At 36.0% G+C, this 144,179-nt stretch overlaps 5 protein-coding genes and 1 non-coding gene across 9 annotated transcripts; all 6 read left to right on the top strand.

The window, feature by feature from the left end:
* Positions 1-45,765: 45,765 nt before the first annotated feature.
* LOC107625198 (ATP binding microtubule motor family protein) lies at positions 45,766-52,761 on the top strand. 2 transcript variants are annotated; one of them, XR_015905246.1, is made up of 25 exons: positions 45,778-46,014; positions 46,138-46,339; positions 46,732-46,861; positions 46,980-47,135; positions 47,248-47,585; positions 47,666-47,804; positions 48,363-48,460; positions 48,554-48,710; positions 48,809-48,878; positions 48,958-49,034; positions 49,260-49,313; positions 49,391-49,471; positions 49,564-49,675; positions 49,759-49,845; positions 50,021-50,196; positions 50,292-50,453; positions 50,725-50,832; positions 50,928-51,086; positions 51,178-51,261; positions 51,377-51,582; positions 51,664-51,765; positions 51,865-51,974; positions 52,081-52,232; positions 52,379-52,646; positions 52,694-52,761. XR_015905246.1 is itself a non-coding variant. In XM_016327776.3 (24 exons), exons 2-24 carry the CDS (start codon positions 46,149-46,151, stop codon positions 52,559-52,561), a joined length of 3,132 nt encoding a protein of 1,043 aa, XP_016183262.1. In that variant the 5' UTR covers positions 45,766-46,014; positions 46,138-46,148; the 3' UTR covers positions 52,562-52,761. The 2 variants fall into 2 exon arrangements, 1 of the variants encoding a protein (XP_016183262.1); XM_016327776.3 differs by having other exon boundaries at positions 45,766-46,014; positions 52,379-52,761.
* A 4,490-nt stretch (positions 52,762-57,251) lies between these two features.
* On the top strand, positions 57,252-57,939 carry LOC107625200 (zinc finger protein ZAT11). The gene has a single exon (XM_016327778.3). It carries the CDS (start codon positions 57,312-57,314, stop codon positions 57,822-57,824), a length of 513 nt encoding a protein of 170 aa, XP_016183264.1. The 5' UTR covers positions 57,252-57,311; the 3' UTR covers positions 57,825-57,939.
* A 12,687-nt stretch (positions 57,940-70,626) lies between these two features.
* LOC148573488 (uncharacterized) lies at positions 70,627-71,316 on the top strand. Its single transcript, XM_088505790.1, has one exon. The coding sequence runs from the start codon at positions 70,627-70,629 to the stop codon at positions 71,314-71,316; it is 690 nt and encodes a 229-aa protein (XP_088361916.1).
* A 13,087-nt stretch (positions 71,317-84,403) lies between these two features.
* Positions 84,404-84,511, top strand: LOC148573487 (small nucleolar RNA R71). Its single transcript, XR_015906806.1, has one exon. It is a non-coding gene; the product is annotated as a small nucleolar RNA R71 (small nucleolar RNA).
* An 11,330-nt stretch (positions 84,512-95,841) lies between these two features.
* Positions 95,842-96,581, top strand: LOC107627118 (zinc finger protein ZAT11). The gene has a single exon (XM_088505163.1). The coding sequence runs from the start codon at positions 95,994-95,996 to the stop codon at positions 96,579-96,581; it is 588 nt and encodes a 195-aa protein (XP_088361289.1). The 5' UTR covers positions 95,842-95,993.
* Positions 96,582-132,454: 35,873 nt separating this feature from the next.
* On the top strand, positions 132,455-137,421 carry LOC107625197 (RAN GTPase-activating protein 1). 3 transcript variants are annotated; one of them, XM_088505420.1, is made up of 3 exons: positions 132,455-132,570; positions 133,480-133,893; positions 135,564-137,421. In XM_088505420.1, the coding sequence occupies exon 3, from the start codon at positions 135,574-135,576 to the stop codon at positions 137,173-137,175; it is 1,602 nt and encodes a 533-aa protein (XP_088361546.1). In that variant the 5' UTR covers positions 132,455-132,570; positions 133,480-133,893; positions 135,564-135,573; the 3' UTR covers positions 137,176-137,421. The 3 variants fall into 3 exon arrangements, with proteins under 3 accessions (XP_088361546.1, XP_016183258.1, XP_020971388.1); XM_016327772.3 differs by having other exon boundaries at positions 133,480-133,900; XM_021115729.2 differs by having other exon boundaries at positions 132,459-132,570; positions 133,501-133,900.
* The last annotated feature ends 6,758 nt before the right edge of the window (positions 137,422-144,179 follow it).

Below are 144,179 nucleotides of genomic sequence, written 5' to 3'. Positions count from 1 at the left end.
AGTTGTCCAAACTCGAACAATCCCCGGCAACGGCGCTAAAAACTTGGTGGCACGAATTCCCACACTTCGTACAACTGAACCAGCAAGTGCACTGGATCGTCCAAGAAATACCTGAGCGAGTCAAGATCGATCCCACGAGGATTGTGGTTTGAAGCAAGTTATGGTTATCTTGTAGATCTTAGTCAGGTGAATAGGAGAAGTAGGTATTTTGTTTAATGCATAAAAGAAAATAAAGAGAACTTAACTAGGTTGATATGTTTGCAATGATAAGAAGATGGTTAAGGCTTGGAGATGCTTTGTCCTTCTGGATTAACTCTGGTCTTACTATCTTCTTCAACTGTGATGACTTCTTCTATGGCAGGCTGTATGTGATCAACGCCGGTTGACAGGTCGTCAATACTCCTCCAGATCTGAACCCCAGGGTTAGTGTGGATCCATTCTGATTGAGGGTGAAGCTCCTGCAGTCCATTCTCCTTAATGATCCTACTCAAAACGCGACAGACAAGGTTGAATCTTCCGGATCAGAGAATGCTGCGCCTTTGGATTCTAGCCTCTACCACAGAGACTCTAATCTCCCCATACCTCGGCTAAACTGATGTCTCGAGAAGTCCCCAATGAAGTCATGGATTAGCCGTCTAAGAGATGTATAATCAAGCTAGTGGTTCAATGCTTTCCAGTTACGTAGTCACACGAACCCAAGAAGAACACGGGTGGTTTTCAGGCATGCGGTCTTGAAATGAAGAATGAAGATACATCTTAGAATAGAGAATCAATCACGGATTGAAGAGAAACAGTAATACTTTTATTAATCCATAAAACTCAGCAGGGCTCCTCTCCTCAACCTAGGAGGTTTAAAAACTCATACTGATAGAAAATAAAATCTTAAACATGTAAAGTGTCAAAAGGTCAAAAGGTCCTGAACAAGGGTCATCCTTGTTCTATATATACTAATCTACTGACTAAGGATTATATAAAAAGGATAAAATAGTCTTTTAGTGTTAAAATCCACTTTCGGAGCCCACTTGGTGAGTGTTTGGGCTGAGATTGATTGAGATCCACATGCTAGGGGACCTCTAGGGCGTTGAACGCTCCCTAGGGGGTCCTTTATGGGTGTTTGGACGCTGGTCTCCTCCTTGTGGGCGCTGGACGCCAGAATAGGGCAGGAGGCTGGCGTTGGACGTCAGTTTTGAGCCTTCAATTCAAAAGCAAAGTATAAACTATTATATATTTCTGGAAAGCTCTGGAAGTTAGATTTTCATAGCCGTTAAGAACGCTCCATTTGGATTTTTGTAGCTCCAGAAATGCTCTTTTGAGTGCAAGGAGGTCAGATCCAAACAGCATCTGCAGTACTTTCTCTGCCTCTGAATTAGACTTTTGTTCCAGCTCCTCAATTTCAGCCAGAAAATACCTAAAGTTGCATAAAAACACACAAACTCAAAGTACAATCCAAAAATGTGAATTTTGCACTAAAACCTATGAAAACTTAATAAAACTTAAATAAAACATACTAAAAAATATATGAAAATGATGCCAAAAAGCGTATAAATATCCGCTCATCAGTGCGGCAGCCGTCCAATTCTGTGATGGTCTGAAACAAAATCAAATCTAAACAAGCCATTTTTTGGATGTCCCAATTATAATGTAAGTTAAACATATGTGAATTTTGTTTGTTTGTTCTTGTCTGCTTCATTTCATCTTTGGTTGGTTAATTTCAGACAAGAGGAAAGACTTTGTGTGGTATGTTTGTTTGGACTGATATTAGACAAGATGAAGGTGCTGATAGCAGATTCTGACAGAGTTAATGGTTAAATGAAGATGAACCTAGCATGAAGGGTTGGGAGTTTGAAAGTTGATGTAAGGAGTCAAAAATTCATGATCCATTTATTGCTGGTAGCTGTGTTCATGATGGTGGTGTTTTTGTTATTGATTTGTTAAAGATTTTGAAGTAAAAGTGATGGAGAGATTCATGTATAATATAATGTAATAAAAAGTGTATTGTATGATGAATATTTGAATTGAATGAATAGTTTAATTTGTGCAATTTCTGTGACTCACACATGATTTAACAAAATTGCAAAAAAGATACATAAACTAACAAAGCTAACTTATATTTCAATAGGATTATATAAAGCAACTTAAATCACCAATCCTGACTTATATTAAAGTAATTATTATAGTTGAACAAAAGAGATGCAAAAACAAACATCATGAGTATTAGCATCGAAAGATCTAGTGTGATAACAAAACAATCATATCTTAAGAGGGGCTGATATAAGTAGTCATTGTCTAAATTGTCTAAATTTTAACAAAATATCAAAGGTCTAGTGCCACATACTAATGTTCATAACTTTCCTAAATACATTTAATTAATTTTTTCAAATTTTCTTTTTTGGTGCCTTGAAACCGGGAGTAGGCACGAACTTCATGATACTTGCCATTCTTGATGTTGTTCCTGAGCTAGCACCCTGCAACGGATTGACTGTGGCAGAACTTGCCGGTGGAGAACTTCTTCTTCTTGTCGACAACTTTGCAGGCGTTATATTTCCAGCAACTTATATGATGTAAAAATATTCAGGTTTCGAAGTCAGCTTACAGAAATAGGTTATGATATAATAATGTCATTTATATCTTTACCTGCTGAGAGTCCTCTTGTTCAAAATAGATGGGTTGAAACAACTAAATTTCTATTGGTTGGACATCACTGGCTGCTTCAGCAATAGGTGTTGCATCAGTAGGTGGCATATTTCCTTCTTCAGCTTCTTGGTTGGTTCCATCAGAGGCAGCAGCACATGTTTGATCGACTAGTGGATCACTTCCCCCTTCGTTCTTTGTGTTTTTTTTTCAGCAGCCTCAGCCGCAGCAACAACAGTAGCTGCAGCAACTGCATCAACCAATTTCTTCTTTTTGCACCCCTTCTTGGTGTGACCTTTATCACCAAAGTAACTACAAGTAAATTTTTCAAGCTGTCTTTTCAAATGAGTGTTATCGTTTCCCTTAGTGTCAAGTCTCGATCTCTTTCCGCTTCCATATTTTTCATCAGAGTCCATTCTTCTTTTCATCTTCAATTTTTCTGGTGGCCTCTTAACCTTTGGTGCAAGTGGCTTATTGAACTCTGAAACCTCCCACAAAGGTTGTCCAGGTATTGGATTTATGTGGTGGTTATATGTTGCCTTGTATGATTCTATGGTCACCAATGAATGACAAAAATCTTCTGGTGACATGTTCACCCTAAACAAGGCAAACACATGCATGTACACAGGGAATTCCTACAACAATCTAGCAAATATGAAAATATTGAGATAATAATACTAAAAGAAAAAGTAGTCCAAACACTATAAATATTAAAACAAAGCACCCCCAATAACCCAACCAAACGTATAAGCAATCAAAGAAACCTTAGAAAAAATAGTAGCAAGAAAGCATAAAGGTTCTCCATCCACAAGAACACCATCACTATAGAGCACAATCATACATGCATTTCAAAAATAAATTAAAAAAATTAAAACCACTAAACTCTAGCATTAACGATTACCTTGGCTAAGAATGAGAGGAAAACAATCTCCTTCCTTTGAAACACTCTGATTTCCACTCTAACCTAGCCGTGCGTTAGTTCAACCTGGGTGATGAATGATTTCAAAAACCCTTCACTGGCACCATTGATTAGAGATAAAGAAGAATGATGGAGGTAGAGAAGATGATGAATATTTTATATTGGGTCAAAACCGTTTCTTTTCCCTTCATATGCAAAGCGACGATGTTTTTTACTTCTTTGGGAGCCAAAGGGTAAACGACGCCATTTATTCATCGTCCAGCGTGGCAGGAAGGGTGCCATCTCAACACTTTGTTTACGTAGTCACCACCGGAAATAGTCGAGGGACCACGTTGGTGTCCGTATCTAAATCTGGAGGACCAGTATAGGTAATTTTGAATTTCGGAGACCAAAATAGATAATTGCGTGAATCTCAAGGACCAAAATGAGAATTTAGTCAGTAAATTAATGTTTATACATCTTATTACATATTTCATTTTTGGTAAAGATAAGATTGTTATAAACGTATCCCATCCCTACTATAAACGAGATATGTAAGAAATTATTGGCAGTGTTTTTAGTTTACAAAAAAGATAAGATAGTGCGATCCTTTTGAATATATCTCGTCTATCACAGGGACGAGATACGTTCATAACAATCTTAACCTTACTAAGGACGAGATATATGTTTAGAGCAGTCATTATATATGCATACATAATACACGAAGCTCATGTCCATATTGATAATGATGTTTACTAACCTTGTGATCTTAAACGGATTCTCTTCTTTCTTCTTTCTTAATGAATCTTGAGATCTTGGGCGTGAAGAATTCTTAAGAGCTAAGGCTCAGATGATATTATGAGATCCTTATTTTCTTAGCCTTTGATTGATCCTTGAATCTTTTAGTTTCTTCTTTTCAACCGAGAGAGATTATTTAAGTTGTCAACTCTTAGCACTTCGTCTCAAGGCAACTCATGATAATAGGCTTTCGATCGATAATTCCAGGCCAATTGGCCCAAGTTACCGGGTGATAAAGCACATCTTGGATCTAATTACCCAAGTCTCTCCTTGACACGGTTGCGCCACAATCATGTAGCTAAAGATTTGATCCCAGACATCGATGCCCAGAGCCTCTTTGGATTTCTAAATATTTTGTCTCAAGGCGGCTTTTGATTGTGGGTTTTTGATCGATAATCCTAAACCAGTTGGTCCAGGTTACCGAGTGACGAAGCACTCCTCTGATCTAATCACCGAAGCCTTTTCTTGGACAATAAACATGACATGCACATAACCGGGCTCTAACCATTGTTGCTCAGAGCTTTGTAACATTGAATTTCTTTTGATATTTTCATTTTTCATTCTTTTCTTATTGTTTCTTGTCTTTCTTTCCCTTTTTCACATTAATCCAAGGATCTTCAGTTTGTTTAAGGATCTCATAATATTTCTCTAAACCTCTATTCATAAAGGATCATTCTTCCCTTTCATTCAAGACCGTCAACATGTTACCACATTCCATGGAATGTGATCACCGGTTTATGCACCATCACTTTATATAACCGAACTTTATTTAATAGATTCAACTTTTTTCCACCAAAACACTTCCTTTCTATGTGAATAGAAGGCTTAGAGGATAAGCGTAGTGTTAAGCATGGGTAGTGAAATAAAACAAGGAAACAGACACCATGCAAAGAAAGGAAAAAAAAATGAAAGAGAACTTAAAGAATGAAAGAATTACTAACCACCATACACGATTGTTACTAGATTCATTCTTTGTTCTTTGTTGGCCTCTTCATCCTCATTCTTGGTCTAAGTTGCAACACCAAACTTAGAGTGTGGCTATATACAGATTGGTGAACACCAAACTTAGGGTTTGATCATATGATAAAGTAGCGAAGAGTGTGGAAGAACATAGAATGCTAAGTATAAGTTATGTTACGTGATGCATACATGAGGTTTTTTTATATAAAAATAAAATTTAGCTTAAACGAAAGATGATGTAGAGAATAAACATGAATGATGAACTGAATATACATGCAGGGGGAGAAAAAGAAAATAGTGATGGTAGTGAAATTTTTGAAAACTAGTTTTAAATATTAAAATTGATAAAGAAAAACTATGAGCAGAAAGCAAAAATCAACTAAGATCTAATTTATTTATTAAAATATTTTTTTCTCTTTTTCCAATTAATTAAAAGAAAGGACCTTAATGGAGAAGGAAAGAAAAATGATACTAACCGACTAGGTTGTCTACCAACAAATGCTCTTTTAATGTCACTAGCCTGACTCATACCGCTTTCTAGGAGAGCAGATATATTAATTTTTGTTGACTTTCTTCTTCTCCAAGATAGTGACTTTTGTTTGTTGACTATAAGATCATTTTTTCAGTGAATTCTTTTATTGACTGCACCTCTTCTAGTTTTTCTTCTTTTTCAAAATTTGGGTGTTGTATAGAGTTATTGATTACCTTGCATTCCTCCATAAAGTTATATATGGTATCATTTGAGGAGGGATTTGCTTGTCTCTTTGCTAATTGCTTAGTAATTTATCCTACTTGCACCTCTATATTTTTTATGGATGCTTCTTGAATTTTGAAGTTTGTTGTTGTTTCTTACATGATGTAACACCCTAACCATCAAAATGTCACATTTTTGGCTGCGCCACTCTGATCGCTTGGGTATTACGATGAATTTTAAAATATTTAGTACTAAAATATGAGCCTGTTTGAAACTTAAACTGAATTTTTCAAAACATATATCTATACTTAAAATACAAATTACAAAACTTACAAAGAATACACATATATATACATATTATAAATTTACCAGCATTACATAATCAAATTCCTATCCCTCTGATAAAAACTTGTACAGATAAAGGCGAGAAAAAAAGTAACTAATACGACATAAAACATCGTTTGAATAGAAAAGAAATAAAATAGGCTCTTCCGAACTTCGTCGTCCATAACCTGAAAAGAAAAGACCTGTAGGGGAGTGAGAACATCGTCCTCGCTGGTTCTCACTATAGGGTTACAGAATTTGCTATAATAAGATATGTAAAATAAAACTATTTTTTAAGTACAGTAATCATTGCTCGTCTTATGTGCCTTTTCAAAAGCCAAATGTTCACATTCAAAAATCTAAAAGTCCTTTTTTAAAGAGAACTTGGTTAATTCCTTAAAATTCAAAACCCTTTTTCCTTTCTTGTAAAAACTTAAAAGTTTTCCTAAACAGTATGAATGACCAACCTGTTCCACACATAGATTCATTAAGTCTATGCTGAACCAGTTTGATTTTTCATACAAAACTAGACCTAAAAAAAAAACCAATCATGGCCTCAGGCCCATCCAAAATCAAACATGGCCTCAGGCCCAAACAACTCAATCAACATCCAATCCACCATAATCCAACCAATTTCAGTCACAAACACAAGTAAGGAGGTTCAAACACAATCAAAGCAGTTACATCAAGTATAGCAATTAACAGTTAAACATAATTATTCACATAAGCAAACCACATATACAATAGGCACACCCAATCAATGTCACATAGATGCAAATGATGCATGCCTGTCCTACTGGCCATGAGCTCACGCGTCGGTTATGTTGTCAAACCTGACTCGGATAAGCAGGATTAGACCACCATCTTTATCCATAGGTTCCATAAACAAGCGGAATTAAACCACCATCCTTGCCCAGAACATGCAAGCAGGATTAAACCACCGTCCTTGCCTCCACAGTAAGCGGGATTAAACCACCATCTTTACTAGGCACACAAAACAATATGCAAGCGGGATCACACCACCGTCCTTGCTAAACAATTCATCAATACGTGAGTGGGATAAAACCACCGTCCTCACTGCAGGCGAGATAAAACCACCATCCCTGTATAACAGTTTACGCACTGAGCAAGCGGGACTATACCACCATCCTTGCCAGGCCAGAAACCCTCATCATATTCTCAGTAATATCCACAATCAATCAGGTTTAAAATCTTATTTCAAAAAAAATCATTCTTGACCCATTTACTTTCAATAACAAACATTCAAGGACCATTTTTCCTCAATTTAATTTCCTTTCAAAACAGAGCCACTTTGCACAATATCTATCCAAAACTCCCAAACGACTTCAAAACCAAGCCAAATTTAAATTCTCTTCTAAAAACTCAAGATCATTCGTTCTAAATCAGAATTTGGTCATAAAATTCCTCAACAGAGTCTCAAGACTTTTGGAGAGATTCACCTAACTCATTTTCTTAAATTCATTGAAAACCTCTAAAACCTTAGCTTTTTTATTTGAATAAAGAAAAGAGAATTTAAACCAAAACCAAGTCAAGTATCCAAATATTCCGAACCAATTTCAAAACCAACTTACTTAAACCAAAACCAAATTATTTAAACCGAAAACCAATTTCAATTTCATTCTTAAAGCTGTAGCGTTTCCAAAGGCTCGGAATTGTTTTAGTTTTGCTAAATCAAAATTTCAAAGAACACTTCAAACTTTTCTTAAAAAGTCGTAAAGTGAAATTAGTCAATCGAAATTCAAGTTTCTTTTAAATCCACTAAAACTTCTCCAAGTCTGCTTAAATAAATCACATTCAAAACACAATAATTTTCTTAATAAAATAAGTTCAAGCATAATTCATTTATCAATAATTTAATTCAAAGCATCATTCATTATTTTTAAAATAACGTTTTAAACAAAGTCTCGAATTTTATAAAAATTTCGACAGCACCTCCCAAAAACTTAGACTTTGCCACCCTTTTTGGGTTCCAACCAAACCAATCCTCAACTTTTTCCAACGAATTTAAGACCAAATCAGTTTCCAATAAAACAGAACTCTGACTTTCAAATATTAAAATCATTTCAAATCAAACCAATTGAAAATCTCCAATTTAACAAAATTAGACAATATTTTAATCAAACAGACAACCATATTCATCCAAGACAAATCAGACAATTCATAAGACTTACATAATCACCAGAAATACATTTTTCACATCATATCAATTTATAACAATTCTAATTTAAAATAAATTAGTTTCTAAAAAAAGCCCCTACCTCGATAAGTCAAAACCATAACCCAAACGCCTCACAGAAATACTTTCCTCTTGACCCGAATCGACGACAACCAAAACCTCAGCTCCGCTTGCTTTCTCAACTGCAGAAACAGCCTCAAACGCCACATGCAAACTCGGATTCTAATTCCTAAAACCATTAACATTGCAAATACTTTAATAAACGTAATAGAACACTAACGCGGGGTCTTTGAAACAAAAATACTTATTGTAATGATAAAACGAAGTAGCGGCGGTCTCTGAACCAGTTTGGCGGCAGCCCCGGCAGCCACCTCAAGCGGCAGCGGCGACTGGACTCCGGCGACGACAACTAAAACTATGATTGTAACGCTTCTGAAAACTCAAAAGAAATGAAACCCAATACTTAAAACCTTACCGGCAGTGCTTTTCTGGCGACGGCAGCGGGTCTCGGGTGGCAGCTGTGTTCATTGGCGGCAGAGGCACGGTAGTGGCTGAGCACGGGTCTTCCCTCTCTCTCCTCTGCTCCCGAGCTCTCTCTTTCTCTCTGGCTCCGCCATAAGTGACGGTGACTGACTCCACAACGAGGACGACGATGGCACGGGTACAGCAGCGGCGGCGACGGACTTCACGGCAAGGGCGACCGCGGCAACACGATCCACTCGAAGACGACAACGGACGCGAGGTAGCTTCGTGATGACGACTGCACGATGGTGACGGTGGAAACAGCGCGATGGTGGCGGCGACAGGATCGAACATGGCCCGGTGCTCCCTTCCTCTCTCTCGGATCCCCCTCTCCTTCCTCTCCTTTCCTTCTTTCTTTCCTTCTGTTCTTTCTTTCTTTCTTCAGAACCGTGTGTGTGTGTTGGTGAGGGTGACTGTGGGTGAGAGAGATGAGTGTAGTGTTAGGATTTAGGGTGGTGTGGGTTAGTTTAGGTATTTTTATTAAAGATAGGGTTAGTAGTGTAATTTCATAAAATAATTAAAAAGATAAAATAATAATTAAAAATTAAATTAAATATAAAATTTTCATCTTTAAAATACCTTTTAATTACAATTTGTAAATTATTTTCATTCAAATGCTAATTTAATAAAAATTAAAGATAAGTAAATTAATTCTCTTTTATTTATAAAATAAGGTTAAAAATATAGATATTAAATTAAGACATATAAAAATATTTATTATTATTATTATTATTATTATTATTATTATTATTATTATTATTATAAGAATTACTCGGCTCATTTTTTTCATATTGGAGTAATGAATGTGTTGTGTTGAGTTATGTTACTATGATGGTGCTTAACATCAATGTGGGGCAGAATTTTCTGACATGCTAAGCTCACAAAACGAACCATGTGAATTGCATGAGAAGGAAAATAATAGGGACAAATCGGATGGTCCGATTTGCATAGAGGAAAATTCGAATTTTGGATGTAACAAATCGGACCGTTCGTTTTGTTTTTTTTTTTCAATGCGGACCGTCCGATTTGTAATGGAGATTTCGGACCGTCCAATTTGTCCTTACCTGATCCCACACCGTTGTAAAGCTCACATGCTCTCCATATACAGGTCCTATCCCAATCCCTTTTCCATAATAAAAATAAAAAGCGGAATTACTCTACTTGTATACAAAAATCTCTAAAAATATAATCTTAATTAAATATAATAGATTATAAATAATTTATCAATAATTTTTCAAAATCTAAAGTTTTACGCATAAAATCTTGGATTTGTTGAATAACACAACTTTGCCTGCCTTTTTCTAATTCATCACTGTGAGGAAATTTTCTTTGTCTTTTTGCTAATTGCTTGGCAATTTGCTCTAATTGAATCCCTATACTCTTGATGGATACGCCTTGATTTTGCAAGTTTTCCTTGGTCTTTTTCATGAAGTCTTGAGTTTGTTAAACAAAATCTTGAGTGGATTGAGACAAACTTTCTATGGCAAGCTCAAAAAAAGTTTGTGATTGTATTAACTCCCCTTACTGTTGGTAGTAGAAATTGGAACACCCTTAGCCATGGCCAAACTAATCATCATCATGATAATTTTTCTGTCTGAGGGGATAGGAATTACTCCCCTACCTTAAGGAATAATCCATGTGTGCTCCTCTATAAAAATCATAGTCAGGGATTTGTGAGGTATGCAATTGTTCTACTTGTGTTGTGAGTAAAGAAACTTGTTGAAGCATGTGCTTGTTGAGTATAAAAATTGTGTTCATGGGATCTATTATTTTCTTATACACAAATACCAAACTTGATTAAAATCACTTTAAGGAAAAAAGAAAACAAAGAAGAGAGAAAAAAGAAAAATAGAGAAGAAGAAAAAAAATTTTCAACGAGAAAAAAGATACTAATAAAAAAATAAAATAAAAATAAAATAGAGGATCTAATTTAGTAATTCAACCCAATATATGATGTCAATCTTAATTAATCTCCGATAATGACTCCAAAAATTTAATGAGCGAAAAGTGAAGTTCACGGATACCGGCAAATGGCCGGATCATTCAAGTAATACCAAGGTGAGTGGGTATCGTTCCCACGAGGATTAAAGGGTTGAGCGTGTAAATATCAAATTAAATTACTAATTAGATCAATAGAAGCTGGATTGAGGAATGCTGAAAAGCCCTAAAATGCTTGAATGTTGGAGTCTTGAAGGTTGAATGCTTCAGAGACAGTAATTGTTGAACTGAGAGGAATCAATGGTAGTGAATGTCTAGAATTTCGGAGATGTTGATGCTCTCAGGAGAATCAAACTTTGTTAACCTAATTCTAAAGCTTGGAAATCTCTATCATGACGAATCTAAAGTAACCATTTTCTAATGTCTCGTCTCCTTGGTTTCTCTTTAATTAACCAACCGCCAATGTCTTGGCCAATTGATTAATAAAAAAAAGTTAAGTTAAAAAATCCAATTCAGTTCCTCAATGAAAAAACACAATTTTCAATAATTGTCCTAATCTGAATAATATGTCACGTATTTAAAATTAGGGTAATAAAAAATCATGTATTGTCACACACTTAGAAAATCATTATATCTAGTTGATTTAAAAAGTCACGTGAAAGAGTTTTCAAGCATGATTTAAAAATCAGTTATGTCGAATCAGTAAACAAATTCAAGACAGAATTAATACACCTGTCAATACTACTAATCCTTTAGTGATGAAGAACGAAATACTCAATCATAAATAGATTAATGCAAAGCTTTAAAACAAAAAAAAACTTAGATTAACAAACTATTGAAACATAAACAGAGCTTTTAACCCTTTGACAAGATGATTAGTGACTCATGAAAAAATTGAAAAACAAAAGAAAAAAAAGAAGAGGAGGGTGTAGAATTGGATCTGAAGACCCCCTCCCCACGGCCTACCTCCTCTCTATGAACAACTTCAATTATTTAAATACTAGTATTTTCTATAGTTCAAATTCAAAACTAAATCTTATCTTAATCAAAATAATTAAGATAGCTCATAATTCAAATAATAGAATCAAAATAGAATTAAATTGAATTCAAATATAATCAAAATAGAATCTTTTATAATCTTCTAACAGAAATTTAATCTTCAAGGTTGGACTTTGGAGGGATCATAATGGGTATTGCACGTAAACTGATTGGTGTTGCACTGGGGCTTTGTGTTTCGGGCTTGGCGTGGCACGCTCATTAGTGGCGTGGCACGCCCTCACTGGCAAGCCTGGGGTGTGGCATGCCCTCTCCTAGGTGTGTAACGCCTTAGTTTTGGTTGCCCCCAGGTTTGGTTTTTCTTCAAGCATGGCACGCCCTCCTAGGCACATTGCACGTTGGGCCTTCTTCATTACTGGATGTGCCAAACCTTGGTTTCACGTTACACACCTTAGCTTGGCTTATTCATAGGGCGTGTCACGCCCTTGCCTAGCGTGGCAGGCTCCCTTCCTTGCGGTGAACTCGTGCGTATGCACAAGACATGCATACGCACAACAAGACAATTTTGGAACTTGTGCGTACGCATAAAGCATGCGTATACACAACATTCTATTTTTTTGAGAAACTCTGTTGTATTATTCTTTGATCATTCTGTTTTTGTTATTTGATTTTCATCTTTTTAAATCCTATATTTTCTTTAAAATACTTTGAAAATGTTTAATAAAAACTGACATTTGAAATTAATGAAATTAAGAGAAGATTATTCATTTAAACCTATGAAAATAAGAGAAAAACATAAGAAAAATATAATAAAACTAGTAAAGATGCGGACGCATCAGTATTTTGTGCATCCACTTTTGAGTGGACCCTTTTTCATCAACAACATTTTCTTATTCTTTGATCTTCCTTTTCTATCTTTTGGTCTTGCTCAAAGGCTCTTTTTTCCCTTCACATCGCACTTTCTCACATTTCTCATCTTCACTTGTATTGTCTTTACTTTTCTAGAATAGGTTGAGTTAACGTTTTTCCGAATAACTTTTTCAAAACTCGGTGGAAATAAAAGATTCAAGATGGATACGTTTTTTATGTCATCATGAACCTCCTTGCTATTAATTTTATCATTCACTACAGTTTCCTTAATTGGGTCATATTGGAAATCAATTGAGTTTCTTCAGTGACTTCTTCTATATTTCTATCATCTTGGAAACACTTTGTTGAGTTTAAATCTTTCACATAATTTGAGTTTCCATACGGTGTATGTCTTAAGAATTAAATTACAAATTTTATCATGTACTTTCACATCACAATATACTACCAACTGATCTTCATATAATGCTCCCACCTTATAGGAAAATTCTTTCTCCAAACCTTACACTTAATCTTTATCTCATCTATTGCCTGCTTTCCTTTCTTTATATTTATTCTCATAGATAAAGATTCCTCCTCGTAGATAGGGAGGATTTTTCTTAAATAAATTAATAAAAATTATTATTTCCTAAAACAAAACAAAGAGGATTTATATAGGAATATCCTTTTTTTGGTCGTTTGTAGCAGTGGGCCTAAGTGACCGGCGAATTAGTTTTTTTAAGCAGTTCGAACAAGGCAGAGGCGAATTGGCTTCTTCTGATGCATTTTGCCCACCTTAGAAGCGATTTGGCAAAAGCACCATTCTATCCTATAAATTTCAGTACGTGAAAGGTAGTAGTCACGCTAAAAATTACATTCATTTCTACTCTATTCATCTCTTTACTTCTTATTCATATATTTTTAAAGCATCTAAAATATTGTTGTTATCGATTTATTATGACGGAAAAATAATATTTGACCAAAATAGATCTATTGTATTTAGATATGCTCAACTGATTTTTGTATATATTACTAAATCTTTACATAGCGTGTAATTAGTTGTTTTATTATTTTATGTTTCATAGATGACATTTTTTATTATTATATTATGTTATTATTTTATTACAAAAGGTATTGCTTCTTTTATCACTTTTTGTTTGGTATAGGTGCCGAGCGATTACGTGATGCGTATGACCACTAATCACGAGTTAACACAATTATTTTTCAACAGTCCATGTATTGTAGTTATTTATTTTTCTAGTAAAGTTATGTGAAGGGAATGTTTTGGATATTGGTGATGACACCTAATTAAGTAGGACTGTATTTGACATAAACATCCTATCTGAGGATAGCATTGAGAGGTAAAATCTTGAGGATTTGAATGCATATTTGTAACAACTGAACTTGAACTGGTGTTCGAATTGGTCAGACTATTGATTTATCGGTTTATTGATTCAACTGATAAATTATTAGTTGAATCGATAGAATCAGTCCTACGTAAATAAAAAATATAAAATAGTTAAAAGTCTAAAATTAAAATTTAAAATAGATATTTTTACTAATATTTTAAAAACAATCAAATTTTAATAAATTGTAATCAATAAGTTATAATTCAGTTATCATTAAATAAATATATAAAATTATATTTCTAATAATAAAATTTTTAATTTTATTTTCATACTAAAATAACTATTTTTTATTTCAATAACTAACTAATTAGTTTATATTTATCATATTATTTTTATTGAAAAATAATATATTATAATTAATAAAAATATTTGATATTTTATTTATATATGTTTAATAATATTTATATTAATAATTATGAATAATAAAAAATATAATTAAGTTAAATATATATGAGTATAAAATTATAAGAATATTAACAAAATTATTATATATTTTTACTATATAATTGATAATTAGCATATAAAGTAATAAACAATAACATAGATTAATAGCAAGGAGAGCATGCAATAATAAGAAGGATTTAACTTTAAGCCACATTTTCTACAATTTTAAAATTTTCTCTAAAGTGATTTAATTGGACCGATTTTCTATTAATTTTTACCGATTCTCACTAGTTCTAAACAGTTCTTATCGATTCTCATCCTTAAACGATGATATCACTAGTTAGAACATATTGGTTGAAGATCCGGTTCACCAATTTTTCAATCGAACTAGTCGATCTAGTCCGATTCTTACAACATTTCTATCACATTAACCATGTATTTGATGCATTTTAGGTTTTAGGAACATTAGTAGTCTAAAACATTGGGCAAATGTATTTCAGGTTCTTACAACATCCCTATCAGCCTACTACACTACTTGGGTTTGTATCATCTCTCATTTATCTTCTATCTAATTGAAATTCACATCTAGTTTCTTTTAGTTATTTATCATTGCTTTTAATTTCTTATTACTTTAAGATAGTTAATTGTTTCTAACCCCCACCCCAAGTTCTCATAGGGTCATAGCCAAACACACCATATTTATCCGTAGAAGACGACTTAAGATTATACTCATGATTATATTTTAATATATAACATCTTTATAATTAAATTTGATTGGATTGGAATTCAGTTTGGAACCTACCTACAATGAACAAGCTTTCAATTCTAAAATTTTTTTCCAAATCGGTTTTAGCCCCGTCAAGTCTCTTAGTAAAAAATACACACTTTTGGTAGGGTTTAGAAAGCGTATAGGATCGATCTTGGCATTTACAATAGAGATCGATCCTCTATACACAAAATTTGAATTTTGGCTTGAATTTGCATAATAAATCAATTCTACAAATTAATATAGGAATCGATCCTATGCTTCAAAAATCAACAAAATCCAATTTTTCAATTTTGATGGCTTGGATTTGACATGATTGAATCCTATCAAGCATATTCTTCGAAAAACACGTTCTAAATGTTAAAAAACATCACAAAAGTATTTTTGTCAAATAAGTTTGAAATATATGAATTTTGAAATATATTCAGCTTGGTTAAAAACTGATAGTATTCAGTGGCTAAGAGAATGGGGGTTGAATCTTATTCCCTCTTTGCTGAGTATTAATTGCTGCTTTTTTAAAGAAATTTTAGGAGATATTTCTACTTTTGTCTCATAATAAGTCAAGAGACATTTTCTTTTTGTCTCGTAACCGGTTAGGAGATATTTTTCATTTTTGTCTCCTTCGCAACAGAAACAGAATAGGAGTAGAAGAGAAAGAGAGAATCACACCCAGAAGTATTTTGGTTTAGCTGCTAAGTGCAATTTAGCCTACATTCAGTCTCCATCACAACTGTGACGGAATTTCACTATAATCATCAGATTACATACACCAATTCTTCCCTAGGAACTACCCATTCCTATCTGAGACAAATCCAGATTCTATCCCCAAATCTGAACTTGACTTGGATACCTACCAAGTTTTCAACCGCAAAGTGCTAACCCAACTTGCAAGGGAATCCCCACAGGATCATGAAACACAACATACAGATGTACAAAGGAACTCTTAGACATCTATGGCTTTTTCTTTAATTTTGCTCTCTCTGCCTTTTTCCTCTCACTGACTTTTTCTTACAAACCTCACTCTGTGTGCCATTTACCATGAGACTCAGACAGACAAAACTAAAGAAAAGAAAACAAAATGAAATCCATTGAAGGAGAAGAACTCTGTTATCTTAGGGTAGCTATGAGAACTTTGTGCTTTCTCTCTTTTCTTCAACCATTGACTGTTCACCCTTATTATAGAAGCGGGAGCTTCCAAGATTGAAACCGGTTCAACCAAGCCACCAATATCTTCTCCAACACATAGCCGGTTCGGACAGAGAGAGGAAAGAGGAAAAATCGAAAGTAAATCAACATGCATGTACCTCTCTCTCATCCCTTCTCATCAAGCTTCATCAATCTGAGCCTTTTATCTTGACTTTGGTCTCAAGAATGAATTCTGACCCTTGATGAATCTCTGACCCTTGACAGCTCCTTCCTTTCCATATTTGCTTCTTCCTCCACGTAGCTCCAGTAGTTATCTTCTGTCTTGGATGAACAAAAATAAAAACGAACTTTACCACTAAGATCTTCTTTTCTGACCGAGGTCGATTGCTTCTATTCTTGGTATGAAGATCTTGAAGCTTCTTCATGAAATCTTGCCTTCAATGGCAAAGATCTTAGCCACACCATGCTTCGGATCTTCTTTGTTCAGATACCACCATCATCCTAGCCTTTTTCTTCTTCATAGCTTCATTGTATCTCTGATAGCTTGTATCTTCTTCTTTCCTGTTGACATGACCGAAAGACAAGAGAGAAAAGAGAGAAGAAAGAAAAAAATTTTCGACGGAAGCAATGAATGAAATTAAAATAAATTAATTCCAACTTCCATTCCACTATGCATAAAGTAACGTGTGGAGCATTTAATGCAATTAAATCAATTATTTGAATTTTCTCTTTTAGTTACCAATGCATGAGTTTAATTTAATTAAAATTTAAATTTCATATCCCATGGAAGTAGATAACCAAATGGTGCATCAACAAATTGAATCCCTTTGTTTTATCATCACCGTATGGCTTTCCTGGGTCACTTTCTTCATCATTTTGATTTATTAAAATGGGCTTGAGGTTTGGGCTTTTCTCCAATTCAAGCCTCAGCAACTTGAATTATTCAATTTGGCACAAAGCAAAATAATTCATATATCAATTTGGACTCATGTGACTCTGGTCTAATAATCAAAATCTGCACACTAAACAAAATTCATTAACCAAACAATTGGAAGTAAAAATTACATTAACAATTTTTCTAATTAATATTTTTAATAATGTTTTATCATCACACTAATTTCAAGTTTTCTAAACTCATCAATCTCCCTCTTGATGACAAACATTATTAAAAATGAATTGAAAAGGATTAGGATTAGAAAACTCCCCTTGATGATTTGACCAAATCCTCCCCTTTTCAATTGATCAAATTGCTCCCCCTTAATATGTGTATTTATCCAATGAAAGCAATACCTGTAAACATGCTTAAATAGTTCCAAAAATATTTTATATATTCAAAGCATGGAACCTAAAGAAACCGAGCCATAAAGAGGCTTGTACTTGAGCAAATTCTTTTATCCATAAAACTCAAGTTCTGTACATCTATTAACATGCTGCTCATAAAAAAATTGCACTTGCAAAATATGAAACAGAGCAGGACAGAGTACACTCAGAGTACATATCAAGCAATGATCAAGACTTAAGCTCAAAGTAACATATTCAAAACATCAAAAAAATTCCTGGCAAAAAATCAACAAATCATGACAAGTAATAAATCACAGTGTTCATCCATTAAAACAGAGCATAAAAAAATGGCATGAAACAATAATCAAAAAGTGCTCTAAAACAGAGCAAGAATTGGTAGTCCCAATTCTATTTTCAATTCAGCTCTTTTTAATTTTTCTTTCCCTTTTGTCATCAAGGAGAGAACCTGCAAAATAGATAAAACAGCAATGCCATGCAAAATATTGATATTAAAACACCAACAGAGTATTAAAGTTATGGAGTACATTCATCCCAACATAAAATAGTTCAAGTGAAACTAAATCCAAAAAAGGTATCAAAAGAGAAATTGTTCATGAACATAAGCAGCAGTGAGCAAATCATTAGGCATCAGAAAGATTGATGTCAGAATCAAGATGATCGTCTTCTCCCTCAGAATGAGCCATGTCCTTCTCCAAGCTCTTAATCAGCAGATTTACCCTTTCATGGCATTTGGTCCAGGCCTTTTCATTTTCATAGGTTTGCTTGCGAGCTTCTTTGTATGACCTGACCATCATACTAGACATGTTGGAGAACTCATTCAGAACATCCTTGATAGTTTCAGAAATTCGAGCAGATTCAGAAGGAAGACTTTCACTTTCACTATCAGAAAACATTGATGCCATTAAACTCTTGCCCTTTTTACCTTTAACAAAATCAGGAACCCCTCCTCCTTTAATTGTGGAAACCCTATTCTCAACAGGCTCATTGCTCAAATTCACATTAAAGTACTCAAAGATGCTTGGTAGAAACATTCCATATGGCAGATTTGCTTTCTTGTAGCTGCGGACACAGTCCCACATATGTCTCACCATAAGATATGCAAATGAAATGGATGCAGAATTGAGAATAGCAAAAACTACAAGAGTGTCACAAATTGTAACCCTTTGATAAGAGCCGCTTTGAGGCATCAAAACATTATTAATAATACGGTGAAGCAAGGCTCTCACAGGGCCAAGGGCTTTATGCGTGAGATTAGTGCCTTCAAGTGCAGAAAAATTTTTGCAAACATGAGTAAGAGCCATTTGGAGGGAAATCCTAACCTGGTTGTCCTATTTACCTGACATGTAAGCCCTGGCTCCTTCGTCTTGGTACCCCAAAGCAGCGCTTACAGTGTCACGATTCAAAGTGAGGTGAACCTTTTTAACATATGAGTGTAAAGCACCATCATGAAACATCATGTTAGCATAAAATTCTTGAACCAAGCTCAGATAAACTGGTTTTCAAATTTTGAAAAGTGGAGCCCATTTAAGATCATAAAAAATGCAGTAAAGTCAATTCCTTTTTCACAAATATTTTCCAGATTTACCACATAAGAAGTACAAAGGTGACGATTCACTAAAACTTGAGAGTGAAATTCAAATGCAGCACAAGATATGAAATGGGCAGGATCATAGTGGGAGTGGCTTTTACCATATTTATTTTTGAAATCCAAAGAGTCCAAGTTTGAGGGTTCTCTGGTGTCATGAAGGATTGGCCTTTTTAAACGTTGAGATCGACCAAAGGGATGAGGAGTGGAACACCGTGGTGGAGACGGTTGTGGAGATGGAAGTGGTGATTCTTCTTCCTCTTCAGGGACTTGATTCTTTCCCTTAGTGTTCCTCTTAGATGAAGCAGCTTCTTGCCTTGATGTCGCCCCTGCATGGGTTCCTTTACGTGCCATGGAATCTGTTGAGTGAGAAGAGAGTGAAGGTGATGAGTGAGAGTGAATGTGAATGTGTGTGTGTGATGGAGGATCCTTGGAAGATGGAGGATTTTTTATAATGGAAGTTCGGCTACTTTTACGAGTGGCTAGCTTCTTTCTCATGATGAAGGAAGTAAAGAGGAGAGGGAGAAGTTCAAGAGAGGCCAAAGAGAATGGAAGGTGGAAGGAGGTTAGACCACAATAAATGCTTAGTGGAGAGAATCTCATTTAAAGCCCCAACAATTAATGAAAAACAATTTTAATAAGAAAAATTAAAAATCAAACAAGTAACTGAAAAGTCTTTTCCTTGAAACGTGGGAGAGAATAAGGGAAAAAGATTTGATTTGACATGAACTCCTCTTTTTGAAGATATGATGTGAAAAGGAATAAATTTAAAAATTATTTTATTAAAAGCATGATGCAAAAAAATTAATTAATGAGCTAGTATCATGGAATGGGCATCAAAGGAGGTTCATTGGGCTTGAGTCCAAGGTACCAAAGTTCAGTTTCCCCCTATTTAATGGCTCGTTCATCATGTGCTCAGATTTGTCTCCCTACTGCCTACGATACAAAAACAAACAGAGGCATAAAAATTATATTTTTTCAACAAAATTCAAATCCATCATTACCAAAGTGTTTCTCAATGAGCAGAATCTATCTTCACATAGTGGTTTAGTGAAGATGTCAGCAAGTTGCTCTTTAGATTTTACAAATTGGATATCAATAGTACCCTTTTGCACATGTTCCCTAATAAAGTGATATCGAACCTCAATGTGCTTGGTTCTAGAGTGCAGTACAGGATTTTTTGAAATATTTATTGCACTCATGTTATCACAAAACAGAGGTACACTATTGATTTTCAATTTGTAATCTTCCAATTGAGTTTTTAACCAAATTAATTGAGAGCAACATGCAGCGGCTGATATATATTCAGCTTCAGCCGTGGACAGAGCAACCGTGGCTTGCTTCTTACTTGACCACATGTTCAGTGAGCTTCCAAGAAAGCAACACATTCCGGAAGTACTTCTTCTATCCACTTGGTCTCCCGCATAATCTGCATCACAAAACCTCACTACACAGAATTCATTAGATTTAAGATAACACAAGCCATAATCACATGTGCCTTTAATGTATCTAATGATTCTCTTAACGGCCGAAAGATAAAATTCTTTTGGGTGAGATTGAAACCTTGAGCACACACCCACACTTTGAACTATATTCGGCCTAGAGGATGTAAGGTACATGAGTGATCCTATCATTCCTCTATACTTTGTTTCCTCTACATCTTTTCCATTTTCATTCTTGTCAAGTTTAGTGTTTGGATGCATAGGAGTTCCCATTGGTTTAAAATTTTCAAGGCCAAATTTCTTGATTAACTCTTTGGCATATTTACCTTGGTGAATAAAAATACCACTAGGAGTTTGTTTAATTTGAAGACCAAGAAAGAAGGTTAATTCACCCATTAAACTCATTTCAAACTCACTAGTCATAAGTTTTCCAAACTCATCACACAAGGCTTCATTGGCCGAACCAAACACAACGTCATCCACATAAACTTGAACAAGCAAGATATCATCATTAGACTCTTTTATAAACAAAGTAGTATCGGTGGTTCCCCTTTGAAATTTATTTTCCAACAAGAAGGCACTAAGCCTTTCATACCAAGCTCTTGGAGCTTGCCTAAGGCCATAAAGAGCCTTTGAGAGTTTAAAAACATGATTTGGAAATTCTTTGCTTTCAAAATCGGGGGGTTGAGGCATAAATACTTTCCTATCTATAAAACCATTAAAAAAAGTATATTTGACATCTATTTGAAACATTTTAAAGCCCTTGTGGGCAGCATAGGAAAGAAGTAACCTAATTGCTTCTATTCTTGCTATCGGAGCAAATGACTCATCAAAATCAATACCTTCTTCTTGATCATAACCTTGGGCCACTAATCTAGCCTTGTTACGAACAACACTACCATCCTCACCCAATTTATTTTTGAAAATCTATTTTGTACTGGTTACCTTTTTACCATTTAGATTTGGTACAAGAGTCCAAACCTCATTCTTTTCAAATTGTGCTAACTCTTCTTTCATGGCTTTGACCCATGAGGGGTCTTCAAGAGCTTGCTTTATATTGAGAAGTTCCAATTGGGACAAGAAGGCAACATTGCTTGGTTCCATTTGCTTCTTGCTTGTGGATCTAGTGGTTATGCCTTGAGAAGGATCACCAATGATGAATTCATGAGGGTAACCCTTCAAAAACTTCCATTCTCGTGGCCTTTAAGGAACGTTTCTGCCTTGATGAGTTTCAGTAGACTGCTCAGTTCTGGATTCTCTGGCTTGTTCAGGAGACGAAACAGAAATGTCTCCTTCATTCTGACGAGACATTTCTGGACAGACAGGTTTAGTAGCTGGGACAGACTTGGGATTCTCTTGACTGGTGACGAATGGATTTTTGACGGTTTAGAATTCACAAATGAATTCTCGTTGTAAAGTATAGCTTCTAAACCAACAATAATCCTTTCATACAAAAGATTGTTTGTCATAAGTAACAAACCCCTAAAATTAATAACCGAAGTATTCAAACCTCGGGTCGTCCTCCCTAGGAATTGTAATGAAGTGTCTTGTTATCGGTTGTGAGTTATATTTGGGGTTTTTAGGATTTTTAGACAAGAATTATAAATGGCAAGAAAAGTAAACTAACAACTATAAAAGGCTCTTGGTAAGGTATGAGAACTAGAAGTCCTATCCTAGTTATCCTTCTCAATTGTGATGAGAATTGTTCATTGCTACCACTTAGTTAACCCTTACTAAATAAAGGAAAGTCAAGTGGATGAATTGACTTGAGCCACAAGTTCTAGCCAACTCCCAAGGAAAGACTAGCTTTAGTTCACTCCAAACCAATTAGCAATCTCTCCAATTATCAATCAACAAAGGAATTAGATAACTCAAGTGTCACTAATTACTCTACCTAGGCCAAGAGGAACAAAATCTACACTAAAACTAAAAGAGACATTTCAACAAACACATAAAGTGCAATAGAAGTAAACATTATTAATTGCAAGAATTAAAGGAATCTACAACTACAAAGGCAAGAGATCAACAATAGAGAAGCAAAGAAGAACAATTATTATGAATTACCTCTTATTGAATTGGAAGAATGTAGAAGGAACAATACTAGATCTACAACAAAATATAGGAACAACATAAAGGAAATTATAACAAAAGAATAGAAGAAGATGAATGTAGCAACAAAGAATTGAGAAGATAGAAGTAGAAGAAAGCATGAATTAAAATCTAGATCTAAGATTATTGCACTAAACCTAATCCTAATTCTAGAGAGAAGTGAGAGCTTCTCTCTCTAGAAACTAACTCTAAACTAATCCTAATGAGTGTGTATGATTGGATTCCCAAAAGTGATGCCTTCTCCTTAATCCTTCATCCTTTTATTCCTTTCCCTTAGCAATTTGGCGCCAAAAATGGGTTCAGAAACCCTCTCAAATCGCTAGGCATGTGTTGCATTAGTGAGGTCATGTGCCCTCATCGACGCGTGCGCGCACGGTACGCGTGCGCGTCCCTGGCTAATTCTGCGATGTGCGCGCGAGCGCCTTGTGTGCGTGCGCGTGCATGGCTGACTTTGCTTCTTTGACTTTTTATGCTTCTCTCCACTTGTATGCTTCCTTCCTTGCTTCCTTTGATCCATGCCTAGCCTACTTCAATCCTGGAATTACTAGCAAACACATCAAGGTATCTGATAAATAGGAAATCAAAGAAGAACTAGAATTCATCAAAAGAAGGTTAAAAAGCATGTTTTTACACTTAAGCACAAATACGGGAGAGATAACAAAATCATGCTAATTCCTAGGCTAAATGTGACAAAAGGTTATCAAAATACTCTAAATTCAATGCAAAACAAACCGTCAAATTGGGGTTTGTCAACCTCCCCACACTTAAACCTTAGCATGTCCTCATGCTAAATTAAGAAGGAACTAAGGGTTATGACATTTATTGAATGCAACTAAACTATATGAGTCCTATCTAAATGCAATTATCTAAAGCAATTGGAAATGCTTAGTTCAAACAAATCAATTCCCAAGAGAGCATGTGTAAGCACAAGAGCTAGGCAATAAGGACTAAGTCCAAACCACAATTGTATTGAATTGTCAAAAAGAGTTCAAACTTGCAAGAATATAGATAATATGGGTGAACACATGTGATTGAACTTTTGAACCCTCACCGGATGTGTATCCGCTCTATTCACTCAAGTGTTTAAGGGTTAATTCACTCAATTCTCTTCTAATCATGTTTTCCAAAATTTGATTTTCTTCTAACAATAAACACTTATTCAATGCATGCATACATTCATCATGAGGTCTTTCATTTAGGTTGTAATGAGGTTAGGGTCAAGGTAGGATCATTTATGGTCAAGTGGACTAGGATTTGAATCTTTGATTAGCATAGACTTTCCCACCTAACCTATTTAATGACCTATACAAATGCAAGCTATTCTAACTACCCATTCTTCACTTTTTCTTACATACTCATGCATTCTTATTTGATTCATAATACTTATGCATTGATCTTATTGAGCTTCGCTTTGGGGCATTTTGTCCCCTTATTATTATTTTTCTTCTTTTTTTTTCTTTCTTTTTCTATTTTTTTTTCTTTTCTTTTTCCATATTGTTTTTCTTTTTCTTTTATTCTTTTGTTTTTCTCATTGTTTTTCTTTCTATATACAAGAGCATCAATGCATAAGGTTTTACATTTGATCAATACATGAGTATGTACCCAATTCCCAATATTTTTAATAGCAATACAAAATACACCCTTTTATTCACCCAATGTCCCAAGGTTCCCACACTTGAATGATACTCACACACACTAGCCTAAGCTAATCAAAGATCCAAATTAAAGGACAATTATTGTTTTTCGCTTTAAGGCTTGTAATGTGCTAAAATAAGAATAAGTGGGTTAAGCGTAGGCTCAAAGTTGGCTAACAATGGGAGATAAAAGGTAAGGCCATTTGGGTAAGTGAGCTAATGAAATGATGGCCTCAATCATATAAATGCATGAATACACAAAATAATGGACATAAAGAGTCAAACAAATCAAAGATTACAATCATAGAAAGAGAATCATGCACACAAGAAGGAAAAATAAGTGGTTATAAGATGTAACCACGCTATTAGGCTCAAGTCTCACAAGCTTGTGTTCTTAGCTCAAAACATGATCCATAATATATATAATTCAAGCAAGTTCTATGAAAAGTTTTCACTCAAATCAATTGAGGTGCCCTATAGATAGAAATCCTTGAAAAATTTCATTATTTTGACTAAGCTTATTGTGTATACATATGCAAAAATAAGAAAATGAAAGTAAAAAAAAATCCTAAAAACCTAAAATGAAATGCAAAAGTGTTGGGATTAGAAATTTGTCACCCAAAATCGCCGATCGGTTGGACGACCTCCCCACACTTAAAAGTTTGCACCGTCCTCGGTGCACTCAAAGATGAGCAAGGGGGTACGGCGAGTCTCTGGATTGCTGCGTGGTCTTAGTCTTGCTTCCATGTTTGCTTGTGGTGCATTTATCATGAAAAACAAAAATACAACACCATAAGATGAGAAGATATAAAAGCAAGGAAGCATACATTGTTGGAATGAGGTAAATCACTAGAATTGAGTGAGTGAATTAGTGTGACATTAAGAAATATTAGGTGTGTGAATTCTAAATTGCGCGGTTTAGAACACACATTAGTATAAAGAGCGATGTCACAAAAGAAGCATGCACGTCACTTATCCTAGTGTGCTTGAGATGCTTTAAGTAAGCTTGTAAGGTAAGGTAAGACAAGCATGAGAGGAGCATGAAAGCATTCAAGTCAAACATATGGATGGATATAATCATGAAATACAATGCATTAAGGTAAATGCACAACATCATCCATCAAGAGGTTGCCTGATCGAGGAAAAAGATTCAAATCACATGATGGCTAGCTACAACATGCAATTCAAAAGAGTCATAAGCTCAAAGGCAATTCTTATCACTTGGTATTCTTAAAAGGGTAAGCATGAAGAACTCAAAACCAAGTAGCAAAATATAACCTCAATCATAGAATCCAACAAAGATTATCTAAAAACATTCCTGCTAAAATAGCATTTAGGCAATAAGGGCAGCAACGTATAATAAACAAAGTCAATAATCCAACACGTATAATGAAAAGAGAGAAAATAAAATGAAAGCTAAACTAAAACTAACTAATTAACTAACCAACTAACTAATTAACTAACTAAAATAAATGGTTATCCATGGTGTTTGGAAGTGTTGGATGAGGGGTAGGAGAAGGGAAGAAGAAAGGAGAAGGAAAGAATTGGAAAGAGGAGAAGAAAAGAAAAGTGGATGGGAGAAAGAAATCCGCGCATACGCACGCATGGCGCGCGCGCGTCGTTGGCTTATTTCGAGAGTGGCGCGTACGCGTCATGTGCGCGTGTGCGCAAGTGGGGTTTGTGCCAGAGGCACAACGTTGGCGCGGCGCAGGCACAACTCTCTGGAAAATGTATGGAGGTTGGAACTTCTCAATCCGCGCGTATGCACGCATGGCGCGCGCGCGTGGATGGTTGAAAATGCTGGAAGTGCGCGTACGCGTCATGTACGCGTACGCGTGGATGGTGCTCTGTTTTTCAAAAAAAAATTTTCTATGTTTTTGCACCAATCGAAGCACTCCAAACCTCCAAACAGCTACCAAAACACCATAAAACCTTATTTAACATACTTAAACTACCAAACATACTCAACTAACTAAACAAAACATGAAATTAAACTAATTCTACCAATATATACAAAAGAGAAAATGAAAGGATTTTACCATGGTGGGTTGTCTCCCACCTAGCACTTTTGTTTATTGTCCTTAAGTTGGACTTATGGGGAGCTCCTCATCAAGGTGGCTTGTGCTTGTATTCATCTTGGAACTCCCACCAATGCTTGGTTCTCCATTGTGCCCCAAGATTCTTCATGGATTGAGCCAAGTCTTGATGGAGTTCTTCACAAGCTTGGGGCTCCCAAAGTTGATCCTCTTCTTGTAATCCGGGATCCCACACTTTGTTTTCATACCCGTCTTGAGGTTGATCATCATTATTAGTCCAACCAGGTGGTGAGTAAGGTGAATTCTCTATATAGTGGCCAACAATTCTCCTAGACCCATCTATTTGAGCACTACTCCAACCTTTATATCTCATATTTGATGCATCAACCATAATGAGCCTTGATTTGCAACGCCAACCACGAAACATCTTTCGCTTACGCTTCATCCCACAAAGGATCCTAAGTTGACCATCCGTTTCAAGCAAGCCATACTCAAGTGGGACAATAAAGCTAATAGAAATGAATTTTACCCACTCAAGTGAAGGAGTAGATGGCCACCTAGGCAAAGATGCTTCCAAAGATCTTGACAAAGCATAACCAACCCCCGTTCTTCTATTTCTAGGGACTTCCACCTCTTCACAAGATTTCTCTAATTCAATCCTTTGTTCATTAATAATCAAACTATCTAAGCCTTTTCCCTTAGTCAAACTATAATTGGGAGGGTGAAAGGAGTTTACCTCCACAACCTTTTCAAATGCACCGGGAGAAGGTTCTTCAAGTTCAAAGGATTCTCCACTACTAGGACTTGATGCTTGCTCTTTATTGCCATGGGAACTTAGTCCTTGCTCTATCCCATCCAAGTCTTTATATGGAATATACCTTGGAAGGTGTGCACTTTCCTCCCTAGCATCAATTTCAATTATCTTGGAGGGGTTTTCTTCAACGCTATGTTCCCATGGAGGCTCCGTATCCCCTAAGTCTTCTACCACTTCTTCCTTGTCTTCAACAATTAAAGCTTCCTCCAATTGTTCTAATACAAAGCAACTTCCTTCATTTCCCACCGGAGTTTCCAATCTCTCCTTCATGCTATGTCCTTCATTCGATTCTCCACATGTAGCCATGGGAGTTCCTTGAGTGTTCAAGCATTGGGAGGCTAATTGATTTGTTACCGCATCCAAGGTGGCCATGATATTTTGCACATCCATTTTCATCTCTTCTTGCCCTTGAACAAGAACACCAAGGGTTTCATCCATTAGAGATTGGGGTGGGTGGAAGGGTTCATTAAATTGGGGGGAGGGTTCATAGTAGGAAGGTGGTTCTTCTTGGTAGAGTTGTGGTGGTTCTATGTTTTCCACTCTTTCCACTTGTTGCACAACACACTCCATGGTTGCTTGAAATTGATCCAATGCTTCCTTGAGACGATCCCTTGACTCTTGTTCCTCTTGGATAATATGATTAGGATCATGTGGCTCTTGGATCAATGGATATGAGTATTCTTCCATGGAAGGTTGTGGTGGAAAGTAGTATTCATCTTGTGGTTGAAAGTTTTCATATATTGGAGGTGGTTCATCTTGGTAATAATGTGGAGGAGGTGGCTCTTGAAAATATTGATGTTGGAATGGTGGTGGCTCTATATGTGGTTCATATTGCTCATATGGTTGTTGGTAGGATGGATATGGATTAGGGTCATATGAAGGTGTTTGTTGAAAATAGGCTTGTGAGTGTGGTTGAGGGTCATGTTGAGGATATGACTCATAGGCATATGGTGGTGGTTCTTAAAAATCACAAGGAGGTTCACCATAGCCATTTGATTGATATGCATCAAAGAATGGCTCTTCCTCATAGTGCATTGATGGGGGTTGTTGCCATGAGGATTGATCGTAAGCATATGGCTCCTCCCACATTTGATTGTCCCATCCTTGATACACATCTCCATTATAGTCCTCATCACCTACAACATGTTGATAACCAAACTCATAGCCAAGGTGAGAATTCATGATAGCAAGAGGAGAATGAAAACAAAATCAAATAAGAAGCAAGAAAATTAAATCCTAAAACTAGTAAGAGTTAACAAAAGCAAACATATTCACACTATTCACATATATACAATAACCAATAACATAACACCATTGCATTTCCCCGGCAACGGCGCCATTTTGACGAATGGATTTTTGACGGTTTAGAATTCACAAATGAATTCTCGTTGTAAAGTATAGCTTCTAAACCAACAATAATCCTTTCATACAAAAGATTGTTTGTCATAAGTAACAAACCCCTAAAATTAATAACCGAAGTATTCAAACCTCGGGTCGTCCTCCCTAGGAATTGTAATGAAGTGTCTTGTTATCGGTTGTGAGTTATATTTGGGGTTTTTAGGATTTTTAGACAAGAATTATAAATGGCAAGAAAAGTAAACTAACAACTATAAAAGGCTCTTGGTAAGGTATGAGAACTAGAAGTCCTATCCTAGTTATCCTTCTCAATTGTAATGAGAATTGTTCATTGCTACCACTTAGTTAACCCTTACTAAATAAAGGAAAGTCAAGTGGATGAATTGACTTGAGCCACAAGTTCTAGCCAACTCCCAAGGAAAGACTAGCTTTAGTTCACTCCAAACCAATTAGCAATCTCTCCAATTATCAATCAACAAAGGAATTAGATAACTCAAGTGTCACTAATTACTCTACCTAGGCCAAGAGGAACAAAATCTAAAAACTAAAAGAGACATTTCAACAAACACATAAAGTGCAATAGAAGTAAACATTATTAATTGCAAGAATTAAAGGAATCTACAACTACAAAGGCAAGAGATCAACAATAGAGAAGCAAAGAAGAACAATTATTATGAATTACCTCTTATTGAATTGGAAGAATGTAGAAGGAACAATACTAGATCTACAACAAAATATAGGAACAACATAAAGAAAATTATAACAAAAGAATAGAAGAAGATGAATGTAGCAACAAAGAATTGAGAAGATAGAAGTAGAAGAAAGCATGAATTAAAATCTAGATCTAAGATTATTGCACTAAACCTAATCCTAATTCTAGAGAGAAGTGAGAGCTTCTCTCTCTAGAAACTAACTCTAAACTAATCCTAATGAGTGTGTATGATTGGATTCCCAAAAGTGATGCCTTCCCCTTAATCCTTCATCCTTTTATTCCTTTCCCTTAGCAATTTGGCGCCAAAAATGGGTTCAGAAAACCTCTCAAATCGCCAGGCACGTGTTGCATTAGTGAGGTCATGTGCCCTCATCGACGCGTGCGCGCACGGTACGCGTGCGCGTCCCTGGCTAATTCTGCGATGTGCGCGCGAGCGCCTTGTGCGCGTGCGCGTGCATGGCTGACTTTGCTTCTTTGACTTTTTATGCTTCTCTCCACTTGTATGCTTCCTTCCTTGCTTCCTTTGATCCATGCCTAGCCTACTTCAATCCTGGAATTACTAGCAAACACATCAAGGCATCTTATGGAATCAAAGAAGAACTAGAATTCATCAAAATAAGGCTTAAAAAGCATGTTTTTACACTTAAGCACAAATACGGGAGAGATAACAAAATCATGCTAATTCCTAGGCTAAATGTGACAAAAGGTTATCAAAATACTCTAAATTCAATGCAAAACAAACCGTCAAATTGGGGTTTGTCAACCGGCTTCTTGGTTCACATCAGTTTCACAACCTGCATCATCTTCTAACACAGCACTAGAAATAGAGTTCGAATCATAAAAAGACACATGTATGGATTTCTCTATTGTTCTATGTTCCTTGAAGTAAATCCTAAATGCTTTGCTAGTGGTGGAGTATCCAACAAACATTCCTTCATAGGATTTTGGATCAAATTTTCCAAGATTTTCTTTATTGTTAAGTATAAAACATTTGCATCCAAAAATGTGAAAATACTTAAGATTAGGTGGGATTCCTTTCCAAAGCTCATATGGAGTTTTCGTTAAACCTTTTCTAATGATGGTTCTATTAAGAATATAACAAGCTGTGTTTACAGCTTCAGCCCACAAAAATTTTGGTACATCAATTTCACAAAAGCATTGCCCTAGTCATTTCTTGAAGGCTTCTATTCCTTCTTTCAACTATCCCATTTTGTTGAGGAGTTCTAGGACATGAAAAGTTATGTGCAATACCAAAATCATCACAAAATTTTTCAAAATCTTGATTTTCAAACTCCTTTCCATGATCACTTCTCAAGTGAGCAATTTTCAAACCTTTTTCATTTTGAATCTTTTTACAAAGAGTGGAAAAAGCATGAAATGCATCATTCTTGTGAGCTAAGAAAAGAACCCAACCGAATCTAGAGTAATCATCCACCACCACCAAACCATAGTGTTTACCACCCAAACTTTGAGTTCTAGTTGGACCAAAAAGATCAATATGCAATATTTCTAATGGCCTCTTAGTGGAAATTCCATCTTTTGGTTTAAAAGAAGATTTTACTTGTTTGCCTAGTTAACAAGCATCACAAGTAATATCTTTATCAAATTTAATATTAGGAATTCCTCTAACCAAGTTTTTCTTAACAAGTTTAGAAATTTGGTACATGCTTGAATGACCCAATTTCTTATGCCAAAGCCATTTTTCAGATTCAAGAGAAGTAAAACATGTTACTTTTTTATCTTTTAAATCCTCTAGAGTTAATCCATACACATTGTTATATCTTTTTGCTTCAAACAAAATTTCACCGGATTTTTTACAAATAACCAAGCTGTCCAATTTTCTAAAAATAACCTCATAACCAAGATCACACAATTGGCTAATGCTTAGTAGATTGTGCTTTAATCCATCAACAAGCAAGACATCATTAATGAAATAAGAGAAACTCTTATCCACTTTACCTATGGCCACTATTTTTCCTTTTCCATTGTCACCAAAAGTAACAAAGCCTCCATCATACTCATCAAGCTTGATGAAGAATGTTGCCTTTCCGGTCATATGTCTAGAGCATCCACTATCCATATACCACATGTTGTCCTTTCTCTTGGATGCTAGGTAAACCTACAAAACAAGCTTAAGTGGCCTTAGGTATCCAAATCCTTTTAGATCCTTTGATGTCAAACCATCTTCTTTGTCCCAAGCCATTATAATCACAAACAATTTTGTAAACCTTATCTCCAATCATCTTTTCACTTATAAAGCACTGAATAGGAAAATAACCATTCCAATTGCATAATCTACAAAATTTTTGAGTTGCTTTTTTTCTAAATCTTATTGGGTTTTAAAATCTTATGTCATCCGAAGAGGATGCCATGTTGGTAAAAGAAGGTTTTCCAATGAACTTTTCAGATTTGTGAAAACCCAAACCAACTTTATCATAAAGAGGTTTTTGACTTACCAAGAGTTGATTTAAATTTTCAGAACTTTAAGCAAAGTTGGCTAAGTCCTCTTTAAGTCTTTTTATCTCTTTATGCAGCCACTCATTTTTCTCAAAATAATTTAGATTTGCAGTCATAGAATGATGATATTCACAGCTCTTAAGTTCAGCTTTTAACCGCTAGTTTTCTTTAACAAGATCAACAGCAGTTTCAACTTCCCTTAATTTATCTTTAAGAAAACCATTTTTAGCTTTTAGTATTTCCATTTGAGACTCAAGATCTTGGTTTTCATTTAGGAAACATTTAATCTTTTCAAAAAGATGATCAATCATAAGATGAAGGTCTTCAATGGAAGGATCAAGAAATACTACCTGCTCTACGTGATCAACCATGAGACAGGTTTGGGACTTGGTTTCAAATTATTCATCTTCATCAGAGTCATTTTCCAAGTCTTTCTAAGATGCCATGAGACCTTTCTTCTTTCCTTTTTTCGACTTGTCTTCCTTCTTCAGTTTTGGACAATCAGACTTGAAGTGTCCAGCTTCTTTACAGTTGTAACAGATTACTTTGCTGAGATCCCTCTTTAGCTTCCTTGAGCTGCCTCCTTTGTTTCGTTCCTTCAACTTCACCATTTTCCTGAATTTCTTAGCAAACAAAACAAAATCATTTTCAGATGAGTTATCACTGGATTCATCATCCAGAGGTTCAATAACAGATTTGAGAGTAATTCCTTTCTTTTTTGTATCTTTTTTAAATATCTATTTTCAAAGATAAGTAAATTTCCTTTCAAATTATCACAGGTCATAGTATCAATGTTACTACTCTCAGCTATTACTATTGCTTTAGTTTTTCACTCTTTTATGAGACATCTCAAAATTCTGCTCACAAGCACAGATTCGGAATATGTGATCCCCATAGCATCTAAGCTAGTGACGATACGTTGAATCTTTCAAACAATTTATCTATCGTCTCTCCTTCCTTCATTGAGAACATTTCATATTCTCTATTCAGCATGTCTATTTTGGACCTCTTGGCTTAAGTTGTGCCTTCATGAGTGATTTGAAGTTTGTCCCAGATTTCTTTTGCTGTTGTACATCTTGATACCCGTCGGTATTACTCGAAGCTGACCGCACAGTTGAACAAGTTGACTGCCTTGGCGTTGAGCTCTACTTTCTTTCTGTTTTCCTCATTCCAATCGGCTTCGCCTTTGAGAGTAACTGATGGGTGGAAAAATGCCGGTTAAGAATTTCTAATAAAAACAGCGTTATCAGTAGAGTCTTAACCGACGAAATTTTCACTATCAATTTAATTTGTGTCACATTAAAATTAAATAACTGGGAGTAGAATTTTCAGGTCCTTTCCCAAAGGGTTGACACAAGGTGCAATTTATTGGTCGGGAATTTTCTGAGTAATTTTTGAAGTGGAGAACGGAAAAATAAATAGCGAGAAATTAAAGCAGCAAATAATAGCAAGAGATGTTATGTATTTGAATTAAGAAATCTTGGTTAGGAGAGATAATTGGAATTTCTATCCTTATTGTCTTTCCCCAAGTGCAATAGTAAAGGTTTATTGCTTCCACTCAATTATCCTTTTCTAGTTACAAAGGAAGGTCAAGTGGGTAGCACTAACTCTGATTCACAAGTCCTAGTCACTTCCTAGGGAAGGACTAGAGTCAGTGAAAATTGAGTTAGCAAGCAATTTTCAATTACCTATTACACTTGAGTATTACAACTCAAGGGTTTCCAATTAATCAACTCCTAAGCCAATTTGGGAGCTCTACTCCATTAACATGAATGCCATTTTCACAGACATGTAAAAGAAATAGATAGGAGACATGGTAATTAAAATAAATTATTAAAATCAAATTTGGCACTGATAATTAATTAAACGAAATTAAACAAGTAATAGAATTAAATATAAAAATAATTCATTGCATTAATAGAGTTCAAAAATAATAATATCCAAATATGAACACAGGGCAACTAAATAGAAAAGAGTAATTAAGTTATTAGAAAGGAAAACTATAAAGATGACGACTTCAATCGAAGGTAGTAGCAGCTCTCTCAATATCCAATCCAAGCAAAAAGCTAAGAAATCAAAGAACCCTAGAGTGAAGTAGTGTTTTCTCTCTCTAGAATTCCCAAAAACTAAAACTAAACTAAAGTGAAAGTAAAAGTGAAGTGTCTGTTGAGTCTCTGCTACACCCCTGCCTCTAGTCTGCATTTTTGGGCTTAAAATAGGGTCCAAATCAGCCCAGAAATCGCCCCCAGCGAGTTCTGATATGTGCAGCACGTGACATTCTGTCACGCGTACGCGTCGCTGTGAAATGCGCCAATTCGCGCGCACGCGTTAGCCATGCGTGCGCGTCGCTCCTCGCTTGTAATCTCTTTAGTTTCTTGTGTTCCTTCCACTTTGACATGCCTCCTCTTCATCCTTTAAGCCATTCATGCCCTGTAAACCTGAAAACACATCACGGCATCAAATGGTAATAAAGGAGAATTAAAAATTAACAATTTTAAAGGCTTAGGAAGCAAGTTTTCAATCATGAAACAAAATTAGGAAGGATTTGTAAAATCATGCAGTTTATATGAATAAGTGTGCGAACAATTGATAAAATCCACTCAATTTAGCACAAGATAAACTATAAAATAGTGGTTTATCAGTAACCACACCATCAGCCCCTGTAGTGGTTGGAAATTGTGGACCTTCCAGGATTATCTTCCAAAGTCTGTAATCTACTGATTGAACAAATATCTTCATTCTTTCTTTCCAGTAACTGTAGTTCTTTCCATTGAAGAATGGAGGTCTGTTGCTTGACTGCCCTTCTGTCAGAGTATAGGCAACCAAATTTGAGCCACTGTTAGCCGCCATCAGGATCTTTTCTCCAAGATGCAAAGCTTGATCTCTTTGAGACCAAGCTCTGATACCAATTGATGGTAATCAGTGGCTAAGAGAAAGGGGGGGTTGAATCTTAGCCCCTCTTTGCTGAGTATTAATTGCTGCTTTTTCAAAGATTTCTGCTTTTGTCTCATAACAAGTCAAGAGACATTTTCTTTTTGTCTCGTAACCGGTTAGGAGATATTTTTCATTTTTGTCTCCTTCGCAATAGAAACAGAATAGGAGTAGAAGAGAAAGAGAGAATCACACCCAGAAGTATCCTGGTTTAGCTGCTAAGTGCAATGCAGCCTACATCCAGTTTCCATCACAACTGTGACAGAATTTCACTATAATCATCAAATTACATACACCAATTCTTCCTTAGGAACTACCCATTCTTATCTGGGACAAATCCAGATTCTATCCCCAAATCTGAACTTGACTTGGACACCTACCAAGCTTTCAACCGCAATGTGCTAACCCAACTTGCAAGGGAATCCCCACAGGATCATGAAACACAACATATAGATGTACAAAGGAACTCTTAGACATCTATGGCTTTTTCTTTAATTTTACTCTCTCTGGCTTTTTCCTCTTACTAGCTTTTTCTTACAAACCTCACTCTGTTTGCCTTTTACCATGAGACTCAGACAGACAAAACTAAAGAAAAGAAAACAAAATAAAACCCATTGAAGGAGAAGAACTTTGTTAGCTTAGGGTAGCTATGAGAACTCTGTGCTTTCTCTCCTTTCTTCAACCCTTGGCCGTTCACCCTTATTATAGAAGGGGAAGCTTCCAAGGTTGAAACTGGTTCAACCAAGCCACCAACATCTTCTCTAACACATAGACGGTTCGGACAAAAAGAGGAGAGAAGAAAAACCGAAAGCAAATCAACATGCATGTACCTCTCTCTCATCCTTTCTCATCAAGCTTCATCAATCTAAGCCTTTCATCTTGACTTTGGCCCCAAGAATGAATTCTGACCTTTGATGAATCTCTGACCCTTGACAACTCCTTCCTTTCCATATTTGCTTCTTCCTCTACATAGTTCCAGTAGCTACCTTCTGTTTTAGATGAATAAAAATGGAAACGAGCTTTACCACTGAGATCTTCTTCTCTGACCGAGGCCGATTGCTTCTATTCTTGGTATGAAGATCTTGAAGCTTCTTCCTAAAATCTTGCCTTCAATGGCAAAGATCTTAGCCATACCATGCTTCGGATCTTCTTTGTTCAGATACCACCATCATCCTAGCCTTTTTCTTCTTCATAGCTTCACTGTATCTCCGATAGCTTGTATCTTCTTCTTTCCTGTTAACATGACCGAAAGACAAGAGATAAGAGAGAGAAGAAAGAAAGAAACTTTCGAAGAAAGCAATGAATGAAATTAAAACAAATTAATTCCCACTTCCATTCCCCTAAACATAAAGTAACGTGTGAAGCATTTAATGCAATTAAATCAATTTGAATTTTCTCTTTCAGTTACCAATGTATGAGTTTAATTTAATTAAAATTTGAATTTCACATCCTATGAAAGTAGGTAACCGAATGATGCATCAACAAATTGAACTCCTTTGTTTTATCATCACCGTATGGCTTTCTTGGACCACTTTCTTCATCATTTTGATTTATTAAAATGGGCTTGAGATTTGGACTTTTTTCGCAACTTGAATGATTCAATTTGGCACAAAGCAAAATAATTCATATATCAATTTGAACTCATGTGACTTTGGTCCAATAATCAAAATCTGCACATTAAACAAATTCATTAACCAAATAATTAAAAAATAAAAATTAAATTAACAATTTTTTAATTAATATTTTTAATGATATTTTATCATCACAATAATTTTAAATTTTTTAAACTCATCAAAAACATTTTTAACTGAAGGGATAAAATTGTCTTTTATCCTCGACAATATTCTAAAGTCCTACGACTAATTGTCTTTTCTTCATTGCATTCTAGTTTTCTTAATGAGTATATGCCATAAATATGTAATGCAATTTCACACTTTAAAAGTTACTTTCCGTTTGGCGTTGATTTGATATTCCCATAAACTACTACGTCATCAATACTTGATTTTTGTTGTTGTCACTCATCAGACATATTGTTATACATAAACTATATAATGCATTATGATTGTCATAAATATCATTGTTACACGCAAATGATTATCGATCATAAAAATAATAAAATTGTGAAAGAATAGGAAAATAAAAGAATTTGTGAAAGAAAAAGATGAAGAAATTTTATTGATTGTTGATTGATTGAATTGTAAACTATGAAGGTAAAACTAAGTATATATAGAGTATTGGTTTATGAAAGATAAAAGTAGATAAAGATAAGATAGAGATAAAGATAAAGATAAGATAGAGATAAAGATAAAGATAACTATAAGATAAGATAAAGACTAAATTATAATTTAATTTGTGTATTCTGTTGGGCAGAATTTGTGGACCGTGAGACGTCTTTATTGTTGTCATGGGCTAAGGTGGAAGAGTGGTTTAATACACCCCCGCAAGCTGGAGGATGAAAGATGTCAAGAACACTAAGCTTATTCAGATTAAGATGGAAGGGTTGAGGAGACAAAGGCTTGGTGAAGATGTCAGCTAGTTGTCCAGAGGAGGAAATTGGGAGAAGTTTCATCACTCCAGCTTGAGCTTTTTGTCGAACCAAGTGACAATCAACCTCTAAATGTTTGGTCCGTTCATGAAAAACCGGGTTAGCAGCAATATGAAGAGCACTCTGATTATCACAATATAAAACTGGTGGGCGGATAGGAGAGATGCGTAAAAATTGTAACACATTTAGTATCCATTGAAGTTCACAAGTTGTGTTGGCAAGTGCACGATATTCTGCTTCCGTGAATGAGCGGGCAACGGTGGTTTGTTTCTTGGTCTTCCAAGAGATTAAAGAACTGCCTAAGAAGAAACAATAACCTGTTAAAGATCGCCGAGTGTCAGGACATCCGTCCCAATCAGAGTCACTGAAGCCGAGAAGCTGAATTTCTGATTCCCTTGGAAAGAAAAGTCCTTTGCCGGGACTAGTTTTCAGATATCGTAACACATGCTTGGCAGCTTAAAGATGAGATTCAGTAGGAGATTCCATGAATTGACTTAATTGTTGAGTGGCATACATGATGTTCGGTCGAGTAGTGGTGAGATAGATAAGACGGCCAACCAAACGACGATATACAAAAGGGTCGGATAGCAGGGGACTTTTGTCTTGATATAGTCTTGTGGTACTATCCATTGGAACAGAGGCAGGTTTAGCACCTAATAAACCAGAATCTTCCAAAAGATCAAGACAATATTTTCTCTGAGATAAGCAAATTTCCTTCTCTGATTGAGCAACCTCAATACCCAAAAAATATTTTAATGGGCCCAAGTCTTTAATTCGGAAGTGTTGGTGCAAAATAGACTTAATGGCAGCAAGTTCAGAAATGGAATTACCAGTGAGAACAATGTCGTCAACATAGACTAAAAGGATAGAAATTTGATCACCAATGAATTTGACAAATAAACTATAATCAGATGAGGTCTGCTGATATCCATGAGATAGCAAAAGATGAGAAAGTTTGTCATACCACATACGACTAGATTGTCGTAAACCATACAGTGACTTTAGTAGCTTACAGCATTGATTCGGTTGAGGAGATATAAATCCAGGTGGCAGAGTCATATAAACATCCTCAGAAAGATCCCCATGTAAGAAAGCATTATTGACATCCAACTGATGTATAGGCCAATGCTTCATAGAGGCCAATGCCAAAACTAATCTGATGGTGGCAGGCTTGACAACAGGGGAGAAAGTTTCCAAGAAATCAACACCTTCAGTTTGAGTGAACCCTTTAGCCACAAGGCGTGCTTTATATCGATCAACTGAACCATCAGGCTTGCGTTTGATGCGATAGACCCATTTACAGCCAACCGGCTTAACCCCTGCAGGGCAATCAACAAGACGCCAAGATTTGTTCAGCTCAAGAACATCCAACTCATCTTTCATAGCACTACGCCAATTAGAGTGTTGATTGGCGTCCTTAAAAGACTTTGGCTCAACATCAGAATGTAGAGATAAAAGAAACTTTTTATGTGAAGATGAAAGAGAAGAAAAAGACATGACTGAAGATAAAGGATACTTGCACTTTGAGGGAGATTGATTTGTAGAGATGAGAGAGGAGTTACACAAGTAATCAGAGAGATATGCTGGAGGTCGGTGAGGCCGGTCGGAATGACGAGGATGGGGTTGCTCAGGTGGTGAAGAAGGTGACGGGGGATGAGAAGGTGATGGTGGACTGGTGTCTAGTGTTGAAAGTGATTCGGTGGTCATGGGTTCAACTTGGTTAGGAAATGATAGTGAGGAAGAAGGAGAGTTTGTTGGAGAAAATAAAGAACTAGGTGGAGTTGGGTCAATGGGTATAGGTGAGGGTTCAACTGGAAGACTAACTGAATCTTGTTTTTGAGAAGGTGTGTTTGGCAATGTTGGGTTGAGTGTCTGAAATTGGACATTTTTTGTGACTAAGGGCAAGATCATTTCATAAAAAATTACGTTTCTAGAAATCTCAATTCTTTTATCTTCTAAATCATAAACAATATACCCTTTAAAACCAGGTTGAAAGCCAATAAATATAGCCTTTTTGGCTCTTGGATCAAATTTTGATCTGTTTGTCATTTGGGTAGAAACAAAACATAAGCATCCAAAAACTTTAAGGTCATGATAATTTGGTGGATGATTGAATAAAATCTCAAATGGTGTTTTAAAATTAATTGCGGATGATGGAACTCTATTAAGTAAATAAACAGCATGTCTAACAGCATAAGACCAAAAAGATGATGGTAAATTAGATTGAAACATAAGAGCACGAGCTATATTCAAAATATGTTGATGCTTGCGTTCTACCCTTCCATTTTGTTGAGGAGTTTCAACACAACTACGTTGATGAATAATGCCCTTTGAAGCATAAAATTCAGGTAAAATAAATTCTGGTCCATTATCGGAACGAATAGTTTTGACTTTGGAGTTGAATTGTGTTTCAATTAAAGTAATAAAATTTTTTATTTGATTTTGCACTTCTCCTTTTGATTTTAATAAAGTAACCCATGTAAAGCGGCTAAAATCATCAACAATAGTAAAAAAATATTTATGATTATGAATAGAATTTTGTCGAAACGGACCCCAAATATCAAAGTGTAATAAATCAAAACTTGCATTGGCTTTGTTAAAACTTTGAGAAAATGAAAGTTTCTTTTGTTTAGAAAGATGACAAATGTCACAAGCCTCGTCATGATGCATAGAGATAAAAGGAAATTGTTTATGTAAATGATTAAGTCTTTGCCCAGAAAGGTGTCCTAAACGAAAATGCCATATATTGGAAGGTGTAATGGGTGGAGATTGGATGAAATTTATGGAGTGTGTAGTGGATGAATTTTTACCGAAATTGGGTTCAAAGACATATAATCCCTCTCTCATTCTGGCCAAATTAATCGTCCCCAAATTGTTGCTCTGTAGAGTGCAAGAAGAAGATGAAAAAGTGAGTTTACATATGAGTGCTGAAGTAATTTTTGAAATAGAGATAATATTAAAGTTGAAGTGAGGTAAATAAAGAACATCATGAAGAACCAAAGATGGTGAAAATTGAACGATGCCTTTATAAGAAACAGTAGTTCGAGAACCATTTGGTAAATGAACAATAATAGGAGAAATTTGTGTGTAAGAAATAAACCAAGACAAATTTGATGCAATATGATCTGTGACACCAGAATCAATGATCCAAGTATTCAAGAATGAATCTCGATTTGAAGAATTGTTAACAGTAGAAAAGGTATTGAAAGAACAAAGATAATGAGTAGCTGGACTTGGCAAAAGCTCAAGTTGGTTTGAAGGACGAGCTTCTTCATTGAAAGGAAGTGCCATGAAAGAAAAGTGTTGGGCTGACGAAAGGTCGAAAAGAGGTTCCGGATGAAGTTGATGGTGTGCCCTTTCTCCTTGATTCATGGATGTCAGCAGAGCTCAAGAGGAGCTCTGATACCATAATAAAATTGTGAAAGAATAGGAAAATAAAAGAATTTGTGAAAGAAAAAGATGAAGAAATTTTATTGATTGTTGATTGATTGAATTGTAAACTATGAAGGTAAAACTAAGTATATATAGAGTATTGGTCTATGAAAGATAAAAGTAGATAAAGATAAGATAGAGATAAAGATAAAGATAAGATAGAGATAAAGATAAAGATAACTATAAGATAAGATAAAGACTAAATTATAATTTAATTTGTGTATTCTGTTGGACTGAATTTGTGGGCCGTGAGACGTCTTTATTGTTGTCATGGGTTAAGGTGGAAGAGTGGTTTAATAAAAAAGATGTTTGTCATTCGTAACCAACTAACCATATGTAGGCTGCGTTTCTGGTGGCCACGGTAATCGTGGCTAGCGGTGATTATAAGTTGAGTGTTCAATAAGATGTAGAAATATGGTTTGGTAGTTAGTTTCTTAAAGACATATTTAGCAAATTAAGTACGGATAATTTTGCATCTTTTACTGTGGGGTAGGATTGCTTTTTTTATCACACATATCAGTGACTCAGTATCTCTTTTTTCTGTCCCTTTTTTTGATGCCATACAACGAGCTCATCCATTTCCTACCCCTCATACACGGAGTCGAGTTCCACTCATTCGTCCAATTGCCTAAAAAATCAAAGTCTCCTTTCAGATCGGTTTCCATTTACAAAACAAATTCCTAATCTTTGTAAATCGAGAGTCCAACATATTACTAATTTCATGATTGGCTTCTTACAGAAATTGAAACCGTTCATGTGGAAAGTGAAGATCATCTACCTTGACAAAACCAGCTCCTACTGTTGCCAGAAGGTCCTCCCTTCGTCACAGCCAAAAAATTTCGATCGGAACAAGCCAATCGCCTACGCCGGAACCTTACGTTTTCTTCCATGGAAGTCAGCGTTCAGGGCTCTCTCTGCTACTTAAGTTTCATTCATGATATTTCTGATTTTGATTTTCTTTAAAGTTTACTTCTTTCATCAATTTATTTACCAAACTTACGTCGCATTAGTTATCGAAATAGATAATTATAAATGTATTTTGTTTACAGCGTAAACGAGATATGTGTATTTATAAATATAAAAATATAATTTTTAAAATTAATAAAAAATATTAGTAATTTAAATTAGACCAAATTTTTTAAAAATGAAATGTTTTAAATAATATAAAAAATAAACAATTTTAAATAATAAAAAAGATGGACGGTTTCAAAATAATAGGGGAGATAGACAGTTTTAACTCACTGATTAATGGACGACTGAGGCATCACGTGAATTAAAATTGTTCATTTAAAATCAGCACATTATTTTCTTAGTTTAACTAATATATTTAAATTAGTATTCAAAAAGAATAAAAAACAATAATTAAAAGAGAAAATTCCATTCCCCTCCCTTAAGAGATGCTAAAATGATACTTTCCTCCTTTCTATTTATAAAATGTACATTCACATCACTTGTAACTTTTAAAAAACCTCCTCTTTAATCCATTTTAAATTTTTTGTGTTAACTAATGTTAACTTTATTTATTTTTCAAGAAAAAATAAATTATTTTTTACAAAATACTCTTTAACAAAAATTTTATTTTTTGTCATTAAATTTTGCTTACCAAAATATCTTTTAATAGATTATTTTTTATTTATTTTTATCAAAATATTTAAAAAAATAATAATTATAAGATATCCTTCAATAATTTTTTAATTATTAAATTGTGATTTTATCAAAATTTTCGTTAACAATTTTTATATTTTACTATTAATTTTTCAATATCAATATATATTATTGAAAAAATTCCACTCATCTTCCCTACGAAATGCTAAAATGACACTCCCCTCTCCTCTATTTTATAAATGTACATTTCCCTCCCTTCTAACTTTTAAAAAACTTCCTCTTTAATCCATTTTAAACTTTTTGTGTTAACTAATGTTAACTTTATTCATTTTTTAAGAAATTTTTTTTAAAAAAAATACCTATTAGCAAAAATTTTATTTTTTATCATTAAATTTTGCTTACCAAAATATCCTTTACTAAATTATTCTTTTATTAATTAAATTGTATTTTTAAAAAATTTTAATAATTATATATTTTTTTTCTAAAATACCCTTCAATAATTTTTTAATTATTAAATTATAATTTTACCAAAATTTTTGTTAACAATTTTTTTTATATTTTACTATTAATTTTTAGATATCTATATATATTATTTTAACATTAAATAAAAAATTTTAGTAAGATTATTTTTCAATATCAATATATATTAATTGTTATACGTATTAACGGTGGTAAGATTTTTTTATTTAATATTAAAATAATATATATTGATATAAAATTAATAATAAATATAAAAATAATTGTTAACAAAAATTTTAGTAAAATCATAATTTAATAATTAAAAAATTATTAAAGGATAGGTATCTTAGAAAAAAATAATTTAATTATTAAATTTTTTGAAAATATTTTTGTAAAAATACAATTTAATCAATAAAAGAATAATTTATTAAAGAGTATTTTGGTAAGAAAAATTTAATGATAAAAAATAAAATTTTTGTTAATGGATATTTTTTCAAAAAATAATTTATTTTTTCTTAAAAAATGGATAAAATTAACACTAGTTAAAACAGAAAATTTAAAATGGATTAAAGAGGAGGTTTTTTAAAAGTTAGAAAGGAGAAAAATGTACATTTATAAAATAGAAGGGAGGAGAGTGTCATTTTAACATCTCGCAGGGGAGGGGAGTGGAATTTTCTCTATATTATTTTAACATTAAATAAAAAAATCTTACAACTGTTGGTATGTATAACAATTAATATATATTGATATCGAAAAATAATCTTACCAAGATTTTTTTATTTGATGTTAAAATAATATATATTGATATCAAAAAATTAATAATAAAATATAAAAATAATTGTTAACAAAAATTTCGGTAAAAGTATAATTTAATAATTAAAAAATTATTGAAGAGTGTCTTAGAAACAAATAATTTAATTAATAAAAAATAATTTATTAAAAAGCATTTTAGTAAACAAAATTTAATGACAAAAAAATAAAATTTTTGTTAAAAGGTATTTTTGTAAAAAATAATTATTTTATCTTAAAAAATGAATAAAGTTAACGTTAGTTAATACAAAAAATTTAAAATGAATTAAAGAAAATTTTTTTTAAAAGTTATAAAAAAATATATATTTTATAAATAGAATGAAAAAAATATCATTTTAACATCTCAGAGAATAAAAAAAATGAAATTTTTACTAATTAAAATAATTAAATTATTTATTTTTTAAAAAATTCTGTTCCTTTATTTTTGTACAAGTTTAACACTTTAACTAAATGATAAGGTTAGGCACATCACAAACATTTATAATTACCGTCCTCATTAGAAGAGTTACTATCTTTTAAACCTGGAGTTATGTGGTCCAACTTGCCAATCGACCCAACACGTATAGTATTATCACATATCAGCCTCCCATAGCCACGCTAGCTACAGATCACATATAGCCATCACAGAAAGCACCATATAACTTTCAAGGTAAGAAACTAAGCATTCAACTAGAATAAATGAATAATACATACATGCTAGGAATTTTAATATGTTGTGGAATGCACTAGTTCTCAAGGCTTGGTTAAATTTGTGCAAATTGATGAATCATATAGTCAAAGTGATATATAATACTTTGGATATTGTTATTGATGATGATGTCATTGATGAAGATCGGAGTGGCAATGAGGCAATTAGAGATGAGTTTTCGTCCTACCTTATCCTGTCTCATCCTATAATAATCTGTATCGAATTCGCTTCGTTTTTACTTGTGGATAGTAAAAAGTTAAATTCTAACCCGCTTTTGTGGGTACTCGTTCCGTTCCTATCATTATTAAAATTTAACAAATAAAATTAAATTTTAAAATTTATATAACTATCATTACATATGTAATATAAATTAAAATAAAAATTTAAATATGATATAATATTATTAATCATTTTACTAATTATTTTATATATATATTACATATATTATATATTAAAAGTATATATATTTATATATATTATATATATACCAAGACGGGTAGAGACGAATTTAACCTAAACTCGACCTCGTCTCACTCCGTCTAAGAATCCGTCCTGTTAAAAATTTGTTCGGCACGAGGACAAATAATTATCCATTTCGAATGGTAGGATGTGGTGAATACTCACGAATTTAAAAATAGTGTTGTCACTCCTAGATAAAAATGGCAATATAATTTTTTTGAATTGAATTCACTTTAGATAAAATGGCAACATAATTCTTAATGTGACATTGACGATAATATTGTGTGATTTACGCCGTGGATTGACCATAATATTATGACTTACTAGCGGGTTATGACCTACATGATAAATTTGGAATATCAAAATAGCAGCAAGAATTAATTATAATATTCTAATTCTAATTTTAGCATTATAAGAAAAAATAGCGTTGGTATAAAAAAATTGTTACAAAAATTTCTAATGTGTTTGCAAAATAAATTTGTAACAAAAGTAAATAATTGACGATTTTCAAAACCAAAAAAAAAAAAAAAAAAGACGATTTCAATTTTTACATTCACTCTGACAACTAAAACAGTATACTTAACCTATTTTTTACATTATAAATCAAAGAAAATAATTCCATAAATTTCTAATACATTCTTAGATATTTAATATTTAATATCTATCCCATGAAAAACATGTGAGATGGGACTGACATACATGTTGGTTGTTAAAAAATTCATGTAACATTATTAAATCCAAAATTAGATTGTCACCTACAATTCAAACTTTTTTCCGTAGAAAGTAGACACTATATTGGAGCTTGTCCAAATTTATTTAAATGAAAAATTAAAAAAGGCGAAGTTTAAACTTTAAATATTGGGTTTGCCGTGGCTCTAGTGGTTGGAACTCGCTCAACGGCTATCCCAATCTATGCTACAGTACAACACTATATACTCTCAAATAGCCGTTGCTACTTCACCTTCTCTTTTCAATTTGAATTTCTCTTCATCACTCTCTCACAACAATAAGAACGCGAAGGGGAAGAAAGGAAAAATCACCGAAAAGCAAACAACTCGAAAAGGATCTCTTTCCTCAGATTCTCGGATTTAATCTGCTTCTCCCCTCAGCTCAGACTCACCACCACAAGGTATATTATCCTCTCACGTTTTGCACTTTAACGTTACTTTGGTAGTTTAAAAAAATAAAATCACATGGCAACAAGTGTTTTTTTTTTTAATTCTAATGTCTGTTTTGGGTTTGATTTTTCAAGGTTAAAAGAAAATGATGCCAATAACGCCAGATCAGTGCAGCAAGAAAGTTGGATCAGGGATGACGGCGTCACCGTCTCCGTTTCTAACGCCTCGACCAGAACGACGTCGACCTGATTCAAGAGGCTCGGATCGGAACTCTAATAAGAACCACCGTCACGAAAAAGATAGCGAGACTAACGTCCAAGTTTTACTTCGCTGCAGGTCCTCGTCTTCTTCTTCTTCATGAATTTTACCTTGTGCTTCGCAATTTTGAGATTTTTTTCTTCATATATGTATTATATTGTGTTAGATTTTGGACCTGGCAACCTAGCAACTAGCATTAGTTTTATGATCCAAGCTTCGTGTACTGTGTTTTATCTGTGGTGTATAGTAAGAATTTTGAATTTTGAATTTTGTATTGCAGATTTGTATGTCTTTTATTGATTGTTAACTAGCCATGGATCTCTCTGAATGTTATGTTTGGTTTACTTTGGATTAGCATTTTTTAGGGTTAATAGATGTTATCATTGAGACAAGAAATGTTGTATTTCTCCAAATTATGGCTTAGCTAACATGCTCTTGGATTGTTGTTTTATTTATTTTAATTTATTCAGGCCATTAAGCGATGATGAACAGAAGTCGAATGTTCCTAAAGTGGTGACATGTAATGAAAACAAAAGGGAAGTTACTGTTATGCAGACTCTAGCAAACAAGCAAATAGATAGAGTATTCACCTTTGACAAGGTATGCAATACTTGCTTTGCTTCTATTTTAACTATCTTACTTTGATGTGAATTTCTTAGTTGTAGCATAGTGTGATCATTCTTTGGTTAACATTTCGACTTCCTGTTTATTTGGCAAGGTTTTTGGACCTAAAGCACAGCAAAGATCAATCTATGACCAAGCAATTGCACCAATTGTCAATGAAGTTCTTGATGGATTCAATTGCACTGTCTTTGCTTATGGCCAAACTGGGACTGGTAAAACTTATACAATGGAGGGTGGGATGAGAACTAAGGTATACAATACACTATGTGCCACTGCCCTAATTTCCTGATGCTAGTTAAAATGGTGTAGTGTTTTTCTTTTTTATCAAAGAAATTATCTAATGACATGATTAATTTGTTTAGGGTGGTGATTTGCCTGCTGAGGCTGGTGTTATTCCACGAGCAGTTCGCCAGATTTTTGACATTTTGGAGGCACAAAATGCTGACTACAGCATGAAAGTGACTTTCCTTGAACTTTATAATGAGGAAATAACTGATTTGTTGTCCCCAGATGAGAATTCTAAGCCCATGGAAGAAAAACAGAAGAAGCCTATAAACCTTATGGAAGATGGAAAGGGTTGTGTGTTCGTGAGAGGCCTTGAAGAAGAATCAGTTTACAGTGTAAATGAAATTTATACCCTGTTGGAACGTGGAGCATCGAAAAGGCGCACTGCAGAGACGCTGCTTAATAAGAGAAGCAGGTAGACCTGGTTTCCTTCAACTAAATTTGTTACATTTCTTGTTATTCAAATATCTTTTAATGAATATTATTTTGTTGCAGCCGTTCCCATTCAGTGTTCACTATTACTGTCTATGTGAAAGAAACAGTAATTGGTGATGAGGAGTTAATTAAATGTGGCAAGCTTAATCTTGTTGATTTGGCGGGATCAGAAAACATATTGCGGTCAGGAGCACGTGAGGTAATGAAGAGCTTCCTCCTTTATCTCACCTTTTTGTGATTAGTGCTGCATGGTAATATGTAATTGCAATTTGTCTTTTTATAAATGAGATAGATATAGAGCAACGTGGGGTAATGAAGAGCTTCCTCCTTTATCATCTCAGCTTTTTGTGATTAGTGCTGCATGGTATTATGTAATTGCAATTTGTCTTTTTATAAATGAGATAGATATAGAACAACGTGGTAAGAGAAAATGATCAAAATATGGCTCCTTTATCATCTCAGCTTTTTGTGATTAGTGCTGCATGGTATTATGTAATTGCAATTTGTCTTTTTATAAATGAGATAGATATAGAACAACGTGGTAAGAGAAAATGATCAAAATATGGCTCATATTTGTCACTAAGTTAACTTTTCCAGATATATCAGCAGTGGATTACCTTCTCCAACTATAGCTTGTTTCTCTTTGTCTATCAAAATATGAGGACTATACTTGTTTCTCAAGTATGCAACTGAATGTTAATATTATTGAAGCATTAAATATCAGCATATCTTCAATGCTGTGTGACAAAATTTGCAGGGACGTGCTAGAGAAGCAGGGGAGATAAACAAAAGCTTACTCACCCTCGGACGTGTCATAAATGCACTTGTGGAACATTCTCCCCATGTGCCTTACAGGTTCACCATAACACCATGTTCCTGTGCTGTTCAGAATTTGAAAGACATGTATCTTATATTATGCATGCCACTTGGTGTTGTTTATTGTTTCAGGGACAGTAAGCTTACTAGGATTTTGAGAGATTCCTTAGGGGGTAAAACAAAAACATGCATAATTGCTACCATTTCACCATCTACTTATTGTTTGGAAGAAACATTAAGTACACTAGATTATGCTAGTCGTGCCAAAAACATCAAGAATAAGCCTGAGGTCAGTTATTAAATGCAGTTATTATCTTCTTTTTTTTAAATTTACTTTATCATTTTAATTTGCTTTGTGGTGAATGTCACTGCTTATTCTTTTAACAGGCAAACCAAAAAGTTTCAAAGGCTGTTTTGTTGAAGGACTTGTATATGGAAATTGAGAGAATGAAAGAAGGTACATTCAACATTATCATCTTAAGTTTTGGAATATAGGGAGAATCTTGTATCAAACCTTTTTTCCAAAATGAATGCAGATGTGCGGGCTGCTAGGGAAAAGAATGGTGTATACATTTCTCACGAAAGATTTGCCAAGGAAGAAGCTGAAAAGAAGGTCAAGCATACTTGTTTTCAATATCTACATATCTGCCTAATGTTACAATAGGTTTCGTCTTAATTTTATTTACATCATTCTCTGATAAGAATAGCAAGATTAAGGATGTCTACACTCCCAAGTTTTTAGCAGAAAGCTCAAATAATAAGATTAAGGATGTTCTGTATCTTGTGATATTACCTATTTCAGTTTCCGCAATCTAATATTGGCTTGTTATCTATTCAGGCAAAAGATGAGAGGATAGAGCAATTAGAGAATGACCTCAGCCTTAGTCAAAAGGTATTCCCTGGAGTATATCAGGTTGACATTTTTCTATTCTGTCCCCAAATCTTGTCAATAATTAATTTCAATTTCAGGAAGTTGACAAGTTCCGTGAGCTCTATCTAACAAAGCAAGAACAGAAACTAGATTTGGAATGTGAACTGAAGGATTGCAAGGTGCGTGGAGGCAAAACCTTTTTTCTCTATTGCTAATCACTTAAAAGTTTCAGATTAAGAGTATCTTATCTCAAATTAAACAACTGCTTCAGGAAAAATTAGAAAAAACTAGCAACACCTTGCGAGATCTCCAAGAGAACTACAGGCTGGTAGTTTCAACATTGAAGGAGAAGGAACATACAATTTCCAAGCTACTGAAATCAGGTTTATTATCAATTGTCGCATGCTGGCACATTTGTGCTGTTTTTGTTCAGTATATATGATTTGCTTTATTTTATCTCCAACAGAAAATGCCTTAGTCGGGCGTGCGAAGGAAATGTGTACTGATCTGCAGATCGCATCAGATCATATTGATTCACTCTCCTCAAAATTAGGTATGATTTACTATGCTCTGAACTTTGACGACCACCATAAGAAATTTTCTTCACAGGAAAATGAGACTTAAAATTATTGTTATGCATTGGATAAGAATGATCAATAGAACCTATACAGGTTTTTGCAGGATATATACTTTCTTTTCTTAGGTATCTTATTTTGTTAATCTCACAGATCAAAAAGAAAGGATGGAGGCAGAAAATCAAAAGATAATATTGAATTTCGGTTCTCTTCTAAACGAGGGCCTAAAAGGCTTGCAGACAACCATTGCTGGGTCTATTAGTCAACAGCAGAAACAACTGAGGTGCATGGAAGATCATGTCTCCTCGTTCCTCACCAGTAAATGTGAAGTAAGAAAAATGGATAAAAGAAATCTTATTTCAATTTCAATCTATGTTTGCCATATTTTCTATTCATTTTTTAACTAGCAGCAATCTTTCATCAGGCTACACAATCTCTAGAATCAAGGATCAAGAAAATGACTGAGATTTATACTTCAGGAGTAGAGACCTTGAAAGGTCTAGCCAATACATTACATATGAAAGCTTCGTCTGATATGGAGCAGATGCAGTCTCAAGTTTCATCACAGGCATTGGCTGTTGAGGAGGTAAGAGCTCATGCAAATATTGCTTGGTTTTGTTAGATACGAAAACATGGTTATGCAAATGGGTTAACTCGACTATATTTAACTAAAGTTCACTCTGCAAAATTTGGGAAATTTAACTAAAGTACTAAACTCAGCAAAATTTGGTTTATTTCAAATGCTCACATCCACCTTAGTTGGACAGTCGGTGTTGATTGTTCATGAATAATGGATATAAATTTAATGGTTCCTTTGCTTTTTACTTTAACTTTCAATCCCTTTCTCTCTTTTGTAGTTTCTTGGTACTGCTGTTCATGAAGCCAACGATGTTATATGCAATATCCAGAATTCTCTTGCTGAGCAAAAGCAGCTACTAGCTTTCTCTATCCAACAACAAGAGGAAGTACGTTCTACTTACAACTTTTCAATTTTTTCTTGGTTAAAAATATTAGAACTTAAAACAATTATTTAATCATGCTATTTCATCAATCAATGTAGGGATTGCAACAAAGTTTGACTTCAGCACGAGTGGTTTCTGAGGCAACTGTGAACTTCTTTAATGACATTCATCTGAGATCTTCAAGAGTCATGGAAATTCTCGAAGAAACTCACATTGAGAGGTCCAATCATTTAACTAATTTTGAGAAGAAGTTCAAGGTAGGCAAATATTTTGTGCCTCCGAGTTACTTATCTCGTCATCTCTAAGTTAGCCTCTCGTGGTTGATTTCCTTTCTAACACATGTAACAGGAAGATGCTGTGAGAGAGGAAGAGAAAGCCTTAGAGGAAATTGTAGCAATTTTGGCGAGATTGACTTCTAACAGAATCACTATGGTCAATCAATCAATTTCATATTCATTTTTTATTCATATTTCTCTTCTTGATATGTACAATTCATATCATGTCAACTGCAGTAGTGCGTGCTGACTTGTCGAAAAATATGTATCAGGTCTCAGAGGCATCAAGAAATATGCAGGTCATGAGTACAAAACAGTCCGAGAGACTCCAGCAAGAGATGTTCAACATTCAGCAAGTTTCAAAAGATGCAACTAAGGAACTTTGCGAATATGTAGAGAATGCAAAATGTCATTTTGTGGAGCAGATATTCTCAGCAAATGAAATCAAGTCCAGCATGGAAAATTGTCTCTTGGATTGGTAAGCTTTCATTTTACTATTTATTTAGTAAAAAAAAAAAATCAGACACATTTTTATGTGATTGTTAATTATGCTCTGTAGCTCAAAGAAAGTGGACTGCTCCAAGCTGCAATGGGAAAGTGCTCACATGTCCTTAAACAATATCCACAAGCACAGTCTTGTAAAAATTGAATCTACAGTGAAGTAAGCTTTAGATCACATATTTTAGTTTTGTTTATAATAAGATATTTGACTATAATCTGATTAGTTCTAATGCTTGTAACTACTATTGATGCTTAACAGGGATAATATCATTAAAAATGATGCTCTAAATCAGGACTATGTGTCTGCGTCATTGACTTTGGATTCAGATTATACTGCCGGAACTCGCAACTTGTTAACAGATGTAAATGGTAAATTACTAAATTATTTGACTGAAAATATATCAGATGTAAATGGTTTTCAGTTTTCATTTCTTTATTTTCTGAGGCCTGAGAAACAAAAAACTTTTACTTCCAGGTGCACTAATGCTAGACCACGAAACCAAGAGGGAAATTGATTCTATGACTAAACAGTGGTTGGAACAGCTTAACTCTGTTCAACAGAAGCATGATGAAAATATATCAAACATCTCTGTCCAAGCAGATAAAAGCCTTGTTTTAGATTACGTGGTATGTGAAACTAACGAAGAATTTAATTGTTGTTGATCTTGTTAGGGAGACAGGAAAAAATTAGCCAATAACTAACAGAATTCGCACGTCCGAAATCCAAAATTATGTGACAATCTCTTTATGATGAATATTGTTTCTGTTCTTAGGTTGACAAGAATACAAGTCCAACATCCTATAAAAGAACTGTGGTCCCAAGCCATGCTTCCATTGAGAAGATGAGAACTCAGATTACAGAAGAAGGTTCCACGCCCAACCATACAAAATGGGAAAGCAAAATTCCACTTCCATCAGCATCTCCAAATCGGACACCATTTGCAAATGTGAACTGATGAAATTAAGGCAATTGTTTAGTTATCATGTGTACAAGTAAAAAAGCTCATCAACTGATGAGTACCACTCCCATGTATCCTAAACATTTTGCAATTTGTTAGCTTACTTTAAAAGAATGATAGTTGGGGAACATTATGATGCTTGTGAACATTATTATTAGTTTAATTAATATGGGTCTGCAATGGCTGCATTTCCCAAATTTGGGGATTTGCGTATTATGGGAGAGATTTGTAACTAGGCTAAATAGGTAAGAACGTTAAACGGTGAGAGTGTTTTGGTGAATGATGGAAAATTCAAGGGCGGGAAAAAGATAGCGGTGTTAATCACAACACATCTTAGAAATCGTTGGGGCTATTTCGATACCCCCGTCACCTCTCGTCTCGCATGTGTGAGAGGAGATCGGGATATTAAATACAATTTAGAGTGTATATCTCTTTCTAAAGAAAATACTAATGTTTTCAAGCTCAAATTTGATTGGTGGTGAGTACGGGTCGGTTTGGTTCGGATTCATGATAAAATTAGAATCGAACTGATTAAAATATAATTGGTTCGGTTTGGTTTGGATTTGTATTTTTTTGTACATGTACCCGAATCAAACTAAACCGATTAAGAACAGATTGGTTCGGTTCGGAATAATTGGGTACCCGATGACTTTGAAATTCATAAAAAAAATCAAATTTTTATTTTAAAAATTCAACAAGTACAATAAACATGTAATATCAATAGAAATAATCCAAACATGTTAAACACCAAATCATTAAAAATTAAACTCATTAAAATCCAAACATATTAATAGTGAATAATCTTTGTCTAATGAAAAAGTCATATATATATATATATATATATATATTTTTATTTTTTTATTTAATTAATATATGATCGGGTTCACGGGTTGGTTCGAGTTCTATACCCTCAGAACCAATACCCGAACTAATACCCGTTGGTTCCAGAACCAATTTAATTGGTTTGGTTCAGGTTCGAATGGATAATCGGGTACCCGCTACCCATGCTCACCCCTAAATTTGATGATCATTTTTATTTTTGAAGAAGAAAACTAGTAAAAAAGAAAATAGTAAAAAGAGAAAAAAAATGGTTCGTCATATTATTAAGAATAAAAGAATATATTGTTAAGTTAGATGTGTAAATCTTTTTTTAAATATTAATTCTGATCAATATAGTTAACAAATAATTAATATTATTGTTAAGAAATAATTTTTTTTGTGACTAAACAGAAAAAAAAAAACAGAAATAAAATCAAATTAATTAGCTAGATTCATATCTAAATCTATTAGTTTTATATCTAAATTAATTGAGCTCACTCTATGGTTGACTCCAATTCGAATGAATGTCTGTGCTAGAAGCAGCTGATTTAGCCATACAATCTGCAACACTATTTACATTCCTCTGAATTAAAAGAATAGAGACTTTCTAATTCCAATTTATAACCTCTTGTATATGCTTTACCAAATTCTATTTCAGAATATCCTTACCAACTATTCTTTGGTTTACCAAGAAAAGAGCTTCTAAACAGTCTGTTTCACAAATAACCTTACGAAACCCACTATTCCAAACTAGAAGTAAACTTCTCCAAATCGCATACAATTCAGCAAAAAGAACACTGCACACTTCGACTTTTCTAGTGCAATTTTTCAACCAACATCCATTAGAATTGTAAATGATACCAAAATCAGTATAGCCAAAAGGAGCAAAACAACTAGCATCTCAGAATGAACTGGAAGTGAAACCCAATGCAAACAAAGCGAAGGAGGAGACAAAAATTGATGCAAAGCAAAAATAGTGTGGAATTCCCTTACTGAACTACGAATCAAACTCACCACTTTACTAGCACTCCAAGAGTCATCTATATTAAATAAGGCATGATTCTTGCTTCTTCAAATCCACCAAATGGTCGAAACGAAAAGAAAAACATCTCCACTCCTTGCACTTCTGTAGAGCCAATCATGTAAATCCGAGTTATCTGAATACATGCCTAAAAGGTTCCAGACTTTCTTGGCATTAGGGGTCTCCCGAAGACAATGAAAAATGGATTCAGAACCATTCTGACACCGATGACAATTGCTAGATAAAGTTAAGCCACGATCCAAACAAAACTTTGCCGTTGGAATAGCATTATGAAGACGGAGTCAAATCAAGAACTTGTACTTCTCAGAAATATACAGTCGTCATACCCACGACCAATTATCACGCTCATTCCAGTCAAACTTTATTAAGAAATAATTTAACAAAACATACTAGTATTTTCTAATTTTTCAAATTATTCTTTCATATTTAAGTAAAATCACCAAATTCACAATAATTTGCAATTCACAATGCTTCATGCCCCCATATTTAAAAATTTCAGCCATGGGAAGTTATATAACAGAATTTTCTTTTACTGCTTGTGAATGCAAGCTACATATTATATATTATATATTTTCATTTATATATGTAGCTTCACCACATTGTGCTGTACTGCTGTTCCTTTTCATATTAGACTTACGTGCATAAGAAGAAAGAAGTTTCTCACACTTTCCACTACATGGACAATTCTCCGCGTAATTTTTAGCTGGCGCCTATGGCGGCTTAAGTATTTGGCTGGTTTTTGAAGTGTTTTACTAGACAACTAACAAGAAACCTAAGAGAAAAAACATGATTTTGCTACCCAAAAATGGGGTGCGCTTCACAGCAGTTCTGTTTGAATGGAGATTAATAATATTATTCCTCAGACATTTATGCGTTTACATTAAGGTTCTTTATTTGACTTTTGGTTACTAGAAAATGGTGTAATAAAATATTCCGAGAAAAATGACATGGAAGCTTCATGGAACTGTTGTGCTGGCTTGTTTGACAAGGATATGGAAGATTCATACAAGTCGATTGCTCAACCGTGCAGCCTTACTCGGTAGCATAACTGCAAAAACACTGCAAGTTGCAATCACACGCTTATTAAAGTAGTAGAGGTAACGAAGCATGTGAGGGTCACGTGGACTACTGAAAATAAAACTAAGTGATTTAGTGAGAGAGTTTAATTTTGATATACTTAATTATATAAATTAATTTACCTAGTCGTTTACTTATATCTGTTTTTTTTTTATGATTATTCATATATTTAATGTTAAATATAATTATTTTTTCTGATCTAATAATTATTTTTTCTGTTTTTTTACTAATATTGTATTAAAATTAAATTATTTAATCCAATAAAATTACTAAAACTGAAATAACAAATATTTTGATCCTCTAATAAGTAATAACAATTTTATTTTTACTCACAAATATTACGGATTTTACTATCCAATAAGACAGATTTTTAAATACGAATAACATATATTTTTACTTAAAACTTAAAAGAAATAACATTTTTTTTTCCACTTTTCAAACACATCAATTTGGCAGGTTCGACTACATATGACTTGTATATATTTTGTGTTATTGTATAATTACTATGATATTTTATGTTCTTATTTTGTTTATAACTATTCGATGAGGTTAGACATCCAATTTTATGTATATAATAAATTATAATTATATATTTGTTATATTAAAAATTGTTTTATTATTTTAGCGGTAATTAGTAAATATTAAATAAATTATTTTTAAGCTATTTAGATTAATTTTTTTATTATTTCTCAAATATTATTGATATATAATCTAAGGTCTATAAGTTTTAAGAATAAAGGACACTAATAAGTAGAGTGAAAGTTTGTCCAGGGTGTTAAAGAAAGTGACAATTTGATCTCTAATAATTCTTGGGTCAGACAATCTTATTTCTGATTTTTTTTTATTTAAAGTTTTTAATGATATGAATAAATTATAGAATATAATAGTTTATTAAAATTTAAAATTGAAAAATGATCACGTATTATTTCAATAATTAGTTATAGATTAGTCCTGTATATATCCTACTTTTTAAATAGTACGTGCAAGTTTTGTTTTTGTTTTATAAATTGATGGACTATTCGTGAAGATAGATTTGTGATTAAACCTTTGAGTGTAATAAATAAAATGTTAGAGACGAAATTGTAAGACACAGAAATTACACCAAATCTGGATTACTTTAATGTTTGTTTATTCTAATTCCGTGTATTGTGATCTACGTGGGCATCACTTACTCATGAAATCATCATGATATCCTGTTTTATATTTAATTATAACCGTTATTTTTTTATTTATATAAAGATATCTATATCTTTTAAATTTTAAATTTTATTTTAGAGAATAAAATGTGATATTTTATTATTTATTTTATAAATAGGACAAAAAAATATAAAAAAAAAATTATTCAAAAATAAAAAATTATATTTTATTCTCTAAAATAAAAATTTAAAATGTAGAATATCTAAATTTCTGTATTAAAATAAATAATTTTATTTAAAGAGATATGACATGTGACAATTAGATATCTATTAGATATCTAAATTTCATCGATGAGGAATCTTCCAAATTAAGTTAGGAAACCTATTAGATACGATAGCGCGCAATTATGTAAGCATCCACGAACGTAGTTAGAACTTTTAGAACAAAGAAAGTCAAAAAGTCCAACTAAATTGTTTTTTGCTGAACAAAATAGAACCTTTCCCAGTTTCCGTGGTTTCCAAGTTGAACCAAACAATACCTTTGACTTTCTCACCAAGTAATATAACTCCCCTATAAATACACACACACACTTCCTCATTCTCCCAAAATTCATTCATTCACACACTCAAAGCTTAATTATTCACATATACGATTCATTCATTCAAATTCTTCATGACAGTTATCAAGAGAGAAAGAGAAACAAACAATGGAAAAGAGAGCATAGATTATTTGGCAAATACCCTAATGTTGCTCTCAAGTGCCATAGAATTGAAGAGTAGTGAGAAATTCGAGTGCAAGACATGTGGCCGCAAGTTCGCATCTTTTCAAGCACTTGGTGGGCACAGAACCAGTCACAAGAGACAAAAGCATAATGGTGATCATGGTGATGAGCAACAACTCAAATCAGAGGCCAAGAAACCCAAGAAGATGCACGAGTGTTCAATCTGTGGAATGGGATTCTCTTTGGGGCAGCAATTAGGTGGCCACATGAGAAAGCACAGAGAGAATAATAATAAAGGGTTTTCTTCTAATCCTATAAACCATGCTGTTGTCAAAGTTCCGGTTTTGAAGAGATCAAATAGCAAGAGGGTTATGTGTATGGACTTGAACTTGACGCCATTGGAGAATGATCTCAAGTTGTTGTTTGGAAACAAGGCACCACGAGTTGATCTTTCTTTCTTGTGATGTATAGTTAGTTAGGACTTAGACAGATATTTTTATTCGTACTTTTTTTCAATTATTTTTGGCTGTAAAGATTCATTATTGATTTATATATATTAGATGATTGATTCATTATCAAGTTTTGCTTTGTGGTGGTTTATAGAGGAGTGCTAGGGGTTAACAACTTTTGGTATTTGTAGCCATCAAATAGCCATCGATAATGGTTTTAATGGTGTGAGATTGGTGTGGGATTTCATCCAATGACTCACTTTTTCTTGTTGGTTACATGCTGGCCAGAATTTGAAAAAGTTGCTTGCCTCCTAGACTTTTCCTATACAGTTAGTGGTTTCACTATTTGTAGTTAATCATTCTTGCATCTAAATTGGGTAAGGGAAAAGCTTTTTTTTTTTTTGAATTTTATTGATGAAATGACTATAGCATCCTTACAATGTCATAACCAAGCAAAGCATTGCAAAAAGGTGGAACAGGACGGATATATTCATTACCTAGTGGGGTCCAATGAGATTTAAAAAATTATTGAGTGGTTTTTAGGATAAAAAATTTAAATATAGAGTAAAGATGTGTGTTATTTTTTTGGAAATGGACGTTTTCTTATGTATATAGAGACAGGTGGATATTGCAGAAGTGCAGGCACAACATGTAGATAATGTGTTGACTCAGCATGCAGCTCACGTGTTGGACATGTGTCCAAATCTAAAGCAACATGCAAGTTCTGTATTGACACGTGACAACCATTCGTCAACACACATAATGCGTGATTCCTACGTGGCAGGCAACATGCAGGGTGTGTGTTGCACACGTGGCGGACGTTGGTTGGATGGTTTAGCAACACGTAGCCTGTGATGTGAGTTTTCCGTCTATAAAAAACAAAGCTCGTAATCATTTTGCTTCATTCTGAAAAAAGTGTTTTTGAAGAACTGAAGATTGATGGTTTAGAAGTTATAATAAATTTTTGTTGCAAGTATAGTTTCTAAACCAAGCAATCAACCTTTCTTACAAAAGTTTTGGTTGTCACAAGTAATAAACCCCTTTAAAATTGATAACCGAAGTATTTAACCTCGGGTCGTCTTCTCAAGGAATTGCAGGGAGGTGTTCTTATTATTGGTTATGAGTCTTGTAAATTGGGGGTTTTGAAAGTAAGGAACAAGTAATTTAAATGATAAATAAAATAAATAAATAACTGTAAAATAAACTCTTAGCAATGTATGAAAATTCAGAAGTCCTATCCTAGTTATTCTTATGAGAATTGAGTTTAACTCCACTTAGTTAACCTTTACGAGAGTAAGGGAAAGTCAAGTGGATTAATTAGTTAGATTCTCAAGTCCTAGCCAACTCCTAAGGAAAGACTAGAGTTAGTGAAATTCCAGTCAATTAGAGGAATTAATCAACAATCATGATAAGTTTAATAACTCAAGAGCCTCCAGTTAATCAATTAAAGCCAAGAATATAAAAAGCTAAATAAGGATCATAAGTTTGAAATACCTCAATTGTATTAATAATAGAAAATCAATCTAAACATAAAGAGTTCATAAGCCAATTTAGCAACATAAGTAATTAAATAAAAGCATTAAAGTATCTGAAAGTAAAAGAGAAATATAAAGTAAAAAGAATATTGAATCTGATGAAGAGTTGAAATCCTAAATCTTTTAAGAGGAATCCTAATCCTAAAACCTAAGAGAGAGGAGAGAACCTCTCTCTCTAAAAACTACACCTAAATCATAAAAAGTGAATAATCGAAGGCTTCCTCATGAATGGATGCATTCCCCCACTTTATAACCTTTAATATGTGCTTCCTGGACTTGGATCTGGACCAAAAAAGGTTTCAGAAATCGCTGGGAGCATTTTTTGCAGTTGCTGCACGTGGCGTCTGTCACGCGTCCGCGTGGGTCGCGCGGTCGCGTCATCTGGGAGTTTTCCTTGTCACGCGTTCGCTTCGGTCACGCGTACGCGTCATTGTATTCTACTCAAGGCGCGCGTCTGCGTCAGTCACGCGTTCGCGTCGCTACCTTTTCGCGCTAGGCATGCGGCCGCGTCGTCCATGCGTTCGCGTCGCTACCAGTTTCTTCAAAAACTCCATTTTGTGCTTTTCTTCCATTTTTGTATGTTTTCTTTCCATCCTTTAAATCATTCCTGCCTTAGGAGATCTGAAAATACTTAACACACAAATCACGGCATCGAATGGTAATAAAAGGTAATTAAAATAAATATTTTTAAAGCATAGGAAACATGTTTTTCACATATATCACATAATAAGGAAGGGAAAGTAAAACCATGCAATATACATGAATAAGTGGGTGAAGGATTGAATAAATCACTTGATTTGAGCACAAAATATATCATAAAATATGGGTTTATCAACCTCCCCACACTTAAACAATAGCATGTCCTCATGCTAAATCCAAGATAAAGAGTAAGGTAAAGTGGTGGAATTTCATGCAATGCATTCTATTCTAAATGCAAACTACCTAAATGAATCATGTAATTCTAGTTATTATTCACTTGTATATAAAACTTACATGTAGTTAAATTAATTCATATCCTCAAGGAATCATATATGCATGGTTAAACCCTAGATAATGTTAAAGCACTTGTACAATTGAGATGGGTAAAAGTATTTCACAAACTTGCAAGATAATTAACAATTAAGCAGAGATATATGGTGATGAGCTATTGAACCCTCACTGGATTTTGTGTTTACTCTCTAGTCACTCAGTGTTTATTGGGTTAATCACTCTATTCTTTTTCCATCCTTACTTTCTATAACTTTGTTCTTCATCTAACCAATCAACAATTATGGAATATAGACATACAAAAATCATGAGGTCTTATTCAAGGTTGTAATAGGGCCAAGGTAAAGGTAAGGGTATATGTATAAGGCTAAGTAAGCTAATAAAGTGAATCCTTGATTAGTCTAAGATCTCACCTAACATACACACTTTATATAAATTAAAGTTCCTTAACCTATTTGCCCAAATTTTCCCATTTTGAATTACAAACTCATGCATTAAATTTAATTTTGTCCCATGTGCACTGATTCTTTTTTTTTTAATTTGCAATTGGGGAATTTTTGTATCCCCTTTAAATACTGAAATATTTTTTTTATATCAATGCACATGGTAATTCAATTGTTTTGATTTCACATGAGCATACTTCCCAAATTTTGTTTTTGAAATAACTTATTCTTTTTAAATTCCTACTTTGTTTCTATCATCCCATGTTCCCATAAAATTTCTCACACTTAAATTATGCACAATTTCTATCTTAAGCTAACCAAGGATTCAACTTGGGATTTTTAATTTGTTTTTCTGCTTAAGGCTAGAAATATGGTTTATAGAACAAGAGGGGATTAAAAAGCTCAAGGGGCTAACAAGGGTGATGTAAAAGGTAGGCTAATTTGGGATAAGTGAGGAAAAATTCAAATGATGGCCTCAATCATCTCTTGGTATGTATCTATATTCTATAATTGGACATATAGATTAAAACAAAGTAAAAAATACCAGAATGAAAAAGAAGGGCAAAACACACAGGAATAAGATTTATGGTTTGAATGTAACCATACAATTAAGCTCAAAACTCACAGGCTGTGTGTTCTCTAGCTCAAAAATCATATATCAGTTATGTATGTCATGCAAGTAGAAATCAAGAGTTCCCATTATTCTCAATGTAAATCTTAGGGTGCCTTTAAAGTTTTAGTGTTCCTCTTTGAAGAAATGTTGTTAATTAACTAACATGTAATGCTATATATACAAAGTGTGTGGATTGTTTTGATTCTGTTAAAGTCTCTAGTTTACTCCTTTTATTTTCAATTAAACCAAACTATTATATACTAAAAGGGTAAACTATACTAATTAATCCACATATTCTATAACTAATAAGTTTAGAATTCCAAACTAAACTAAATGGCTAAGATATAAACTAAAGTGCAAAATGCGGAAATAAAGTAAAAGATACAGCAAAAGAACAATGTATAAGTACTGAAAAATAAAAATAAAAATATAGAAGAATACAAAATAAGATAAAAAGAGTCTGTAGTGGTTCACCAAAAAGAAATACGCCAGGGATGGCGACCTCCCCACACTTAAAATGTAGCATCGTCCTCGATGCTCACTCAAGCTGGGTGTGAAGGAGTGTCATCACTGGAAGGATGGGCTGCTGATGTCTTTGTGGTGGCCGGAGGGTCTGCAGTCTCTATGAGGGTAGCAGGATCGGTCTGCTGCAGTGGAAGCGCTGACTGTAGAGGAATCTCTGGGTCTGCGGCCTGAATCTGATGTGGCTCCTCAGGATGTGGCGCAGCCTGCTATGGTCCTGCCTGCTCAGCCTGGGTGGGTGCCTCATCCTCATGATCATCCTCCCCCATCTCAGATGTATCAGAAGGGGTGTCAAGCTCGGAGGGGATGTCGCCGTCGGATCGGATCATCAACTTGAGGTGCTCATAACGTCGCTTGTTGCGACGCTCCATGCGATCCAGACGGGCGAAGAGTCGATGTACCAAAGATAAATGGGCTCAGGAGCAGGTGGATGTGCAGTGGACGGGGATGGGGCAGTGGATGCAGAAGGGGCAGCTGAAGATGTGGCTGCCTCAGCAGAAGCGGTGAGGAATGGGGGTCTGTAGCCTAAAGCTTGAAACTTCCTGCTGTGAGGGATAATCTTCTTGCAGTTTGTAGCAGGTGACTTCTCATCAGCAGGCTCCCAAGGCATGTCAGCTCGACGGCCGAGCTGGGTGATCAGATAAGGGAATAGGAGAGTGCCTCTGACATGGACCCTGGCCATGTAGTACCGGATGAATCATGGAAGATACAGGTCCTTACCCTCCATCACACACCATATGAGGGTGATCATAGCAGCGGGCAGCTCCGTCTCATGAGTACTCGGCATAACAAAGTTGCTCAGGATCTGGTGCCAAAGCCGAGCCTCATCATTCAGATACATCAGCTTGATTCCCTTAGGCATTGCTGTATTCTTTCCCATGACCCAGGGGACAGTAGGATCAAGGGCTATCCTCTGCTTGACAGCATCCCAGTCAAATCTCATATAGCGCATATCCTTCTCAGCCTTCTGGTAACCATCAGGCTGGTCTGACTTAGGCTGAAGCTGTAGAATGTCCTCAATGGCTTCCTCAGTGATCAATATCTGTTTCCCTCTGAGGTGCACTGCATCCAGGGAAGTCTTGAAATAGTTGCAGTAAAACTCTCGAATCCAGGAAGCATTGACCTCTGTCAAGTCCCTTTCCAAGAAGAACCAGCCTCTCTGTTTGATCTGATCGAAGGTGTACTGCTGTAGTTCTTCTGGAATCTTCAGAGTTCTCTCCAGGTACAGGTTCCTGGAGGTGGCAAACACTGGATACTTCAACTCACAGTATCTGTTTGCAAATTTGACTTGATCAGTGGCTAGGAGAAGCTGGTCAGCCTTCTCCTGCGGGGTAAAGTACTTTTTCCGCCAGGAGTCATCATGCAGAATGTCCAGGATGGACATAGAGGATTCGCCTCTTTTCTGTTTTCCAGTGGTCGCTTTGCCCTTTCCTTTGCGCTGGGTGTCAGACATCTTGAAAAGCAGAAATTTCAGGATATAATTGAAGAACAAAAGCTGGAAAACAAGTAGGCAAATAGGATGTATCAATGTAAGCATAAAGGCAAACGAGCAGTAGAATTATGAAATGAGTTAAGTATATGTGCATTATGGATTGTATTTGAGTTAGAAATCAGAGATGAAAAATCACAATCCAAAATGTAATATAAGTAGAATTCATGTTAAGTAGGAAAAATAATAATCATGCCTTGAGTTAGAAAGTTAAAGTAAATAGTTAAAAATCAAAAAGAGAAGTTTGAAAGTTAGATCGGTTGAGATTGAAAAAGATGTTAGAAAGTGGAAATCAGTGAGTTAGGAGAAAGAAAAATAAAGTGAGTGGCATTGATAAATGTTTCCTAGTAAAAAGAATTTCGCAATTTTAAACAACAGCCAACTCATATTCAAGCAAGAAAATCAGGTTGTTGATGATAATCATATAGATACATGAGTAACAAAAATTAAAATCTAATCATCAATAATGCAATATATTAACCAGGAAATCGAAAGGAATAAGAATGTTGGCCCGTGCGTTCATGAAATGGTTTGGGTATAGCGAAGTAATGCAAAATTCAAAATTGCCAAAACTAGAACATGAATGAAAATAAAAGAATTTGCAGAAAATTAGGCAGCATTCCGGCTAAAATTTGATGTTCCCGGGTAATAAACAGCAAGCAGAACAGTTCATATAAATTAAAATAAAGCTGCAAATAGACACAAGTAATATGAACATGAAAGAGCAATGTAACAGCAGCATGAAACAGTAAAGAACAGCATATGCAGAACAAAATTACAGAATAGGTAAAACAAGCAACAAGTACGGCACAATTATCAGGCCTAAATCCACTAACCACATTCTAACTACCTAACCACCTAGAATCCACTACAAACATGCATCTCTAACAATCCTAATTCGAACATAAACTGAAAAATATGCAACTAACTACGAATGAAAGAAAAATTGGCGTTTTGCAGAACCTGGTATGCGTATGAGCGGAGGTAAGGGCAGAGAGATAGTGGTGGGGATGTGGCGGCGCTGGGGGGCATGGCGGCGCGGTGGTGGAACAGGGGCGGTGGCAGGGGGTTCGGGTTGGGGTAATGGTGGAGGGGGGTGGTTGTGGTTGAGAAGAGGGGGTAATTGTTGTGGTGGTGGTCGGTGGAGGGGGCGGTGGTCTGAGGCTGGCCGCGGGGGAGGGGTAGCGGTGGTTGATGGAAGGAAAAGAGGAAGAAAAAGGAGAAGGAAGGAAGGAGAGAGGGGAGTGGGTGTCGCGGCGGGTCTGGGTGGTTGGGGGCGGTGCGGCGGTCGGAGGTGGTCGGCAGTGGTGATGGTGGAGCAGAGGAGGGGGTTTACAGAGAAGGGGAGGAGAAAGGGTGTGTATGGGGCGCGATGGGGTTAGGGTTCGCGTGAAAAAGGGTTAGTGATTTTGAATCCACGCGAATGCGTGGGGCACGCGATTGCGCGACTAGGTTGAAATGGGATTGACGCGGTTGCGTGATTGACGCGATCGCGTGGTTTGGGTAGAAGGTGGTTGACGCGGAAGCGTGGGGCACGCTACCGCGTCGCTAGAATTTGTGCTAGACGCACGCTTCCAGTGTCGTTCAGCGTAACTCTCTATCTCCATTTAGGGGGGCCATAACATCCACGCGCCGCGGACGCGTCGCTCACACTTTTGCATGGGATGAGTCTTTTGCAAGTGACGCGTTCGCATCACGGATGCGAATGCATGGGCCGTTTCGTGCTAAACGCACACCAGCCGCACGATTCCAGCCCAGGTTTCTGGGCGTTGGATCTTTACGCCGATTTCCAAGTCACGCGTTTGCGTGAGTGACGCGGACGCGTGGGAGGTATTTTTCGCAAATCACGTGAACGCGTCAGCGACGCGGTCGTGTGGAGCAATTTGTGCCAAAGGCACGCCTCCAGCCACGTTTTCGCGTGACTTTCTATTCACTTTCCTTTTCTACCTAATGCACTTGTGACGCGGACGCGTCAGCGACGCTGTCGCGTCGCGTGCGATTTTTTTTATATGCAATTATGCAGTATGCAATGCTGATGCAAATGCTATGAATAAAATTCAGGTTCAATGAAAATAATATAATATAAAAACAAACAAAACAAAATAAAATTGAAACAGGAACGATCATACCATGGTGGGTTGTCTCCCACCTAGCACTTTTAGTTAAAGTCCTTAAGTTGGACATTTGATGAGCTTCCTGTTATGGTAGCTTGTGCTTAAATTCATCCAGAAATATCCACCAATGTTTGGAATTCCAGCAGCCTCCGGGGTCCCAAACTAGGCATGTAAAGCTTTTGAGCAGCTTCAAACAGATTCTCAGGCTCCCGTGGTAACGAATGTCAGAACAGATTCCAGGATCCCAAACTTTGCTTTTGAATCCGCCTTTGTCTTGCTCTATATTCTTCCGTTCGGGTGGTTTAGAGGTTGTTTCCTCACCAGGGTGACCAAACGTCTTCCGAGACCCATTCAATTGAACGTGATACCAATCCTTGCACTTCGAATCGAAGCGTGGAACCTTATTGACTCTTGTACACCAGTTTTGAGTACGAGCCATTTTCCTCTTACTCTTAAAGCCACAGAGAGCTCTAAGCTGGCCATCTGTTTCAAGCAAACCATATTCAAGTTGAAAAGTAAAGATAAAGATAAAGGTTAAGGATTGTACCCACTTGAAGCTCGTATTAGGTGGTAATGGCCTTGGGATAGGTGTTTCCAGTGGTTCTCTAAGCTCTACTCCCTTGTATTCTTCTGTGAATTCCTCCACTTCTTTGCAAAATTCTTCAACTGCAACTGCGTCCTAATCAAAGTCTTCTATGTCTTCCTCGTCACTCAAGTCATACGTTGGAGGTTGAGAGAAACCTACCTCGATGTCATCTTCGTATTCACTTGGACAAGGTTCTTCAGGCTCAAGGAATTCAGTTGCGGATGTGAGTTTATGACTAGGAGAGCTTGATTCAAGATCATCACTGCCCATGGAATCAACTTCTTGGTCTATTCCGTCCAATTTTTCACAAGGTATATGCATTGGAGGTTGTGCACTATCCTCCCTGGCATCAATTTCGAGCTTCTCGGCGGAATCCTTTACAGTTCTTGATTCCCATGGAGGTTCAGCATCTCCTAAATCTTCAACCACTTCTTCTTCTACAACTATCATGGCTTCCTCCACTTGTTCCAATACAAAGCCATGCTCCTTATTGTCCACTGGAGTTTCTAGGGTCTCCTTCATGCTACGCTCTTCATTTGATTCTCCACATGTAACCATGGGAGTACTTTGAGTGCTCCGATATCGGGAAGCTATTATATTTACTACCTCAGTTAAGGCAGTAGTGAGTTCCAGTACGCCCCTTTGTATCTTTGCTTGCCCTTGAAGAAGAACACAAAGTTTGTCATTCATTGGAGGTTGGGGTGGATATGAGGGTTCATTGGTTGGGAGAGAGGGTTCATAATAAGAATGTGGTGGTTCTTGGGAGTAGTTGGATTAGGATTGTGGTGGATAAGGGTCGGATGGTGGCGAATGGTGAAAAGGAACTTGTGAGTGTGGTGGTTCAAAGCTACGTTGAGAGGGTGGTCTATAAGCACAGGGTGGGACTTGTTGGTAATTACAAAGTGGTCCACCATATCTACCAGCTTGGTATGCATTGTAGAATGGTCCTTGCCCATGATATCTCGGAGGGTGTTGTTGCCTAAAGGGTTGATCAGATCCTTTTGGCTCCATCCATCTTTGATTGCTTAGACTTTGATGCATATTCCTGTTATAGCTTCCACTTCTTTCAACAAATTTAGAACCAAACTCAAATCGATAGGGGTGAGAATTCATAGTAGCTAATAGAAATAAAAGGAAAAAAAAAAACAAAAACAAATAAACAAGTAAAAGAAAAATATTTACAATAACCAATAATAAGGCACACGTTTGCAATTCCCCGACAACGGCACCATTTTAAAGAACTGAAGATTGATGGTTTAGAAGTTATAATAAATTCTCGTTGCAAGTATAGTTTCTAAACCAAGCAGTCAACCTTTCTTACAAAAGTTTTGGTTGTCACAAGTAACAAACCCCTTTAAAATTGATAACCGAAGTATTTAACCTCGGGTCGTCTTCTCAAGGAATTGCAGGGAGGTGTTCTTATTATTGGTTATGAGTCTTGTAAATTGGGGGTTTTGAAAGTAAGGAACAAGTAATTTAAATGACAAATAAAATAAATAAATAACTGTAAAATAAACTCTTGGCAAGGTATGAAAATTCGGAAGTCCTATCCTAGTTATTCTTATGAGAATTGAGTTTAACCCCACTTAGTTAACGTTTACGAGAGTAAGGAAAAGTCAAGTGGACTAATTAGTTAGATTCCCAAGTCCTAGCCAACTCCTAAGGAAAGACTAGAGTTAGTGGAATTCCAGTCAATTAGAGGAATTAATCAACAATCACGATAAGTTTAATAACTCAAGAGCCTCCAGTTAATCAATTAAAGCCAAGAATATAAAAAGCTAAATAAGGATCATAAGTCTGAAATACCTCAATTGCATTAATAATAGAAAATCAATCTAAACATAAAGAGTTCATAAGCCAATTTGGCAACATAAGTAATTAAATAAAAGAATTAAAGTATCTAAAAGTAAAAGAGAAATACAAAGTAAAAGGAATATTGAACCTGATGAAGAGTTGAAATCCTAAATCCTTTAAGAGGAATCCTAATCCTAAAACCTAAGAGAGAGGAAAGAACCTCTCTCTCTAAAAACTTCATCTAAATCATAAAAAGTGAATAATCGAAGACTTCCTCATGAATGGATGCATTCCCCCACTTTATAACCTTTAATCTGTGCTTCCTGGACTTGGATCTGGGCCAAAAAGGGTTTCAGAAATCGCTGGGAGCGTTTTCTGCAGTTGCTACATGTGGCGTCTGTCACGCGTCCGCGTGGATCACGCGGCCGCGTCATCTGGGAGTTTTCCTTGTCACGCGTTCGCTTCGGTCACGCGTACGCATCATTTGTGTTCTGCTCAAGGCGCGCGTCCGCGTCAGTCACGCGTTCGCGTCGCTGCCTTTTCGCGCTAGGCATGCGGCCGCGTCGTCCATGCGTTCGCGTCGCTGCCCGTTTCTTCAAAAACTCCATTTTGTGCTTTCCTTCCATTTTTGTATGTTTCCTTTCCATCCTTTAAATCATTCCTGCCTTAGGAGATCTGAAAATACTTAACACACAAATCACGACATCGAATGGTAATAAAAGGTAATTAAAATAAATATTTTTAAAGCATAGAAAACATGTTTTTCACATATATCACATAATAAGGAAGGGAAAGTAAAACCATGCAATTTACATGAATAAGTGGGTGAAGGATTGAATAAATCACTTGATTTGAGCACAAAATATATCATAAAATATGGGTTTATCAGTTTTCCTCCAAGGTCGGTACAATGGAGGGCATTGTAAATATAGTAGTTTACTACAATGGTGAAGTCGTACGAAATACGTATGAGGGTGTGTGCTTTACGTGTGAGAATATGTTTTCGTTTGTGGTTCCGTGCACTATAACATTCGCTGAACTACAGTACGAGCTCTATCAAAGCATAGAGGCTAACATTGTAAAGAGGGTGACCAACATTCTCTACAGGAGTTCGGTTGTGGTATTTGGCAGCCTAATACAATTTGAGGTTATGCCAATCATCGACGAAATAAGTATTCAACGGATGTTTCGTATTCACCGGCAAACTTAGATACAACACCTGAGGATTGAGTTATACGTTGAGTTTGAGCATATTGTTGCAGATGAGGTTCAACATGACCCAGATGTGCAAGATGATAGAGTTGAGGCGTACTTGGGAATGAACGATGAGAGCGATGATGAGTTCGAAGCTACGTACGAAGTTGGTGATGAGGGCGAGGACGAGGGCGGCGATGAGGGAGGCAGTGGCAGAAACTTTAGCGGTTCCAACCGCAGTTAGTCAACGGATGGGCATTCCACCCTTAATGCGTAGCTTGGATCTTGACACCATGCATGCACCGGAGTTTCCCGAATATGCAATCATAGGTACATGAGCAGTGGGTAATATGTTTACTTGATTTTATTTTAGCAGATCAATGAACGACAAATTTGTTTTCTTATAGGTGTTGCTGATCCTGAGGATGGGGAGTTTAGGATTGGAATGGAATACAGTTCAAGAAAATCAGTCATTACGGCAATTTAAAGTTACACTATCTCCAGAGGAGTCGATTACATTGTTTATGAATCCGAGCCACAAACGTTCTATGGAAAGTGCAAGAATTATGGATGTGGGTGCGACTGGCTTATTCGAGCCAGCTTGATACATAAGAAAGCTTGTTGGGAGATTCGAAGATACAACGGGAGGCACACATGTTCCATGGGAACGATCTCACAGGATCACTCTAAGTTAGACTCAGACACAATTGCTGAGGCTATGAAACTATAGGTTGAATCTGACCCATCCATAAAGATCAAATCTATAATTACGGAGGTCCAGGCAAGATTCAACTACACTATTAGTTACCGGAAGGCTTGGCTGGCAAAGCAGAAGTCAATAGCCAAGGTTTTCGGTGGATGGGAAGAATCTTACCAAACTTTACCGTTGTGATTCTTGGCGATGGTTCAGAAGATGTCTGGTTCACAAGTCCAAATAGAAACACGACCTCTGCATAACGGGAGTCAAGAGGTGGACGGTGCTAGGATACTTCATCGGTTATTCTGGAGCTTCAACCCATGCATAAGAGCTTTCAAATATTGCAAGCCGCTGGTTCAGGTTGACGGGACCTACCTATACGGAAAAAATAAAGGTTACCTTTTGGTTGCAGTTGCACAAGATGGGAATCAAAACATTGTACCGATTGCTTTTGCCATTGTAGAGGCTGAGACTGTTGATGCGAGGCACTTTTTTCTCAGAAATTTACGAACACATGTTGTAAGAAAAGACGGCGTGGGGATAATTTCCAATTGTCATGAGTCAATTCGGGCCGCAGTAAATCATAGCGGAGGTGATTGGAAACCTCCAAGAGCATGGTGGATGTTTTGTATTCGGTACATTGGCAGCAACTTCTTGAGAGAATTCAAGATTCCGTACTTGTAAAAGTTTGTGGTCAACATTGGGTATTCAAGGGCAGTGAAGGAGTACAACGCCAACTATAGAAGGTTGCAAGAACGAGGCGAGGCATATGTTCATTGGTGCAACAACATCGATCGTCCCTAATGGGTGTTGGCATTTGACAAGGGACATCGATGGAGTCACATGACGACGAACCTTGTCAAGTGCATTAATTTGGTGTTGAAGGGTACTCGAAATCATCCTATATTGGCGCTAGTCCGAGCAATATATTATCAGTTGAACGAGTTGTTTGCGTGGAAGAGTACTGAGGCTTACCAGCGCAAGCGTGTTGAATTTACTTTCTCTGAGTTTGCCACTCAGCGGATAGAGCCAAACATGCAATGTGCAGGTAACATCGTTGTGAACCAGTTTGATAGAAGAAATGAGGTGTTTGAGGTGCACGAAATGCCTAGTGGAAAAGTGTTAGTTGTTGATCTTGCACGACGGAGGTGCGACTGTGGGTATTTTCAGGTGGAGCGACTTCCATGTCGCCATATTATTGCGTGCTGTGCTAATCAACGACTGGATTGGCAGGTGTATGTCAGCGATGTATACAAGATGTCAGAGATTCAAAAGGTCTACAGAGTTGAGTTTGTCCCGTTGGACGACACGGAGACATGGCCTGATTACCTGGGACCGATGATGGTCATGAATCCTGCCTTGAGACGAAAGTCAAAGGGTCGTCCCAAATCGACTTGCTATCTGAAAGAAATGGATTCACGGGAAATGCATGGTCCCCGGGTATGCCGTCTTTGCGGGGGACAGGGTCATAGTCGCAGTAGATGTCCTCAACGTGCTGGACCAAGTGGGGTTGGTGGCGGTGGGGGCTCGTAGTATTTTTAATATCTATGTAATTTGAGTCATTGTATTTCAATTCTGAATTTTAATGTAGATTTTTTCAGTTAATGTAGTTCAATTTTGGATTTCGATATCTATGTAGTTTTAAGTTAATGTATTTGAGTTAATGCATTCAAAGTTCGTCTAAACTGAAACTAAAACAAGAAATACAATGATAAAAGAAACAAAGTTTGTCTAAACTGAAAACTAATACAACAAATACAATGATGAAAGTAAACAAAGTTTGACTAACAGAAGGACTGGGGATATACTCGCCAACATGCTCCTGTGTTGGCTAATTCAAGTCCTGACCGATTGGAGCTTGCTGTGATGCATTCGTACGACCCCGATCGATCTGAATATGCGACTTGATGCATACACTAGCTCGACTATCTGGTGTGGCCGGTGGATGATGTCGATGAGACAAACCGTCGACCGATGCCCGGTAGAGTTGCGAGGACTGCTGTGAAGGGATGGCTGGGATGTAAGCATCATCAAGACTAAGACCACCGCTGTCAAGGAATCGACAGATGATATCGTAGTCCCCAAGTGATGGCTGTGATGGTGAGAATAGGGGAATGTCTGCGAGCCTGAATCCAAGATGGCTGTGCTGGCTGTGATGGCTGTGATGGCTGTGATGTGATCTGTGATAAAACTGATGGCTATGATGCAATCTGTGATGGCTCGACTGCCCATGAGATGGTTGTGGACCATGATAAGGAAACGGCTGAAACATTGCATAAGGTGGTGGCTGCTGCGGTGGATACTGTGGTGGCTGCTAAGGTGGTGCCTGCTGAGGTGGATACTGTGGTGGGTGCTGATAAATGAATTCTGATAACCTCAGGTACATCCCATATGATCCAATGTACCAACTCCGATAATCGGCAGACGGGGTGAAGTCGACAATTGGTTGTAGACCCCGATCTCGCAGACAACTGTTGTGGCGGTTACCCATTATTGTATCCATTCATCATAAATCCCACGCCAGTCATGGTGCTGTACTCCCCGAAGAGTATAGCAATGCATCTCAATTAGTATGGCTTGTATTGTCAGAGGGAGAGACTGTGCATATCCGTACTGGTGAACCACTCGGTCCACAGGAAGCCATTCGACACACTCGAATGACACCAACGGCCCCACCGTGTCACAGACATCAAGGTGTGCATGTAGTTCAGCAGCAATGATGATGCCGACATACGGCCTCCATACAAATTGCAAAATAAATCGAGGGGCATTAGATTATTAATAATACCGTTAATTATAACAAAAACCCTCAAAACCCATACTCACATCTTCCATAATGTTGATTGCGTGCCTAATGTTCGCGTGAGTCTTAGCCATCCATTTTCGGGCCCATGGATGATGACTCCATCTGCAACATAGAACATTATTCACATAGTTTGAATTACATATTGCCTATAAATAACATACAAGTAAAATTTCTATAAAATAATGACGCATACCTGCGTGCCACTGGTATCTCAGCCGGCGCAAGCTGGTGTCGGGGAATGGATGCAAGCCTCGGCATACGCTCCCACACCCAAACAAACAACAAGTCTAGTGGCCCATCCATCTCCTTGCAATTGTACCGTGATGCACGACATAGTGACTTGTAAAGGTTCGCGAGATAAGCTGAACCCCAAATGTAATTGCCGATCTGATCAAAATTCTGGAGCAGTGGTAGATACTTCGCATGTAAATATGCCGTCGACTTACCCACGAAGAGGGTGGTACCCAGCAGACAGAAGATGTGACACCTAAAATAGCGCATAACAGACTCCCATGTGTCCAAAGGCTATGTGTCTCTAATATGGCGAACTCATGAAAGATTTATGTAGCTCTTGGAGGAACTGCTCACTTGGGGTTTGCTATCGAATATCGCGAGACTCTGGACGGCCAAGAAGTTGTGACTGCTATCGGTCCAACCAGTCACAACCTCTCCGTCAATCGGTAGGCCGAATAAGTGTAACACGTCTTCTAGTGTCACTGTAACCTCACCCACTGGCATTACAAACGTACGTGTCTCCGGCCGTCACCTTTCCACAAGAGCAGCTAGCATCGCAAAATGCCCTCTGATCACTCCAACTCTCGAGAGCTGGTAGAACCCGGTGATTCGTAAGGCTTAGTCAACTGTCGGATGCCACGTTTCTGGCTGGTCAAGCTTACGAGGCAAAAAATTTCTATCAGCCTCGTAAAGTTCAACCAAAAAAAATTAATTTAATAAATAACAAAAAAATAATAAATTAATAATTTTTTAATAGAAAATAAAATAAATAATAATTAAACAAATTCGAATTTTTATTATTTATATTTATAATTAATTTAATAAATAACAAAAATAACAAATTAATAATTTTTTAACAAAAAATAAAATAAATAACAATTAAACAAATTCAAAATTTTTATTATTTACATTTATAACGTCATTCTCTTAATTAAAACAGAAAATAAAATAACAATAATATTAAAACACAAAACACCATATAATTATATATTATTCATTGCTTACTCAGTTTCATTAATTTATTTTACTAAATACGTAACGAAAGAAATAATAATAAGGACTAGATTCAAATTAATAAATTAGATAAATTAATAAATTAAATTTTGTATACATTCAATTATCTTGTATTTAGTATTAAAGATATATAATAAATTTGTTATCAGTTTAAATTTATTATTTTGTTTAACTAAGATTTATATTTAATATTTAATATTTTATTATTCAATCAATTATATATTTTAACGATGAATATGAAAACAGGACTATATCATAATCATACAAATTATTAAACTAATATTAACCAAGTAAATACTAATAAATTAATAAAAAATAATAAATTTATATAATTAAAATGTCCCCGATAATTGATAACATGATCTTTAAGAAATGTATAATTGCATACCATTATAAATATATTAATCTCACTTTCAACTTTAAAACTAATTCCAAACATTCCTAAACCCCAAACTCCACCACTTCTTTGACACTCTCAAAGAAAATAATAAAAACAATCGTAGTCCCACCACCATTTTATACACCCGTGCTATCAACCTTCAACCTTTATCATTGATGGTTGTTGTTCTCGGTGCGGGGCCGGCCACTTGCGACGAGACACGGGGCAACACGCATGTTGCGTGTTGCTGCATGTGTGACACATGGCGCTCCGTTGTCAACACGCAGCCTACATGCTGCCTAGGATGAAGACACGTGGCGCATCGATTTCAACACGCAGCTTGCATGCTGCACGAATGTAGGACACGTGGCGAGACGAGGATAACACGCAGCCTGCGTGTTGCGTGGATGTTGACATGTGGCACTCGAGTCTTTGGGGCACACGTCAATACGTTACCTGCGTGTTGAGCAACATGTTACCTGTGTGTTGAGCAACACGTTACTTGCGTGTTAGACCCTTTTTCTGACAGATCCACAATTCTGTAAAATATCCCAAACACCCATATTTAAATAAAGCACTAATCTTTTTTTCATATCTAAAATAATTTATGTGGTTCTTAATTTAAAAGGTTAATTGTTCCTATTAAAAAATTAATTTTAATCCTACTCAAATTTCTGATCCTTTCCCTCTTTTCCAATTTTGTTTTCTATTCCAGACTCCAGAGTTATTGCCATTCAGCCTTTCTCCTTGCGAATCTATTATCCGTTGTCGCCACTCCGTTATTGTCTCTGCCACTCCATCAGGACTTTCTTGCCAGGCACTAGCTGCACCGCACCTCTTCAGTCTTTAGCTTCTTAAGTCTTTTTGTTCCTGCTGCCTGTTGGGCACTGCACCACTATTAACTGCTTTCTGGAGTCTTGGATTCTTGGACTCTTCACTCTTGGTAGTTGACTAGTTGGTACATTCATTGATCTAGTGATTTGTTTGCTTCATTATTTGGATTTGGCATTTTATTTAGTAAAATTTTATTTTATTTTATTTAGTAATAAAAATTTAATTTTGATAAAGATAATGTGAATTGTGATATTATTTTTTTTGTTACTATTTGAATAATTAAATGATTTATGTTTGTGTGTATTGACTTATAATTGAATTAGAATATTATTTTTTTATTGATGTTGAAAATTAATTTAAATGACTTTTATTGTGGATCTTCTTATTAAAAGATATTATAAGATGAGGAACAATGTGAAATAATTATGTTTAAGATTTATTGCAATTAATTGGTGGCTTGTGTCTTAGTACCTCACGGTCACCGCAGCATCTACATTCTTGAATTTTTTTTTACCATCTACATTCTTAATTTAATATTATATTATTGTGTATTTTTTTTAATTGTTTGATTTATGTTTTGTATTTGTAATTTTATATTGTACTTTTAAATTTGTATGAAATTGTGAATTATTTTGATTAATCAATTAATTTAGGTTTATAAATTTATCATTTTAGTATCGAAAAATATTTGAAAAAAATATTGTCGTTGAAGATTGGATTCCAAAATAATTCATTAACATCTTCTAACAAAAGGAGGTTTTTAGAATTTGAAGAGAGACTTATAACAAATCCAAAATAACGACTAAGAATTTCAAGTTATCATTCGAATGAGAGAAACAAAATAAGATGTGCATATTTGCAAAAAGGTCCTTGTCAACCAAAGACTCATGGTTTTCTGTAAACTGCTTGTGGATCTTCTTTTCGAAGATTTAATTTTTAATTGGTTTGATGACTATGGTAACTGGCTAGAGTATACTATATCAAAAGATACTATTTTTTGTCTTTGTTGTACCTTATGAAACTCCATACTGAAGACGATATGCTTTTGTAACTAATGGCTTTTCAAATTGGAAAAGAAGGAGAGGCTACAAACTCATGTTGGAATTTATGATAGTACTCATAATCAAGTTTGGAGAAAATGTGAAGCACTTATGAAGCTGAAACAATATATTAGTGCTGCTATTGAAAAATAATTTGAGGAAGCTAAATAGAATTATCAAATTCACTTTATAGCAACAATTGATTGTATTAAATTTTTTTCTGTGATAAGAATTTGCCTTTTATGGTAATGATGAGACAGATGATTCTATTAATGAAAAATTTTTTTAGAACTTCTAAACTTTTTTGTATAACATAATGAAGAGATTGGTCGTGCTTTTAAAAATGCTTGTGAAAATCTTAAACTAATAGCACCCTTAATTTAAAAAGACATTCTAAGAACTGCTACAAGTAAAAAAAATAAAAGTTATTGTTGATGATCTTGAGGATGAATTATTTATTATTTTGATTGATAAAGCTTGCAACATTTTTATTAAGGAACAAATGTCAGTTTGTTAAAGGTATAAGAACAAAGAAGGACAAGTTAGGGGGTATTTTTTTTGTCTTATTCATATTTCTAATACCAATACTTTATCTCTAAAATTAGTATTAGAGTCATTATTAGAAACATATAATTTAAGTTTATCAAGAATATGTGGACAAGAATATGATGGTGCAAGTAACATGCAAGAAGAATTTAATACCTTAAAGACTTTGATATTGAAAGAAAATTGTTGTACTTTCTATGTTCATTGCTTTGTCCACCAACTTCAATTAACTCTTGTCACCATTGCAAAAAAAAAAAAAAAGAAAAGTTGAAATTGATTTATTTTTTAATTTGTTATCTAATTTGTACAATGTTGTTGGAGCTTCATATAAACGAAGAGACATGCTTCGTGAAAGTCAGATGATTAAGACAACTGAAATATTAAAAAATGGAAAAATTTTTAGTGGATGTGGTTTGAATCAAGAAATAGCTTTAAAAAGAGATGGAGATACTAGATGGAGTTCACACTATGGAACTATACTTAGATTAATTTCTTTGTTTACTTCCATGGTCAATATTTTTGAATATGTCGAGAAAGATGTAAATAATTCTGAATAAAGAGCTAAAGCATGTCCTTTATTGAATGTTATTCAATCTTTTGAATTTATTTTCAATTTGTACTTAATGAAAAATATCTTGAAAATTAATAATGAGTTATCTCAAGCATTACAAAGAAATGATCAAGATATTGTAAATGCTATAAAATGTCTAAACAACGGTTGCAAAATATAAGAGATGATAGTTGGTCTCTTTTACTTGATGAAGTCTCATTGTTTTGTGACAAACACAATATTACTGTTTTAAAAATGGATGATATATTTGTGACACAAGGAAGATCAATATGCGAAGCTCAAAATATCTCAAATTTGTATCATTTTTAAATTGAGATATTATATCAAGTAGTTGATAAACAACTTCAAGAACTCAATAATTGTTTTACAGAGATGAATGCTGAATTGCTTCTTTGTATAGCTTGTCTGAATCTAAGACACTCATTTATTGCATTTCATAAGGAGAAGTTGATCCAGTTAGCTCATATCTATTCCAGTGTCTCTTTTTCAACCTACTTCTCACCACTCTTAGTTCCTGATCCTGCTGTCATACCACTTCTCAGTTGAACAGCCTGGCACTCTTCTTTAGAGTTGGAAACTGTGTCACTCTGAGGGTTGTCAGAAGATCTCTAAGATATTTGCTTGTCCAACTGATCCATTTTTATCTCTAGATTCCTGAGTCAGGCTCTGGTTTCTTGCATGAAACTTTATTGAATTTTGGAGAGTTCTGCCACAATAAATGTCAAAATCAAGGATGCCCTGAGGTTGAGAAGGTTGAAAGTGAAGATTGTTGAATTGATTTTGATTGAACCCGCCTTGAAAATTGTTGGCATCATCTGGTTGTTATCTCTGAGGTTGCTCTCTGGTGCACAAAATTGTGATCATCAATGGCGCCATCAACATGGTACGCACAATTGTAATCTCAACTCTTTATCACAACTTCGCACAACTAACCAGCAAGTGCACTGGGTCGTCCAAGTAATAAACCTTACGTGAGTAAGGGTCGATCCCACGGAGATTGTTGGTATGAAGCAAGCTATGGTCATCTTGTAAATCTCAGTCAGGCGGATTCAAATGGTTATGGATGATGAATGATTAAAAGATAAATAAAACATAAAATAAAGATAGAGATACTTATGTAATTCATTGGTGAGAATTTCAGATAAGCGTATGAAGATGCTTTGTCCCTCCCGTCTCTCTGCTTTCCTACTGTCTTCATCCAATCCTTCTTACTCCTTTCCATGGCAAGCTGTATGTTGGGCATCACCATTGTCAGTGGCTACAATCCCGTCCTCTCAGTGAAAATGTTCAACGCACTCTGTCACAGCACGGCTATTCATCTGTCGGTAATCGATCATGTCGGAATAGAATCCAGTGATTCTTTTGCGTCTGTCACTAACACCCCACAATCACGAGTTTGAAGCTCGTCACAGTCATTCAATCCTTGAATCCTACTCAGAATACCACAGACAAGGTTTAGACCTTCCGGATTCTCAAGAATGCCGCCATCAATTCTAGCTTATACCACGAAGATTCTGATTAAGGAATCCAAGAGATAAACATTCAATCGAAGGTAGAACGGAGATAGTTTTCAGGCACACGTTCATAGGTGAGAATGATGATGAGTGTCACGGATCATCACATTCATCAAGTTGAAGAACAAGTGATATCTTAGAACAAGAACAAGCTGAATTGAATAGGAGAACAATAGTAATTGCATTGATACTCGAGGTACAGCAGAGCTCCACACCTTAATCTATGGTGTGTAGAAACTCCACCGTTGAAAATACATAAGAACATGGTCTAGGCATGGCCATGAGGCCAGCCCCAAAACGTGATCTAAGGTAGCATAGAACTACTCAAAGATTCACCTCAGATTAAAAATACAATAGCAAAAGGTCCTATTTATAGAGAACTAGTAGCTTAAGATTTACAAAAATGAGTAAATGACGTAAATATCCACTTTCAGGGCCACTTGGTGTGTGCTTGGGCTGAGCATTGAAGCATTTTCGTGTAGAGACTTTTCCTGGAGTTAAATGCCAGCTTTTGTGCCAGTTTGGGCGTTTAACTCCCACTTTGGTGCCAGTTCCGGCGTTTAACGCTGGGAATTTTGATGCTGACTTTGAACGCCGATTTGGGCCATCAAATCTTGGACAAAGTATGGACTATTATATATTGCTGGAAAGCCCTGGATGTCTACTTTCGAACGCACTTGAGATCTAGCTAATTGAGCTTCTGTAGCTCCAGAAAATCCACTTCGAGTGGAGGGAGGTCAGAATCCAACAGCATCTGCAGTCCTTTTCAGTCTCTGAATCAGATTTTTGCTCAGGTCCCTCAATTTCAGCCAGAAAATATCTGAAATCACAGAAAAACATACAAACTCATAGTAAAGTCTAGAAAAGTGAATTTTAAATAAAAACTAATAAAAATATAATAAAAACTAACTAAAACATGCTAAAAATATACTAAAAATAATGCTAAAAAGCGTATAAATTATCTGCTCATCACAACACCAAACTTAAATTGTTGCTTGTCCCCAAGCAACTAAAAATAAAATAGGATAAAAAGAAGAGAATATACAATGAATTCCAAAAATATCTATGAAGATCAGTATTAATTAGATGAGCGGGGCTTTTAGCTTTTTGCTTCTGAACAGTTTTGGCATCTCACTTTATCCTTTGAAGTTCAGAATGATTGGCATCTATAGGAACTCAGAATCCAGATAGTGTTACTGACTCTCCTAGTTAAGTATGTTGATTCTTGAACACAGCTACTTTATGAGTCTTGGCCGTGGCCCTAAGCACTTTGTTTTCCAGTATTACCACCGGATACATAAATGCCACAGACACATAACTGGGTGAACCTTTTTAGATTGTGACTCAGCTTTGCTAGAGTCCCTAATTAGAGGTATCCAGGGTTCTTAAGCACACTCTTCTTTTTGCTTTGGACCTCGACTTTAACCGCTCAGTCTCAAGTTTTCACTTGACACCTTCACGCCACAAGCACATGGTTAGGGACAGCTTGTTTTAGCCGCTTAGGCCAGGATTTTATTCCTGTGGGCCCTCCTATCCACTGATGCTCAAAGCCTTGGATCCTTTTTATCACCCTTGCCTTTTGGTTTAAAGGGGTATTGGCTTTTTCTGCTTGCTTTTTCTTCTCTTTTTTTTTCCGCATATATCTTTTTTTTTTGCAAGCTTTTCACTGCTTTTTCTTGCTTCAAGAATCAATTTTATGATTTTTCAGATCATCAGATAACATTTCTCCTTTTCCTTTCATTCTTTCAAGAGCCAACAATTTTAACATTCATAAACAATCAAATTCAAAAATATGCACTGTTCAAGCATTCATTCAGAAAAACAATAGCATTGCCACCACATCAAGATAATTAAACTATTTTAAAATTTGAAATTCATGCACTTCTTTTTCTTTTTTAATTAAAAATATTTTTCATTTAAGAAAGGTGATGGATTCATAGGACACTCATAGCTTTAAGGCATAGACACTAAGACACTAATGATCATAAGACACAAACATAGATAAACATAAGCATAAAAAATTCGAAAAACAAGAAAGTAAAGAACAAGGAGATTAAAGAACGGGTCAACCTCAGTGATGGCGGCTTGTTCTTCCTCTTGAAGATCTTATGGAGTTCTTGAGCTCCTCAATGTCTCTTCCTTGCCTTTGTTGCTCCTCTCTCATGATTCTTTGATCTTCTCTAATTTCATGGAAGAGGATGGAATGTTCTTGGTGCTCCACCCTTAGTTGCCCCATGTTGGAACTCAATTCTCCTAGGGAGGTGTTGATTTGCTCCCAATAGTTTTGTGGGGGGAAAGTGCATCCCTTGAGGCATCTCAGGGATTTCATGATGAGGAATTTCCTCATGCTCATGTCCATGAGTGGGATCTCTTGTTTGCTCCATCCTTTTCTTAGTGATGGGCTTGTCCTCATCAATGAGGATGTCTCCCTCTATGTTAATTCCAACTGAATTACAGAGGTGACAAATGAGATAAGGGAAGGCTAACCTTGGCGAGGTAGAGGACTTGTTCGCCACCTTATAGAGTTCTTGGGATATAACCTCATGAACTTCTACTTCCTCTCCAATCATGATGCTATGAATCATGATGGCCCGGTCTATAGTAGCTTCGGACCGGTTGCTAGTGGGAATGATTGAACGTTGGATAAACTCCAACCATCCCCTAGCCACGGGCTTGAGGTCATGCCTTCTTAAATGAACCGGCTTTCCTCTTGAATCTCTCTTCCATTGAGCGCCCTCTTCACAAATGTCTATGAGGACTTGGTCCAACCTTTGATCAAAATTGACCCTTCTAGTGTAGGGGTGTTCATCTCCTTGCATCATGGGCAAGTTGAATGCCAACCTTACATTTTCCGGACTAAAGACTAAGCGTTTCCCCCGAACCATTGTAAGCCAATTCTTTGGGTCCGGGTTCACACTTTGATCATGGTTCTTGGTGATCCATGCATTGGCATAGAACTCTTGAACCATTAAGATCCCGACTTGTTGAATGGGGTTGGTAAGAACTTCCCAACCTCTTCTTCGGATCTCATGTCGGATTTTCGGATATTCACTCTTTTTGAGTTTGAAAGGGACCTCGGGGATCACCTTCTTCATGGCCACAACTTCATAGAAGTGGTCTTGATACACCCTTGAGAGGAATCTCTCCATCTCCCATGACTCGGAGGTGGAAGATTTTGCCTTCCCTTTCCTCTTTCTAGAGGTTTCTCCGGCCTTAGGTGCCATAAATGGTTATGGAAAAACAAAAAGCAACGCTTTTACCACACCAAACTTAGAAGGTTTGCTCGTCCTCGAGCAAAAGAAGAAAGAGAAGAGTAGAAGAAGAAGAATAATGGAGGAGATGGAGGAGGCTTTGTGGTTCGGCCAAGGGGGAGATTGGTGAGGTAGGTGGGGTTTTATGAAGGATGGATGTGAGTGGTGAAGAGAATGGTGGGATTTGATAGGTGAGGGGTTTTTGGGGAAGAGGTATTGAGGTGATTAGTGAATGGGTGAAGAAGAAAGAGAGTAGTGAGGTAGGTGGGGATCCTGTGGGGTCCACAGATCCTGAGGTGTCAAAGATAGCTCATCCCTGCACCGAGTGGCGTGCAAAAATGCCCTTTCTGCCAATTCTGGCGTTAAACGCCGAGCTACTGCCCTTTTCTGGTGTTTAACGCCAGCTCCTTGCCCATTCTTGGCGTTAAACGCCAGTCTGGTGCCCCTTTCTGGCGTTAAACGCCCAGAATGGTGCCAGACTGGGCGTTAAATGCCCATTTGCTGCCCTTACTGGCGTTTAAACGCCAGGAAGCTTTTCCTCCAGGGTGTGCTATTTTTTTCTCTGTTTTTCATTCTGTTTTTGCTTTTTCAATTATTTTTGTGACTTCACATGATCATCAACCTACAGAAAACATAAAATAACAATGAAAAATAGATAGATATAACATTGGGTTGCCTCCCAACAAGCGCTTCTTTAATGTCAGTAGCTTGACAGTGGGCTCTCATGGAGCCTCACAGATATTCAGAGCAATGTTGGAACCTCCCAACACCAAACTTAGAGTTTGAATGTGGGGGTTCAACACCAAACTTGGAGTTTGGTTGTGGCCTCCCAACACCAAACTTAGAGTTTGACTGTGGGGGCTCTTGTTTGACTCTGTTTTGAGAGAAGCTCTTCATGCTTCCTCTCCATGGTTACAGAGGGATATCCTTGAGCCTTAAACACAAGGGATTCTTCATTCGCTTGAATGATCAATTCTCCTCTGTCAACATCAATCACAGCCTTTGCTGTGGCTAGGAAGGGTCTGCCAAGAATGATGGATTCATCCATGCACTTTCCAGTCTCTAGGACTATGAAATCAGCAGGGATGTAGTGGTCTCCAACCTTTACCAAGACATCCTCTACAAGTCCATAAGCTTGTTTTCTTGAATTGTCTGCCATCTCTAGCGAGATTCTTGCAGCTTGTACCTCAAGGATCCCTAGCTTCTCCATTACAGAGAGAGGCATGAGGTTTACACTTGACCCTAGGTCACACAGAGCCTTCTCAAAGGTCATGGTGTCTATGGTACAAGGTATTGAGAACTTCCCTGGATCCTGTCTCTTTTGAGGTAATCTCTGCCTAGTCAAGTCATCCAGTTCTTTGGTGAGCAAATGGGGTTCATCCTCCCAAGTCTCATTACCAAATAACTTGTCATTTGGCTTCATGATTGCTCCAAGGTACTTAGCAACTTGCTCTTCAGTGACATCTTCATCCTCTTCAGAGGAGGAATACTCATCAGAGCTCATGAATGGCAGAAGTAAATCCAATGGAATCTCTATGGTCTCAGTGTGAGCCTCAGATTCCCATGGCTCCTCATTAGGGAACTCATTGGAGGCCAGTGGACGTCCATTGAGGTCTTCTTCAGTGGCGATCACTGCCTCTTCCTCCTCTCCAAATTCGGCCATGTTGATTGTGTTTATGGCCTTGCACTCTCCTTTTGGGTTATCTTCTGTATTGCTTGGAAGAGTACTAGGAGGGAGTTCAGTAACTTTCTTGCTCAGCTGACTCACTTGTGCCTCCAAATTTCTAATGGAGGACCTTGTTTCAGTCATGAAACTCTGAGTAGTTTTAATTAGATCAGAGACCATGGTTGCTAAGTCAGAGTGGTTCTGCTTAGAGTTCTCTGTCTGCTGCTGAGAAGATGATGGAAAAGGCTTGCCATTGCTAAACCTGTTTCTTCCACCATTGTTGTTGTTGAAGCCTTGTTGAGGCCTCTGTTGGTCCTTCCATGAGAGATTTGGATGGTTTCTCCATGAAGGATTGTAGGTGTTTCCATAGGGTTCACCCATGTAATTCACCTCTTCCATTGATGGGTTCTCAGGATCATAGGCTTCTTCTTCAGATGAAGCGTCCTTAGTACTGCCTGGTGCAGCTTGCATTCCAGACAGACTTTGAGAAATCATATTGACTTGCTGAGTCAATATTTTGTTTTGAGCCAATATGGCATTCAGAGTATCAATCTCAAGAACTCCTTTCTTCTGACTTCTCCCGTTATTCATAGGATTCCTCTCAGAAGTGTACATGAATTGGTTATTTGCAACCATTTCAATGAGTTCCTGAGCTTTTGCAGGCGTCTTCTTCAGATGAAGAGATCCTCCAGCAGAGCTGTCCAATGACATCTTGGACTATTCAGACAGACCATCATAGAAGATACCTATGATGCTCCATTCTAAAAGCATGTCAGAAGGGCACCTTCTGATCAATTGCTTGTATCTCTCCCAAGCTTCATAGAGGGATTCACCTTCCTTCTGTCTGAAGGTTTGGACTTCCACTCTAAGCTTACTCAATTTTTGAGGTGGAAAGAACTTTGCCAAGAAGGCATTGACTAGCTTCTCCCAAGAGTTCAGGCTTTCCTTAGGTTGTGAATCCAACCATATCCTAGCTTTGTCTCTTACAGCAAAAGGGAATAGCATAAGTCTATAGACCTCAGGGTCAACCCCATTGGTCTTGACAGTGTCACAGATTTGCAAGAATTCAGCCAAGAAATGATGAGGATCTTCCAATGGAAGTCCATGAAACTTGCAATTCTGTTGCATCAGAGAAACTAATTGAGGCTTAAGCTCAAAATTGTTTGCTCCAATGGCAGGGATAGAGATGCTTCTCCCATAGAAGTCGGGAGTAGGTGCAGTAAAGTCACCCAGCACCTTCCTTGCATTGTTGGCATTGTTGTTGTTTTCGGCTTCCATATCTTCTTCTAGTTTGAAGATTTCTGTTAGGTCCTCTCCAGAGAGTTGTGCTTTAGCTTCTCTTAGCTTTCGTTTCAAGGTCCTTTCAGGTTCAGGATCAGCTTGAACAAGTATGCATTTATCTTTGTTCCTGCTCATATAAAAGAGAAGAGAACAAGAAAGTAGGGAATCCTCTATGTCACAGTATAGAGATTCCTTGAGGTGTCAGAGGAAAAGAAGAATAGAAGGAGGAGGTAGAAGAATTCGAACTTATCAAGAGAGATAAAATTCGAATTATTGATAATGGAGGAGTGTTAGTCCTTAAATAGAAGGATGTGAGAAGAGGGGAAGAATTTTTGAAAATAAATTAAAAAGATTTTGAAATAATTAAAAAAAATTTTGAAAAATTGAAGAATGGTTTTCGAAAATTAGAGTTGGGAAAGAAATAAAGTGATTTTTGAAAAAGATTTTGAAATTAGAAAAAGATATGATTGAAAACTATTTTGAAAAAGATGTGATTGAAAAGATATGTTTGAAAAGATATGATTGAAAATCAATTTAGAAAAAAAAATTTTAAAATTAAAGTTGATTACTTGACTATCAAGAAATTAAAAGATATGATTCTAAAATTTAAAATTTGATCCTTTCTTAATAGGCAAGTAACAACTTGAAAATTTTTGAAGTAAATCTTGAATTGAAGCAAGGATTTTTGAAAATGGTAAAAATAAATATAAAATGGAAAGAAATTGATTTTGAAAGAGATATGATTGAAAAGATATGATTTGAAAAAGATTTGATTTTGAAAAAAATAAAAACTAAAAAAAATTGTGAATTAAAAACAAAATCTTCCCTCTAGTGTCATCCTGGCGTTTAACGCCCAAATCTCTACCTTTTTGGGCGTTAAACGCCCAGCCAGGTACCTTGGCTGGCGTTTAAACGCCATTTTTCCTTCTTCACTGGGCGTTTTGAACGCCCAGCTTTTTCTGTTTGATTCCTCTGCTAAATATTCTGAATCTTCAATTCTCTGTATTATTGACTTGAAAAGACATAGTTTTGAAAAATATTTTTGAATTTTTTTGATAATGAATAAAAATGCAACTAAGATCAAATAAACAATGCATGCAGGACACCAAACTTAAAAATTTTCATATAGGAGACACTAACAAATTGAGAATGCATATGAGAAACAACAAAACACACTAAACAAGAGAATTTAAAGATCAGAGCAAAGAAATCATCAAGAACAACTTGAAGATAAATGAAGACACATGTATGTAATTTTCAAAAAATGCAAGAAAAATAGAAACATGCAATTGACACCAAACTTAAAAATTAATACTAGACTCAACAAGAAACATAAAATATTTTTGGTTTTTATGGTTTTAAAAATTTTTTTATGATTTTCGAGAATTATATAGAGAAGAAAATAAAGAGAATCAAAACTTTTAATAAGAATTTTAGGAATCATTGCAATGCTAGTCTAAGACTCCAGTCCAGGAATTAGACATGGCTTACTAGCCAGCCAAGCTTTCAATGAAAGCTCCGGTCCAAAACACTAGACATGGCCAATGGCCAGCCAAGCTTTAGCAGATCATTTCTTTCAACAGCAAAATTGATAGAAATCAACAAGCTCTTGTGATGATAAGTTGAAATCTCGGTCCAAAAGATTAGACATGGCTTCTCAGCCAGCCAGACTTCAACAATCATCATGAAACTCTAGAATTCATTCTTAAAAACTCTGAAGAACAAAATAGAAAATCTTTTTGTATTTTTGAAAATTTTTTTTCGAAAAATAAAAAAGAAAAGTACCTAATCTAAGCAACAAGATGAACCGTCAGTTGTTCAAACTCGAACAATCCCCGGCAACGGCGCCAAAAACTTGGTGCACAAAATTGTGATCATCAATGGCGCCATCAACATGGTACGCACAATTGTAATCTCAACTCTTTATCACAACTTCGCACAACTAACTAGCAAGTGCACTGGGTCGTCCAAGTAATAAACCTTACGTGAGTAAGGATCGATCCCACAGAGATTGTTGGTATGAAGCAAGCTATGGTCATCTTGTAAATCTCAGTCAGGCGAATTCAAATGTTATGGATGATGAATGATTAAAAGATAAATAAAACATAAAATAAAGATAGAGATACTTATGTAATTCATTGGTGAGAATTTCAGATAAGCGTATGAAGATGCTTTGTCCCTCCCGTCTCTCTGCTTTCCTACTGTCTTCATCCAATCCTTCTTACTCCTTTCCATGGCAAGTTGTATGTTGGGCATCACCGTTGTCAGTGGCTGCAATCCTGTCCTCTCAGTGAAAATGTTCAACGCACTTTGTCACAGCACGGCTATTCATCTGTCGGTTCTCGATCATGTCGGAATAGAATCCAGTGATTCTTTTGCGTCTGTCACTAACGCCCCACAATCACGAGTTTGAAGCTCGTCACAGTCATTCAATCCTTGAATCCTACTCAGAATACCACAGAAAAGGTTTAGAACTTCCGGATTCTCAAGAATGCCGCCATCAATTCTAGCTTATACCACGAAGATTCTGATTAAGGAATCCAAGAGATAAACACTCAATCGAAAGTAGAACGGAGGTGGTTGTCAGGCACACGTTCATAGGTGAGAATGATGATGAGTGTCACGGATCATCACATTCATCAAGTTGAAGAACAAGTGATATCTTAGAACAAGAACAAGCTGAATTGAATAGGAGAACAATAGTAATTGCATTGATACTCGAGGTACAGCAGAGCTCCACACCTTAATCTATGGTGTGTAGAAACTCCACCGTTTAAAATACATAAGAACATGGTCTAGGCATGGCCATGAGGCCATCCCCAAAACGTGATCTAAGGTAGCATAGAACTACTCAAAGATTCACCTCAGATTAAAAATACAATAGCAAAAGGTCCTATTTATAGAGAACTAGTAGCTTAAGATTTACAAAAATGAGTAAATGACGTAAATATCCACTTTCAGGCCCACTTGGTGTGTGCTTGGGCTGAGCATTGAAGCATTTTCCTATAGAGACTTTTCCTGGAGTTAAACGCCAGCTTTTGTGCCAGTTTGGGCGTTTAACTCCCACTTTGGTGCCAGTTCCGGCGTTTAACGCTGGGAATTCTGATGCTGACTTTGAACGCCGGTTTGGGCCATCAAATCTTGGGCAAAGTATGGACTATTATATATTTCTGGAAATCCCTGGATGTCTACTTTCCAACGCAATTGAGAGCGCGCGAATTGGGCTTCTGTAGCTCCAGAAAATCCACTTCGAGTGCAAGGAGGTCAGAATCCAACAGCATCTGCAGTCCTTTTCAGCCTCTGAATCAGATTTTTGCTCAGGTCCCTCAATTTCAGCCAGAAAATACCTGAAATCACAGAAAAACACACAAACTCATAGTAAATTCCAGAAAAGTGAATTTTAAATAAAAACTAATAAAAATATAATAAAAACTAACTAAAACATGCTAAAAACATACTAAAAACAATGCTAAAAAGCGTATAAATTATCCGCTCATCACTCTCCTCGCTCAAAGGTTGAGTGATTCCTCCATCCCTGATTAAAAGTCTGAGAATAAGGAGCATCATTAGGATTTCTGGAGGAATTCTCCATGTAATTAACTTGCTCTGGCATATACTGGCCATAATTGCACGTCTCACCTAGAGGAAAGCTGTCACTCATATCATAAGGAGCATCTTGAGAAGCACTATGAACATGAGCAATTGGATGCTGCTTGCTATTCAATTGCTGAGTAATGAGACTCATTTGTTGAGATAGGAGCTTGTTTTGAGCAAGAAGTATATCTACAGCATCTACTTCCATGGCTCCTTTTTTTTTTGAAGTTCTCTCAGAAGAGTATAAGTACTGGTTATTGGCAACCATCTCAATCAGCTCATTGGCCTCTTTAGGTATTTTCTTCATGTGCAAGGAGCCACCTGCAGAATTGTCTAGAGATATTTTGGCCATGTCAGATAGTCCTTCATAGAAAATGTGCACCCTGATCCAGTCTGAGAACATGTCAGGGGGACACTTCCTGAGCATAAGCTTATACCTTTCCCAGGCTTCATAGAGAGTCTCACTATCTCCCTGCATAAAGGTCTGAACATTCGTCCTCAGCTTAGTCAGCCTCTGTGGAGGAAAGAACTTGTTCAGAAACTTGTTGACCACCTTGTCCTAAGTATCCAGGCTTTCCTTGGGTTGAGCATCAAGTCACTGCTTTAATTTGCTCTATCCCTTACAGCAAATGGGAAGAGTATTAGCTTATAGACTTCAGAGTTCACTCCATTAATTTTCACAGTATCACATATCTGTAGGAAGTTGGCTATGAACAGATTTGGATCCTCCTGCGGGAATTTATAACGCTGACAATTTTGTTGCACCAGAGTAATCAACTGTGACTTTAGCTCAAAATCATTTGCTCCAATGGGAGGTACAACAATACTATTCCCATAGAAATCAGGAGTGAAAGTAGTGTATGAGCCCATGGTCCTTCTGGGTTGCTCATTTCCTTTTGGATCCATGGTGAGCTCCTTCCTGTCTTTACACACACAATCCGAAAATAAAGAAAAGTAGAAATCTTTACGTCAAAGTGTAGAGAATTCCTAGTGGAGTATCCTATGTAAAGAGAAATAAAATAAAATATACTAGATAAATAATACCTAAAATTTGAAAATCAACTTAAGAAAATAGCCACCAAACTGTGGACAACACCAAACTTAAATTCAAAAATTAAAGAAAAATTTTAACTAAAATAGCACTTAAATTTTAGAAAATAACAAATAAAAATAAACAAAAGAAAATTAAAAACAAATCAAATACTAAAAACGCCTAATCTAAGGAATCAGACAACTGGTAGTTGTCAATCACCGTCAATTCCCAACAACGGCGCCAAAAACTTGGTGCGGATTATAGGATGTCCACAACTGAATCAGCAAGTGCACCGGGTCGTCCAAGTAATACCTCAGGTAAGTGAGGATCGATCCCACAAGGACTGAGGAACTGAGCAACAATGGTCAACTGATTGGCTTAGTCAGGTGAACAGAAGATTTGATTTTGTGGGTTTTTAGAAGCATTAAACAATGAAGTAAGAGTAAAGAAAGCAAATAATGAGTTTGGTGTAGAAATCAATGAGAGAAATAGTTAAGGTATCGGAGATGTTTATTTATCCGGATTAAGTTTTCTTGCCAACTATTTTAATAATGTAAGATTTATTTTATGGTAAATGTAATTGACTAAACCCTAATCTCTTAGTGATTTAGTCTCCTCTAATTTTTATCAAACGCCAATCTCTTGGTCACTTGATTCCGATTAGAGGGTTAAGTTCAAATCTAGTTTATGGCCACAGAAACCCTAATTACCCAAAGCTAAACTGATTATATGTCACGTATCCAAATTAATTCAAGTAATTAGCAATTTAGGAAGAATTTACTTTCAAACTGTGTTTAGGTGATGGACCTCTCCCAAGGGTCACAATAACACATCTAAAATAAGGGTCATACTTTTGTTCCACCAAGATTCACGAAATTAAAAACGAAAGTAATCCTTGAAATCGAATCAGTACATTGATTAAAATAGAAGAATAATAGTCTTAATCCATAGAAATAAACAGAGCTCCTAACCTTAACCAAAGAGGTTTAATGGCTCATGACTTACGAAGAAAACGGGTTCTGAAAAGTGCGAAAGAGAAAAGATCTGAATCCAGGGTGAATCTTTTCCCTTTTATATCTAACCTAATTTGATTTGAAAATAAAATAAAATAATAAATCCTGAAACTAAAAGATATTATTTGTACATAAAAATTACAAAAATAAAAGATAAGATAACTGATAAAGGCTAAATCCAACTAGAGATGCTCTAAAAGGGTGGATTTGGTGGCGCTAAATGCTAGCTGGACGTTTAGCGCCCAAAGAGGCAGCAAGCTCCCTTGGCGTTTCTGAGTGCTGGCACCAAATGCCAGCTTGGCATTTAGTGCCCAAGGAGGGGTGGCTTCAAATCTTCTCTTTTTGCTCCAAACTTTGCTTAACTGATCCGAATTTTACCTGAAAAACACTAAAACAACTCAAAGTAGCATCCAAAGAGAATTTTTTCACTAAAATATAGTAAAACTTAGTCAATGCTAACTGAAAATGAATAGAAAATAAGTGAAAAAAAGGGTACAAAATGCTCACGCATCAATGCAGTAGTGGTTGGAGGGGATAGAGAGAGCGGCAGAAGAAGATAAGGAGGGATAGATCTAAGTGTATCCAGCGGCGAAGCTTAGGAAATCACCAGTGGCTTGCATTTCATCGGATAACTTCTTTTCTTCTTCTTCTTCGTTCCTATGTCTTCTTTGATCTCTCCTCCCTATGTCTTCTTTCTCTCTTTTTTTTTTTTGGTATTTCCTAAGTGTATAAGTCTATAATATTTGTGTAGGGTTAAATAAGAGTAAAGTAGATGAGAGTATTTTTGTCCGAAAATTAGGAAAATGATGATTACAAAACTAAATTGAACTTTAGGGATGAATTTGAACTAAAAAAAAAACCTCAAGGACGATTTTGATTTTCAAGCTAAATCTTAGAGATCAAAATCGTACTTAACCCTTTTTATTATCATATTTTTTAATTTGTTATATATAAATATATACAATACAAAATATATTTAAAATACATAAGAGTTTTTTAACAATACATTTTCAAAATTTTTAAAACAATTTAATTCTTCAAATATAACAATTTCTCTTTATGACTGTTATTTTTTTTGATAGAAAAATTTTAGCCTGTTAAAAAATAATGGCTTAGCTCCCACCCCTAGCGATGGGCATGGTTTCGATTTTAAAAAATTCAAACTGCATCCACTTTAGAATTCGTTTTGTTGTTTCAAATTCAATTTTTTAAAAAATTCAATTTTAAAATTAGATTTTTGTATTTGAGGCATGAGTATTATTTGTATCTTTTTTATGTGATTCAATGGTTTCTATTGAATTGTTAAAAAATTTTAGTAGATTATTTTCCATTGGATGTTACTTTGAATTTTGTGCCTTTTGATTGATTTTAGATAGTATTCTGATGAAGAATTAATGAAAAAGCGCATGAAGAAGCAAAGGAGGCTCATGTGTACACATCACTGGAGTAGAAAAGGAGATCGTCCACACATACGACTATAAAAGCTTAAACAAAGACCATTTCCCTCTGGATGCCTGGCACTAAATGCCATGACCCGACGTTAAGTGTCCAAAACTTCGTAATTTGTGCCTCAATTTAGGAGACCTGTGCGCTAAACACTCAGCCACTGACATTTAGTGTCCAATCCCATATTTCACGTGCAACCCTTGCTACCTGGGTGGCGCTAAACGCGCAGTACCTGGCATTTAGCGCCAAGTGCATGCACAAGAATGGGGACCACATATTATAATGCAACAAATCAACAAGGATTGTGGATATTTGATTTTGTAAATTACATGACTATTAGAAAAGATCTCTTAGGATTTTATTTAAGTTTTAAATCAATTTTAATTAGGACTATTTTTGAGATCCGCCCATGCGGGGACGTCTCTTCTCCTAATTTTCATTCCGCACTTTTTACACTTTTCTCTGCTAGAATTTTTTATACCATGAGCAACTAAAACCTCAATTGTTAAGGTTAGGAGCTCTGTTTACTTGAATAGATTAATAAATATTTGTTCTTCTACTCTTGATTAATGCTTTGATTATTGTTTTCGTTCTTCATCCTAAGAATTGGTGATTATTGAAAAATAACTCTAATTCAACTTGAATTCTATTTGAGTCTTGAAAAAGTTATATCATTAGAATTACAGTTTGAAACCAATCTCTCATAATTCCTAATTATCTAGACTTAGTGTAGTACGTGACATATAACTGCATTATGCTTTTGGGTTCTTAGGGTTGTGTGGTATATAAATCGAAATTTGAACTTCACCTTCTAATACAATTTAGTGATCAAGGGATTGATGGTTGGGTGCATTAGAGGAGATTAGATTGCCTAGGAATAGGAATTTAATCACCTGCGATTTGCCATAAACATAATCATTGAACAATCAAAATAGTTGATATTGAATATTAATCCGGGCATTTAAACATCTCCAAAACTTTAACTCCATTCTCATGCCGTTTTCTCAACTGTTTATTGTTTGCTTTGTTAATTCATTGCTTTTTATGCTATTTGACAATCAAAACCCTCATTTCAACTTGTCTAACTAGCACAACTAGTCGATAATTGCTTGCTTAGTCCGTTAATTCTCGTGGAATCGACACTCACTCACCGTGAGTTATTACTTGGTATGACCTGATGCATTTGTTGGTAAATTGTGATTTGTAAATTCAGCACCAATATCAAAAGTCGGGTTTTAAATTCAATTTTTCTAAAAATATTGTTTTAGGTTTTCAAAACATATTTTTGTATCGAAAGTCCGATTTTAAATCCGATACTTTATAAACCAGTTTTAGAACCAGATTTTTAACCAAAAATTTATTTTAAAATTAATTTTTAAAAATTCAATTTTTAAACCTTTTTTTTTTACCAAAAATTTAATTTTAAAATTAATTTTTTGCTACAAATTTTGACAGTAAAAAAGATGATTGAATATTAGTAGACATATTTACTGCCTCAATACTATTATTATCAGTCATCTGATTTTGCATATAATATAAGAACAATATTAATAACGCCAACTTATTTTTTTTCCAATGTCAACTCTTTTTAATTTAATTAGACAAATATAAAAATATAAGAAGACAATAAGTATAATAGGTAACATATCTAAGCTAGTTTTTCTCCGTCCCCTGTCCCAAATTTAAACTTTTAACTGTATCAAACAAACAAACAAAAGGTCTAACAAGCAATATTACAATACACTATAGCTTTTAAATGAACATAATAACAATCTATACGAAAAGAAAAAGAAAATATAATACCCACAAGGAATACAACATGTCATTCACAGTCACTGCACTACAAAATCATGATTATACAAGTTAATGCACACCTGCTCTAATATAAACTGAAATTCACACATTGCAGTTTGATTTTCAAGAACAAAATTTGAAAGCTTACAGAAGTTTGGATTGGAAGTTTAAACGACGATAAATATCATAGTTTGCAATGTGAAGCAAGCTTTCAGAGAACGGAGAAGAATGGAATTGGGTCACAATAAGGAAAGGCGGTGTAGAATAGCAAACGGCGGTTATTTTTCTTTTTTTATGATATGAATTGGGATCTGGATTTAAATACGGATTTGAGATCGGTTAAATAGTTTGAATTAAAAAAACTAAAATATAAAATTGATATAATTTAGTTTGGACTTTGGACATTTTTTACTTAATATTGGTTTTTTTTTTCTCAAATGATCTAACTTGGATTGGATTTAAAATCTTGCACATCCTTACTCGCCCCTATATCTTAGAATCCTTGTTTCTGCCAACGATAATAATTAAAAATGTTATTTTTATATCAAAATTATTTACTAGGATCAGCTACCAATGTATTTATGTATAAATATATGTGTAGTTTAATTTATTTTTAATATGTATTTATATTTTAACATGTATTTTATATTTGTGGTTGATTTTGGTGTACACGTAACATAATCGATAATAATAAGACGTATTTTAACTTTACTAAAAAGAAAAAGACAAAAATAAATAAAGAAAGTAAAAGAAATATAAAGATGGTGTATATAAGCATATTTATATATAGTATGAAAGAGAACAAATTAAATCCTAGTTACATTTGCATGCATAGTACATGAGAATTTCTGATTCAAGTTTCAAACCATGACAAATGCAAGTTGATAGCTTCTTCGATTGTATATGGAAGCAGCTAGCTCGCCTCAAACGACTCGATCATTCAGTGTGTATTACTATTACTATTTAGCACGCCAATAAACGCGAAAACAAGTTGCTTCCACAAAGAACAAACACGCTTATTTTGTTATTACAAATAAAATAGTAAGCTCAACTTTCACGAGGCCAACAAATACTTTTTATTACATGGAATGTTCAATCCCAAATTATATATGAATATGATGAAAACATCAATTACCAATTACCGATTAGTTATTTATATAAAAATGTATATCAAAATGCGAACGATCATATATTTATATATGCAATAATATAATCAAATTAAATTTAAATTTATTTTTAAAATATGCATAAAAGTATACAAATATAATAGTGACCAATTTTCTTTGTTCATGAAAAGTTTGATTATGTTATCGTTAAACTTGATTCTTCTAAACCATATATAAAATGTTTGATTATTTATCTCCATCAAAAGTTTTATTATTTTGTAGAAGCAATGCGTAAAATAATATACATAAATAAAAAAAAAACACGCAGTGATTACTTTAATTTGATAGTTTATTTTTAATATATACATGAAACATTTTTTTTAATGCCAAATTTGCATTTATTCAACACCTAAGAAATTTAAAAAAAAAAAAAACAAGTTTCTAATATTAAAATAAATTAAAAGATCCAATATTGAAAAATAATAAAATTAATTAATATCGACAGAGAATATTATATCCAAGTGTTCAAAATATATTTTTCATGTTTATTATGCCAACAAAACTGTCACCAAAATTAACACATGCAAATAATCTATTACGCAAAGAAGGGACCTACATAGATACGTAATACACGTTCATTTATTTAATTGTAGTAAATTGGCTCACAAGTTAATTAGTTATGGATATATGTATCAATGTATATTGGTCAAATAGGCACTCCAACAACCATTAACTTAACTAAAGACTCTGATGCCTTCAAATTTAATTTTCATATATTTGAATCATACTAATAGTCAACATTCAATAAAAAGCAAAAAATGCCTCCAAGAATTCGTTGAATTTATATTAGTCAAAATCTTTGACTTTTTCCCCTAGCGGCCTATATATACCTATCTCCATCCCCAAGCCAGTGTTCCTCATATTCATCACATACATCTCAATCTCAAATAATCTCAAATCTCATCATCTCAGATTCTTTTTTCACCCTACACGAATTATACCAATATACTTATTAGCTTGTATTAATCTTTAATTCTAGGCCAATACTTTAGATACAGAGTAATAATATACATAGAATACAGAGAGATATGAAAAGACAACGAGATCATCAAGTAATAATGGATAGTAATAGCATTGACTTGGCACAATGTCTAATGCTACTTTCTCATCAAAACCCTAAAGATCAAAGCAAAGTCCACCATTATCATCGTCACCAGAAACATTTTCACCCAACGGAATTTGAGTGTAGCATATGCAACCGCAAATTCTCTTCATTTCAAGCCCTTGGTGGTCACAAAGCTAGCCACAAGAAACAAAAGATGGAGAAGAATAACAAAGAAGAAGCCACAACTACTCTCAGCTTAGGAGTAGGGAACAATAATAATGTTTTTGTTAACAAACCCAATAAAATGCATGAGTGTTCAATTTGTGGTCAAAGATTCTCTCAAGGGCAAGCACTTGGAGGGCACATGAGAAAGCATAGACTACTTGCCAATCAAGAAACGTTTCTAATTCCTTCTATAAACGACGTCGTCCTGGGAAAAATCCCACCAGTTCTAAAGAGATCTAATAGCTTCAGGGTTATGAGTTTGGATTTGAACCTAACACCTCTGCAGAATGATTTGAACGTATTGTTTGGAAACATGGCACCAAAAGTTGATCCAAGCTGGGTTTGACTCTTAATTTATTTCTTGTAATTAACTTTGTCATATAGTTTCTTTATGAAATTTGTATTTAATTAGAAATAGTCTTCATTATAATATTCTTTTTTATATTGATCTCAAAATAAGGTAGTTATTTTTAACAGTATGTATTCTTTCAATTCTTTAGTGTCAACTTTGTAATCTTATTTTAGTTATTTTTGTATTCATGACTACAACACAACTGACATTTTGCGGCGGTTCTAGGGCATATATTGCGGCAGTTAAACTAAACGCTGGAAGATGGGCCACGGGTAAACGATTAGCGGCGGTTTTAGCTAACCGCTGGAATAACCGCGCGCGTAATAAAAATGGTTTCGCGCTGCTAAATGGCAGGGAATTGAAAACGACACTCGATTTGCGGCGGTTGAAAACTGCCACATCAACCGCCGCTAAATGTCAGAAAAAATACAATATGCATATTTTGCGACGATTAGAAACCACCGTTGCCGAATTCAGTATGTCCTTTAAAATTCTAACTTTTTTTATTATTTTGCCTCTTTTAAAATAGTATGTTTATTCAACTTTACTTTATTAGTTACCGATTAATTTAAAGAACTTCAAATAAAATAAAACAAGCAAATAAACACAACAAACCAAATTATATATATGCAAACATTACTTATATAAAGATATTGTCATAAGTGCATGATTCAATATAAAGTAAAATTTCATAATTTGAAGAAAATAAACATAAAGCACTAAACCAACTTAAATTCAATAGTGTCTAATAACATTGATTGAAAGTAATTATTTTTGTTGGGGGTCATGGTTGCCAGATGAAGATGGCCTTGCGCACGCCGAGGTCGGTGTACTGCCCAAATCATCCAGCGCTACAGCAGCGTCAGCTAGCAAATTGCCTCCTTGCTGTTGGATTATATACCCCAAAACCTTTCCCATTGACTGTCTCTTCGCCTGCTCTTCTTCTATCTTAGTAGTTAATTCTGCAATCCTCCTCTCATACTCCTCATTTTGCTCACCAGAACCCGACGGTTGTCCAGCAGTGTTAACAAATACTTGGGTGGGACATGGTCCAGCACCTAAGGCACAAACTCGTCCTGGGTCCTCCTTTCCAAGAACTTGTGCTAGCGAATCATTTTGTGAAAGGTGCTTAGAGGATTCATCCTGCCTCTCAACATTCGCAATTGCTTCCTACAAATATACAAGAAATTGGAAAGGCATGATTTAACATTAGCACGATATATACAGTACTCTAAGTTTAAAATTTTCAGACGTTACTTACACTAACAACACGCGCATCGGGATGGATATACGAGCCATTTTTTTCTTATGAGTGATGATAAACAACTCTCCTCTACCAACGGGCCTACCTTGTTCTTTCTTCTATATCATTAATATCGATACAATTATGTAAATAACAACACCATATTCAGGAACATTAATCAAAATCTCAATGCAAATAATTACTTATTACCACTTCGTCTTTTTTTCTTGCCAATATTTTGGAGCCCCCAGTATGTGTGTAAAGTTGCTTGCTCTGATTTAAAGCATTTTATTTACACTTTTTCTATGAACAAATAATAGAACAAATATAAATGAGAAAGGGATGTTGAATATAAAATGTAAGGGGTATAATATGTATACACATGTATGTTTTTGTGGAAATAATAAAAAATACCAAGGCTTACCTTTGTTTCTTCCTTCTAGCGATAGTCAAGGAACCTTTTCCATTCATTTTCTTCTATTCCTAATGGGCGATGCTTAAGATTTTTCTTAAAAGTCCTTGTTTCTTTGTAACACTTATGATACAAGTTGTTTCTTGTATCCTTCCAGTTTTTTCCTATCCTTTTCATAATTCTGCGCTTTATTTTTTCTCCGGCATCATCCTCATAATGAAAGACCCGCTGCAATTAGTTGCCATTGTGATTAACCAAAACCAACTAACAAGTATAAGACTGGTAATTTGAAGAATATCCACAACCATTACAGGCCACTTTAAATTGAAAAAGTATAACACTCAAATCCAGTACAAGCAGTCGCAATTACATATAAGATAGAAATGCTGAAATAAACATGTGGAAAATGAAATTTGAAAATTTAACCAGCCATATAATTTACCCATCCAAAAACTCTTACACAAAAAAAAATTGGATACTAAAATTGCTTAAAATGTTGAAGCTGAAAGATGTACCTTAATCATGTTGTATGTATGTTCCTTCTTAGTTTTGCTCACGTGCTTCCAACTCTCTTCACATATAGGGAACTGGGAATAGTCAGCTGATAAACTACTATTCTATGGTTTATCTTGTGCTAATTTGAGTGGTTTTCATCAACTCTTTACTCACTTATTCATATAAATTGCATGGTTTTACATTTTCCTTCCTAATTTTGTTCTATAATTGGAAACTTGCTTCCCAAGCCTTTAAATTACCAAAAATTCATTCTCCTTTATACCATTCGATATCGTGATATGTGTGTTAAGTGATTTCAGAGATTACAGGGCAGCAATGGCTTAGAGGATGGAAAGGAAGCATGTAAAAATGGAAGGAATACAAGAAGCTGAAGGAACTGCAAAGCTGTCCAGCCTGACCTCTTGGTACTTAACTGACCATAACTTGAGCTACAGAGGTCCAAATGAGGCGGTTCTAGTTGCGTTGGAAAGCTAACATTCGGGGCTTCGCAATGATATATAATTTGTCATAGCTGCTCTGAATCCAGGTGACGCGCATGCGTGACCTGGCAAAAATCCAATCCACGCTCACGCGTGACTTTGCAGCGTGCTGGATGTATCCGAAATCACTGGGGGCGATTTCTGGACTGTTTTTGACCCAGTTTTTAGCCCAGAAAACACAAATTAGAGACTATAAAGTGGGAGAATCCATTCATTCATCAGACAACACTCAAAATTCACAAACTTAGGTTTTAGATGTAGCTTTTAGAGAGAGAGGCTCTCTCCTCTCTCTTAGGTTAGGATTAGGATTTCTTCATTTCTTCATTCCAGGTTCAATATTCCTTTAATTTAATTTCTCTTCTACTTTTATTTACTTTATCACTTAGTTGTTTATTTTCCCCAATTTGATTTATGAAATTTCCCATGTTAGAATTGATTTTTTTATTTAATATAATTTGAGGTATTTCAGATTTATGATTGCTTTCTTTTATTTATGATATAAATAATTTGGATTTTTCCCTTTTGACTTTGGTTGAGTAATTGGTGACACTTGAGTTGTCAAACTCAGCTGTTGATTGAAAATTGGAATTTGCTGATTGATTTGGATCCCTCTAAAGCTAGTCTTTCCATAGGAGTTGACTAGGACTTGAGGAATCAAGTTGATTAGTCCACTTGACTTTCCTTTATTTATTAAGGGTTAACTAAGTGAGAGCAATAAACGATTCTCATCACACCTGATAAGGATAACTAGGATGGAATTTTCAGTTCTCATACCTTGCCAAGAGATTTTCTAATTATTAATTTATTTTTCTTGTCATTTAAATTACTTGTTACTTATTTCAAAAACCCAAAACAAAGATACTTTTTCCATAACCAATAATAAATCATACTTCCCTGCAATTCCTTGAGAGACGACCCGAGGTTTAAATACTTTGGTTTATTATTTTTATTGGGTTTGCTTAAGTGACAACCAAAGTTTTTATACGAAAGGATTCTCTGTTGGTTTAGAAACTATACTTACAACGCGAATATATTTGTGATTTCTTTACCGACAAAAATCCATTCGTCATTAGCACCCAAACTCCCTAAGAAACCACTGAATAGTCCAGCTGCCTGACCAATTGGTTGCAACTCATTGTTAAATAGGAGTATTATCTTTGTATTGGAAGAAAGTGCTATAGCCTCCTTCAGGCTCAGCTTAGACCCTTTTCTCATCCCGTCCTCTAAGAAGTGTATGGAAAAAAATTACTGTCTAATCATTTCACAAAAGAGAAATAGAAGTAAAGAACTTTCAAAATAACTATTTATAAAAATAGGAGAAAAACATTATATACCGATGATAGTAACATTCCAGTAATCTGTATCTTTGCGTTTCTCGTCGTTGTTTTAACCTTCGCCTTCTCGGACAGTAAGCAAGTCGTCAATGTGGTCATCAAATGACGGAACTTCATCCGCCTCCGGGTCGTAATCCTCATCCTCCGGTGTCCAATGTGATTGCAAATTTGTCAGCATTTTTTTGAGAACTTTGTGGGCAAGCCATAAACCCTATGCAGCTAGCTAACCTTCAGAATCATGTTATGCAAACCCTGTGTCAGATGGAAATAATTTTTCCTCCATCCTTCTTCACCGTCATGGTTCACCTGATGGTGCATCTCGTTGATGAGGTAACTTTTGGTGGACCAGTACATTATCGGTGGATGTATCCAATAGAAAGGTTAGTTTGCTGATAAACCCCTTTAATACAATCAGTTAAATTAATTGTGTATTTACTGAGCGTTATGTTGTATTTATATAAAAGGTATCTAGGACGTTTAAAGAAATATGTTTATAATAGGGCACAACCAGAAGGCTCAATTGCAGAAGGCTATATATCTGAGGAAATCCTGACTTTCTGTTCTAGATATTTGGATAATATTGAGACTAGAATCAACCGACTAGGGCGAGTTGATGATCAATCCGTTGATGTTACACATAATTCAGGGAAAACTATGTTCCCAACTAGTGGAAAGGCATTAGGGGCTATTTCGTATTTCGAACTTACTCCAATGGAAAAACATCAAGCACATCGTCATGTGCGAGACAACTACGATGTCGTGGTTCCGTTTGTTGAGTAAGTATACACATGTATTTTTAAAACACCAATATAAGTCTTTTCTCCCACTGACTAGTTGGACTAATTTTCTTTTCTCTTGTAAAGTACATTTAGGAAAAAGACAAAGCAAAGCTTACTGTAACACCCTACCATACAAAGTCTTATGCTTAAGTCATAATTCAGAGATGGCAAGGTATTACGACCTCTAAAACAAAAATTTAGTACGTATAGTAGTATGAATAATTGATTATAACTAGGAGCCTTTGTAGAAAAAGGGGGTAAACAAAAACCGTAACTCGAACGCGCAACACTCCGATCGATAACGTAACGAACCGGGATAAGCTAACGCGAGGTCATATATATAAAGAGTGTCAAAAACAAGAATATCAAGACTCAAAATCCGGCTGCGAAGATAACCGGTCCGAGCATAGCAATATATACATATGATAGAATAAGGAAAACCCCAAAGGAAACCCAAAGGGACACAAATACAGAAATCTAATCTCCAAAAATCCCCTCTAGAAGGAGTCATCACAGTTTGTATTATTTAATGGAGATAAAAGTAACTAAACAAGATATATAACCCCAAATAGAATCCCGAGAACAAAGGATCTTCGCCAATCCAGAAGTCTCCAGCATGCCTCAACGAGAAGCCTCGCGTCCTGCATCTGAAAACCATAAAATCCGCATGGGTGAGAACCAGAGGTCCCCAGTACGGTAACAGCTTCCACATATATAATACATAATAATAGAGGAAAGCCGAAGGCAATCCTAGAACTTCCTCCAGATAATATCAAAGCTTATAAACAAGCTAAGCCGTAAGTGGCAACTGACTAAAGATTTTTCAGTCTAACTAATACTTCCCTTTCCAATTCCTTCAGACCTCCCAACCACCAGCAGGAGTATAATATAGCAAACACAGTTATATCAGACAAGAGATTTACAAATAGGAACAGATAAGGCATTTAGGCAATTAGCAAGTAATATGCAGTCAAATAGGCAATCTCAAACAATTCATGTAGTATGCTTATGATGCATGCCTATCCCTAGTGGCTGATGATATCATCTGTCGGTTATAGAGCCAACCCGACAAGTCCTGGTAGCTAACCATTGGACTGTCCCTCTGTCGTGCATCCCCAACTCGAGTTATACTCATCATAAAATTGATCATAATCATGATCTATATCCATCACCATCACTGGTGAATATTTATCCATCACCATCACTGGTGAATATTTATGGGGGCGAGCTCATCCGGGCCTTTCACAGTGCCCGGCCACACTTACGACATTGGGTTAACAGAGCTTCGAGTCTCAACCTGGAGCACATGGTGGCTAGCCATTACTACTACCCAGGGAAACCCTCATCTCCAATGGTGGAAGTGCAGACATTCACAATTCAATCAACAGCATATATGCATTTATACTTAGCCATAAACATGGCTCCGCCGCCACACGGCATAATCCAGCCATCCGGCTCACGGTTAAATCCATAACCAGCCAATTCATTAACAATTACGGCCATTCGGCCCATGGCATAACAAGCACTTCCACCGCCATCCTCCACATCTCACATAATCATCTTTGATCCTCATGGATCATTCATTTTTCCCTTGCTTCACTCGCAAGTTACCACATTCACTAGCCCTTTTCCTCATGCTAGGCATATCATAATGATTTAAGACATAAGTGGTGAGATCGGAGGCTTAGAAGTATGAAGTTTGGCTTTTAAAACTCAAAAATCAACTTTGGGATGAAAACAGGGCCACGCGTACGCGCACTCCACGCGCATGCGTGGATGATGCTTTCTCGAAGAACGGCGCATACGCGCCAAGTGCGCCTACGCGCGAGGGGTCATTCTGCTAAAAATTTTCTAAGTTAAAAGCTGCAGAATTCACAGATTCAACCCCCCAATCTTCCGACGGTCATAACTCTCTCATTTTAAATCATTTTTCACCCGTTTTTCGAACGGCATGGACATCCCGGATCCAATTTCATTTCTAAACAGATTTGGCACAAATCAAAGATCCGTAGTCCAAGTTATGTCCCGTCAAAGTATGCCCAAAAACCATATTTTCATTCAAAACCACAAAGTGCCATTTTCAAAACAAGCCACTTTCAACTCTTTTCAAGATCAATCAAAACATGCCAATTTCAACCCTTCTCTTTGAAATCATTCAAAATGTACCAAAATCAACAACAAGCCATCCTCAACTCACACATTGACATTTTACCAAAATTCCCAAAACTACCTCCAACCATTTTAACACTTCTCAATCAATGGCTAAAGGACAAACACAATCTCATGTCATACATCCTTCTCATCCCAATTTCCAATAATACCAATTTCCAAATCAACCATCATTATACATGATCAACATCATACTCACCATCAACATGATACCACCCATCAATTCAACCTCAATCATCCATCAAGCACATATCACAACATGCATTTCTCATATATCACACAATCAAGGCATCAATATTCATAATCACATATATGAACACATCATATATCCCAACCATTCAACAACACCAACAATTCAATGCCTATCTTAGGGCCTCTAGCCTAAGTATTTCCTACCACATTACATATTAGATACGGGAAACCGAAACCATACCTTAGCCGATTTCCCAAGCTCAACCGGAGCACTTCCAAACCACTTGTCCACAAGCTCTCAAGGTCTCAACACCTCCAAGAACAGATTTTGTCACACAAAACCCTCTCCCAAGCTTTCCAAAATCACCAATCAAGCTCCAATATTTACATATACACAACCTAAGCCACAATCATCATATCCATACACAACATCTCAATACCCAAACATCATAGAACAACAAATTGCACTAGAGTTGAGAATCTTACCACACCCAAGGTCCAAGGAGACAAGATTAACCTTCTCCTTCAAGAGAGTTGGGTCCTATAACATCAAAGAACCCAAAATCTCAATATTTTTGCTCATAAAACTCGAAATCAAGGACTGAAATTTCGAACAGTAAAACATGGCTTACCTCAAGGTTAATTGTATGGCTTTTGTAGAGCTCTCCATGGTGAACGCGTGGCCGCAAACGGAGCGGCGATCGGAGCTCTAGATCAAAAGTTATGGTGGTTTGAAGATCAAGTGAGAGATAGAACTTGAGAGAGTGTTCTTCTCCTCCCTCACTCCATTTCAGCGTGTGTGTGTGTTTAATGAGGAGAGAGAATGTTGAAAACTAGGGTTTTGGTTTAGTTATGTTGGGCCAAGGGCCCACTTTGGGTCCGGTCGGTCCGGTTTGGCCCGTTCGGTCCAATCTTGGTCCGATTTTTATAAAATTGGTACCGAAATTCTCGTCTCAATCTCCTCTATCATATTAAGCCATAAAAATAACATTTTTGGCTTTCTAGAATAAATTCTCATTTATGGGTTAATTAGCCGTTAATTAACCGGGTTTTACATTCTACCCACCTAATTGGGAATTTTGCCCACAAAATTCAAATCAAATTACCTGAGAATAAGTGCGGATAATCCGTACGCATCTTCGACTCAAGTTCCCAAGTGTGTTCCTCAACACCGCCTCGATTCCAAGCCACTTTGACTAATGAAACCTCTTTTTCACGCAACCGTTTGATACTAGTATCATCAATTCTAACTGGAGCCACTGGAAGCGTCAAATCTTCTCTCAACTGAACCGATTCAGGTTCTAACACATGGCTAGCATCAGGGGTGTACTTCCGAAGCTGCGACACGTGAAACACATCGTGCAGGTTCGAAAGATGAGGCGGTAGAGCCACTCGATACGCCACCGGCCCAATCCTCTCTAGGATCTGAAATGGACCAATGTATCGAGGATTCAACCTCTTTGCTTTAATCGCTCTACCTACTCCTATGGTCGGAGTAACCTTAAGGAAAACATGATCTCCTGCCTCAAATTCCAAGGGCTTCCGCCTCTGATCGGCGTAACTCTTCTGACGACTCTGCACCGTAAGTATCCTATCTCGGATTTTCTTGACTTGTTCAGTGGTCTCAGCTATCATTTCCGGTCCCAACAAGCCTTTCTCTCCAGCTTCATACCAACATAGCGGAGATTGACATTTCCTCTCATACAATGCCTCATACGGAGCCATTCCGATGCTCGCATGGTAACTATTATTGTATGCAAACTCCACTAACGGCATATACCGATCCCAACTCACCGGTTGGTCCAAAACACAAGCTCTCAACATATCCTCTAGTGTTTGGATCGTCCTCTCGGATTGACCATCTGTTTGAGGATGGTAAGTTGTACTCAAGCTTAATCGGGTTCCAAAAGCTTTCTAAAATGCACCCCAGAACCTCGAAGTGAAACGAGGATCTCTATCAGAGATTATAGTAGCAGGTACACCATGGAGTCTCACAATCTCCTTTATGTATAACCGTGCTAGCTCCTCGAGGGTGTAAGTCATCCGAATGGTCAAAAAGTGAGCTGACTTCGTCAGTCGGTCCACAATCACCCAGATGGCATCAAAACCAGTCTTAGTCCTTGGCAATCCCGACACAAAGTCCATTGCAATATTTTCCCACTTCCATTGCGGAACCTCTAAGGGTTGCAACATCCCGGAAGGTCTTTGATGTTCAATCTTTACCTTTTGACAAGTTAAGCACTTTGAAACATATTCCGCCACATCATTCTTCATACTCGGCCACCAAAACATCGCCTTTAAATCATGGTACATCTTAGTACTCCCCGGGTGAATGGAGAATCCGCTTTTGTGTGCCTCCTTTAAGATATCTTGCCTCAAAGTGCCAACATCCGGCACAATGATCCTACCCTTGAATCTCTATAACCCATCTTTTTCTTCCGACACTCTCCACTGTTTTCCTTGCTCGATAGCCGGTAACACCTTCCATAACGCTTCATCATTTTCATGAGCCTTTAGGAGTTCGGACTTAAAGTCACTCGAGATTTCTAATCGGCTCAAACACAAGGTTCCAGATACTTCTCGAGCACCAATTTTTAGACTCTCGATTCCCTTGAGCATCTTCTCCTCTTGAAGCATCATCCAAGACGCATATAACGACTTCCGACTTAACGCATCCGCCACTATATTCGCCTTTCCAGGATGGTAATTTAACTCAAAGTCATAGTCTTTCAACAATTCCATCCACCTCCTTTGCCTCATATTAAGCTCTTTCTGATCAAAGAGGTATTTCAAGCTCTTGTGATCGGAGAAGACTTGGAACTTAACCCCATAGAGATAATGCCTCCACACCTTCAAGGCAAACACAACCGCAGCGAGTTCCAAATCGTGCGTAGGATAACTAACTTCGTGAGGTCTCAACTGTCGTGAGGCATACGCCACCACATTATGATGTTGCATCAGCACGCACCCTAGGCCCTTTAACGATGCATCACAGTACACCTCAAAAGGCTCGTTCGGCTCAGGTAACACTAACACAGGTGCAGTGGTCAACTTTTTCTTCAATGTCTGAAAGCTCTCCTCGCACTCAGGAGTCCAAACAAATGGAGTGTCTTTGTGAGTTAACTTTGTCAACGGCAAAGCTAATTGCGAAAAGCCTTTGATGAACCTTCGGTAATAGCCAGCTAAACCCAGAAAACTCCTTATCTCAGTTACTGTGGTTGGTTGCTTCCAATCCATCACAGCTTCTACCTTGGTTGGATCTACGGCTATTCCCTTCTTACTCACCACGTGACCCAAAAACTTCACCTCACTCTTCCAGAACTCACACTTAGACAGTTTCGCATAGAGTTTCTTCTCCTTTAAAATCTGCAACACGGTCCGCAAGTGTTCCGCATGCTCTTCTTCAGTCTTGGAGTAAATTAGTATATCATCAATGAAGACAACCACAAATTTATCCAGAAACGGACGGAACACTCTATTCATGTAATCCATGAATACTGCAGGAGCGTTCGTCAACCCAAAGGACATTACAGTGTACTCGTAATGACCATAACGAGTCCTGAAAGCGGTCTTAGGGATATCCTCACCCCTCACCCTTATCTGGTGATAACCGGATCGCAAATCGATCTTAGAGAAAACCCCAGCTCCTTGTAACTGATCCATGAGATCATCAATCCTCGGCAATGGGTACTTATTCTTTATGGTGACCTTGTTCAGCTGCCTGTAATCCACACAGAGTCGCATACTTCCATCTTTCTTCTTTACCAGTAACACTGGAGCACCCCACGGGGAAACACTTGGTCGGATAAAGTTCTTACCCAACAATTCCTCTAACTGAGACTTTAGCTCGGCCATCTCTAACGGTGACATCCTATAAGGAGCACTTGAGATTGGTCCCGCCCCAGGCACCAATTCAATAGCAAACTCGACCTCTCGGTTAGGTGAAAATTCCTCAATATCATCGGGAAACACTTCCGGAAACTCACACACTACCGGAATCTGATCCAACCTTTGATCATCACCCGAAACACCCGCGGTTAACAACAGGATACCCTGACATTCGGTTCCAGAACAGTTCACCATCATTGAATTCAAGTAATAATTATTCACCACAACCGGCCCTTCTGTATCCTCCGGCATAAAGTACATCGACTTGGTAGAACAATCAAGCAGGACATGGTTTTCGGATAACCAGTCCAATCCCAAGATAAGATCAAGACCGATCATCGGTAAGCAGATTAGATTATGGACAAAATCACGCTGCTTGAACCTAAACGAAACTTTCGGGCATCCTAGTCTAGTTACCATGGCTTCATGGGTAGCATTATACACTTTTAAGTCATAACCTAAGGTTACGATCTTCAACCCTAACTCATGGGCTTTCTCAAATGCAATGAATGAATGCGATGCTCCCGAATCAAATAAAGCATTTAAAGTTTGACCAGCCATTTCACAGTTACCTCGAATGAGTGTCTCGGATCCCTCTGCACCCACAGCTGAGGTGGTGAACACCCGACCAGTCTGTTGTGCTTTCCCAGCACCTTGCTTTTGCTTCTCTGGACAACTTGCGGCTTTATGCCCCGCCTTTCCACAATTGTAGCACAAACCCCATCCGGCCTTGCATGGTACTCCCGGATGGTGACTCCCACACCTAGTACAAGCTTGATCATTCTGAGGCTGCTTCCCAAACCTTTTCCCTTGGGAGTAGTTGTTGTTGGGCCTCCTAAAAGAACCTCCCCTCTTGAAAGGCGGACCTCTAGGTGCAAAGCTCTTCCCTCGGTTCTGTAAAAATGATCCTTTGTGACTTCCTTTCTCAGCGGTTGCCCTCTTCACACACTCTTCAGCAACCCTACACTTGTTCACCAACTCGGAGAAAGTCCTAATCTCCATTGGTCCCACTGAACTGAAAATATCGCTCCGGAGTCCTCCTTCGTACTTAACACACTTCCATTCCTCATATTCCACCGGAGTCCCTTGACACATACGAGAAAATCTGAACAGCTCCTCAAACTTGTCAGTATACTCAGATACAGACATAGCACCCTGCTTCAGCTGCAACAATTCAAGCTCCTTGGCTGTCCTGGCAGAAGTCGGAAAGTACTTCTTATAGAACTCCTCTTGGAAGACATCCCAGGTGATATAGTCATCACCCTGCTGCAGGAGGCGTCAGATACCCTGCCACCAATGCGACGCTTCACCAGTGAGCAAATAGGTAGCGAACTCCACACGCTGCCCTTCAGGTACCACCTGCGCTTGCAGTGCTCGTTCCATAGCCTGAAACCATGTATCGGCTTCAGTCGGACTAGTAGTTCCCTTGAACTTCGGTGGATTAACCTTCAAAAAGTTCGCCAGTGTCATCGGGCCCTGAACTCCACCTCCGTCATTACCATGGTTGTTCATCTGTTGACCAAGAGCCTCAGCAGTGGCTTGCATAGCAGCAGCCATGTTTCCAACGCAGTCATAAAGTTCACTGGATCATTAGGGTTAGTCTCCGGTGCCCGAGCATTAGTACGACCTCTCCCACGACCTCTACCGTGTACACAAGGCGCCATCTGGTCCCTATACACACCAAACAATCGATATTAAGTTGATCAGTCTCAATATCGGAAGTTTAATGCTTCAAAGTCCCAAATGCATGCTCATGAACGTTTATGCCAATTATATCAAGCAGATATACTAACAGCACATAACACACATACAGAGAATGCACAGAAGCATAGTCAGTTCATTCCTCAGGCTCTACAGGAACGAACTGCTCTGATACCATAATGTAACACCCTACCATACAAAGTCTTATGCTTAAGTCATAATTCAGAGATGGCAAGGTATTACGACCTCTAAAACAAAAATTTAGTACGTATAGTAGTATGAATAATTGATTATAACTAGGAGCCTTTGTAGAAAAAGGGGGTAAACAAAAACCGTAACTCGAACGCGCAACACTCCGATCGATAACGTAACGAACCGGGATAAGCTAACGCGAGGTCATATATATAAAGAGTGTCAAAAACAAGAATATCAAGACTCAAAATCCGGCTGCGAAGATAACCGGTCCGAGCATAGCAATATATACATATGATAGAATAAGGAAACCCCAAAGGAAACCCAAAGGGACACAAATACAGAAATCTAATCTCCAAAAATCCCCTCTAGAAGGAGTCATCACAATTTGTATTATTTAATGGAGATAAAAGTAACTAAACAAGATATATAACCCCAAATAGAATCCCGAGAACAAAGGATCTTCGCCAATCCAGAAGTCTCCAGCATGCCTCAACGAGAAGCCTCGCGTCCTGCATCTGAAAACCACAAAATCCGCATGAGTGAGAACTAGAGGTCCCCAGTACGGTAACAGCTTCCACATATATAATACATAATAATAGAGGAAAGCCGAAGGCAATCCTAGAACTTCCTCCAGATAATATCAAAGCTTATAAACAAGCTAAACCGTAAGTGGCAACTGACTAAAGATTCTTCAGTCTAACTAATACTTCCCTTTCCAATTCCTTCAGACCTCCCAACCACCAGCAGGAGTATAATATAGCAAACACAGTTATATCAGACAAGAGATTTACAAATAGGAACAGATAAGGCATTTAGGCAATTAGCAAGTAATATGCAGTCAAATAGGCAATCTCAAACAATTCATGTAGTATGCTTATGATGCATGCCTATCCCTAGTGGCTGATGATATCATTTGTCGGTTATAGAGCCAACCCGACAAGTCCTGGTAGCTAACCATTGGACTGTCCCTCTGTCGTGCATCCCCAACTCGAGTTATACTCATCATAAAATTGATCATAATCATGATCTATATCCATCACCCTCACTGGTGAATATTTATCCATCACCATCACTGGTGAATATTTATGGGGGCGAGCTCATCCGGGCCTTTCACAGTGCCCGGCCACACTTACGACATTGGGTTAACAGAGCTTCGAGTCTCAACCTGGAGCACATGGTGGCTAGCCATTGCTACTACCCAGGGAAACCCTCATCTCCAATGGTGGAAGTGCAGACATTCACAATTCAATCAACAGCATATATGCATTTATACTTAGCCATAAACATGGCTCCGCCGCCACACGGCATAATCCAGCCATCCGGCTCACGGTTAAATCCATAACCAGCCAATTCATTAACAATTACGGCCATTCGGCCCATGGCATGACAAGCACTTCCACCGCCATCCTCCACATCTCACATAATCATCTTTGATCCTCATGGATCATTCATTTTTCCCTTGCTTCACTCGCAAGTTACCACATTCACTAGCCCTTTTCCTCATGCTAGGCATATCATAATGATTTAAGACATGAGTGGTGTGATCGGAGGCTTAGAAGTATGAAGTTTGGCTTTTAAAACTCAAAAATCAACTTTGGGATGAAAACAGGGCCACGCGTACGCGCACTCCACGCGCATGCGTGGATGATGCTTTCTCGAAGAACGGCGCATACGCGCCAAGTGCGCCTACGCGCGAGGGGTCATTCTGCTAAAAATTTTCTAAGTTAAAAGCTGCAGAATTCACAGATTCAACCCCCAATCTTCCGACGGTCATAACTCTCTCATTTTAAATCATTTTTCACCCGTTCTTCGAACGGCATGGACATCCCGGATCCAATTTCATTTCTAAACAGATTTGGCACAAATCAAAGATCCGTAGTCCAAGTTATGTCCCGTCAAAGTATGCCCAAAAACCATATTTTCATTCAAAACCACAAAGTGCCATTTTCAAAACAAGCCACTTTCAACTCTTTTCAAGATCAATCAAAACATGCCAATTTCAACCCTTCTCTTTGAAATCATTCAAAATGTACCAAAATCAACAACAAGCCATCCTCAACTCACACATTGACATTTTACCAAAATTCCCAAAACTACCTCCAACCATTTTAACACTTCTCAATCAATGGCTAAAGGACAAACACAATCTCATGTCATACATCCTTCTCATCCCAATTTCCAATAATACCAATTTCCAAATCAACCATCATTATACATGATCAACATCATACTCACCATCAACATGATACCACCCATCAATTCAACCTCAATCATCCATCAAGCACATATCACAACATGCATTTCTCATATATCACACAATCAAGGCATCAATATTCATAATCACATATATGAACACATCATATATCTCAACCATTCAACAACACCAATAATTCAATGCCTATCTTAGGGCCTCTAGCCTAAGTATTTCCTACCACATTACATATTAGATACGGGAAACCGAAACCATACCTTAGCCGATTTCCCAAGCTCAACCGGAGCACTTCCAAACCACTTGTCCACAAGCTCTCAAGGTCTCAACACCTCCAAGAACAGATTTTGTCACACAAAACCCTCTCCCAAGCTTTCCAAAATCACCAATCAAGCTCCAATATTCACATATACACAACCTAAGCCACAATCATCATATCCATACACAACATCTCAATACCCAAACATCATAGAACAACAAATTACACTAGGGTTGAGAATCTTACCACACCCAAGGTCCAAGGAGACAAGATTAACCTTCTCCTTCAAGAGAGTTGGGTCCTATAACATCAAAGAACCCAAAATCTCAATATTTTTGCTCATGAAACTCGAAATCAAGGACTGGAATTTCGAACAATAAAACGTGGCTTACCTCAAGGTTAATTGTATAGGTTTTGTAGAGCTCTCTGCGGTGAACGCGTGGCCGCAAACGGAGCGGCGATCGGAGCTCTAGATCAAAAGTTATGGTGGTTTGAAGATCAAGTGAGAGATAGAACTTGAGAGAGTGTTCTTCTCCTCCCTCACTCCATTTCAGCGTGTGTGTGTGTTTAATGAGGAGAGAGAATGCTGAAAACTAGGGTTTTGGTTTAGTTATGTTGGGCCAAGGGCCCACTTTGGGTCCGGTCGGTCCGGTTTGGCCCGTTCGGTCCAATCTTGGTCCGATTTCTATAAAATTGGTACCGAAATTCTCGTCTCAATCTCCTCTATCATATTAAGCCATAAAAATAAAATTTTTGGCTTTCTAGAATAAATTCTCATTTATGGATTAATTAGCCGTTAATTAACCGGGTTTTACACTTACGGGCTCAGACAATGTCACAATCTAAGATAGACAGTGTTGTGCATGCGGAATTTTCTTGGTGGTTTAAGCATGAGGTTGATAGAATATTAACCTGATCAATGTGTTTTTAGCCTAGAATTAGTACTTTATGAAATCCGATTTTAATATAAAGCATGAATGTTATGTGGTTCCAGGTTCCAATGGAAAGTACGCTTCATTTGAAAGAAATGAAGTTGTTTGCGTGCGATCCCATGATTCAGGCAAGATGTTTTAGGGCGTACAACGTTAACGGATACAAGTTTAGAACTATCACAAAGGAAGACGGACTGAAAACTCAAAATAGTGGAGTATATGTATCATCTAATATAAGAAGTTATGCAAGCATGCATGATAATAGAGTCGCTGTTGGCAGTGTTTCATATTACAAAAAATTATGGACATAATTGAATTGAATTATAGCTATCATTTCACAGTGGTATTGTTCAAATGTGTTTGGGCTGATACCACTACCAGTAGAGGCATCAAACAAGACCATTTGGGACTTACCAGCGTTAATTTCTCTCGTCCGATACACACTAATGTTCGAGAAGAAGATGAACCATACATAATGGCCTCAGAAGCTCAGCTTGTATACTATGTGGATGATGAAGTAGCTAAGGAATGGGGTGTTGTGGTTCATGTGAAACCACGAGATTTGTATGACATGGGAGAAAAGAATGAAGAAGCTGAAGTTAGTTTTTTTCCACAGCCAGGATTGAACATGTCAGTGGAAGGTGACATTGAAGATTTGCAGTTGACAAGGGAGGATGATATAGAAGACCCCACAGAGAATGCTTCAGAGAATATCGATGATGTTGCGTAATGCTTATATGAAAAATTTAAACGTAATTTAAAAAGAATCTTTGTGTCATGAAATAAGTTAAATAAACCCAATGTTGTACGTTATTTTCTTTGGTTACAAAAAATTTGGTGTTTCTTCGATTTGCAGTTAAGTACTTATTGTATTGTGAATTTTTGTGAGTAAAAGCATATTTTCTGTTTCTTTAAGCAGGTTTTTTCATCAGAAGTTAGTTTACGTTAAGTTAATATTGTTTCAGTTGTTGTTGTTCTTAACGTTGCAGTTTTGATAATCTTGATATCTAATAATCAATATCAATTCCAATAGTGTTACGTTTTTAAAACATTAGTGAACATAACATGACGGTGAAACAGGACAAATAAAAATTGAGGACTTTTCATCATCCTCTGCAAGCACAACATTCACTATAGAGCTTCTGTCTAAGAAATTTGCCCAAACTACCAACAAAGAAAATGGTTATTGTGGATAATTTGTGTTTAGTTTTAAAATTGTCTTATCATATTGTCGTCCTTTTTTTTCTAAGTCAGTATCTAATGACTTGGGAGTTCTCAATTTCTTCTAGGTATACTTATTTTGTTGTATGCATATTGATATTTTCAGTATCACCTGAATATTCTGGAGAAATAGTCCCTGACAGTCTAGATGGGGAAGAGTGTGATTCAGAAGACAATTTAGATGATATCTCCTCTGTTCGAATTGACAGATCCATACAGTTTGATCTCAATAAAGTTTCGGAAGAAGACAATGAAATTTTAGAAGACCAACAAAGAGAAGATGATATACATTTTAAAAAAAAGGTGCTTTAATTTGAACAAAAAGCCATGGTATGGAAATAAAATATCAGATCCTGTAAAACGTGAAACCCATAGATTCTTGACAGAGTATTTTTCGCCAGGTCAATACAATGTTAAAGAGAAATTTTGATCTTTTATTATAAGAGTTACGTTGATTCCTTAATTTAATGATTTGGGTCGTAGTTTTACATGTTTATCTACTTTTAGAGTTTCTTGATTTAGGTTTAGTAAGGCATAACTTCAAAGAGGAGTAACTTTTATTTATGCTCATTAGAACTTTATTTTAACTTTATAAATTCAGAGTTTGACTTCATTTTCTTCTTTTACATTTATGTTTGAATGCAAATTTAAATGCCAATAAAGTAAACAAGGAAATTTTATTGGTAAATTTGTTCACATGAGTTAACATATATAGCTTATTTAATTTGTGAAATTTTTTACATAAAAGTGTTACGAGTTTAAGTAACAATGATTTGAACATATGTAGCTTAAAATAGTCGTGTTTACTTAACTAGATTATACCCAGATGGTTATTACTAAAAAAAATATTGTAATATGTGGTAATACACATTTTGCGACGGTTCGAAGAAAACCGCCGCAAAATGTTAAATGATAACTCACTTGATGGTACATATAGCGGCGGTTCTAGAACAACTGCCACTAAATACAAGGCTGATTGCAGTCCAACCCCTAACCACCGCTATATGCGCCATATGTGGTCATTTTACGGCGATTTTATAAAATAGCCGCAAAATTTCCGCCGCTATCTATTGAAATTGTTGTAATGCATTTATATTGACTTGAAATGTAATTGCTTATAGGTCTTAATTAATTAACAAAAATACACAGTAACATAAAAAAATTATTTATGGTTGTATATATATATATATGTTCTGGGGCAACTTTTTATAACATACAGAATATATTGATTATCTGAAAGAATAATATAACAATGCTTTTAATTTGATGATAGGTCATTCTAATAAAAAGAAATGATAATTTTTTTGCTTCTAATATCACATCAAATTTGAGAAATTTTTTGGTGACTTCTTTTATACCCTTTTAATTTGAGGGTATTGTATACCCTTTTTGTAACAATCTAGATTTTTCAAATTTTATACATTAGGATTCATAAAATTTGAATGACCAGTTAGATTTAGTTTGGCGAGCTGATTATGGAATATGCAAAAAATTAAATAACAATATTTTAAGGTAATAATAATATTTTATTATAAATTTTATAAGAGTCACTTTATAATTCCCATAGTCTCACCACATCTGGCCACCTCCTACTTGTTTTTTTTCTTCGTATATCATATCAAGAACTATCTTTTGCTTCCTTTCTTCTTTTTTTTTTTGTACGTGATTTGGAGAAAAGGTAAATGAGAGAGAGAAGCTGGAAATGTAACACCCTCACTATCTGAATGTCATGCTTTCGGTTGCATTTAAAATACTTTTTCATTTAAAACACACACACACACACACACATATATATATATATACACAAACCAGATACAATACTTTAAAATTATATATATACATAGCAATAATTTACAAGCATACATATCACAAATTCCTATTCCTCTTACAAAATTGGTAGAGATAAAGGGGAGGGAAAAATAACAACTAAGATAATACAAAAATATCGAATAAATAGAAAATGAAATAACTCTTCTAAAACTTTGTCGTCCATATCCTGAAAAGAGAAAACCTGTAGGGGAGTGAGAACATCGTCCTCGCTGGTTCTCACTATAGGTTTACAGAATTGCTATAATAAGATATGTAAAATAAACTATTTCTAATGTACAGTGGTCATTGCTCCTCTTATGTATCTTTTCAAAAACCAAGGGTTCACATTCAAAATCCAAAAATCCTTTTTAAAAGAGACTTGATTAATTCCTCAAAATAAAAAACCTTTTTTCTTTCTTGTAAAATCTTAAAATTTTTCCTAGACAGTATGAATGACTAACATGTCCCAAGCATAGGTTCAATTAAGTCTATGCTGTAAGAGTTTGATTTTTCATACTTTACTAGACCATAAACATAAAAGAAGTTACCTAAGCTGTATAAATGACCATCCTGTTCCAAGCATAGGTTCATTAAGTCTATGCTGAACCAGCTTTATTTTTTTATACAGAACTAGACCTCAATCATACCAATCACAGCCTTAGGCCCATCCAAAATCCAACACGTCCCCCGGCCCAAACAACTCAATCATCAACAAATCACCACAAACCAAACAATTTTAGACACAAATACAAGTAAAGAGGTTCAAACACAATCAAAGCAGTTACATCAAGTATAGCAATTAGCAGTTAAACATAATTATTCACATAGGCAAACCAATTACAATATGCAAACCCAAACAATGTCACATAGAAGCATATGATGAATGTCTGTCCTACTGGCTGTGATATCACATGTCGGTTCAACTGCCAAATGCTGGGTGCCGAAAAAAAGGCGTTAGGTGCCGGGGATGCGTTAAACATTTTTCATGCCTCGAAGGTGGTAGACGCCAATTGTGGGCGCTAAGCACCATGCTTTGTGAATAATAAAATTAACGAGGTTTCGAAAGTGGTTAAGAGAAGAAATGTAAGTTATTAAAGTTACGAAGTAAAATTTGGTTAAATAAAAATATTGAGAAAGTAGTTAAAATGTTGTAAAGTTGAAGTATAATTAATTAAAACTCATATATTAAATTATAAACAAATATAATATGTAAGGATAATATTTAGGAAGTTAAAAGATATAAAAAGAATTTAAGTAACGGTAGAAGTAAATAATGTAACATTTAAGAGTATAGTAGTAACTATAGTAAAAGACGCAGAAAAAAATATTTAGTAACCTAAACTTTAGGAACTTCTTCATAAAACTCTTAGGGAAAGGCTCGAGAAAATAATTATAATTGGTCATAGTACTAAATAAAAATTAAGAATATCAAGAGAAGATATTAATACAAGAAAAAAGAAAAATAAGATTAATAGAACCAGGCTAAATAAATAGCGTACAGCACGTAAAGCGGCATGCCAGTGTTCGGTGCGTGGATTTTGTATGAATTGGTATAACATGTGAATACTGTAGGCTAGATCAGGCCGAGTAAAACACAAATAAATCAGTATTCCAATAAGCCAACGATATATGCTAGGATCGGATAAAAGAGAACCTGTAGCTGACCCCAGACGATGATTTTCTTCACATGGTGTTGCTACAGGCTTAGCACCTAGAGGTCCTGTTTCGATGATTATGTCCAAAGTATATTTTCTTTAGCACAGGAAGATTCCAGTCCGAGATCTGACAACCTCAACTCCCAAGAAGTACTTCAACCAGCCTAAATCTTTCATATGAAAATATTTGTGTAAATACTCTTTGAAATGTTGAATTGCAGCACTATTATTTCCTGCAATTACAAGGTCAACAACATACACCAAAACTACCAATTGCATGCTATTGTGGTGAAGGCTAAACAAGGAATGGTCTTGTGGGGATTGTTGAAAACCATATCGAAGAAGGACAGATGAAAATTTTGCAAACCAGCAACGTGGAGCCTACCACAGGCCATAGAGAGATTTTTAAAGTTTACAGACCAGTCCTTGTTGAGGCACTTGAAAACCAGGCGGAAGCTTCATGTAAACATCCTCATCAAGCTCTCCATGAAGAAATGCATTATGGCCATCCATCTGGTGGAGTTCCTAATCTTGGGCTGCTGCCACTGCGAGTGTTGTGCGAATTGTTACCATCTTTACCACTGGGGATAACGTTTTATTGTAATTCGAGCCTTTCACTTGATTATTTCCCAAAATTACAGTCTTGCTTTGAACCTCTCTATTGTCCCATCAGAATTTATTTAATTTTATAAACCTACTTACATCCATGGGCTTTCTTTCCTGGGGGAAGGGTTGTGAGTTTCCAAGTGTTATTGATTTGAAGCATACGAATTTCTTGGGACATAACTTCATGCCAACGCTTATCTCTAACTGCTTCTGAGAAAAATAAGGGCTCCTGTTTTTTCTGGAGAAAAGCAAGAAAACTGTGATGTTGTTTGGAAAAAGAATTATAATTCACAAAATTTTGTATAGGATAGAACACACTTAAGGATTTTGATGGAGAGGGAGGTTGGTCAGTAGAGCTTATTGGTATCGTAGCAGTAGAGACAAATTCGCACAACCTGACTGAGGGTGTCTTCATGTAGTGACCCCGACCAAGTGGAACTTACATCGTGACTAGTGGTAGATTGGAAGTCGGCGTTGTTTCTGCTGTCGTCAGCGATGTACTCTTCAATCTCTTCATTGAGTTCATGTCCCCCTTGTTTGTCAATAGATGCTTCAATGAGGGATTTTCCAGCACAGTCATTTAAATGTGGAGTACTAGGCCCAAGTGTGGATTTTGAACTTGGCCCATTATGTGTGTCTTCTTTAACATTTGTTTCTATTACAGGAGGCCCAATATCTTCAATCCTTGGTGACGGTGCTAAAGCCTGAGCCTCTTGAAAAGGAAATATATCTTCAACAAAATGGACATTACGAGGGCAAAAAAAACTTTTTTTTCCAAGTCAAATAGTTTTCATTCGTTTTGCCCAAAAGGGTACCCGACAAACACACATTTTCTACTACGGCTAGCAAATTTTTCCCGTTGCCTATTTTGATTTTGAGCATAACACAAAGAGCCAAACACCGTTAAGTGCTCATAACTTAGAATTGTTCCATGAAAAACCTCATACGGAGTCCTACCCTTCAATATTGAGGATGGGGTACAATTAATTAAATAGCTAGCAGTAATTCACATTCTCCCCAAAATCGAATAGGAAGATTGCCTTGAAAGTGTAATGATCTAGCAACATTGAGAGTATGTTGATGTTTGCGCTCCACTCGTCCATTTTGTTGCGGTGTATTAACACATGACAATTGGTGAACAATGCCTTGTTGTAAGAAGTATTGTTCTAAATACATAAATTTCGTCCCATTATATCGCACCATTTTAACATATTTGTTATATTGGCGTTCAACCAACGTGAAAAATTTTTTCAACGTGATTGATACCTCAGCCTTTTCTTTCAACAAATATATCCAAACTGCTCGTGAACAATCATATATAATAGTTAAGAAATACGAAGAACCACACCAGGAGGGAGTTCTATAGGGTCCCCACAAGTCACAATGGATTAAATAAAAAATATTAGAAGCTTGATAGTCACTTAAAGGACACTTATCTCTTGTTTGTTTGGATTTTTCACAAGTTTCACAAACCTCATTGCTTGTAGATTTCTCATTTACATTGGGGAGCATTTGCACAATTTTAAATGATGGATGCCTTAATCTCTTATACCAAAGCGCTAGTTGATTCTCTGTTCTGGCATGACAAGCTTGAATCTTGTGTGCCCCATGATACCAATAGAACCATGATAAACCACTATTTTATGGTTTATCTTATGCTCAATTGAGTGGTTTTTATCAAGTCCTTGCCCACTTATTCATACAATTTGTATGTTTTATATTTTCCTTCCTGATTTTGTGCCATGATTGAAAACATGCTTCTTTGGTCTTTAAATTGCTAATATTAATCCTCTCTTATTACCATTCGATGCCTTGATATGTGTGTTAAGTGTTTTCAGAGATTACATGACAGGAATGGCTTGGAGGATGGAAAAGAAGCATGCAAAAATGGAAGGAATACAAGAAGTTGAAGGAACTGCAAAGCTGTCAGCCTGACCCTCTCGCACTAAAACAGTCATAACTTGAGCTTTAGAAGCCCAAACGGCGCGGTTCCAGTTGCGTTGGAAAGCTAACATCTGGGGCTTCGATTTGATATATAATATGCCATAGTTTCTCTGAAGCTAGGCAACACGAACGCGTGCTCCACGCGGACGCGTCGCAGTAACGAAAATCAGCATGGCAGATTTCTTCTCCAGCGATTTCTGGACTGTTTTCGACCCAGTTTGCGGCCCAGAAAACACAAATTAGAGGCTATAAAGTGGAAAAATCCATTCATTCATGATCATAAGCTCATAATTCATAATTTTAGGATTAGATGTAGTTTTTAGAGAGAGAGGTTCTCTCCTCTCTCTTGGGATTAGGATTAGGATTTCTCTTAGTTTTAGGATTTAGGATTATTTCTTCTTCATCACAGGTTCAATGTTCCTTTAATTTATTTTCTACTTTTATTTTATTACTTTAATTGATATTTATCTTTTCAATTTAGCGTATAAACATTTCCATGTTAGATTTGAATTTATATTTAAACGTAGTTTGAGGTATATCAGATTTATGATTCTTATTTAGCTTTTTGTTATATTCTTGGCTTTAATTAATTAACTGGAGGCTCTTGAGTTATTAAACTTATCGTGATTGTTAATTAATTCCTCTAATTGACTGGAATTCCACTAACTCTAGTCTTTCCTTAGGAGTTGGCTAGGACTTGGGAATCTAACTAATTAGTCCACTTGACTTTCCCTTGGTCTCGTAAGGGTTAACTAAGTGGGGTTAAACTCAATTCTCATAAGAATAACTAGGATAGGACTTTCGAATTTTCATACCTTGCCAAGAGTTTATTTTATAATTATTTATTTATTTTATTTATCATTTAAATTACATGTTTCTTATTTTCAAAACCCCCAATTTACAAAACTCATAACCAATAATAAGAACACCTCCCTGCAATTCCTTGAGAGACGACCCGAGGTTTAAATACTTCGGTTATCAATTTATTTAGAGGTTTGTTACTTGTGACAACCAAAACGTTTGTAAGAAAGGATGATTGCTCGGTTTAGAAACTATACTTGCAACGAGAATTTATTCTAAATTCTAAACCGTCAATCTTCAGTTCTTCAAAATGGCGCCGTTGCCGGAGAATTGCAAACGTGTGCCTTATTATTGGTTATTGTAAATATTTGATTTTTGCTTGTTTATTTGTTTTTATTTTTGCTTTTTCGTAAATTAAGAGGTTATTGGTTTTTATTTAGTTATTAAAAATTTTTCAAAAATTTGTTCTTGGTGTTCATCTTGATCTTCAAAGTTGTTCTTCGTGTTCATCTTGACCTTCAAAGTTGTTCTTGGTTGTTTTCTTTGTTTTGATCTAAAAATTTTTAAGTTTGGTGTCATTTTATTATTTTTCTCTTTCCTCATTAAATTCAAAAATATCTTTTCTCTTTATTTTAATTAAATTTTCAAAATTTGCATTCAAAATTTTTTTTTTCAGATTTTTATTTTAAAATTTTTATCTTATCTTATCTTAGTTTTAAATTTCAAAATTCAAATCTTTTTCAAAAATCATATCTTTTTCAAAATCTTATCTTATCTTATTTCAAAAATCAAATTTCAAATTTCAATATTTAAATTCCAAAATTCAAAATTTAAATCTTTTTGAAGTCTTTATCTTATATTGTTGACTTTTTCAAAATTTAAAATTCAAATTTCAAAATTTAAAATTCAAAAAATCAAAATTCAAATTCAAAATTTAAATTTCAATAACCTTTTAATTTAAAATTGTTTTTATTTTTTGTTTTTAATTTTTATTTGTTACTATGAACTCTCACCCTTTGGCTATGAGTCTGGTTACAATTATGTTGCAGGAAGAGGAAATTACAATGAGAACAGGCATCAAGGTTGGAACAATCAAAGATGAGAGGAGCCACAAGGATTTGATCAACCCTCTTGGCAACAACCCCCTCCAATGCACTATAACCAACAAGCCCCGCCATATGCTTATGAACCACCTCCTCAACACAACTCTGGACCACCATACTCACAAGCCCCTTACCACCAAACACCACCATATGACCCTAATCCTTACCCACCGCACCAACCATAATATGAACCACACCCAGAACCACCACCTCAATATTCACCATCTCCATATCCTTATCAAGAAGAACCACCTTCCTATTATGAACTCTTTCTCCAAAATAATGAACCCTCATATCCACCCCAACCTCCAGTGGATGACAAACTTCGTGTTCTTCTTCAAGGGCAAGCGAAGATGCAAAAGGCTGTACTGGAACTCGCGACTGCCTTAACTGAGTTAGTAAATAAATTAGCTTCCCAACATCTGAGCACTCAAAGTACTCCCATGGCTACATGTGGAGAATCAAAAGAAGAGCGTAGCATGAAGGAGACACTAGAAACTTCGGTGGATAATGAGGAACATGGCTTTGTATTGGAACAAGTGGAGGAAGCCATAATAGTTGCAGAGGAAGAAGTGGTTACAGACTTAGGAGATGCAGAACCTCCATGGGAAAGTCCAATCATAGAACCTCCTTCAAAGACGTTTGAAATTGATGTTGAGGAGGATGTACAACCTCCAAGGCATATCACGGCTAAAGACTTTGAAGAAGTTGATCAAGAGATGGAGATTAAAGAAGAAGAAGAAGCTTGCAAAGAGGTGGAAGTTGTCAAAGAAGAACTCAAGAGAGTGGAGCTTGATATCACTTTGCCAAAGTTGCTGGAAACCTCTCCACTTAAGTCACCATCATCCTTCACAAAATTCAAGTGGGTAAAATTCATATCTCTTAGCTTTCTCATTCCACTTGAATATGGTTTACTTGAGACAGATGGTCAGCTTAGAGCTCTTTGTGGCTTTAAAAGCAAGAGGGAGATGGTTAGTGGTTGGCAACACAATCCTAGGTTCCTCATGGTTGGAAGCTCGAAATCTAAATGCAAGAGTTGGTGTACAGCTCAACTGAATGGGTCTAGGAAGTTGTTTGGCCGCTTTAGTGAGAATTCAGATCGCCTGCCACCCGGTTGGAACATTAATGATCAACAAGAAGACGAGTGCAAAAGCAAGGTTTGGGACCCCATAATTCATTCCAACAATCAACACTCTCGGGGCCTTGTCACTTGCTTTAACTTGAAGGTTTCTACGCCTAGTTTGGGACCCTAGAGGTTACTGGAAGTACAAACATTGGTGGAGATTCCTGGATGAGTTCAAGCACAAGCCACCATAATAGGGAGCTCACCAAGTGTCCAACTTAAGGACTTTAACTAAAAGTGCTAGGTGGGAGACAACCCACCATGGTATGATCGTTCCTTTTTCAATTTTAATTTTATTTCGTTTTGCATGCTTTTAAGTTTTATTTTATTCTATTTTTTTGAACCTGGAATCATGCATAACATTCTTATTAGCATTGCATTCTGCATACTGCATAACTATAAAAAAAAATCGCACGCGACGCGACAGCGTCGCCGACGCGTCCGCGTCATATGTGCGTTGGGAAGAAAACAAGATTGAATAGAGAGTCACGCGAAAGCATGGCTGGAGGCGTGCCTTTGGCACAAATTGATCCACGTGACCGTGTCATTGATGCGTCTGCGTCATTTGCGAAAAATGCCTCCCACGCGTCCGCGTCACCTACGCGAACGCGTGCCCTAACAATCGACGTAAAAAGGGTGTATGGCAGCAAGTTGTGATGGAGTGGGGTTGGAACCGCACTAGAAGCACAAGCACCACCACGCGAACGCGTGCCCCACGCGTCCACGTCGTTTTTCAAAGTATGGCCATTCACGCGATCGCGTCAACCACGCTACCGCGTCACCCAGATTTTTGGCAAAATGCATTTAAAACAGAGAGTTGCGCGGCCGCGAGGCTGCTCTCACGCTACTGGCACAAATCACTCCACGCGAACGCGTGACCCACGCGTCCGCGTCACTTCAATAGAAGCGCTATCCGCGCGAACGCGTGACCCACGCGTCCGCATCAGCTGCGCCGCACAGCTTATCCAAATCAGCGCCAAAAATCTTATATTTTCTTCCCCAACCCTAATTTTTCCTCCCTCCCCTCTTCCTTACTTCTTCTCATTCTTCTTATCTTTCATTTTATTTTACTTAATTTATTTGCATATTTCATTCATTGCATCTTAATTTTGTGCACATTTTTATTTTCTTTTCTAAATTCCTTATTTTTTCTTTGGTGTTAAAATTTTCTTATTTAACTATTGCATCTTCTCTTGAATTATTTTGGGTGCTTAGTGACTTGTGTTATTCTGGTTAGGTAATATTATTTAAATCAATGCCAATCTTTTATACCTGTATTACTTTTACATTGACATGAATTTATATTATCTCTCCTTACCAACACTCTCTTCCCTATTGTTACAAATTTTTGCACTCTTGATTTGCCATGTACTTCTACTGTTTTCTCACTTGCATGTTGTAGCTACCATGTAATTGAGACCCTCATTATTTGGCATTAACCCAACCATATTTTATTTGTTTTCTTATCTTTATTTCTGGGTTACTGTTCTTCTTTTTCTCTTCTTTCAAGCTGGCCACCGAAGACAGAAAAGGGAGAAACTTCTAAAAGGGGAGACAAACAAGTCCATCTGCACAATTCTTGAAGAAAAGCATCAGTTGGAACAACCCGTCCACCTGCACATCTCAGCATGCACCGAGGACGGTGCAATCTTTAAGTGTGGGGAGGTCGATACTGATCTCCATGGGTTAGCTATTTTCTTCTTTTCAACACCATTGTTTTATTTTCTTTGTTTGTTTATTATTGCATTTGCATGTTTAATTGCATGTTTGTTTGATTTTATGCATTTAGCTACTGCTTGGTTGAGAAATAATAAGTTTCTTTGTAAGACCCTATTTTTGAAAAAAATTTTTCACTAATTTAAAATCAAAATTTTTGTGTTAAACTTGTCAGAAGTTGTATTTGGAACATGGTTTTTGAGCCAAAGAACACACAACCTGTGAGATTTTGAGATTAATTACATGGTTACATTATTTAACCATAAATTTTTATTCTTGTGTGTTTTCTTTTCTATAATTGCAATCTTTGCTTTGTTCCATTCTATATGTCCATTATTTAGTGTATTTATATGCTTGTATATGATTGAGGCCATTACTTATTTTTGCTCACTTATCCCAATTAAGCCTACCCTTTTATGTCACCTTTGTTAGCCCTCTTGAGCCTTTCTACCCCTTCTTCTATTTTATAACCACACTAATAGCCTTAAGCAGAAAAACAAAATAAAAAATCCCAAATTGAATCCTTGGTTAGCTTAAGATAGATATTGTGTATAAATTAGGTATAGGGAATTTTATGGGAACATGGGATGATAGGAAAAAGTAGGGAATTAAATTGAATAAGTTATTTGAAAATTTGGGAAGCATGCTCATGTAAAATCAAAATAATTAAATTACCATGTGCATTAAAAAAAAATACTACCCTAATCAAGGATTCACTTTGTTAGCTCACTTAGCCTTATATGTACATCCTCACCTTTACCTCAGCCCCATTACAACCCTGAAAAGACCTCATGATGTTTGCATTGGTATACTAAATATTTGTTGATTGGTTAGATGAAGAACAAAGTTTAGAAAGCATGATTAGAGAAGAGTAGAGTGAATTACCCTATACACTTGAGAGACTAGAGTGATATACACTACCAGTGAGGGTTCAGTGCTTGATTCTATGTTCCCTGCTTTTATGAGCTATCTTCTCACAAGTTTACTTGTCTTTTATTATATGATTTGAATTAGTGGAATTTGAATTATTTTTGTCTTGAAAGATTTATTTACTTTTAACCAAGTAGGTAGAAACATTTTGCATGTAATTGCATTCATCTACATAGGTTGCATTTCATATATTCTACCATTCATTTTCACTCTTTTAGTTCTATTGAGCTTAGCATGAGGACATGCTAATGTTTAAGTGTGGGGAGGTTGATAAACCACTATTTTATGGTTTATCTTATGCTCAATTGAGTGGTTTTTATCAAGTCCTTGCCCACTTATTCATACAATTTTCATGTTTAATATTTTCCTTCCTGATTTTGTGCCATGATTAAAAACATGCTTCTTTGGTCTTTAAATTGTTAATATTAATCCTCTCTTATTACCATTCGATACCTTGATATGTGTGTTAAGTGTTTTCAGAGATTACAGGGCAGAAATGGCTTGGAAGATGGAAAGGAAGCATGCAAAAATGGAAGGAATACAAGAAGTTGAAGGAACTGCAAAGCTGTCAGCCTGACCCTCTCGCACTAAAACGGTCATAACTTGAGCTACAGAGATCCAAACGGCGCGGTTCCAGTTGCGTTGGAAAGCTAACGTCCGAGGCTTCGATTTGATATATAATATGCCATAGTTACTCTGATGCTAGGCGACGCGAACGCGTGCTCCATGCGGACGCATCGCAGTAACGAAAATCAGCGTGGTAGATTTCTTCTCCAGCGATTTCTGGACTGTTTTCGACCCAATTTGCGGCCCAGAAAACACAGATTAGAGGCTATAAAGTGGGGGAATCCATTCATTCATGATCATAAGCTCATAATTCATAATTTTAGGATTAGATGTAGCTTTTAGAGAGAGAGGTTCTCTCCTCTCTCTTAGGATTAGGATTAGGATTTCTCTTAGTTTTAGGATTTAGGATTATTTCTTCTTCATCACAGGTTCAATGTTCCTTTAATTTATTTTTTACTTTTATTTTATTACTTTAATTGATATTTATCTTTTTAATTTAGCGTATAAACCTTTCCATGTTAGATTTGAATTTATATTTAAACGTAGTTTGAGGTATTTCAGATTTATGATTCTTATTTAGCTTTTTGTTATATTCTTGGCTTTAATTAATTAACTGGAGGCTCTTGAGTTATTAAACTTATCGTGATTGTTAATTAATTCCTCTAATTGACTAGAATTCCACTAACTCTAGTCTTTCCTTAGGAGTTGGCTAGGACTTGGGAATCTAACTAATTAGTCCACTTGACTTTCCCTTGGTCTCGTAAGGGTTAACTAAGTGGGGTTAAACTCAATTCTCATAAGAATAACTAGGATAGGACTTCCGAATTTTCATACCTTGCCAAGAGTTTATTTTATAATTATTTATTTATTTTATTTATCATTTAAATTACCTGTTCCTTATTTTTAAAACCCCCAATTTACAAAACTCATAACCAATAATAAGAACACCTCCCTGCAATTCCTTGAAAGATGACCCGAGGTTTAAATACTTCGGTTATCAATTTATTTAGGGGTTTGTTACTTGTGACAACCAAAACGTTTGTAAGAAAGGATGATTTCTCGGTTTAGAAACTATACTTGCAACGAGAATTTATTCTGAATTCTAAACCGTCAATCTTCAGTTCTTCAAACCCATCCTTTCGCTCACCCTCCCAAATCAGCATCCTCAAAGTGCAGTCCTGTATAATACAAATTTCATCAGTGAATTGTACTATACAATGTTTTATATCTGTTAATTGAGAAACTGAGAGTAAGTTGCATTTTAATTTAGGTACATAGAGAATATTTTTCAATTCAAGTCCTCCGTCAAGAATCACTGTCCCTTGCTTACACACTATCACATGCTCTCCATCCGGTAAACCTACTGGACATCCGCGTATAGTTTTCTTTTCGCATAAATTTCCCAGGGTTCCGGTCATATGGTTGAAAGCTCCACTATCAATGATCCATAAATAATAAAAAATTCTCTTACCATTCATTTTCTCAAATTCATTTGGTTTTTGCTTGTTGATCATATCTACCAATACGTTCCATTGCTCATTGGTTAGTCTTGATATCTCATGTCTCTTGTCTTTCGTGTTGATAGCATGGCTGTGATAAACCACTATTTTATGATTTATTTTGTATTGAATTGAGTGGGTTTTGTCAAGTATTCTCACACTTATCCATATAAATTACATATTTTTAAGTTTCCTCCCTAATTTCATGCTATGATTGAAAACATGCTTCTTTGGCCTTAAAATTGCTAATTTTTAATCGTCTTTTATTACCATCGATGCCGTGATACGTGCGTTAAGTGATTTTAGGTTTTCTAGGGCAGGAATGGCTTAAAGGATGGAAAGGAAGCATGAAAAAGTGGTAAGAACACAAGAAATTGAAGTTTTGAGAAGCTGGCCTTGATGCACACGCGTGGATGACGCGTACGCGTGACCAGTGCAGCAGGCAAGCGACGCGTATGCGTGGATGACACGTACGCGTGACCAGGAATTCATTCAGCGGCGCGTACACGTGACGAGCGTCATGTACCTCAGTTACGAGAAAACGCTGGGGGCGATTTCTGGGCTGATTTGGACCCAGTTTTAAGCCCGAAAATGAAGATTAGAGGCTGCAGAGTGGGACGAATCGATCAATCAAATATTCACTTTTCATTCATACACACATTTTAGGTTTAGATGTAGAATTCTAGAGAGAGAGGCTCTCTCCTCTCTTTAGGTTTAGGGTTTCTTCTCCCAATTTCTCCTTAGGTTCAGGTTTCAGTCTTATTTTAATTTAGTTTTCTCTTACTTTTATTTGTTCTAGTACTTTAGTTATCTACTTTCCTTATTGATTCCTTTATTTTTCTAATTTAGTTTATGAGTTCATGTGTTACTCTCAGTTTTCATTAATGCAATTTATGTTTCATGTTTCTTATTATTCAATTGCTTTGTTATTATTATTTCTTTGCTTTGGTTAGTCTTAGAATTTCCTATGTCTTGTCAATTTTCTATGTTTTTATTTTATACCTTCCAAGTGTTTGATAAAATGTTTGGGTGGATTTTAATTTAGATTTTTATATTCTTAACTTGGATTGATTAATTAGAGACTCTTGAATTGTCAAAGTCTCTTATTGAATGGTAATTAAAGATTGTCGGTTAGCTTGAACTTCACTAAATCTAGTCTCTCGCTATGAGTTGACTAGGACTTGTGAACTCAAGTTGATTGTATGCACTTGACTTCCCTTCATTGGTTAGAGGTTAACTAAGTGAAGGCAATTTATATTTACCATCATAATTGACGATGATAATTAGGATATGACTTCTAATTCTCTTTCTTTACTAAGAGCTTTCTTAGTTATTACCTTATTTTTTTGCCATTTTACTTTCTTGTTTCTTATTACAAAACCCCAAAAATATATTTTTTCATAGCCAATAATAAACTACACTTCCCTGCAATTCCTTGAGAGACGACCCGATGTTTAAATACTTCGGTTAATTTTATTGGGTTTGCTTAAGTGACAAACAATCTAAATGTTGACTGAGGATAATTTGTTGGTTTAGAACTACAATTGCAACGCGACATTTTAGTGAAATTCTTTACCGACAATTTTTCTCCGCCAGACTGCCACTTCCATCAGTGTTTGCCACATTTGCACGTGCTGGAATTCCTCCAATACGTGTGCCTTGTCGTCCGTAGCCTTTGTCACCGTCTCTTCCTTCATTCCTCGGTCGATCACCCCACCATTCTGGATATCCCACAATCTGAAAGCATCCTTTAACATCATGTACACTTTTGCCACAATTAGAGCATATTGTTGATTTTTGGCTATGATCTCCTCGTCTTTTCATCCTGTTCTCTGCCTGCATTGCGAGTTCCACAACCAATTAGCCATCGTTTTCACTCTCTCCTCTTGGACTAGCATTGCGTATACACGATTCTTTAGAAATTGGTGGACCCTCTCTTCTTCCCTTCGCTTCTCAAGTTGAAAGCCAATCCCACACTTACATCCACAACACGTGCATTTGGGAATTTACTCGCACTGTGATAATTCATCCCACAATACTTTCAATTTCCCATAATACGCTGTCATGGCCATCCTTTCCTACTTGCATCTCATCAGATTTGATTTTAGTTGTTGTTTCGTGGTCTGTTCACAGTGGAAAACCGTTCTTTGATATCTTCCCACAGTATTTGCGCGTTCTCAACATACGCAACGGTTGACCGTAGGCTTGGTTTGATCGTGTTCAAGATCTACGATACAATCATGGATTAGACTGTCCACCAATCCTCAAGATCAGGTGCATCCTTTTCTGGTTCCGTGAGAGTTCCATCGATCTATGAAGTACGGACACTTCGCTGAGTTGTTGTGTCCGCGTGTCGGAAACATTTTGGACACTACACTCACCGACACTCGTCTGACATGCGTGTCTATTGTGTCCAACCGTGTTTTAATAAAAAGTAAAAAATTCTTCTCTGGACACGCTTTGACACACCTAAATACCATCACATGTCAGCGTGTTCAGTCTCATTCTTAACATATATTCTTGAAATAAATTTAGATATAGTATATATTATTATTTATTAAAACAAAAAATATTTTAAATACTTGATATAATTAAAATAAGACATTAAAAATAATTAAAAAATTAATTTATATTTTAATATCAATAAAATATCAAAATATCATTACGATTTATCTAAAAAATACTTTATATTTTATGTGTATGCGTGTGATAAACCACTATTTTATGGTATATTTTGGATTGAATTGAGTGAATTTTGTCACTTATTCTCACACTTATCCATATAAATTGCATATTTTTAAGTTTCCTTCCTAATTTCGTGCTATGATTGAAAACATGCTTCTTTGGCCTTAAAATTGTTAATTTTTAATCCTCTTTTATTACCCTTGATGTCGTGATATGTGCGTTAATTGATTTTAGATTTTCTAGGGCAGGAATGACTTAGAGATGGAAAGGAAGCATGCAAAAGTGGAAGGAAACACAAGAAATTGAAGTTTTGAGAAGCTGGCCTTGACGCGCACGCATGGATGACGCATACGCGTGACCGGTGTAGCAGGCAAACGACGCGTACGCGTGGATGAAGCGTACGCGTGACAAAGAATTTGTTTAGCGACGTGTACGCGTGACAAGCGTCACGTGCCTTAGTTATGAGAAAATGCTGGGGTCGAACACATCCAAGTGAGACCTAATTGAGAATCAATACATCCAAGTGAGAATAATGGAAAAATACATTCTGATTTGTTAGTATAATTAATGGCAAAATAACATTGAATTATTTTTATAAATATTAGGGATTCAAATAGGACGATTTAAACATTAGAAAAATAAATATGACTTATCCCAAACGTTGAGAACAAAAGACATACTTTACTCTTAATATATATATAGTTTTAAATTTTTACTGCTTATCTTTCTAATATATGTTTTCACTTCTTTTCACATATAATTTAGAGAAAATACTAATGTTGTGATTAAAAGTTAGAATCAAGATTTAATTGTTTAAAAAAAAATTTGTGTTAATTTTATAACTATCAATATAAATTTTTTTATGCTAACATCTAGTTATATTTTTATATATATAGAGAAAAAATATTATTTTTAAATAGCAAGCACAAAAAGTAATTATTTTTATTTGTGCAGCAGACTTAATACCTAATCAAATATAAAAGCATACACGTTAAATTTTTTCAAATTTTAGATAATAAATGTTAAAATTAATTATTAATAAAAAATTAAACTCTTTTATTTAAAAATAATAACTAAAAAAATTTATTATTTATTTTTTTATTTACAGAGACTTTATTCTTTTTAGATGATAGAAACTTTTGTCTCTTATAATATTTTGGTAAAAATAATTTAATATTATAAATATTTTGTACTATAATCTATAATTTCAAGACTGACATCATTTTAAAAAATTTATATTTCTATAATGTTATTATAAATAAAATACTAATTATAATTAATTTTATTATAAATTTTATTATTAATTTAATTAAATTTAATTTATAAAAATATTTATATGTGTAGCATTACTCATTATACATGTACACCTAAATAAAATGTAAACCAAGGCTATATCATCATTTAATCACCAAAGAGTAAAGAAGAACGAAGAGGAAAAATGAAAACCCACGTATGCGGTTAAATTTTTCAGCAACCAATTATTAATCATCATTTCCCTCCAATTTTCCCACGCACGCTTTCCAAAGTTCCCAATATTTTTCCATTTTTAAATTTGACTTTACGATTAATGTATTAAATAAAATTTATTTTAAATATAAAATTTTCAGTCATTTTCTTAAATTTATTTTTAAATTATAAAATAATTTTAACTTTTATATATATTAATTTAATAATTTAATTTTAATACATTGATAATATAAAAAATTATTTAATTATTTAATTAAATTTATATATTTAAATTTTAAAAAATAAATTTAAAATCAATTATATAATAATACATAATTAACTTATTGACTTATTGCACATTCTTTTATACAATATAAAAATTAAATTCTTAATCTAATTAAATAACTCAGTAAATAAATATAAAAAGTATAGAACTTTTCAAATTGACAATAAAAAACAGAAAACCAAATTCAAATTCAAAACTCTTTTCCACGGTTCCTCTCTCTCTTATCATTCACTCTCTATCTAGGGTTTTTCCGCTGTCCAAGTTTGGTAATCGCATTTTCTCAGGTACTGAATTCATAGCCTCTGATTATGTACTCATTCACTCTTTTCTTCTGGAAAATGTCTTCTCTTTTTCTAGGGCTTTGATTTGTGTTTTAATTTTCGATTTCTTTTTTTTAAGAAAAGAAAAATTTAGCTGTTTTTCCTACTTAGCGTGATGAGTAATTGCCCTATTTTAGTTTCCCACAAAGTTTTTGGAAAATAAGCAGTGATTGGATCGGTGGATATGTTTTTAGATAAGATTATTTTCACACACTTGGGTTTATAATTTGATGTGGATGCTATGGATGTAATCTTTGTCTTTTAGTTTTCCAGCAATTCGATCTTTGTTTTGAATATCATGTTTTTATTACTAATATTTTTCCGTTCAAATGAGTGAGTGACACTATTTCCGTGCAAGAATAATATTTTATTTATGGTGAATTATACGGTAAAGATGTAAGTTTACAGATCTTTCTTTTTATGGAATGAAAGAGAGATTGAAAAAGGTAGGATCCACACTTTGAATAACAATAAAATAATAAAAAATAACTATAAAAAGAATTTATTTTCTCTCTCTATACCACTTCAATCTGTATAGTAGAGTGCCCCTTTATTTATTTGTGAAGCTTACTTCTGAACATAATCATGATAGTTGAAAAAAATCAGACCGACCCTGTTGGTCGGATCAGAAAACCGACGACCGGTCTCTAGACCTGTCCGAATTGGTCATTGGACCTAATAAATAGCAAAACCGGTGAGAACCGATTGGATTCAGCCGGGTTTTATTGAAACCAGTGAACCGACGGATTTAAAAAACCCGGACCAATTCAGAATTTTTTTTAAATCCCCCGCCCCAGAGCGACGTTCGACATTTAAAAACAAAACCCTAGTTCTGAAGCTCACCCCCAACACCCGAATCTATCTCACTTTCAGTCTCTCACTGCTCGCCCACAGACACCACCACATCATCAGAGCTCACCTCAGCGGCTCGGCCCATCTCCGTTCACCGCCAACGCACGATCTCCTCCATCTGTGCTCGACTGCTGGCGTCTCGCCGCGCCTCCGCCGCTGAGTGCTCGAGGCCTCGATCTGTGCTTCCTGCCGCGTTTCGTCGTCGTCCGCCATCACTGCACCCAACCCAACGCCTCGTTTGCTCGCGAAAATCGCCCTAGTCCTCCATCTCTGCTCGCCTCAGCTGCTAGCGTCTCGCCGCGCCTCCCTCCACCAGTGAGTGCTCGAGCTGTGCGTGGGTGTTGCTGCTCGTCGTCCGTGAGTGTTGCTGCCTGCACTGCACTGCTCGGCTGCCTGCACTGCTCGATTCTGCCTCTGCAACAACAGTCAACAACAGTAACAGGTAAGTTTTTTTTAAGTTATTCTAATATTCTATACTAATTATTAATAGTTGATTCATTGATGTTATTTCTGTTAATTTTGTTGTTGATTGATTTATGTATCTGATTAGAATATAGCAGTGGTTGAACTTGAAATGTTGAATTGGTTGAAATGTTAATGTTAATTTTATTGTTGAATTGGTTTATGAATTGGTTTTGTTGACTATGAATATGCAGTGATTTTGCTGAGTGTTGAATTGGTTTATGAATTGTTTTGCTAATTATGAATGATTGTGTTGATTGTTGAATTGGTTTTTCTGATTATACATATGCAGTGGTTTTGTTGATTGATGATTGTTGCTGCTGTAATGATGCTGATTGGTTTTGCTGTTAGTTACTTAGTTGATTGAATTTTTCTCTTTTATGGGATTTTAAGAAGGCATCATCACATACACCATCAGAAACACCATTGTCCCAAGAACAAGGATGAACACATTTGTAAGATGAAGATACATACCTAGAGTTTGAAATTACTCCTTGGACATAGTTTATGGATTGATATTCTTATTATGTCAAATTAAGATACTATTGTAGTAGTACTGACTAATTTTATGTCTATTTTTGTATAGATGTTTTTAGAATTTGAGACTTGATTGTTGCTAAAATGTGTGTGAAGACATGTATTTCAAATTTTAATTTTAAGTTTTTGACTATTTTATATTTTTATTTAAATAATACCGGGTCAACCGGCTCAACCCGTAGACCTAGTGACCTAGTAGCCCGATGCCTTGACCGAAGATCACTGGATTCATTTTGACAACTATGAGAGTTATAGTTACAAATTGATTTTATTTATTTTTTTAATTTTTTTTATGGAAATGATACAAAGTTTAGATTCTCAATATATTTGTTATGCATTTGCTAAAGTAAAAGATTTAAAAATCTTAACATGGCCTTTATTGGTTATTTATTCTTTTTTGTTTTATGTCTGATTCTAAATCACCCGATCCATACCTTTTAAGTTCCATTGACATCTCATGAATTCATGTTAAATAGCTTTTGAATTTTGTATTGGAATTATTGACTTCTAAGTTGGATTTTTATTCTTCCTTTAAAAAAAAACTTAAATTGGTCATTAATATTATATCTCATCCTTGCAACAATGTGTATATCCTAATCTTAATATTAATATGCATACTATGGTTCTTTGATTTTGTATGAGTCTAGGTTGCAGTTACTGATAACACTTACAAACATCATGATTTCCTCGACAAAACCATGTGATGATTAATATCATTTTACCACAATATAACATACTATGCGATAGTTCTTTGGAAGAATCTAAATTTCATGGTTGATTAGGTTTATATTGATTGTTGATTGTTTCTCATGAGAAAAAAAGTATTACATAATTGTACAACTTTATTCTTTGGACATCATTACTCTGCTCATGACTTATTGAATGGTCTGCTTTTGTTGTCTATTGCTTGTTGTAAACTTAAATGCTATTTGTTGTTGTGGTAGATATACAAAACTAGGATTTGTGGCTATAGAGTAGGAATAATTATATGAAATTTGTTGTTATTTTCCATGAGTAATTTTATATCTCATTGTTTTCTAGTACTACACTACTATTGAAATGTATAGATTTGTTCTTTTAAATGTGGTTATTGCATGTGTTTCCAGGTTGGTTGATATGGATTCCACAGCACAGACATACCAACATCGCCCACTTTCAATCAAGTTATGGCCCCCTAGCCAGGGTACTAGGCTAATGCTTGCTGAACGAATGACCAAGAACCTTACAACCCCATCCATTTTCTCTAGAAAGTATGGGCTGCTTAGCAAAGAAGAGGCCGAGGAGGATGCTAAGCAAATTGAAGAAATTGCTTTTACGACTGCAACCCAGCACTTTGAGAAGGAGCCTGATGGTGATGGGAGTTTTGCAGTGCAAATTTATGCCAAGGAATCGAGTAAGCTCATGTTGGACGTTTTGAAAAGAGGTCCGAGAGTGAAGGAGGATGGAGTATTGGTATCTGAAAAGGTCACTGTAACCGGTGAAACTGTTTTTGACATATCTGGTGGTCGCAGAGCCTTCATTGATGCAGAAGAGGCTACAGAACTGTTGGAGCCATTGAGGGCACCAAACTCTTATACTAAGATATGTTTCAGCAACAGAAGTTTTGGCTTGGAAGCTGCTCAAGTTGCTGAACCCATCCTACTGTCAATTAAGAATCAATTGAAGGAAGTGGACCTGTCGGATTTTATTGCTGGCAGGCCGGAAGCAGAAGCTCTTGAAGTGATGACTATATTCTCCTCTGCACTGGAAGGTTGTGTTTTAAGGTACCTTAACCTGTCAAATAATGCCATGGGTGAAAAGGGAGTTAGAGCATTTCGGTCCCTCCTAAAATCACAAAATAACTTGGAGGAGCTTTATTTAATGAATGATGGTATATCAGAGGAAGCTGCAAAAGCAGTATCTGAATTAATTCCTTCAACCGAGAAGCTCAGGGTTCTTCATTTTCATAATAACATGACTGGAGATGAAGGGGCAATTGCTATTTCTGAAATTGTGAAACGATCTGCAGCTTTGGAAGATTTTCATTGTTCATCTACCAGGGTAGGTTCTGATGGTGGTGTTGTCCTGGCTGAGGCACTTGGAACTTGTAAACACTTGAAGAAGCTTGACTTGCGTGACAACATGTTTGGTGTGGAAGCTGGAGTCGCCCTGAGTAAAGCTGTACTTGGATTTGTTGATCTGACGGAGATATACCTTAGTTATTTGAACTTGGAGGATGATGGTGCAGAAGCCCTTGCAATTGCATTGAAGGAATCTGCACCATCGCTGGAAGTATTGGATATGGCTGGAAATGACATTACTACAAATGTTGCTGCTTCTCTAGCTGAATGTATATCATCAAAACAGTTCCTTGCCAAGTTGAATTTGTCTGAGAATGAACTGAAGGATGAAGGAACAATTTTGATCAGCAAGGCATTGGAAGAGGGTCATGACCAGTTACTTGAGGTTGATTTGAGTACAAATTCAATTACTATGTCCGGAGCTAGGGTTTTGGCTAAAGCTGTTGTGCAAAAACCTAGATTTAAGTTGCTAAACATTAATGCTAACTTCATATCTGATGAAGGGATAGAGGAGTTGAAGGATATATTTAAAAGTTTACCTGATATGCTGGGTCCTTTGGATGAGAATGATCCTGAAGGAGAAGACATTGATGAGGAGGCTGAAGAAGATGCGGATCGCGATGAATTGGAATCAAAACTGAAGAGCCTTGAGATTTAGGAAGATTTATAGGACATAGACATCCAACTTTTATATTAAATTGATTTGTAGTCATGAGCTATTGTATGTTAGACTTCTGAATTCCATGTTAGCTTTAGAATCATTTAGGGTCAATTATGTTTTTCTATGGCTGTTGGTTATCTTTGGTTGGTTGATCTATTCTCTTCCTTTTATCCTAGAGCTATAGACCAGATCATCATCAGATTAATCTACCAGAATCTAAAATACGTAATATTTGCTCCTTTATTATCTATTTTTATTTATATCTTTTCCTTTATTTTACTTAAGGCCATGTAGTAGAAAGAATTTCTCAAAGTATGCTAGACATTCCCTTTATTGGCAAATGGCAACTATGTTTGAGATTTGAGATTGTTTTGGTTTTATCAATTTTCATAGTAAAGAAATTGATCTTTGTTGCGGGTGTAGACCATTCATAGATTCTTATTCTAAATAGGGAGAGCAGTAACTTTCTTCTGTAATACACTTTGTCCAATCAATGTTTATACATTATTTTTTTTAAATAAAAAAAGACAAACTATATAAGGATCACGCAAGTACTGGAACTTTCTTGTCTCTCCCAATCTTGACATTACTCCTCAAACCTCTCTTTGGGCTGCTCTTGGTTCAGCGTAGGAGTGCTGCATAATAAATACATAAGTTCAATGAGGAAAAAATACATAAGTTCATATAAAATTTATCAGGTTTGTATAGTTGAGTGTCTAAGAAATATACATTAAAAGTGTTCATCTATTGCGAGCATACTCAACAACATAGAGTAAATAACCATTTTGCATTCTGAAAGATAAAGATTTTGACAAAATAAACTTCAAAACATGCAAATGATAAAATAATCCTTCAAAGATATATATTCTATTTGACAAAATGAATCAACTAAACCGATTAACAAGATGCTAGAACAACAATCTCTTGTTATAAACTTATGAACACTTCAATAATCGGTGATATTAGTAAAGTTAGATCACAAAGGTGCAAGTTAATAGTAATTTTACCATGTTGCGAAAAGGGAAAACTTTCTTTGCATCAACACCAACAACTTTTGGATCATAATGGACAATGTTCACTGGGCGTCCTGCAGCTTGAGAACACAGTTTTGCCATTCCATCTAGAGTCACAGCACGATTACTCACACAGTTGAAGATGCTGTTCTTTGCAGCTTCTGGTTTCTCAACAGCTTAGAGAAAGCATTGAAGACAAGACCCTAACATGAGCTATGTTGGTTAATTGCAGTCCTGACCCCGGAATCAGTACTGGCCTGTCGTAAACAATCCTTGCGAATGGCACGACACACACCCTTTCTCAGAATAGCTACTACTAATAGAAAGTTATTCACAGGAACATTGTTCCTCACTAATTAGTTTTTTCGCACAGTTTATTTAGCGACAAACTAGTGTATGAATTGTTTTTCGCTAATCGTATATCAAACACTTGCGACGGAATAGTGACAACAATATTCCTCGCTATTTTACTTTTATTCGATTGAACCCCTAAGTGACTGATTTGCTAGAACATTGTCACTCGCTAAATAATTTGTGACAAATTAGCGAAAAATCGCTCTTTTTTTAGCTACAAAACTCAGTTTGTGACCGTTCATTAATTTTGCCGTTAGTGCGTCACTAATTCCTCGCTAGTTAGTGACGGATTAGTGACAAAAAATATTTCTCGCAAAAGTTCATCGCTAATTTGTCAAATTCTTGTAGTGAACTCTAGAGAATCGAGATAGCTCCTCAAACTTGTTATTGTACTCTGCCACCGTCATAGAACCTTGCTTCAACTACAACTGCTCTAACTCCTTTGCCACCCTAACCGAGTTTGGAAAATACTTCTTATAGAACTCCACTCAGAAGGCATCCTAAGTGATCACAACATCGCCTTGTTGCAGTAAACGACAAGCTCCCTGCCACTAGAATTGGGCTTCTCCTTTCAACCGATACGTGGCGAACTCTACATACTAATCTTCTGGCACTAGTTGAGCTTGCAACGCCCTTTTCATCGCCTGGAACCAGTTATCCGCCTCAGTTGGGTTGGTCGTACCCTTGAAGGTTGGTGGATTCACCTTGAAAAACGTGACCAAGGTCATCGGCCCTCCGTTGGGTCCATTTGCCCCATTATCATTCCCATTTCTGGCCTGTTGCCCCAGCATCTCAGTTGTAGTTTGCATCGCAGCAGCCATATTCTCCAAAGCAGGTATGAAGTCAACCGGATTACTCGTCAGTCCGTGTCTCTCATTTTCTCTTCGTCTACGTCCACGAGACGCCATTCGGGTTCTATTCACACCAAACAATTGATATCAAGGTGATCGGTCTCAATATCTCAAGTCAAGTACTTCAAAATTTCAAAAGCATGCTCATGAACAATTATGCTATATTTATCAGTCAGGTATCCTAAATAGCATATAAACACAATCCAGAGTATGCTCAAAAGCATAGCCAGTCCATTCCCTAGTCTCTATGGGAACGAACTGCTCTGATACCATAATGTAACACCCTACCACACTAATCCTTACGCTATAGTCCTAAATAAGAGGTGGTAAGGTATTACTACCTCTAAACGAAAAAAATACAAACATATAGTCGAAGGAGATATAGTTTAACTAGGAGTCTTGAAAGAAAGGATAAGCAAAATCTAAACCAGAATCGCGTCACACTCAAAACGATAAAGGTAGAAAGCATAGATAATAGAAAACAGAAGAGACAATATATATATATATATATATATATAGAATTCCAAAATACAACAAAAGCATAATCCTGTTTTCTCCAAAATCAACCTCTAAGAGGTTTACGTAAGATACATATACAAAAGTGAAGAATACATATAACTAGGTATAAAGTATATAACCCACAAGATGAAATCTTTACTTCCTAGAGAGAATCCAGCATGCTCATAGAGGTGCATCACGTCTTGTATCTGAAAAGCAGAAAATTTCCGAAACAGGAGGAAACAAAAAAGTTCCCAACAGGGTAACAGTTCTAAAATAGAGACGATGTAAAACTACACAAATCCACTAGACAATCCTAAACTCCAACAACCAAGATCCAAGCCTAAGGTTATACTAATCTAAAATAGGATAATGTAAACTAAGCCCTTCACTAACCAATGATCCATAAACTCAAGTTCTTTTAACATTCATCTCAGCCTTTCTCTTTTCAATTCAATACCACAGAATTTTGGTATTGATTTCAGTAATTATATTCAGCAGAAACAAACACAAATAATAGGATGCAAACACAATAAAAAATAGTTATAACATATATAGCAATTAGCAATTAAACAAAAATATACACGTAGGCAATCTAAAACAATGTACACTTAAACAATTTCACATAAATGCATATGATGATGCCTGCCTTATTGGCCATGAGCTCATGTGTCGGTTATTTTGTCAAACCTGACACAAATTCGATTGGCATCTCCCATATCAATCTCTCCGTTGCGCATTCCCAGGAGGAATAATTTCGAGGGAAAGTGCCCTATCACCTTCTCCTGGAGGTATACTCAGGGGAAAATGTTTTGAGAAAGAGTGCCCTACCACCTTCCCCTGGATGCCGTAAGATTCCGTGGGATAGTGCCCTACCACCTTGCAACCAGAGAGAGATGTGGGGAAAATATTCTGAGGGAGTGTCCTAACCAACAGTCAAAAGAGTATGTGGGAGGAACATTCTGAGGGAGAGTGCCCTACCACCTTCCCCAATTTCAACATATGCAATTAAAAGAGGACGTGGGGTAAATATTTTGAGAGAGTGCCTACTGACGTGGCGGAAATTGGCGAGTTAAGAAATTATTATAAGAGATACGTTGCAAGTATAGTTCTTAACCAACCAAAATCCGCTTATCAATTTAGAAGGGTTGTCACAAAATTAGAATCAAAATACTGGGAGTATGAATCCCAGGTCGTCTCCCAACGAGTTGCAGAAAGATGCGCTATTTTATTAATCAGATGTTTTCCAAAAGGGGTTGAGTTTGATAGATAGAAAATTAAATCAGAGAATTTATGTAATTTAAATAAAAACCTTGACCGGGAGTAGATTAGTCGGAAGTCCTATCCTTGTTGGAGTTTTCTCAAGATCAAATTGATAATTGAAGGTTGCCTGCTCAGTTATCCTTTACTAGATAAAGGAAAGTTAAGCAAGTTGGAAGTCAGTTTCTATTCACAAGTTTTAATCCTCTCCCTTCGGAAGGACTAGTGTCAGTGACTAGAGGGCGACCCAACGCTAAACCCAATTATAATTTTACTCTTGAGCATTCCAACTCAAGGTTCTCCTTTCAACCAACTCCCAATCAAGTTATGGAACTACTCGCTCATTATGAATGTAAAATTCACAAAATAAGAAAGGAAAATAAAGAAAGGCATGATAAATAATAATCAAAAGGATCAATTAAAGATAAAAATAGTTCTTGTATTAATAAATTCTAAAAATAATCCAATAGTAACTCTGAATAAATTAACGATATGAAAGAGTAAGTAACAAGTAAGGAAACAAACTAGAATGATGAAGTCTTGACGGAGGTAATAACTCTTTTCAATATCCCAATCCAAAAAGCAATGAAATGAAAAATCCTAAGAACTGTGAATGTGTAGAGAGAAAACCTAGACGAGGAGTAAATTCAAATCTAAAAACTAAAATTATGCCGAATGAATATTGTTCTTGGTCTCTGCATGTTCCCTGGCTCTAATATGCTTTTCTGGGCCAAAAACTGGGTCAAAACAGGGCCCAAAATCGCCCCCAGCAAATTCTGCAGATCGCGCATGTCACGCGAGCGCGTCATCCATGCGTTCGCGTCATCTGGCGTTTTGCCTTGCCTCGGGTGCGCGTCGTCCACGCATTCGCGTCACTTGTGCAGTTTCCAATCCATGCGTTCGCGTCAGGCACGCGAACGCGTCACTGCAATTTCCTCTAATTCGCGCGGTCGCGTGAGCCATGCGTCCGCGTCGCTTCTCGCTGGTCATCTCTTCAATTTCTTGTGTTCCTTCCATTTTTGCAAGCCTCCTTTCCAATCTCCAAGTCATTCATGCCCTATAAAGCCTGAAACACTTAACACACAGATCACGACATCAAATGGAATAAAGGAGAATTAAAATACATAATTAAAAGTCTCTAGCAAGCAGTTTTCAACCATGGAGTAATTTTGGGAAGGAATTGTAAATACATGCTAAATTAATGAATAAGCGGGTAAAGATTCGATAAAACCACACAAATAAACACAATATAAACCATAAAATAATGGTTTATCACCTACCACCTTCTCCACTCTCATACTGTAACCACATCCCTAGGAGGAATAATTCTGGGGTAGAGTGTCCTACCACCTTCCCTTAGAGATAGTGCCAACTCAATACGCAAGTAGGATAACACCCAGTCCTTGCCACGCAAGTAGAACGAACCTCTGTCCTTGCCACTCCAGCCATTTAGGCCACAATCAATCAATATCAAAGTCTTTCAGCAAATTTCATAAGTTTTGAAACTCCTTAACCCTAATTCAATATTAATTTATCACACTTAGGACCATTAACCTAAATTCATTATTAATTTGTCACACTTAGGTTCATTAACCCAATCTTAGATCAGTTACTAATTCTATTATCATGTGAGTGGGAGGACACCACCGTCCTCACCGTGGGCAGGATAAAACCACCATCCTTATTTTGGCATAATTTAGCTCAGCACAAGCTGGATTTAACCTCAGCCCTTGCTCGTACAGTAGAATCAGATCATCATCAGTCTTATCTTTCATGTCTTAAGTCAATTTAGTATTCACTAATTTTATTATCCACAGACTTCTCCCAATTATCATCAACTCTGACACCTTACTTTGCAATCTCATCCAAACATATCAACCTAATCTATTAAATATGCTCACACTCATTCCAAAGCCTAAAAACTAGCTAGCGGACCTTAAACAAGGGTTACAGAGGTAAAAAAGTGAATTGGATAGGCAAAATAGTTAAAAAATAACATTTTCTTGAAAAACAGGATAGTCGTGCGTACGCATGAGTTCCCTTTCGGCGCGTCTGCGTGGAATGAGTATGAAAAACATTCAATTCTGTAATGCAAGTTGTGCATACGCATGACTTGGCTTTTGTGCGTACGCATGGTATGCGCACAAAACTCTTTCAATTCTGTAACACCTCTCATTCGCACGCATGGGTCGTATGTATGCATGACCTCAATTTTCTGCAACTTCTGCAGAATTTAGATTTTAACCATAAATTTCAAACGTGCATAACTTTTTGGTTAAAAATCATTTTCCATCCATTCTTCGAATTTCATAAACTAAACAGACCCAATTTTCATTTAAGATAAGTTTCACAGAATTTAAAGATCCGAGAACCAAGTTATAGCCCGTCGAAGTTGGTTAAAAATATGTTTTTACCAATTATCATTAGATCAACAATTCCACCTACTCATTTATCCAATTCCTATCAAACCAGCCCCAAAACATTCCCTCACAACTTATTACAAAATTATAACCATTCCAAACCTAATCAACTCAATTTTAACTTATATATCACAATCCATCAAATTATCCATTCACAACACAACACACAATACTTATACATTCAAAATTCACATCCACACTAAAAATCACTCATCCTCATCATTATTTCAACATATGGAAATGAGGTAACACCACCACTTACCTCAACTTACCAAGTAGGAGATTTCTTATCCTATCATGGCCTTCGGCCCAGATTTCACACCGATTACCATTATAAACAATCAAACCATAACCCCATACTCAATTCACTTTACACAAATACATTTATATTATTCAATAACCATTCTATTCATAAATCACAATCAATTAATCAAAACAACTACCATTTTTATTCAATTCTATCCTAGGGACAGTTAACCTAATCATTTACATAATTTTATACAATGCCTACTTGATACAAAAACCCGTATCTCTTAGACGGCGGCCCCAAATTCTCGAATCTTTTCCGTCGGAACTCAAGCCTCAACTGAAATCCTCAGCACTTT

Source organism: Arachis ipaensis, chromosome B2 (genome assembly GCF_059453495.1).
Source record: "Arachis ipaensis isolate K30076 ecotype BB chromosome B2, ASM5945349v1, whole genome shotgun sequence".
In the NCBI taxonomy this organism is placed as follows: domain Eukaryota; kingdom Viridiplantae; phylum Streptophyta; class Magnoliopsida; order Fabales; family Fabaceae; genus Arachis; species Arachis ipaensis.
The sequence above is the reverse complement of the archived record's forward strand: the minus strand, read 5'-3'. Positions and strand labels throughout refer to the sequence as shown.

What these genes read in the sequence shown, in the direction of transcription:
- LOC107625198 (XM_016327776.3), top strand. Translation starts at nt 46,149, where the DNA reads ATGATGCCAATAACGCCAGATCAGTGCAGCAAGAAAGTTGGATCAGGG. An exon ending in TCCTCACCAGTAAATGTGAA is followed by an intron (nt 50,197 to 50,291) that starts GTAAGAAAAATG and finishes ATCTTTCATCAG; the next exon opens with GCTACACAATCTCTAGAATC. An exon ending in AGGCATTGGCTGTTGAGGAG is followed by an intron (nt 50,454 to 50,724) that starts GTAAGAGCTCAT and finishes TCTCTTTTGTAG; the next exon opens with TTTCTTGGTACTGCTGTTCA.
- LOC107625200 (XM_016327778.3), top strand. Translation starts at nt 57,312, where the DNA reads ATGACAGTTATCAAGAGAGAAAGAGAAACAAACAATGGAAAAGAGAGC.
- LOC148573488 (XM_088505790.1), top strand. Translation starts at nt 70,627, where the DNA reads ATGACGACGAACCTTGTCAAGTGCATTAATTTGGTGTTGAAGGGTACT.
- LOC107627118 (XM_088505163.1), top strand. Translation starts at nt 95,994, where the DNA reads ATGAAAAGACAACGAGATCATCAAGTAATAATGGATAGTAATAGCATT.
- LOC107625197 (XM_088505420.1), top strand. Translation starts at nt 135,574, where the DNA reads ATGGATTCCACAGCACAGACATACCAACATCGCCCACTTTCAATCAAG.